This window comes from Zootoca vivipara, chromosome 9 (assembly GCF_965207765.1).
Source record: "Zootoca vivipara chromosome 9, rZooViv2.hap1.1, whole genome shotgun sequence".
NCBI lineage: Eukaryota > Metazoa > Chordata > Lepidosauria > Squamata > Lacertidae > Zootoca > Zootoca vivipara.
The window spans coordinates 34,979,259-35,123,437 of NC_142592.1; the positions used below are offsets into that span (position 1 = coordinate 34,979,259).

The window sequence follows — 144,179 nt, forward strand, 5'->3', positions numbered from 1 at the left end:
GCGAGAACAATGATTGTTATGCAAGCATGGTAAAGCCAGTAGGATTATACTTGGAATTTTTAGTTGGCTCTGTAAATGCCTCTTGACCTTAAATTTGTCTTGTTCTGCTTTTTTTGGGAAGGGAAAGAGAATATGGCATTGTTACAAACCCTGCAGTATAAATGAAACTTTGCACAATATGTACTGCAGTTTCCAACAAGTATGCAACCGTTACCTTTAAAGCCATTTTAATCAAGCAACAAATGGGTTCTTTGTTCCTTTCTGAAGGGAAAAAAAAGTTTAAGAAGCAGGTTTCGGATATTGCATACACAACTGTGTTCCAGAACACTTACTGGAATGTGAAATGTTGTACATGTTTATGATGCGCAGAGTGATTTACCGAGGCATGTTACTATTGACTGAGGCTCTAGTTTCTACCTTGTCAGGGCCTGCACTAGAGCTACATTCAAGCAGATCTTCCTATATCTTTAGGTTGCACAGAGATTTTCATGATTTCCCAACTCAAAAGATGGACAGCCACAATTGTAGGCTCTGATCTAGCTATGGGCTATAGTCACATATACCGGTAGAAGCTGGTGGTCCTGGGCATCATCAGGCCAGCTCAACAGATCAGCTCTGTCTTTTGGATTGCAGCATGCACCCCAAATATGCCTCATAGAATTGAAGAGTTGGAAGGGACCCCAAGGGTCTTCTAGTCCAATGCCCTGCAATGAAGGAATCCTGCTCAAAGCCATCCATCCCTGGGTAGGCTCAAGTCACCAACCTTCTGGTTAACAGCCAGACACACTGATCTCATCCTAATTACTTACAAATAGTTTTGGTGGCATGTATGCTGTCATTTAGCTTCATTACCAGCCAAAAAAATAACAGGACAGAGATTTTAGGAACGCCAGATTTGTGTTATTTTTAAATCAGTCCTAAATACATTCTATTAGCTTTTCATATATTATTTCTAAGAGTTTGTGACATATATGAAAAATAAATAAATATGTGAAAATCTTTTAAATAAAGTATCCCTTAAGCATAGGTAATTTAATCACTGTGTTGTAAATGAGCATTTTAACAATAGTTAAACTTTTAGTTTAACAATAGTTAAGATTATAGTTTAAGGTTATTATTGGATTAGTAGCTTGGAATGTAGAGCAACCCAGCTGTTTCACAGAATACAATATCCTGTGAATATCTCTTCCTGAAATAATAATAACTTAAGTAAATTCTATATGGGCTCTGATTAACTTTTAGTGCCCTCCTTTAAATTTATGAATAGCAGGTTATTTTCAGTCTTGTATTTGTTGTCCACAGCTTTGTTACAAATAATATCAAGAGGCTGACAACTATTAAGAAAGTTTTCTCTTTTTTTATTTGAGCTGAACTAATATAATAATTAATGGAGAAGGCTAAGTGATGAAAAGTGTATTACTTTTAAAATTCATTTGCAAATATGAAATGGCATACAGTAAAAGCTAAACTAAACCTTGGTATTTTCGAGATGACATTGATTTTTTTTGCAAATGTCAAGAACAAAATTGCATGTTTATATGCATTTTAAATAGACTTCATGGCATTTTTTTTACTCCTGAAGCTGACTTTTTCTCTCTCTCCATTTTCTCACAGGAACATTAATAGGAGTCTCCCCGACATCAGGCAATCAATGTTCCATTCTATTCCAATTGCCCAATTTTCATGATCCGGTGTTTACTTCTCCTTGATGGATAATAACAGCTTTGCCAAAGTGTATGTTTATTTTCTGTGACATGGAATAAAATTTCACTTACAGCTCGACAGATATCCAATCTTATTTAATATGAACCCAGTTCCACCGATGAAAGAAAGCAAGCACATTAGTCCACTGCATAATCTTACTTGCAAGTCTTATGTACAGTGCTGAAGATTTATATTCTCATTAATATCTGCATTTTTCTCCCATTCAGAGTCTCCTTTTGTACACAAAATGCAAATGTCCTGATGACTTTTGGAGTTGGATCGCATAAATCCAGAATTATTTGTTCATGCATTTGCGAAATTCCACTGCAAATTTGAAGATGCAAAGAAACAAATCTGTCTGAATATAAAAATACAGTCCATTTCAGTGCAGACTCTTCTTTGATGTTTAATTCAACGTTGGTTTCACAGTAGCACACTCTTTGTCCACAGCTCTATATTCTCAATATGGAGTCACGGGCAACAACAACAGATGCAGACTCAGTCTGTCACTCCAGAAGGAATACAAATATGCTTAAAGCTGCTTCATTTATGAAGCAAACATGGAACTGTTAGCTGCCTAGTAGAGAAGAGAGGGGGGGAAGAAAAACGCAATAGCTTTTGGGAGATGTTTTCTTGACATTTGTTTAATTTCACAAATTAGCAAAAGGCACCTTCAAATCACAAAACCAAGCAAATTCCTCCTTGTGAAGCAGTTTCAGCATACATGCATTAGCAGAAAGGACTTGCCCTCTCAGGGAAGGAAGTGATAGCATCATGAGGTATCAGGGAAGAAGGAAGAGAAGAAGAGATAGGAAAGAGAGGAAAGAAATGTTGGGCAAAGTGTGAAAATTTATGAAAGGAATGGATACAGAAGAGGATTGGAGGATAGGACCGTGGGATGAGAACATGGGCAACAATGAAAGCATAGAAGAATATTATCCCACGTTGTGTTAACTGTAGGGGTGTTTGTTCATATATTACATTCAACATGTGTATGTGTGCCATGCACACATATGAGTTGAACTGTGCATTTGTAGTTATACAGATGCAATATTCAATGAGCAGTGCTTTTTTCTATTAAAAAAATGTTTAGGGGGTATTTTCATTTTCCTACTCATATTGAAATACTGCCCCTCAATGAGGCCAAACTTAGATTCACAAAATGTTTAGGGGTATGCGTCCCTCTGTGTCCCCCCAGGGAAAAAAACACTGTCAGTGAGTATAGGGTCTGTGTAGCTCAGTACAAAAAAGTGTACTCTTTCACATCATAAACACATGTATGTGTGTAAAGACAGTTTGTACCTGTGCTCAGTGTAAAGTGGGAACAAACCATGTGTGAGTGTATGCATGTATGTATGTATGTATGTATGTATGAGAGAGGGTGGAGAAGAGGGGAAATGTTATGGTGTTTGCCAGCAAAAACCTTGGCCACAAACTTCATTTTATGTACATTCTAAATCAGGCATCCCCAAACTACGGCCCTCCAGATGCTTTGGCCTACAACTCCCATGATCCCTAGCTAACAGGACCAGTGGCCAGGGATGATGGGGATTGTAGTTCAAAACATCTGGAGGGCCGAAGTTTGGGGATGCCGGTTCTAAATCTTTAACTTAAGCTCAGTTCACATCCGAAACATATTGGCCAATTTAGCTTAGTCTTGTCAAAACAGTCAGCCCCTGGATGCAACTGACAATCAAGTTATACCATTCAGCTATGATATTAGTGAATATAATCCCCTCCCTGCCCTGGATTAGGTGCAAATTGTAAAGGTGCTATGGGTTGAGGGCTGGTTCCCCCCCCCCTTCATATATGACTGCAATACGAAATGAATGCTATGATGGAAACTAGAAACTCAGTGAAGGCCCTAATCAACCCACTATATCAGGCATCCCCAAACTGCGGCCCTCCAGATGTTTTGGCCTACAACTCCCATGATCCCTAGCTAACAGGACCAGTGGTCGGGGAAGATGGGAACTGTAGTTCAAAACATCTGAAGGGTCTAAGTTTGGGGATGCCTGCACTATATGGATAGGCCATAGAATGCCATATTTCAAAGTGGTCATTTGTACCACAGCAACTACTTTGCAGGTAAATATCCTTTAATACTTTGGAATGCTAATACAGAGTTTCCCGGGAACACATGAAATTGCTGTATACTGAGTCAGGACCACTGGTCCAGCTAGCTCAGTATTGTCAACACTGACTGGTGGTGACTATACAATATCTCAGGCAGGGAATATTCCCAATCCTATATGTAGATGCTGGATATTGAACTTGCAACCGTCTGCATGCAAAGCAGATGGGAGTTCCTGGGAGTGTCAGTACTAGATGAAGTTCTAGCCCCAGAAGGGCACAAGTTGTGTTTTTAGATACTGGAGCTCAGAGGTCTCATTGAATAGCCTACCACAGGCATCCCCAAACTCGGCCCTCCAGCTGTTTTGGGACTACAATTCCCATCATCCCTGACCACTGGTCCTGTTATCTAGGGATGATGGGAGTTGTAGTCCCAAAATAGGTGGAGGGCCGAGTTTGGGGATGCCTGGCGTACCATCTCTTGAATACCTCTTTAAAGGGAAGTCAAAGGCTGTGACTCTACTGTTACTGAAGCAGTACTTTTTAAATTAACAGCCTGTTAGCTTCAAGTTTTATAAAATCCTTAGGGAATGGTAACTACACATTTCAACACATTTCATTAGAAAAAGTTGGTGGGCAATTCAAAATTGTCTTTTCCAGAACTTACCAAGACATGAAACAGTAACAGTGTATATATATAAAAAAGCAACAGCTACACCTGTAGAAGTATTTTCTCTTTTTGCTGCAGCATACTGAAAGATAAACAAAAACCAAAAGTGCATTTTTTATCATATGGGCAGCAGAGAGGATCAATTTTAACACAACTTTAAAGATCCCCGCTCAAGATTAAAGAGCATCCATTTGTAGAGAAAGGTCATAGGTGGGTTTCAGCATAATTGGATGAAAATTATGATTTTCTATTCTTAAGACTCCTCTGAGTTTCCTGTGGGTAAGACCCAGTTATTCAATGGGCCTTATTTCTGAGTAGACATGCAAAGAACTGTGTTGGGAGCTGGTGAAAGAACTGCAGGAAACCTGAAGTCCGCATGGGAAGAAAGCTTTCTTCTGACTTTTCAGCCATTTGTTTTACATTCTGACAGCACAATCCTTTTGCATATCTACTCAGAAAATAAGTCGCCCTATGTTACACCCGAGCAAGTTAGCTTTGAAATGGAGGCTTAATGGAACATAGTACAGTATATGAGACATGTCCCAAAGTTTCCCCTCAGATATATTTCATGTTCAGGCTTCACCTTCTTCCCATCCCTGAAACAGCACTGCACAGAATCAAATCCCCTTGATTACCAGCTGCTAAATAGGAGGACCCATCCTATATAATAAAGTGCAAGTGTCTCTGCGTTCAGTCCCTGTGTCCCTGGGTTTGCACAACTGCGCATGTGCCCCACGGACACAGGGACTGGACGCACACACACGCGCACTCCCCCCCTCTGCCTACAGTTTCCCTGCGGCCGCCAACCGCCGCTCCCGGCTGGACAGCGCCTCACTTGCACTAAAGCGCGAGGAGGAGGAGGAGGCTGCTTTCTTTCCCTTCCCCCCTCTACGCTCCTCCCACTATTCACTATTGGCTGGTTCTAAACGGGGTTTACCGCAGGGGCGGGAGGGAGACGGGGAGCAGCAGATCCCCTAGGCGAACACGCGCAGCGCGACGGGCCGCAGCTGCCGGCTCCACAAACGGGCGCACTCCATAAGCAGCGGCGCCACTCCTACGGCCCCTGGCCGGCCGCGCTTCCACGCGACTCAGGCGTGTGGGCGCTGCTTCCCTTCTGCCAGCAGCACACGTGGGAAGGGAGGAGCAGCCTTGGCATTTGGTCTCCCGCGGCGGAGCTTCTGCACTGATGGGGAAGGGAGGGAGCCAATGTGTCGCAAAGAGGAGGAGGCTTTGGGTGGCGTGTGATGATCATGAGCACCAGAATCGGGGCAGCGGGGAAACCTCTAGCCTCTGTATCAGGCCCCAAAGATGCCTCTATGAATGTCCCCGAGGTTGCTAGAGCAACAGGTCTGCTCTAGCACTCGTTATTTTAATGGGCTTCAAAATACTAGTCCTACATAGTGCCAGTCACTTCTCCTCTGAGTGGCTTCCCTCACATGCCCAAAACCGCCTGCAAAGGGGTAGCTTCCCATGGGATCAGATTATTTAGCTTACCAGCAGGAGGATTTGATCCTACGTGGTGCTATTTGCAAAGGAACAGCACACCTCAGGATTGAACCAACATGCTCTCCACCTACCCCCACCAGCTCATGTTTGTTAAAATATGGTTTAAAAAATCCTTATGCCCCTTCCACTCCATGCCCCAGAGCAGCACAAAACAGATTGGTCTGATCCATGCAATTTTTTTTTTTAAAAAAATACCTTATTTCGTTATCCTCTTGGCAGATGTTTGATTCTGTATTCTGGTCACTTTCTGAAAAGTGTTTGCGGGTTGTTTTCTATGGAAAAAGCAGTGGTATATAAGTATTTTGACTTGTCAGCAAATGCATAAAGTAAGCCAGAGTTCTGCTTGGCATATCTCACCTTCCAGCACAGAGCTCCCAAAATAAAGCCAATTAGAAGAGTCACCAGCCCTGTTAGTGCTATGCTGATTCCATGCATGCTGGCGCTGTTGAGGAAACCCAGCTCTGCGTCTGTAATTGAAAACATTTCCAGTTAGCTTAAAGGTGGATTTCTTTCTTTTTAATCTCTGGGGTAACATTGTTCATGAAAGGTAGTTAGGTATCACCTCTGCAGACCATACATTGCAAGTTATACTTTGAGAGAGATTTGTTTGTCATTAGGAAGCATTTTGCTCCCTGAAATTCACAGCTTTATTTGCACTCCCTCCGGAAAGGCAAACATTCTGGCAACTGTATAATCACAATTTTACCATCTGCGGAGCAACATTTACCAAGCTATTTTCTTCCTCTCTCTTTGCAGCAAAAGATCTCCTCTCTGCATTTACCTCCCAAGGCCGCTTAGCAGAACAGAACAGACTTTTCAGCAGGAGGATACTAGGAGTAAATTTCATATATGGGCTCACAAGGGACTGAGCAGTAGAAACTTAAATACTCTACCACCCCGGAAGTATTCTCTCTCCCCGCCCCCCGCCCCACTTCTCTGAAGTAATAATAGCAGTGCTTGGAAATGAGCAATGCTGTTGACCACTGAATGGTGCTGACCACATATTTCCAATTTGTAGGTTATGCTTTTAATTAGCAGCCTGGAAGTAGCTTTGTTATATGCGGCAGAGCAGAGAGGTGGGGGAGGACAAAAAATGTATAAACAACAACAACAACAACAACAACAACAACAACAATGAAAAATGAACATCGGTCCCTATTATTTGAAAGCAGCCTTTGCTTGTTAAAAAAAATCATTTCATACCAAATGGAAACAATTCATTTTTTTAAAAAAAATACTGCAGCTTTGAGTAAATATATTTGATTGCGCAACCTACAAGGCATGTTTATATAGAATCATAGAGTTGGAAGAGACCACAAGGGCCATCCAGTCCAACCCCCTGCCAAGCAGGAAACACCATCAAAGCATTCTTGACATATGCCTGTCAAGCCTCTGCTTAAAGACCTCCAAAGAAGGAGACTCCACCACACTCCTTGGTAGCAAATTCCACTGCCAAACATCTCTTACTGTTCTTCCTAATGTTTAGGTGGAATCTTCTTTCTTGAAGTTTGAATCCATTGCTCCGTGTCTGCTTCTCTGGAGCAGCAGAAAACAATCTTTCTCCCTCCTCCATATGACATCCTTTCATATATTTGAACATGGCTATCATATCATCCCTTAACCTTCTCTTCTCCAGGCTAAACATACCCAGCTCCCTATGTGTTTCTCACACATGTTTGAGTTGTTTTACAGTTCAGAAGGATGCTAGTGGCATATTTGTGTGGTTCTTCTTCTTTGGCGATCACTCGTAGCCAAGTAAGATTGTCTTCTATAAACACAGTTTTAACAATGTGTCTGTAAGTGACTGTGGAGGCCAATTCTGGATCCACATGTCCTTCCACAGTGGGGACATTGGTTTCTGGGTGGGAGTTGATCATGGTATGGATTTGCCAAGCGCGCCTTCCTCTTAGCACGTTTCTCCCTTGCATCCTGAGTTTATGTGTCTTCAAAGCCCATGACACCTTTGGTAAAGGCTGTTCTCCAACTGGAGTGCTTGCAGGCAAGTGTTTCCCAGTTGTTAGAGTTTGTACTACATTTTTTAGATTTGCCTTGAGACAGTCTTTAAACCTCTTTTGTTGACCACCAACATTACGCTTTCCATTTTAAAGTTCGGAATAGAGTAGTTGCTTTGGAAGACGATCATCAGGCATCCGCACAACATGACCAGTCCAACGAAGTTGATGTTGAATAATCATTGCTTCGACACTGGTGATCTTTGCTTCTTCCAGTACATTGATATTAGTTCACCTGTCTTCACAAGTGATGTGTAAAAAATTTCAGAAACACATAACCAGGCAGGCTGATACCGTAAGTGATTGATATCATTTGGTGCAGAATACTTAAGTCTGTGGTTTTATCCTTCTGACCTATATCAAGATTGCTTCCAAGCCTCCATTTTGTGATCATGACAGCCACAATATGGCACGTTCCCACAATCTTGACTGGACTGCAAATCCACTGGCTGACTTTTGAACTACAGGGGAGGAGACATGAGAGCTACCTACTGTTTAAACCAGGGGTGGGGAACCTGATGCCCTGCAGACTTCACTTCCCATAATCCCTGGCAACTGGCTATTCTAGATGGAGCTGATGGGAGTTGGAGTCCAACAACATATGAAAGTTCCCTATTGGGGCAATCATAGTCTTGGATGGAGGGGAGGTTGTAGTCTCTTTGCCTGCCCCTCCAAATGCTGGGGTATCCCGTTAAAGGGATCTGGGGTTGGTTGCCTGTGGGGGTCACCCTATTTGATGTAAGTATTAGAAATCCCTGCACAGATTGACCGATAGCATCACTTTCGGCAGGCAGGATGGAATAATTTGATTGCCCCATGCCCAAGCCAAACCTCTTTTGTCTGTATTCAATAAAGTTGTGGCCTGTTTTGATCCAAGCCAGTCTCAGTTGCCTTTTACTTCCTTGTCGGGTGGGGGACTGGGGGTCACGATGCCTGGCCTGCAACATCTAGAGGTTCCCCATCCTTGCTCTAAATCAGGGTTTCCCAAACTTGGGTATCCAGCTGTTTTTGGACTACAGTTCCCATCATCCCTGACCACTGGTCCGGCTAGTTAAGGATGATGGGAGTTGTAGTCCAAAAAAATATCTGGAGACCCAAAATATCTGATTTCCCAAAATATTTGGCAAATGCTGATCTAAACCAAGCCTGTCTATTCCTGTCACACGGCAGGTGAAAAAAAACTATTGTTGCACGTTTTAGTTCCGATCGTTTTTCCTGCAGACAAGCAGCTAAAAACTCAACTCTCAACAAAATCAAATTACGCACATTAGGGGATGGGATAAGCAGCAGCTAAGAAGTGCCGGTGTGATGTGCTGCCAGATATACTCGCCATTCTGATTCCTTCCTGTAGACTTTCTATTCATTAGGAACCACTTCTTCTGCCGATGAGATTTTATTTTCCCACTTCAATTCTACCACAAAAATCCTGCCCACACCAGTTCAAACCACATCTCAAACCTCAGTGCAAACAGGGACTGACAATGTACAGTTCATAAAGCTGTCTTGGATTCTAAACCTTGTTTCTAATCAAATCTCTAGCCAACATTGTTTGAACTTTGCTTAGACCCCGCAGGTGTGCCAACTCTAAAAGGAAATTTTAGTCAAGCAGAACAGATACTTCATGCTTGCATAATGGGAAGGTGGTTCTTTTACACCATGCACGCTAACCATAGTAGATAAAAGGTGAAGCTCTTTAAAAAACACCAAAAAAAACTTAGTAGGAACTTAGGAAGCTGCCCTTTTCAGACTTGTGTCCCTGCCTGGGGCATCTAGGTCAGTGTTGTTTGTGCTGACTGACAGTGGTTTTCCAGATGACTTGGAAAAAAGGAAGGATATTCCCCATCCATTTGCCCTGTGGCTCCAATCAGGCTGGGCCAACCTGCTTCAGCCTGGATCTGGTCCCAAATTAGTTCAGTGATGGGACTAATGTTTAATTGGATTTTAAAAAAAAGCAAAAGCAAAAAGCAAAACCTTAATTAAGCATCCAGCCAGGATGGGGGCGATGAGAGGAGATTTTGCATCTTTCAAAGTAGGTGCAATCTGTCAAACTACCAGAGTAATAGACTTTCCCTCCTTGCTCTGCCAAGTGATTTAAGTGCTTTCAAGCTTGTCTGTTGCAGATTTGCAATGGACAAGCTGCCCTTTGAGATGCTGATAGACTCAAAATCCAATCAGCTTCAGCCAGAATGACCGTTGGCCAGGGATGATGGATAGTGCAACTACACTGGGGTAAGAAGTGGCAGCCCTCACATAGAGGGAGTCAGAGGATGAAGAAGATTCTTTTCTTTTCTTTGATGGGGTTGAAAGGCAAAGAATTATATACCGGTAGCTGCTGGCTTCAGACCTTTTGTTCAGGGTGTTTTACAAGGTGAACCTCTGCACATACCTGCCAAGTCCGGGACGTAAAGATCCGGGATCGGCAGCGCGCGCATGACCGGAAGTTGCGTGACGCAACTTCTGGTGGCGCTTTGCCGTTCTATGGGCACCAGAAAATGGCGGCGCCAGCGCCGGAATTCGCTTCCGCGCATGACCGGAAACACGTAAAAGCGACTTCCGGCGCCGGCGCCGCCATTTTCTGATGCCCATAGAAGGGCAAATCGCCACCGGAAGTCGCGTCACGCAACTTCCGGTCATGCGCGGAAGCGACTTCCGGCGCTGGCACCACCATTTTCTGGTGCCCATAGAAGGGCAAAGCGGCACCAGAAAAATGGCCGCCGGGCAGAAGCCGATTTAAGGGACAATACCGGGATTTTTCTCTAAACGGGAAACGGTAAGAAAAAAGGGGTTTTCCCGGCAGAAACGGGATACTTGGCAGCTATGCCTCTGCAGTCAGCAGCAGGCAACAATGGAGCAAGCAATGGAGCTTACTCCCAGGAAAGCATGAAGAAGATTTATGGTCCTGTTATTCTATCTGCAGCTGCCTTGTGCATATAATGGATCAACATTCCTGCATTTTTGGATTCTATTTGGAGGCACGGACACTCCATAGGGCGTGATCAATGATCCCGTATTACTTTATTTTATGTTTTCTTACAAAGAAATTTATTTGTCATTTTGCTGCCCATTTATCTACGTACATTTGGAGCCCTCTGCAATTGACTTGGGCTTCCACTCTCCTGAATATGTTGGTATCATCTGCAAATCTGGCTTCCTCACTGCTTATCCCGGAATCTGGATAATTTGTGAATCAATTAAATAGCAATAGTCCCAATACAAATACTTGGGAAACCTCACTGCTTAGTCTTCTGCACTGTGAACATTGTTTGCTTGCTCTTACTCTCTGTTTCCACTTGCACAACCAGTTACCAATCCACAAGAGGATGTGTCCTCTTATTCAATGCTGTGTTTACTCTGGTGAAAGCGTTTGGTCAAAAGCTGGATTCGTCCCATCTACATTCTTGATGATACTCTCAATGTACCCTAAAAGACTAATGAGGCATGCTTTCCCTTTGCAGAAGCCATAGGGATGCTACCTTAGAAAGATTTGTTATTCTATATAACTGAAGGGTTAAAAATGCTTTCCCTGCTCTTACCAGGAACAGAAGTCAATGGACATTTTGCTTCTTTGATCTCCCTTGAATTCTTTAAAACAAAAACAAAAACCTACCGGTAGCATTGTATTGCTTACCATCCAGTCCTTGGAAATCTAATTGATTAGTGGCAAGTTGCATTTTGTTTTTGAGTTTATTAAGCAATCTCTGGTGTAAGCCATCTAGATTCCATGAATTTTTCATTTTAAATCTGTCAATAAGCACACACCCACACCCACACCCAAATGTAGTTCAGTTCTGAGTCTGTCCAACAGTTTTTTAAGTGTAGGTAGTTGCAATGAATTTGTTTGGCTTCTCTTGTAGTAATCCTTCCACATCTTTGCTTCCTGGCTTCCTGGCAGCCCGAGTGCTAGCTTCTTGCTTGTGATTTTTCCCTTAAAAAAATACACCTCCATCAAGCATATCACCCCATTTTAATGGTTGCGCTGATCTGGTTGTTGCTGTTGATTTCCTTCCCCCAAACACTGCTGCTGAAGCTGTAAACTGAAGTAGAAGACTAGTTCTGAGAAGAGAGGTAGGAGAAAGAGGGACTGCTGACCTCTTCTCCTCCCTTAGAAAGGCACAAAGCGATTTGAACTTTAGAAAAAAGACGGCAGTGGACGGTTGCGAGGAATCCCCAATTTCTTGAAGCATGGGAACCCAAATAAAAAATTCTTTAGATGATTTGGCATAACATTCGGTTTGATTGATATATATATGTGTATAATTTGAAATAATGAATGTGATATAATTGGTTTTAATTGGAAAATTAATAAAATATATTTTTTTAGAAAGGCACAAAGGGAGACAGTTAAGAAGTCCCTCCTCTACCCTCTCCATGGCAGTCTTCTGCTTCAGCCTCCACTGCTGCATTTTGTAAAACACACACACAAACAACCACATTAGGGTAGGGCACAAAATTGCACACATGTATAGCTTGGGTTTTAGTCAGCAAAAGAGCGGTGGCTCTTAATATTTCTATTGTAACACCGTCAAGCTTCAAGAATGCAGCAACTCCCATCTGGTGCCAGGCAAGGTGAATAGAGTTGGAAAACTGACACAATGAACCACATACTAATCCTGCTGCCAGCTTCGTCACCCATGGATTTGCTCCAGATTAATTAAGACAAGATTTTAATCTATGCTTTTCACACCTGCACATTTGGTCATACAGTATAATTAAAAATAATTGGGCAGAGGAACAAATATGCCTTGCCAATCCAGTCTGCTTAAAATTGCAAATGTATTCATTCTTAGGGAACTTACTGACTGGTATTGCTTTTAAATGTTTGATTAATTGGGGACATCAGAGTCTGAAGATATGGAGCCACGGAGTTCAAAAGGGTGGTTTCTGAAAGGATACATGCCAAGCTTCTGCCAAGTGGCAGAGGATGGTGCTTTGCTTCAGCAGAGAGTCAAGCTCTCCGTGAAATGCAGTCACAAATACAGCGGCCATTCGGAGAAAAATGCAAATAAATGCAAAATGAAGAATGTGAAACTGGGTAGCTCCAGTTTAAAAAAAGATCCAAAAACAGCTTCTCTGCCTTTCTCTCAATACAAAAACCTTGCTAGAGAAGGCACCACAACACATCACCTCACTACCTGGGGCACCTGTGAGAAATGATTATTAGCCACTGTATGGGATAATCATTGCACTGGAAGAATTATTGTAATCTCGAGGATTACATTATCTTGAGGAGATAATGATCTGACATGGTCCACCCTTCCACCTCTGATCTCTCCCTAACTCTCCTATCTGTATTTTATTACTTTCCCTTGTGAAAAGGCCTTGGATGTGTTGATGTCACTGGTCAACAAAGCCTTTGATGTACAGCCTGGCTTTTTTGTCTTTTGCTGTAGAGTAGCTCCGGTTGAGCCTAATACAGGGGTCAGCAAACGTTTTTAGCAGGGGGCCAGTCCACTGTCCCTCAGACCTTGGGGGGGGGGCGGACTATATTTTGAAAAAGATGAAGAACCAATTCCTATGCCCCACAAATAACCCAGAGATGCATTTTTAAATAAAAGGACACATTCTACTCATGTCAAAACAAAACAAAAAAATTCCCGGACCATCCGCGGGCCAGATTTAGAAGGCTATTGGGCCAGATCTGGCCCCCGGGCTTTAGTTTGCCTACCCATGTCCTTATAGGATGCATATACCCATGTCCTTATATAAACTATCTGGCTATGGAGCATGCCTAGCAAAAAGCTCAGCACAGTCTGTCGGCCATAGAGCTGTGCACCAAGATTATCTGGGGCTACCCTTGGCTACCTTGCCATTACTTCTGGGCTTCTCAGTGGCAGATCGAGGTGCTGCTTGGTAATGTATATTTTACTTGCTGTGTGGAATAAAATCTGTAATCTTCTTACCCAATTCTGATTGTATTGCTTCTGAATCTAATCATTAAAAGAACCCTCTTGCATTTAGCAAAACAGCCACAATACCCCCACAGATGGAGACAGCAGTGCTTCTGAATACGAAGTTGCTGGAATCCACAGGTGAGGAGAGTGCTCTTTTGCTCCAATCCTGCTTGCTGGTTTCCCGCGGTCATCTGGTTGCCATGGGATGCTAGACTAGATGGGCCATTGACCTGATCCGTCACGACAAGTTGTGGTGAGGAGTAAGCAGCCACCCGCAGTTCCTATTTAGCTGATTGCAGCCTCTGGGAGCTTGTGGCCAAGACTTGTAAACAGGGGTGTTTGTGAAGGTGTTTTAAGGGAAAGGCCCAGAGTGCATAGGACCAAGAGACATGGATGACCTGCAGCATCTGTGCTATATTTATCTTCCTGCCTGAGAATGTGAACTACTCCACCTGCAGCAAGTGCAATCTGGTTGCCTTACTGAAAGAGAAAGTACAGAAATTTGAGGCCCACCTATATCCACACTTCAAGCTACTGGGCAAGGTGATGAATTTCTCGATAGAGCAGAGTGGACAGTCCTAGAACAGCGATGCAGGTGGGGTGCCCCCCCCCCCAGGGAGGAGGAAAGTTGCCCATTGCAGGAGACAAACCCCTGGAGTTATATCTCTCCCCCCCCCCTACACACACATGGATAACCTGTAAATGCCCTCACACACCTGCCTTTTTTCTGCACATTTTAACAAGGCAAACCCCTGACTTGGATTCAGCTTGGCTTACCATCACAGCCAGATGGTTAAGCAGAATAGTAGCTTGCCCTTCTTTGGTTGTCCACTGTGCAACTATCGTTCTGGCTCTTGAGACACAACTTCACATGGCAACATCCAGAATTATGAGCCATCGTGATATTAGATGTTAATGTGTATTTCCAGCCCCTAACTAGGTTCCCAGAAGCCTGAAACAGGACCTTGTACGGGATTTATCATATACTCCCGAAACCTTCCAGCAATGTAATATAGTGCTAAGAGAGAGGTAGCTCACAACCATACCATACATTTAAAGCTCAAGGCTTCCTCCAAAGAGTCCCAGGAACTGTAGTTTATTTAGGGTGTTGGGAACCATAGCTCTGTGAGGGGTAAACTACAAGTCCCATAATTCTTAGGGGAAAGCCATGCGCTTTAAATGTATGATATGAACATGGCCAAGGTCTCTTGAACTTGACTGGGAAGCAGATTCCACAGTTGTGGTGTTAATAATACCAGACAATTATTTGCAATATGGACTCCATCCTTCAACTCCTATTTAACGCCATTATATACCATAACTTATACCAGCTGTGGGGAACCTTTGTCCCTCCAGATGCTTTTGAAGTAGTACAACTTTCAGCCCCATCAAGCATTGCCAAAGGTCAGGGTTGATGGGAGTTGTAGTTGGGCAATATCTGGATGGACAAACATTCCCCACACTTGCCTTATAGCAACAAATTAAAAGAAAACCATGTGTTCTTTCTCACTATGTTGCTGCCTCCACCTTAAAAGTAATGTCAATTCTAAGTGTTATTACTAGTTACTAACACTTATAACTACACAATGTGCTTGCAATAAACTGTATTCCTTTGCAAGCATAAATGCTGATTTATTTATTTAGTTGATATTCTACCTGTCCTCCCAGGAACTCATACTTCTCTTCCTCACAATAACCCCTGTTAGCCTGAGAGCAAGTCCACCCAGTGAGTTTCATGGGTCAGTGTGGATTTGAACCCCTGTCTCCCAAGTCCTAAGTCCTAAGTCCAGCACTCTAACCACTATGCCACATAAGATACTGACAACACACACCCATTCCCTGCACAATACAGTTGTTTCCCCCTGAATGAATCAAATGCAAATGGGTGCAATAGTTTATACTTACGCTCGCTGCTATCGCCACTGCTGTCATTCTTAAGAGAGCTGGCAGCAACAGGATGTAACAAAATTGGCTCTGTGACACTGTTGCGGGCATCTAAGAGAAACAGAGTGGATTGGTGGTCTATATTTTGGAAAACTGCAGATTATTTTGCCTGTATTATAGCATTTAACCAAGTCAATAGAACTGTTTGCAAACAATATTGACCAATAGTAACAATGCAAACAAAAAAAAAAATGTGGGTAACAAGAATTGGTTAACTGAATAGTTAACAGTGACACACACACACACCTGCTTTTAAAAAATATTCAGCTTTGCCCCAAGCTAAGCAGCTCATTGTCACTACTAGAAAGAACTATGTCCATATATAGTCAGCTGCAGCTATATATAACTATATGTGCCATATTATACAGAATTGGCACAGTGTTGCTAACAGTGCAGTCCTGAAGTTGGCATGCGGGTCAATCCACAGGTAGTTTAGCTGTCCAGCCAAAGCCCTACTGGGCTCATTCCTGCAGGGCGAAAGTGAGTTTGGCGGACACTCATAGGGTTCTCTGTCCATTTTGCAACTCCCAGTGAGAACCTAGATTGATGGGATGGAAAGAAAAGTCACAGGTGGTCTGGGATACCACCCAGTCCTCTACAACATGCCCATGAACTGTCCCAATGGACCTCGGAACTCGGAAAGCAGTTGGGCCAGGACATCAAATGTTTTCATGCTGGCAGACCAGGGAAATTTGATATTGGACCTCCTTCTCCAAAATCTGAGAAATCTCTTCAATGTCAGAGTGGGAGATTAGAGATTTCCTCCAGCCCCTGAGATAGCTTCCCAGAGACCATAAATGATCAGACTTTGTGGCATTTGAGGACACATCCATATAAAAATGAAGTCTTACCATTTGGGGAGGGCTCTCTTGCTGAAAGCAGAACACAGTCGCTCTGTTCTGGTGCCTTTGCAATGCTTTTGTAGACATCAATAGTGCTATTAAAGTGCTTAAAGAACTCTTCTGGAAAGAATTTACCTTCTTCATAAAGATGGTCATTATATTTTCTAAAGTTCTAAGGGGAGAAAAATAACAAAATCCATTTGTAAAGGAAGCACAGATAAGCTGAGCTATCACAGCGTGAAATTGTATGGATCATGAATAGATGGAAATGTGTTTAACAGGTGGTACAGACTGGGAGGTCAAAACTGTAAATTATAAAGGTCAAATTCAGTCGGACACATTTTCCTTGATGCAAAAGCTCTGCTCCCTGGATTGCAATTGATTTCTTTCTCGCTGCAAAACTTTAGCAGTTAATGGCAAAACTGGCTTCAAACAATATGGTTCTCAGTTACATCATACTTCTTTAACATGATATTTCAGTTAACTACTAAAACATGGTGACTTTGTGTATTGTAAACATGGGGATACCTTGGGCCAGATTGCGCAATACTTTCCTGATCAGTCCCATGCGTTTGTTTACTTTTTTGTACTAAGATTCATACCCTGCTTCCCCCCTCATTTAAGCCAGCAGAACACAAGTTAAGACAATAATCTTAAATTCATGGGGCAGGGAGTTCCACATGCAGAGTGCTGCCACCGAAAAGTCCTTTGGCCACCAATCATAACACAGAAGGGGCTGAATCTAGACTCATCAAAGAAGCGTTTCAGTTTAAAGCCTTGTACATTTAAACAGGGAAAACAGGTAGAGAAAAAATGGGACTCCATGTCACCATCTGGTGGCACAATGTTATATCGCACATATAAATTGCCTTTTCTTTACCCGTCTAGCTGACTCCAAGGTATTGACATGCATAAGAGGGTATGAAGGCAGATTCATGTGGGCAGTGACTGACACTGATATAACTTGATCCCAAGATGTTTAGGTCTTTAAAGGGAATGCCTAGTACCTTGAATTGCACACCTAAATCATATGGCAGCTGGTGCAACTATAAAAGAAAAGGGGTGAATGAACTCACCACTTGGCCCCCGTCAAAATCGTGGCAGTGGCATTTTGCACCAACTGTGGTTTACAGGTTGTTTTCCAGAGCAACTCCACGTAGAATGTGCCACAGTAGTTTAATCACACAGTAATAAATACACATGAATCCATGTGGCTGAAACAAGGTCAGGTTTTACACCTGCCTGCCTTCAACACCATGGGAGATCTATATGAGGGCATAATTACTTCTACAGTATAATGTTCTATGCCAGTAACATCTGTAAGATTGCTATCACTTAAATTTTGGGTGAAACAGTCCTTTAACAGAATTTTAAAATCAGTTTTAGTCATTCCCAATGCCTCAAATATGCAGCGACTTTGCTTTTGGAAACAGGCACACACACACACACACACACACAAGCTATGCAGGTGGCATGTATGAAACTCACTTAGATTTTAAAAATAGTTCTGTAGATGTCCAGAGCTTCCTTAGGTGTGTGGAGCCTAGCCTAAGTGTCTCCGAGACAACAAGGAGTCCATCCATATATTAAAAGTAGTACTGCATCCCCAGTCAAATATTAAGGATGCAATCCCAAAAATGCTTACTTGGGAATGAGTGCTATTGAGCTCAATTGGGCTTACTTCAGAGTAGGCATGCACAGAATCACACTGAAATGAATGATAAAAAGTGGATAGGAAAGTTGCAGGCAGGGTGAGGGGCTTAAATATAATAGCAAAAAACTAGTACAAAGTGAAACAATCCTAGAGACAAGATAGTTTCCGTGTAACACTCAATAAAGATTTAGTGATACAGGCACAAGCAGGGGCAAGTCCAAGCAGTCTTGGGCTTGTGTTTCCCACCCCCACCCCCCTTTCTACTATGTTTGGGGAAAGGACCTCTGCAGCATTTAGTTTCACTTTTAGAAAATCCTGGCTTCTTGTTGCCTGTGAACTACAGATCATGGTTTAAAACAAATTCAAAAATTTTAAAACAATCGAACTGCAAACTGACTTGTTTAATTAACAACTTTAAAATAAATGTCTTTGGTTTGTACATTAAGAGCTGGGATTTCTCTGAAGGCAAAATGAAGCATTGCAGAAGTCTTTTGCCTGGCTGTGCAGGAGGCAGAGATTGAAGCAGGTGCTGAAGAGTAGCCAGGATCCTTCCTACTACATACAAACCAGTCTATTCTGTTCTGGTCTGCTCTCTACCCACAATGGTATTATTTTGCAATCAGGAGGAGAGAAGATTAATCTTAGATTATTACCTTATTTTTATTAGTAGACAGGCATGCCATTAGATCATTGATGATCCTTGTGAGATTATTGATGATTGAGTAATTACTTAAGACATCTGACATATCTGAAAAGTCTTTAAATCTGTGCAGAAGATTATTCAGACTCGCTGACAGTTCAGGAACCATCAGATACAACCAACAATGATTAGGCTGTCAGGGGTGATAAAAAGAAAAGAAAGAGAGAGATTACACTCCACACACAACTGTTTAAGCAATTTAAAGTGTGTAAAAGTCGATTAACGTGTCCTTTCCAATAGGTATTAGCTTGCACTTTGTCAAATTGAAAATTCAGCTGCCATTAGATTACCTGCTGTTTTCTTGTATCCTTTTTGGAATTCCTGACAGTCCTTCTTAACATAACTAGGTCAGCCATGACTGTCAGTAGATGTTGCCTGTTCGGCTTTATCCCTGTGTCTACCAGCTTCAAAGCTGTCAAAAAAATCACTGCTAGCATTTAACTTCTTTCACACTGTAGTATGTGGGAATCTAACACACAATCTTGTTCTTCTTTACACAATGACTTGTAGATTGATTATTATGCCTTTTATTCTTCTAATTATTCTATACTCCTTCTTTTCAAAAAAGTGTATCTTCACATTAGGTTCCACAAGACACTTTTGCTGTAAAGTGCATTATGCAACCCCCACCATCCCACAATTTATGTCTTGAATTTGTCTATCTCAATGTCAAACATGGTTTACTATTGCTCACAACTAAAACACAATTTGAGATCTTTAATACAAAAATTTGGTGGAGCTGCACAGGGCAGGGATGGAGAACCTTTGGCCCTCTCGATTTCACTGGATTCTAGCTACTGCAAAAATCTTCTTCTTGTTGTTGTTGTTTAGTCGTTTAGTCGTGTCCGACTCTTCGTCACTGAGAGCAAACGGAGATGTCAGAAGCAAACAAACCAATACTGTAGAATCACTTGCTAACATTTGGAAACTGGCCAAAATGATGAAACTCATGGTGTGTTCGTTTGAGAAACAGAAAGAGCCAATTGAAGAATTTACAAATTTCATGAGGACGAAGTACAATTTCGACCTGAAGTTTATCAGTCTATTGCATTTATTTAATGAACCTTTATTTGTATTTGCACCCACTGCCCTACATGCAGAATTCTACAGCACAAGTCCTCGCTGCTAATTTCACTATCCTCTTTCTGGGTGGTCCACCATAAAAAAAACCTTGTTGGCAACGAACTAGGAAGGTGGTGGGGGAAGAGGAGTAAAGGGGAACCATAAAATTCACTACACAGCTTGGTAGCATATTTCAGAGATAAGAGATTAACTCAAATCTATTAATTCTGCTGCTCCTACAAACACTAACTTTCAGTAAAGAACATCAAGTTTATGCAATGAAGCTGTCCCATATGGGGATCGAACCTGCAACCTTGGAGTTATCAGCACTATGCTCTAACCAACTGAGCAATCCACAAAACTTGGATTACCCACCCTATCTTTTTCAACACTCACAGAAGAAGCTTCTTCCTCATGCATGCTTCCGTTTGCACATGCAAGAACACACACACACACATACACACACTAAAACCATTTTACTTACTGTTCCTGCCAGCGAACAGACTTCATTTGGCCTTTAACTGAGCAGCACCCACCCACCCACACTATTCTTTGCAGTTTGTACATTTGCTTTTTGGCCCACAGAATTAGATGCTTGGCTGAAAGTAATTTGCAATACATTAATTTTTTTTTAAAAAAAATGTTGGCACTGGATGCATTTTATAGATTTGTGTTGCTGACACATTTTGGCTTGGAATATTTTTTGTTGCACCAAGTGCCAGAAACTAATATATTTCTTCAGTTGACTGAAAGCGAGCTAATTGTGCTTGTTCCACCTTTCCCTCCCCCACATATTGATTTCAGTTTAAAACTGATTTAAGGGCTGTCACATGGAAGGTGGAGAAAGCTTGTTTTCTCCTGCCCCAGAGGGTAGGACCCAAACCAATAGTTTCAAGTTACAAGACAGGAGATTTCTACTAAATACCAGGAAGAACTTTCTGTCTGTAAGAGCTGTTTGACAGTGGAGCAGACTTCATTGGCAGTTTATTATAAGCAGAGGCTGGATGGCCATCTGCCACAGATCCTTTAGTTGAGATTCTTGCATTGCAGGGGGTTGGACTAGATGATCCACGAGATCCCTTCCAATCCTACAATTCTATGGTTCTATAAGAACTTCATTAGATGTTTTGAAGGGAGGTACTGGGTTGCGGGTGGCGCTGAGGGTTAAACCACAGAGCCTAGGGCTTGACGATCAGAAGGTCGGCAGTTCAAATCCCCACGACGGGGTGAGCTCCCATTGCTTGGTCCCAGCTCCTGCCAACCTAGCAGATCGAAAGCACGTCAAAGTGCAAGTAGATAAATAGGTACCACTCCGGCGGGAAGGTAAACAGCGTTTCTGTTTGCTGCTCTGGTTCGCCAGAAGCAGCTTAGTCATGCTGGCCACATGACCCGGAAGCTGTATGCCGGCTCCCTCAGCCAATAGAGCGAGATGAGCGCTGCAATCCCAGAGTCGGTCACAACTGGACCTAATGGGGTCTCTTTATCTTTACTGTTATAATACTGATGATCTGCAGCTTTGGCTTTCTTGTTCATCAAAGCAGAGCTGTACTGTACACTGTGTGGATGAGGCAGCATGAAAACACACCAATGGAATTTATGAACGACCACTTCTAGTATTAGACACATCCTAACTATTGTCAAGAACGGTCCAGAATGGTCCAGATGTTTCAGTGTCCATGTGTTTTTAATTTAAGGCACTGAACATTATTGTGAGAAAACTGCACCACGAGTATGAAAACAAAAAGCTGCTCCACTGATGTGGATATATTGATAACCGCAGTTCTGCATTCTGGAACACTGGGGGGGGGGATAGTGGAAGGAACTAGGGACCTCAGGCAAAAGAAACTCAGAACAGCCGTGCTGGATCAGACCAAAGGACCATCATTTCTTATGCTGGCCAGCTGGGCGTTTTGAGAACGCACAAGCGCAGCATGAAGATCAAAGAAACATAGCATGCTGCATCATACCAAGTCAGAGCCTTGGTCCAGCCTAGCTCAGCATTGTCTGCACAGACTGGCAGCAATTTTGATGGCCTCAGTCGGGATACTTTTGCAGATCAACCTGAAGGAGATCTTTCAATGCAAAGCATGTAACGTACATCAGGCAGGCAGCAATGTTGAGAGGCTCACACAGCAGTCCAAGAGCAGCAGTTCTTGTCCCACCCCCAGTTCTATATCCATCCTCCTCCCCTCCCTATTTTATCACTTAATATATCTGGATACTTGCTCTGGCAGCTTTTCCACCTTTTCCCTCTACTGGTTGGGCAATCTCTATCAATTTGACACTTTCTATTCTTAGCTATTAATGGGACCCAGGTGGCGCTGTGGGTTAAACCACAGAGTCTAGGGCTTGCTGATCAGAAGGTTGGCGGTTCAAATCCCTGCAACGGGGTGAGCTCCCGTTGCTCGGTCCCAGCTCCTGCCCACCTAGCAGTTTGAAAGCACATCAAAGTGCAAGTAGATAAATAGGGACCGCTACAGTGGGAAGGTAAACGGCGTTTCCATGCGCTGCTCTGGTTCGCCAGAAGCATCTTTGTCATGTTGGCCACATGACCCGGAAGCTGTCTGCGGACAAACGCCGGTTCCCTCGGCCAGTAAAGTGAGATGAGCGCCGCAACCCCAGAGTCGGACACGACTGGACCTGATGGTCAGGGGCCCCTTTACCTATTCTTAGCTATCACTGTTATTACAATTTTAACAATAATATATTTTTATTATTTGTTGGGGGCAGGGAGTGTATTAGCAGAAGAAAGGAGCTATGTCCCCCCCATTTTAAAACATCTTCCAACACCACCTAAAAAGGAGGGAGTCTCTTTCTGGAAAGAAAATTTAACCCTTGTGGCATTGTTATTAACACAACTGAGGTGTTAATAATACCAGTTGTAGGATTAATTATTACATTCTAAATGTAGTTTAGAATATACATACTAATGCAAAATTAACCAATCTCATAAATTAGTTTTTGCCACTCAAAACAATGTTATTCTGAGGGGAAGTGTCCCTGTTTTAATATTGCTCACAAAACCAAACAATACAGCACTTAAGAGCTCTTACCAAGGCTAACAAAATTTGCAGGCATTTCGAGTTTTATTCAACTAAATTATACTCATGAGTAGAACCACTGAACTCAATAAACAGAATTTAACAATGGCCTTTAATTATGTCCGAAGTTTCTACTGTGAATAAGATTAACATTGAATACAACACTTCTTCTTTTTTAGATTCTGAATACCATCTGGATATTTCCAAACAGCATGAATATTACATTGGAATAAGGAGTGTTTAGGAATGGCAGAATTATGCAAGAAAACAACAAAGAAAGGCATATATGTCAGGGAAATAAAATATACTTTTGATTGCCCCGTGCATTCATTAAAGAGATAATCATAATAATTATCACAACTAAAGAAGCTGTTCACCTCCTTTATCTCTGACAATGCCTTATGTGGATTTCCACTGTGATTATACATAGGCTTATCCCTTTTGCTGCCAAAGTCACTGTACAATAGGATCGAAAATATAAATCAAAGATTCACACCAAAAATCTATATTCTCTGCCTTGCACACTAATGAGCATTTATTGCATTTTATCACTAAACAAAAGATATGGGGCACTCTTAAGCAGAAATATAGTGTGGTTAATGGTAAGGGGAAAGGTTTAAGCCAGGGGTTGTTAGCTGTCGCCCCCCCCCCAGAGGGCATTCACCTGTGGTCCAGGTTCGGGGCAGAGCATCCCTTTCTGGGTGTGGCCAAAAGGGGGCATTGCCATCCCACACTCTTGCATAAACTCTCTCTCAAATAATAATAATAATAATAATAATAATAATAATAATAATAATAATAATTTATACCCCGTCCATCTGGCTGGGTTTCCCCAGCCACTCTGGGCAGCTTCCAACAGAACATTAAAAACAGAATAAAACTTCAAACATTAAAAACATTAAAAACTTCCCTAAACAGGGTTGCCTTCAGATGTCTTCTAAAAGTCAGATACAGTGGTACCTCGACTTACGAATGACTCAACAACCGAATTTTTCAAAATCGCGTTTCCAATGGCGCTTTTCCATTGGAAATCGCATTTCCAATGGCGCTTTTCGACTTATGAATTTTTCAACCTTCGGAATGGATTAAATTCGTAAGTCGAGGCACCACTGTAGTTGTTTACTTCCTTGACATCTGACCACTGAGAAGGCCCTCTGCCTGGTTCCCTGTAATCTCACTTATCGCAGTGAGGGAACCGCCAGAAGGACCTTAGTGCCCGGGCTGAACAATGGGGGTGGAGACGCTCCTTCAGGTATACTGGGCCGAGGCCGTTTAGGGCTTTAAAGGTCCACACCAACACTTTGAATTGTGCTTGGAAATGCACTGGGAGCCAATGTAGGTCTTCCAGGACTGGTGTTATATGGTCTCAGCAGCCACTCCCAGTCACTAGTCTAGCTGCCGCATTTTGGATTAGTTGTAGTTTCCGAGTCACCTTCAAAGGTAGCCCCACGTAGAATACACACATGGGAACATAGGCCTCCTCATCAGTGGATTTGGGCAGATCATTTGAGGAAGTGTGATTAAAGCTCACCCCCATGCATTAAATGACTGTTTCGATACTGGGTGAGGAGGTAATTTCTGTCCCAATGAGGGTGTTGGGCTGGGCAAAGCATTGCATATATTTTCCCTTCTCAGGTCTGCCGAAATTTGTGGGGGTCATGGGGTGAGCTGGGCTGAAGCTTAGCCACTCCTGGTTTAAGCTTAACTCACCCACAGAAACCATTGAGTCTTAGTACTGATCAGTATCTTTTGAAGTAAATAGCTTTTGAAAAGCCTCTGTTTAGTAAGAGCTTTAACAAAACCTGAAGTTCTAATCTCATAAGAGCAGAAAGCAAGAATCATCAATGACTCCCTTGCTTGTTTTACAAAGAATATAATTCAAGCGGTTGTACATACCAGACTGTCCATCTTCCGGACATATTTAAGGGTTATCATATAATCATTTGGAAGATTTCCAACCTACAGACAGACAATAAAGGATATTAAAGGTTATTTAGTAATTCTATATAAAATAAAGCTTAAATTTAATTACCTGCTATATAGAAAAAGATCATTAAATGTTCTGCTATGGCAGGGGTGGGAAATGCATAGCTCTTCAGATGCTGCTGGACTAAAACTCCCATCATCCCTGGCCACTGGCCATGTTGACTTGGGCTGATGGGAATTGGAGTCCAATGAAACCCTATACAAAGGTGGTGCATGAATCCAAGACTCATCATGGCTTGTGCTTATTTTCTGTTACATCTGAATTCTGAACTGGAACGGTAGGTTATTGGGAAAGGCTGCTCATTCCTCATCCCAGTCATTGTTGGAGAAGATTTTCAGCTTGCCAGATGGAATGATTCCCTCATACTCTGTTCTTAAGGTTATCCTGATTCCCCTAAGCCAGTTTGGGGGAAATGGGGGCAGAAGAGGAGGGAAAGCCCCACTGTGTTAGCGGAAGTCCTTGTGCAGGCATCCACTAGTCGAATCCCACCCTGTATTTCTCACCATCCTGATAGCAGATAATTTGGGATCCAGCAATAGCAAAAGGGAATACATTGTTTTCCATACTTGGTATGCGGGAAAGTACTCGATACTTAGCAATGCCAGCAAATGTATATTTCTTTAAGAAAGGTCACTGCAAGATTAAATTTGTTCCAGATCAACAAGCACTACAAGAATTGGCATGCATTATGTATACAATCTACTTTACCGGCATCAGGGCCTGTCAAGCACTTTTCACGCACAGTTTTTAAAAAAACCCAAAACCGTAAGTGGTCAAGGCTACAGATTCAAGGAGTAAGAGCATTACTTCCAAACAGAAAACAACTCAGCATAAGACAGCTTGTGCATGACAGTGGATAATATATATGCATGGTGTCTGACTCAGAAAACTTCCCTTAATTGCAAATTATTTATGGAATTGCATATCAAATATAGTTGGAATATTGCGGTCTCATCTATGTCCAAGTCACAGCAAGTCCAAAGTGATCACGTGGATAGGATCTCAGCAAAGATCATACTTAGAATGATCCTCCTCAGAATCCTAATCCTCCAACCCTTTCAGCCTTGCATTACCTTCCTTGATTTCCAAGGTATTTGCCTGTCCTGCCTCCCTTAACACTGTTAGCTGATCTTCTTTGAAGGTTGCATGCCTCCTCTGATGTCACAGAAAGCACTTGTATAGACCCTTACAATTTAAAGGTCTAGAGCCAACAGCTGGGAAATTTACATAAATCTTGCCCGCATGTGAAATTCAGTAAGACCTTTCAAGACCTCAGTCAGGGAGACAGTTGTACACGTTTGTACCCACTTCCTTAACCCATTTGCAATGGGCTGTTCCTGGTTCAGTAATCTGGTAAGCAACCAACTCCAACACTACTTGTGACTCCTCACATGGAACTTGCAAGGTGCTCTGTAAAGCACCTGCTTCCTGCATGGGAACTGGAAAATTGTCATGACCTTGGCAGGCCACCATCACACGGAGCAGATGAGCCACTTTGGCTGCTTGTGGCATAAATTCTTCTGCAAAATAATGCTTCAGGTGTCTTTGGGTACCTCTTCTCTGGCAACAGAGACACTTTCAGACACCTAAGAAGGAGGGGAAATAGTCTACTACTCCAGCTGGTGAGAGGGATAGTCCAACAAGAGTCAACAGGTTGGGGAAGCCTATCCATTCAAACTGGCACTAGCTCTCCAGGGGTTTTCTCAGCCTAGATATCTAATTAATTAGGCTCTTAACACATAATGAACATCGTTTTTTCTGTCACTAGCTCAGTAGACCAATCCCCTTCACCTGCCTGCTTCTCTATTTGCATGCCAAGCTGTATATATAGTACAGTGGTACCTCGGGTTAAGAACTTAATTCGTTCCTGAGGTCTGTTCTTAACCTGAAACTGTTCTTAACCTGAGGTACCACTTTAGCTAATGGGGCCTCCCGCTGCTGCTGCTGCTGCCGCTGCCGCACAATTTCTGTTCTCATCCTGAAGCAAAGTTCTTAACCCGAGGTACTATTTCTGGGTTAGCAGCATCTGTAACCTGAAGCGTCTGTAACCCGAGGTACCACTGTACAGTACTCCAAACAAAACATACATAACTAGAATCAGGAAACAGGCCTGCCATTTCTGGTAGAGCTGATGACTGAGCAATAGTGAGGCCTGGGCAGAGCTGGTCACTAGGAAACTTGTACTCCAGGTCTACCTCTCCATCATTTCTCAATGAGTAGACCTGCTGGCCATCTGTGGTTGGGCCAGGCACCCAGATAATGCTTTTCTATGCACTACTGCAGCTCTCAATTGCCCCGCCCCCCCTTCAGCCTTTCATTAACTGCAATGCTGCTACAATCAACTTCACAGATTCCCCATCCCTACATTTCCCTAGGAAAACCCACTATGCCATGATGATAATACTGGACTACAAGTCTCCTCAAAAGGAACACGAAATAGTGGATTATTATTATTATTATTATTATTATTATTATTATTATTATTATTTGTAGAAATAAGGAGACAATATGAGAGTTGGGATGCAAGTGAGCTGTGCAGGAGCAAGCTAACTTTGAGCTACGCAGAGCCTCTCTTTATTAGCAAGAGATGCAAAACCAGCAATATACATTCAGGGCTTTGCCCTTTACACCCCTGGGTGATGCCTAGTTATCTCCCCAACTTGCTCCACCACGTCATGTTTCCATTGCAGGGGGAAATACCTTTGCAAAGGAGGTAAAGGTCAGGGCACAGAACACTGCTGAGGAGACAAAAGGACAAAGAGTGGGCATGGCGGCTAGACAAGCATCTGGCTGGGTTTCCCTAGACACTCTGGGCATCTAACAGCATATATAAAAAACATAATAAAACATCAAACATTAAAAACTTCCTGATATAGGGCTGCCTTCAGATGTCTTCTAAAAGTTGTGACATTCTTTATTTCCTTGACATCTGAAAGGAGGGTGTTCCACAGGGAGGGTGCCATCGCTGAGAAGGCCCTGTAACTTCACTTCTTGCAGTGAGGGAACCTGCAGAAGACCCTCGGAGGAGGACCTCAGTGCCTGGGCTGAGCGGTGGTGGTGGGGTGGGGGTACCTCAAAGCCCAGAGGCAGAATGTGGACCTCCAAGCCTCTGTATTTGGAGCTTGGGGTTCTCACCAGTCATAATCCCCACCAGCCTTCCTCACCACCCTCCAACAGACCATATGGAGTGTGGGCCTATTCCAATTATTTTGAGGACTGTTTACTACCCAGCACCTCAGCTCTGTGGCGCTTCTGTGTCCTTTTCCTCCTTTATGTGATGTGCCCTGAGCCATTTTCTCCAGCTGGTTTCTACTAGGAGGATTTGGGGAAAGCTGCAGAAAGATGAAGTGGGATTAACCATTACCAAATTATCAGTACAATAAATGTTTATGTGTTCAGCAGTAGCATTGCTGCAGGGCAGGATCAAGAATGAATATCTGATCCGTAAGTTTGTTTTGGGAAGGAACATTGAACGTTTTGCTCTTGCAACTCAGGTTGAAAGGCTGCAATGATTGCTATAAGCAATTACATACACTAAATGACAAACACATGTATTATATACTTAGCCAAGGCTTTGTTTGTTTTGTTTGCCTAATGTTAATAGTTTAGATATGATGTTTCCAGTGTGAGTAGACTATGAAACTGTAAAGTGTTTCTTACCCAAAAAATGAACTATCTTAGCACATACATTTTGATATAAGTTGAGCTTGGCCAGCCCTACCACTAGACAGAGGGAGGCAGATGCCTCAGGTGGAAAATGCCGGAGGACAGTAGTATCCCTTCTATCATTCACTCCAAGGGTGGCACCTTTTTATATATATAAAAGGGGAACCTCTGGTTGCAGATACCTTTGGGTAGGAAGTCCCATGATTAGTGCATGATTAGTGTATCTTCTGATACAGAGAGGAATCTCCTCTTTCATTAGTATGTGCACAACTACTCTGGGAGCACTGAAAGACCACTCACTTTGCATCCCTTCCTTGCATAAGCAGAAAATGATCTGCAGACCTGCTCTGCTAACACACAGAGTGCATGTTCTGCGTGTGCAACAATCCTGACACACACCCAGGTGATACCTAGACCAGAAGAGTTTTATTGAGCTTTATGATCACTATCACAATCTACAACCGTGGGACCCTTTTCCCTTGGAAGCTTTCCCAAAAGTTTCAAGTGTGCTTTTATAATTTTAGTGTGCTTTTAAAATTCACTTAATGCAAGTTGTAAATTTTAATTTGTTGTTACTCACAGTCAGAGTTTTCAGGGTGCAAATTAAAAACAAACAATGAGAAGAGCTGGAAAGGCACAGTTGCCCTAGGATGATAAAGAGAAGGTGGGATGGTTCAAGAGAGGACAGAAGGAGGAAAAGGAGAAAGGGCTGGGGTGAGTTCCTTTCAGATGGCAGAATTGGCTTCAGACAGTGAAAAGGAAGGTCACAAAGGAGGGGTGTTTGAAGAAGGATTCCAAAGGTTTAAAAGGATGCCAAAGATTATGAGCAAATTGATGGCCACCTCTTGTTGATGGCATCATAAAGAATGGCAACTTAATGTGTTACAGGAGCACAGAAAACCATCACAGTAATTTAATCACTGACACACAAACTTAGAAACAGCACCAAAAGAGCAGCACCAACTAATCAATACAGCAGCAACAGAATCAAAAGCTTGTTTAAAAAGCAAAGTTTTCCACTGCTAGTAAACACAAACAAGGAGGAAAATGATTTAACCTCCTGAAGCAGGGAGTTCCACATATGAGGTCTGACCACAACACACACACCACAAAAACACTCCCGTGTTGCCAGCAAGTCTCCTCAAAGGCAAGGGAACATGCAAGGGAAGCACCCACAGATGTTCTTAAGCCAGGGGTGGGGGACCCAAGCCTGGGGGCCAAATGCGCTCCCCCAAGCCTCTCTATATGGGACTCTCCCCAGCACTACTTTGAACCCTCCTCAGCTGTTTTTGCCTAGCTGCAATATGCCCTAATGCCTCCTTGAATGGAGGAGAGAGGGGTGTGTGAGAGTGTTTGTAGAAACTAGCCTACAATACAAAGATCTAATCAGCCTTCATTGCTCTGTCAATTTTTGCCTCTGGCCCCTCCCACCAGTGGCATGTGGCCCCTGGAAGGTTTTCCAGAAGAGAATTCACCCCTTGTGCTGAAAATAGCTCCCTCTGCAGCTGAGACAATGAAGAGGCCGCATGATCTCTGCTTCTTGTCCAAGTCAAGATTTTAGTAGCAGAATTCTGTACCAACCGATACTTCAGAGTAGTTTGCATGGGCAATGGCACATATATCCATTATGGTAGTCCAGCTGAAATGCAGCTAATGCAGGCATCCCCAAACTTCGGCCCTCCAGATGTTTTGGACTACAATTTCCATCTTCCCCGACCACTGGTCCTTTAGCTAGGGATCATGGGAGTTGTAGTCTAAAACATCTGGAGGGCCGCAGTTTGGGGATGCCTGGCAGCTAATGCAATGCATGTAGGACCATAGTCAATGGGGGCTTAGAGAATAATAGAACTGTAGAGTTGGAAGGGACCATGAAGGTCAACTACCGGTAATTCAATCCCCTGCAATGCTGAAGCATCCATGACAAATGACCATCCAATCTCTGCTTAGTAACCTCCAAGGAAAGAGAGTTCACCACCTCTCGTGGGAGACCTTTCTGCTGTCAAACAGCGTAATACAGCGAAATGTACGTGATTGACAAAAATCAACCTGTTTATTTGCAAGAGGGCTGAGTCCATGCTTATTTGTGTCATTTGGTTCAGGTTACTTTGTTGGTTGTATAATATCTTCCATTCAAAGGAGGATAATAATAATTTTTAAAGGGAAGTTTGCACTTAGACCAAAGCTTATATGTGGCTTTTGTGTAGGAACAGGCCGTTTGTTATTTGAATAAATAGCTGAACAAAGCCTTATGGCTTCACTTAGCACAGCTGCTGGATCTTCCGTTTCATTTCATTTGCCCCTTCTCTGTATTTGCAGTTTGTTTCTTCTGCTTAGATGTCCGATTCTCACTTTCTTTCCTGCTTGTACATTTCTCCTCTCTTGCCTCTTGTTTATATTCTCCCACACTATACACTTCCTCTTTATTCCTTCTGTCTCAGCTGGAAAAGTGTGCCTCCCTTCTAAGTAGAACAATGAAACAGTTAATGATATTTACTTATTTAACAGTGCAATACTAAAACCACTTATGCCAGACCACTTCCACTGAAGTTGATGACTCTTGAGTAAGTGGATTGTGAACAGTGATCATAAAACTGTGCGGCATCACTCATAAAACCATATTACATCAACACAATTAATAGAAAATTAATACTATGTGCACAGAATGTTTCCAGGCAGCTCATGAAAATATAAAAAGCATTGTTTCAGAGTTACCGCTTTAAATTAAAAGCCTGGAGAGTAGGGTAATTAAAATTAAGAACAGCAATTTTTTTTAAAAAGGAACAGCAGCAATGCACACTAAAATTGTAAATTCTTCCAGACCCCCATCATACTGCTTTACATGAGTAAGCTGAGCAGAGACACATAAGAATGCCTTTGAAATGGTTTGTAAAAGGCCAAGCGTAAGGTTACCAGACGTCCCCATTTCCTTGGTCCCCAGATTTGCAAATCAGTCCCCTGACAAATTCCATTGATTTAGTAGGAAGTTGAAAAGTGTCCCCAGATTCATTGAAAAAACCCTGGTAACCTTAGCCAAGCATGTACATTTATTTTTAGAAATCTGAAAAAAGACTGTCTGTCAAACAGAGAAGGGCTGTAGCTCAGTGGCAGAGCACAAACTTTACAAGCAGGTTCAATCCCCGGCACCTCTAGATAGGGCTAGGAAAGATTCGTGACCCAAACCCTGAATAATCCCTGCCAGCCAAGTATACTGAGCTGGGTGGATCAGTGGTCTAATGTTTTGTAAAGCCGTTTCTTATGCCTCACAGATCTAAGCAATAACTTAAATATTTTGGCCCCAGTGTAATGCTCTGCTTGTTCTCAGAAAAGTCCCAAAAAGTGTGGCATAATGGTTAGAATGTTGGACTATGACCTGGGAAACCAGAGTTCGAATCTTCATTCAGCTACGAAGTTGACTGGGTAACCTTGGGCCAGTCACCATCTCTTAGCCTAAATAGAGAGGACCAATCAGAAATAGAGAGGACCAACCAGAAATAGAGAGGACCAACCAGGCACACCACATTGAGCTCCTTGGAAGATAAAGGTGGTATATAAATGTAATGTATAAAAAAATAAAGAAGTTCAAGCATAGAATCCCACTAGGAACTGTTCTTGGCACTTGAATAACTGGCGATGGTGGGGAACCATGCAAAGGTGGGAACTGTCTGCACATTGTGTCTGAAGAACTGGACATGGAGGAAGGGGTTGGTTTCCTTCATGAGCACAAATCACCCCATGTATGAGATAAGCCAACAGGTGCAGAGTCAGCCCAGTCAGTGCTGACTGTATAAGTTAGGCACGGCCAAACTTAGCCCTCCAGCTGTTTTGGGACTACAATTCCCATCATCCTTGACCACTGGTCCTGTTAGCTAGGGATGATGGGAGTTGTAGTCCCAAAACAGCTGGAGGGCCGAGTATGGCCATGCCTGGTATAAGTGATTAAGACATATCACACTCAGTCTTGTGCTGTCTGTGTCGGAGTCAATCTGGAAAAGTAATTCAAAGATTTGAATTGCTGGACCAACGGAGGTATTTCTACTTATCTGTATCTGTATCTGTTTCTGCAAAGCCTACAAGCTCTATGTATATATAAACGCCCAGAAATGTATTACTGAAGCCTTATCTTCTGCAACAGTAAACTATTTGGACCTTAAGCTGCCTCTGTGTGGCGAATGGAACTGGGGGCAACTTTCACTGTGTGGGAATCTCACCTCAGATTTCCAACACATTTGAGGATCCATATGCACACTGTTTATACCCCCCCCCCAAACAAACAAACATTAAACTCCTTGTTAGGAAAAACAACAAGATGAAACTATTTCATTTTCCCTTGGAAAGCTGGTAGGTGTGATTGTTTGTACTGCACAAGCTAATAAAGGCATTTAACCACATTTCTTCTGACGTGGAGATCAGCTTCACCATAAATATTTATGGTAGCATGAAATGGATTGCATGAAAGCATGTAACTTGCAAGGGCTCAAAAATCTCAAAGCTTTACTGTACCGAAAGAGAGTTGATCACATGCAGGACTGTTTCACACCATGACTTACCAGCTCTTTCCCCTACCCCGCAGCCACACACATTGTAAATACCACAAAGCTAAACCATGGCTTGACACAAGCACATGACTGTGGGGGCTCCAGAAAGAATATTGTGGTTACTTGCTCCTCCTTCGGTCCTGCTACACTGCTGTGACCTAAACTATGGTTTGGCTTAGTGTGCCATCCAAACCTGGTTTTGTAATCTCCTGTACATAAACCACAAGCCAAATGCTATAGAACAAACCTTTGTTATAGTTCATTGTTTCTCTAGAGTGAGAAAAACCACAAGCCTGGATATGGATGACATGTTAAGCCAAACCATGGCATAGTTCACAGAAGGACAGCAGCATCAGGACTGGAGGAGGAGCAAAATGACTGCAATCTCCTTTCTGAGATCCTGTGATTTCACACTAAGCAGGGCTGTAGTTAACGGAGTGTTGGCCAGGGTCTCAGCCCTGGGTGAAGCTTCTAAAGGGGCACCACTGAGGCTCCCAGCTTACAGGGGCTTCCTCTGACCGCAGCACCTCCTTGCGGCTCCAGGGACTAAAAGCGTCCTTCCCGTCTTTTGTAGCGTGTGGATCTTGAACTGCTGAGCACGAGAGGGATGCTAATTTGCAAGGCGAAGCAGGAAAACCTGGAAAATGATCCTCCTTCCCCTTTCCCCCTGTCTGTTTTGGAACTGTGTGCGGAAGAGAAATCATGGAGAAAGTTGCTCTCTAAGCAAGTTGAAAGGGGAAAGTTTTGTTGCTTTCTTTCTTCTTCTTTTGCTTCCATCAATGTCTCAAAGATCAATTAAATGTGGTGAAGAGATCAGAACACCACCTCCTGCCCATTTTGGAAACAGAAGCACTTTGGAGTATTGCTTGCTTATGTTCTCTCTCTCTCTCTCTCTCTCTCTCTCTCTCTCTCTCTCTCTCTCTCTGTGTGTGTGTGTGTGTGTGTTTGGATCTACAGGACAACATACATGTTTACACCATATGAATACATAAAGCGGGGACTGCTGCATACAATCAGCTACAAAAATTGAGTCCTATGACCTAAATGTGATGCTGATATATGAAGCGCTTTGTATTTATCCCTTCCTGTAGTGTGTGTGTGTGTGTGTGTGTGTGTGTGTGTGTGTGTGTGTACACAAACACATGTGGGGTGGTGGTGGCAAACCAAGTCTTTGCCCCGGGTGACAGAAAGCCTAGTTTCAGCCCTGCACTAAGCCTTAGCTTAATGTGCAAACTGGGTCAATGTGGAGCAGTATCAGCTAATGTTTTCCTTATTTTATTTACTCATCCCCACATTAAAAGCAACATGTTTCTCATAAGTGAGGGAACATGTGTTTTCTAGAATCCATGTGACTTTAAAAAATTGTTCAGCTCAATTGTTCAGCTCAATATACATTGTTCATAACTGTACTGCATGCTGTTTTACTTGGTCTTTACTTGGGGGTAAAACATGCAAGGCTGTGTGTTACGAATTGTTTCTCAGTGACATTTCCATTATCTGAGTCTTGCTGAGATGATCTAATCTAAATTGGCAGAAACCCCTTTGAGATGCATTTTTTGTAAAAGAAAAAACAATACAATTCATAAAAGATTGCCCTTTTTCTAATTAGGGAAAAAGCACGCGATTTGGGTTTTTCTTCCATAAGATTGTGAGAACACAAGCAGAACGCTCCTCAATCCATTATTTTCAAGTAAGAACACACAAATGAAACACTCAGGTTTAGGTTAAGAGGCGAGGGGGCCTATTTACCATGGGCTTGAGAGTAAAGCTAATACTAGCACTTGGGGAATTTGCTAATGGGCATCAAAAATGGAACAAAGAAAACAAATTAAGGACATCTGAGATGTGCTGCTGACTGTTAAAACAAACATGTGAGTTGAACAGGAAGTCCAGGAAGCTGCTGTCTTGGATGCTGCAAATCTGGAGTAGCTAACATGGTGCTCTCCAGAGGTTGTTGGATTGCAGCAATTATTACACGCCAAAGTGCTATGAAACCATCACCCCACCCAAACAAGGCCTACACATGGCAACATTCATTTTGGATTGAATTAGCCACAACTTTATTGATTACAGATGCAAGGGGTTTGGCCTAGGCATTGGGTATATCCCATAGCTGCCAAGTTATCCCCCTTTTTTTTAAGGGAAATTCCATTATGCTGAATAGGCTTCCTCGCGAGAAAAGGGAAAACTTGGCAGCTATGGTATATCCTATATCAACCAACCTACTTGCTGGATGTTTTATGTGGGCCGATCCAGAGATGGTTAGGCCCTGTGACATACATCAAATATCTCCTTGACTGGATTGCTGTCTTGAGGAGTGCTATGACCCTGGACCCCACATGGGCATCTGGACAGAAGCACCTCCTCCTGGATTCCTTTAATGGAATACCTGTTCCCTCAGCGGGGCAGACAGAAGCTTACAGCCTCTCCTCCAACCAAGACTAAGGCCTAACCCATCAAAGTTGTGACAATTGTTATGAGGAAAGTAAAACCTTCAGAAGAGGCGAATTAGTCTGACAGAAAAATTCCTCCCTGGTCCCCAATATGGGGACTGAGATTAGGGTTGCCAGACTCAATAGAGGACAGGACTTCTGTACCTTTAATTGCCCTACTCTCTTTTGAGTCTGGAAACCTTAAAGAGAAACCAGCAAAACCTTTGTTTAATTTCCAAGCAAAGGGTCTGCTGGTTTCTCTTTAAGGTTTCCAAACTCAAAAGAGAGCAGGGCAATTAAAGGCGCAGAAGTCCTCTCCACTATTGAGTCTGGCAACCCTAACTGTGATCATCTATAGCAAGGTCACACACTGAGCAATCACCCACAGTAACAAGTAGGCACAAGCTGAACCCAAAAGAGAAATGGAAAAATGGCAGTGCCAGGGAAGGGGCTAGCTGCTTTTTATTTCTGAGAAGTGGACCAGAGTGAAGTCCGCCCTGCTCATTGAAAGTCTGCCCCGGACCCATCAGCAATTGGTCAATTTACAGGCAGGTTGAATCCAAGTCCCCCCAGGCCAACAAGAGAGTGACCTGGTCCCTCACTGGCTGGAGGTCATGAGCAGAGAGAATTCCCTTGGGATGAGGTGGTGGAGTCAATGCCTGAATGCAATGTTGTGCTACAGTGGAGATGAGCAGAATTCCCATCATCCCTGATCACTGGCCATCCTGGCAGGGACTGCTGGGAATTGGAGTCCAACAGTTTTCTGGCGGGCACCGAGTTGGCTAGCTCTGCTGTAAACACAACCATTTTTGTGAATGCACCTTCAATCTTCAATTGTAAGTCAACATGCTTCCCCCAGTGTCCCTTCTTGCTTACTGTGGCTGCTTAGCATAGTCACAACATTATTTAGTATATAAAAAGAAGGTTATAAGGAAAGCCACTTGCCAGTTTTGCAATGTCATACACATCATCCGTCACAGGATTCCCGCAGGGACTTTGGGCTCTGAGAAGAGGATTAAGGAGGAGCAGCTGAAGATAAAAGCAAGTGATAATCCAAGTCTGTAAAAGAGAGGGAATATTTGCTTGGTAAACTTCACAATAACCAGTTACATAAAGTAACATGTAATACTTTGAAGTGAAACATTTCTTGGCTGCTAAAATAGTCAATCACTAACTTGCAAAAATGCAGACGAGTATGATAAAAAATGCTGATATCATGGGTTAAGATTTCATTGGGCAATATTTGCAGAAACAAATTCATGCTTCCAAGGCAAATATAAAGGGTGGTATTCAACCAAGTTCTCCACAGAGCAGACTCATTGAAATTAATAGACCAAACTCTGTAATGTTCATTAATTTTCATGGGTCAACTCTGAATAAAACTTAGTTGAATACTACTCAAAGTGTTTATCTCCCCGACCCAATCCTCTCAGGGAGACATGAAAATGCCTAGAACAGGCTCAAGATGCCTAGAATGTATTTCATAAGTTAAAATAATTTTTTGTTAGTTGGATAATAGGGGCATAAAATAGGCTATTCATAAAATGTGTTTGGTATTTGACTATAGGTTGCACCCAAGTTTTGCTGAGAGGAAGCTCAAACTGAAAGGGATGAACCTAAGTGTTCATTCATTTAAAGGGGTTTCTGCTGAGTATGGCTAACGGTGGATGCAAACCCTATTTATATACTGATTTGTTTACTGCTCTCATGACCCATTTTGAGCACCATTTGGAAAAGTGGAATATACATTATTTTGAAGATGGTGTGAAGTGCCAGTAGCTGGACAGCAACAGTGGGAAAGGGTATTCTGCTTTCGAGCCATGCTGGTGGACTTTCCGGAGACATGATCCTGAGATGTGGACACACTCCACACATTAAAATAGCACACCCAGCTTTCACATGCTACAGCTGAGCATTTCCTCAAGCCAGAGCTGTTTGGCAGCACACTTTGGGTAGCACTCTTTGAAATTGAACTTCACTGTAATGAAGTTGATCATAGAGTCTTGCCTATAGTTTCCTTTTTGCGCTTCCCCAGCAAACCACACATTTTTGCTTGCATTTTCTCTTAAAATATGCATTCTATATGCATTTTAGCACCTTTTTAAACCCAAGAACTGTTATCTCAGAATTAGACATGCAAGAACCAATGGATAATCATGTTCTGATCCATATATTTGTCTCGGAATTGTGAATTAGTTTGATTCCTTAAAAATGTATGAAGGGCCCTGCCAGATCAGGCCAAGAGTCTATGTAGTGAAGCATCCTGTTCTCACAGTAGCTAACTTGAGGCCTTTTAAAAGCCCATAAGCAGTGCATGAGTACAAGACCACTCTCCCCACCTGTGATCGCCAGCAGCTGGCAGAATTCAGGGCATACTGCCATTGAGAGCCTTCTCTATGAGTTTGTTTACTCCTCTTTTAAAGCCACTCAAATAGGTAGCCATCACTACCTCTTGTGGAAGCAGATTCCAGAGTTAAGTACTGTATGAAAGTACCTCCTTTCATCTGCCCTGAATTTTCCAATATTCAGCTTCATTGGATGAATCAGTATCATAAGAGAGCAGGAAAAACCTTCAAGGCGTGCCTATAAACCCAATACACACATTGAGTCTGTTCTCAGCTGTTATGGCTACTAGGCATATCCAGCACCATTTTGTTTGATCCTTTTAACAAACCGATCTGTTCCAGTGACCCATCTTGCAACAATAAATCTGTAAGTCAACTGTGTAGGAAAGTCACTCGTTTCACGGTTGTCAAATTACTAGCAATTAATTTAATTCATTGTAATTATCTTGAATTCTTTGTGTAGAAATGGACCGCATATAATTCCTTTTGTCTCCATATTTCTTTTTGGTATTTGTATGCTGCCCTATAACATGAAGCTAACAACAAGTTAGCAAAAACAAGTGAAATACTATGGTAACCATTAAAAGGGGAAGAAGCCGGACAGAACAATGAAACAGAACTTGCCACATCCTCAAAATAAAAAATAAAATAAAAAGCAACATGGTTTTTAAGCAGAGAGGGAGACGACTTAAATTATGTAAAAGGCTTGGGTGAACAAAAAGTTATTCAGCTTGGCAGGAAAAAGATTACAAAAATGGCTTGTCCCCCTGGAAACCTATTCCGTAACTGAGATGCCTCTACTGAAAAGGACCTGTCTCTGGTGATTGCTCACCTCACTTCATTAATCAGAGGTAATCAGAGAACATGACTTCTTAGGAGGATGTTAAGGTGTGGGTCAACGTGTGTAGGAGAAGACATTCTTTCATGTAACCTGGTCCCAGGCTTCTTAGGGTTTCTAAGGTTCAAACCAGTGTTTTAAATAGGGCCCAGGGGCTAGTGCAACTGACAATCCACAGGCATAGTGTGGTCAAGCAGCCAAGTCTAGATTGATTCTTATTGTGTTTTATTTTGGATTTTCTGTTGTTGTTATTATTATTATTATTATTATTATTATTATTATTATTATTATTATACAACTGCTGTGTCCCAGGGCACTTTCAGACCTGTTTATTGGGCATTCATCATCAGGGAGATTAGATGACAATTGCTGTTTAATGAACTTTCACTCCAGTTTGCTTGTGGGAAGGTTGGGTGCTGCTGCTGCCTCGAAGCAAAAGCTTTTCTACACTTTCCAGTGAATCTCCCCATCACTTTCCTTATTACAAAAAGTCCACTCTTTGGGGGAAATTGGTTTTTTGCATAACACTACCCACTCATCTGTGCAATTGTTCGACCTAAATTTGTATGCATGTGGCTGAATTCCACCCCAAAACAGATATTGTCTGGAAGCAGCTTCAGTTAATAAACCTGTGACCCTCTTCTGCACCAGCTACAGTTTCTGGATTGTTTAAAGGCAGCCAATCTATCATGCATTGCAAGAGTCTAAACAAGAAACAAGCAATTCATAATTTTCTAAACATCTCTTGTGCTACCTACCAGTCATCATCTCTTCACCCTTAGCTAAAAAGCAGTATAAAGCTTTTCTTCACAAGAAAGCTTCTCCACTTTCCTTATCTTTTGCCTTTTCTAGAGGAGTTCTGCAATAATTTTTTGGAGAGGAAGTGGCCAGTGGTGCAGAGTGTTCTGAATGTGTCTCTCTTATGTGCATCTCTCCATATTCTTACAAGTTCTACTGTCAGATTTTGTTTTTAATATTTTATTCCCTCAGCTTTTGCCTGTGGTTGGACATGATTTATTTATTTTTGTCCACCCAAACTAACAAAAGCCTGATTTCATAAACATCATCTTAAGGTGCTTACGGCTCCTTAAAACTAAGTGGTTTGAATCTATGTTTGTATTAATAGCTATTTTCAAATGTGTGTTTCAAAGTACTCTCCGCATCACATTATGTATTAGATAAATGCTAGGGTAGATGCAGATAACCATTGATCTGCTACCTAATCTATGATCTAAAAAAATTCTCCTTACCACTTGGCAAGATGATACAAATGGCCACATAACCTCACAATGAGAGAAGTGACCCTGAAATGCATGGGCTTGTAGTTTATTTTGCATTGAACCTGCCTCTTGGGTTCACAGAATAACCTCGAGTTCTTACATTTTGTGAAAGTGGGAGATTTTGTAATGCCCTTCAACTCAGTTTTATAAGTCTGTATCATGTCATGCCCAGTAAGTGAATAAATGCACACGAAAGCAGCTTTGTGAGTGCTGACTTTTTTTTATTTAAAAATGGCTAATGCAAGTAACATTATAAGTTTTCAAAATATGTCAAACTAAATTTGGAAGAAGTTTTATAACTGTGGAGCCCTCACCACCACCTCCTCAGATATTTTCTGCAGTTGAAGTATATTTCAAAAACCTATAAAACATTTTTATTTTGTTGATGACTACCATTGGTGGGGTTTAAGCTGTCATGAAGTGGAGGGGTTAGCAATTGATTATTCTTATGACTTTAATAAAATGCTTCTGTAATGTGAGCTCCTCTCCTCTGTAGTATGCATCCTATCAGCTTGTTGAAAGAGTAGTCCTCACTTTGCAAAGCTCCCTTTTGGTGAACCACAACTATCATCCCCATCACTTACATCTGAACAGAACTGAGAATGAGACTTGCAAGAGTCCCCCCAAAAGACTTGCTTTAATTGATGTGCAGGAGAATCTCCAGTGAGCTCCTCACATTTCAGTCAACAGGTTTTCGGATACATGTCAACAGCTGCACAAAATTGAATATGACACCAGATTTCACAACACGGATGATACGTATTAATCGGTACTTCAATCTAGTTAACATTATGCTGTTAAAACAAACCTCCCACATACTGTTATGCCTCATAGCTACGTGCAGTTATAGAATTCAAATTAATTAATCCTAGAGGATATAGCTGAAGAGCAAAGATGGGAAAACTGCAACAGACTTCTTACCCAACCAGCAAGACAAACCTTGGTTGCATACCCAATGTCCCTTTAAAATGCATTTGAAGCACATTCTTTTCCTCTAAGTATTCTGGACACTGTAGTTTACCCCTTACAGAGTGACAATTCCCACCAACCTGTAAAAACTATAATGCCCAAATTTCTTTGAGGAGGGAAACTCCTCAAAGAATGGAATGGACTATTGAGTTGTAGTGTGTACGTAGCCTTTCTTAACATTTTCCTGCGGAATTAAATTAATGGGGTTACATAATAGAGCATGACCCCAAGGGATCCATGTGAATCTCGTCTGCTCCCAGGGGGAAAAGGGGAGTTCCAATGCTTCCTGCGGCCTATGAAATACCCTCTGAACTGCGTGGTATTAACTAATTATTTCAAGACTGAGACCACAGTGGAAGGCTTCAAAATTTGGGTGTGCATCTCAAGTTCCCTGCCTTTTTTTTTAAGCAACTGATGCACAACTTTCTCTTTTACAATGTTCAATCAAACATACCCATCAATAGCACACATTGTTTGCCTAAACTAAATTTAAGTGAGGCAGAGCTTTCGATCTTAACCAAGGAAAAATGTGGAGCTTGACTTAGAGAAAGACCTGATTTCCTGGCCAGCAGAATTAGATGTTCAAAGTGCATTTGAACAAATTTTGATCTTTCATCTTTTCTTGGTCACACTAAGGGTCAAATTAGATGTGAAATTAACTTTAGGAATATCATTACATCAAGGTGGGGGTCTTACCTGGAGGAACAATAAGTTTTGAAATGGAGAAGACCATTTGTGCTCACTCTTAAGGTTAAAAAAAATGGTGTGAACTTAGTAGTACAGGTGTGGAAGAGGAGAAATCAAACGGGTTTTTACTTCTTTTCTTTAAAAAAGGGGCTTTTAAAATGTTAGGACATTTCTTGAAGGGAGAGTGTAGCATTTCATTGTGGGGTTTCAACAGGGGTTCGTATAAGCTGGAAAAAACAATTTAAAAATAAAATGTATTTTTACAGCAGCACAAAAGCTGTCAAAGTGTTCACAGCAGGGCAGTCGTATTAAATTGCAGCTCACAAATTGCTCTTTAATGCTTGCTTCCCTTCAGTACAGGTAAGTCTTCAAGGTACAATGTCTGTATCTCTCACAAAGGAATTTTAAGGTCACTTTCATTGTGTGTGTGTGTTTAAGGTCCATATAAATTCATTAAAAAAGTATAGCCAATTCAGTGGTCCTTTTCGAATCAAATGTGGAATGCTGTCACAAAGCTTTCTTGACAAACAAAAGGTCTTTTTCTTTCCATCCAAAAACACAAACTAGGGGTTTAGTTCCACTGATCAAATTGGGACTTGCCTCTGAACAGGGATGAGGAGAAATTCAATGCAGTTTGCATTTTAAGGCAAACCTGGACAATTTGACTTTCCAAAACCATATGCAAACAAAAACCAAGCCATCCTTTGAAATTTGATTTCTTTCTGAATTTTTCACTGCTGTTCTCCAGTAAACTCTGCATAAAATTGCACATATTAGGGGGAAATAGCATACAAACATGTGTTATATTGGGAGACATTTGTATTAAGCACTGATGAATTTTCATCCAAAAAAAGTTTGGTGTAGAAATGTGGAGAACCGAACTAAAATAGGAAAACTAAGAAATTGAGGCAAATTGGAATTGACAAATCCACAAATACTTACTTTTGAATAAGCATGTTTGGACTGAGCTATCAGGCATAACATTAGTAGCAATAACACAGGAGTATTTTTTTTTCTACCACATTAGACAAATTTGAACTTGAACTCCCTCCACCCCCTCCAAAAGAGTTCCAAACAAAGCATAGAATATCCAGTTCAACATTCAGGCAATTTGGATCACCAAACCATGACAACTGAGTCACTTTTTCTGTTATCAGTGGGACTTCTCTAAATATCTCAAACACTGTGGCTGCTAACATTCTGCATTTCCTACATGAATGGCACATCTATGCAGTAAAGTAGGAGTATGTATATATGTGATAATAATAATAATTATTTATTAAATTTCTATACCACCCTTCATCCAAAAATCACGTGGCAGTTTACAATATAAAAACACAAAAATGCACAACATAGTAACTAACAAAAACAATAACTGCCCCCCCCATCATTCTTGACTAGTTGCAGCTTCCCAAAATGTATAAAGAGATGACAAGTGGGTTGTTTCATGCCTTTCCCTACAAGGAAAATCTCTTTTTATATAATAAATGTATTACTTCTGAAGAAGCCCTCAGAGAATCCTGGAGTACATCTATAACTTATACCCAGTGCATAGTTCTCTTTGATGGATTATCAATAATTAATAATAATAATAATAATACGGAGAAGAAGAAGAAGAAGAAGAAGAAGAAGAAGAAGAAGAAGAAGAAGACTAAGAATAATATTTATACTCCGCCCACATCTGGCTGGGTTTCCCCAGCCACTCAGGGCGGCTTCCAACAGAATATTAGAATACAATAGTCTATTAAACATTAAAAGCTTCCCTAAACAGGGCTGCCTTCAGATGTCTTCTAAAAGTCTGGTAGTTGTTTTTCTCTTTGACATCTGGTGGGAGGGCATTCCACAGGGCGGGGTGCCACTACCGAGAAGGCCCTCTGCCTGGTTCCCTGCAACTTGGCTTCTCGCAACGGAGGAACCACCAGAAGGCCCTTGGTACTGGACCTCAGTGTCCGAGCAGAACAATGGGGGTGGAGACGCTCATTCAGGTATACTGGACCGAGGCTGTTTAGGGCTTTAAAGGTCAGCACCAACACTGAATTGTGCTTAGAAACGTACTGGGAGCCAATTTAGGTCTTTCAAGACCGGTGTTATGTGGTCTCGGCAGCCACTTCCAGTCACCAGTCTAGCTGCCACATTCTGGATTATTTGTAGTTTTCGGGTCACCTTCAAAGGTAGCCCCACGTAGAGCACATTGCAGTAGTCCAAGCGGGAGATAACTAGAGCATGCACCACTCTGGCGAGACAGTCTGCAGGCAGGTAGGGTCTCAGCCTGCGTACCAGATGGAGCTGATAAAGAGCTGCCCTGGACACAGAATTGACCTGCACCTCCATGGACAGTTGTGAGTCCAAAATGACTCCCAGGCTGCGCACCTGGTCCTTTAGGGGCACAGTTACCCCATTCAGGACCAGGGAGTCCTCCACACCTGCCCGCCTCCTGTCCCCCACAAACAGTACTTCTGTCTTGTCAGGATTCAACCTCAATCTCTTGGCTGCCACCCATCACATAGGACCTTCACCGCCTTCACTGGTTCTGATTTGAAAGAGAGTTGGAGCTGGGTATCATCCGCATACGAATGAACACCCAACCCCAACCCCCTGATGATCTCTCCCAGCCGCTGCATGTAGATGTTGAAAAGCATGGGGGAGAGGACAGAACCCTGAGAGCCCAGGGGTCCAAACACTCATCCCCCACCACCATCAAAAAAACACTTTGCCTAACTAAAGATCCCTTCCCTTATTTTCAATGCATTTCATTTTTCATATTTAATGCATTTATGAACCTGTGTTCATTATGTATTTATCACTGGCAATGCCATTCCTTGTTCACGAGAACCATTTATCAGCTGCAAGAGACTTGTTTATACAGGATGCAGAGCTTTACATAGGAGCTTTTCCAAGATTGTGGAATGCGCTCCTTCAAGAACCAAGGACTATTGTTCCAAATGCAATGTGTTTATCCAGTCTCCTATTTATAAACATTTGCTTTCTTGTCCTTAAAATCATTCCTCCTGGGAATAAAACAAATGTTAATAGCTTCTCTCGATTTTGTACCTGGAAAAGTCTCAAATGTTACAAGAAAGTGCCACGGTAGATTACAATACAGTGGTACCTCGGGTTAAGAACTTAATTCGTTCTTAACCTGAAACTGTTCTTAACCTGAGGTTCCACTTTAGCTAATGGGGCGTCCTGCTGTCGCTGCATCGTCACCGTGCGATTTCTGTTCTCACCCTGCAGCAAAGTTCTTAACCCAAGGTACTATTTCTGGGTTAGCGGAGTCTGTAACCTGAAGCGTCTGTAACCCGAGGTACCACTGTAGTTCATGGTGGCCAGTCCTAGAATATTAGGGCTTAGTGAAATCTGTAGTCATCTTGTTTAAACGACTACAATAAAACAGCATCCTCTGTGTATTTGCATCCATATTTGCACATATGTAGTGTAGTGGTTAAGCATGTGAGCCAGAGAAATCTTCATTCAAATTTTGCCTCAGTCATGAAGCTCAGGAGGTAGCTTTAGGCAAGACACTATGGGCCAATTCATTTTTATTGGGAAATTATTCTTTCCTGTTCCATGAACAAGACTCAGGCCTGTGCGCTTCCTGTTTCACCTTCCTCCTCTTTTGTGAACCACAAGAAAGGATCAGAAGTTTTAAGTTCCAACTTTAAAGAAACCACAGTTTCCCATTATAGCCATACTTTAAACACTGAGTTTTGCTAAAACTTAGAACATAGCAGGATCAAGCTATGGTTTGTTCACTAATTAGTTTAAACAAACCACAGTGGCCTGAGATCAGACATAACAAAGATCAGTGGTTTATTTTAAAGTGGAAGTGGAAGTTTCTGACTGCCTCCTCACAGCCACGAAAGGGGGGGAAAGGAGTGAGAACATGTAAGTCCAGGGCTCACCAGTTTGTTCATGTAGCAGGAAACTATGGTTTCCCAAGCCACCTGAAACAGTCCTCTTTCTCAACATCAGCTCATCCATCCATTAGAGGAGAACAGCTGTGGCTGACTTTATAGGATATTGTTGTTACTGTTTGGCAAGATTAGCTAATTGTTATCATTATTATGCAACTGAACTAGAAGTAAAGGTAAAGGTAAAGGGGCCCCTGACCATCAGGTCCAGCCATGTCCGACTCTGGGGTTGCGGCGCTCATCTCGCTCTATAGGCCGAGGGAGCCGGCGTTTGTCCGCAGACAGCTTCCGGGACATGTGGCCAGCATGATAAAGCTGCTTCTGGCGAACCAGAGCAGCACACGGAAACGCCGTTTACCTTCCCGCCAGAGCGGTCCCTATTTATCTACTTGCACTTTGATGTGCTTTCGAACTGCTAGGTGGGCAGGAGCTGGGACCGAGCAATGGGAGCTCACCCCATTGCAGGGATTTGAACCGCCGACCTTCTGATCAGCAAGCCCTAGGCTCTGTAAAAAACACACCATACACTGTGCCCAAAAGTGCCTGTGAGAGAGTCCATTAGGAAGACTGTTGAAATCCACCCTGATAGCTCTAACATCTTTACTACTGAACAAAACATTGACCCTAAATGTTTATTTGTCTTGTTCCTTTCAATGGGACTTGCTTCCAAGTAAATAGGATTAGGGCTGTTGGCCAAGCAGTCATAGGCACACTTTGGGATAGTAAAACCCCAGTAAGCACTTAGGGATTTACTTCTGAGTAAGCATGGCTAGAATCGCTCTGTACATCAGCCCACTGGGTTGTTACTGAGTACACATCGTAACTGATACTTTGGAAAATTAGCTACTGAAAATAAAAACTAGAGAGACTTTCACAATTTAAGTTACTGCTTTCGTCTTCCCCTTAAAGTCAACGTAAAACAGTTCTGCATTGCTAACGTCCTGTCAGAAACAGCACCAGACTGAAGGCTCAACTGTAATTCATGCACAAACATGCAGAGTGCATGCCACATGTTGTAAGAGTGTTTTATAATATGCATATGTAACAAGCCAAGATGTTGGAATGGAGACAGAAGACAAAGAGTAGTCAAAATCTTTTATAAGGGTAGGGGATATTTGTGTGTGCCAGAACCAGAGAATTGCAAGACCACTAAAAATCCTCAGGAAAACCTAACTAAGGGGGAGATCAGGAGAACATCAAATTCTGACTCTCTAGAGCATGAATGTGTGACCTGTAGCTATCCACATGTGCCTGGACTACAACTTGCATCAGCCTGAACTATTAGCCATGCTGGCATGGAGTGAGCTTGACAATGTAGCTGCTACACCACACTGGCTTTCTGTGCATATTCATCAGTCGGTGTATAAAGGCAAAACTCTTACTTAGTGCTGCACATATTATTTATTCATTAAATCTGTATCCTGCCCTTCTTGCCAAAGGAGCTCAGGAGAGTACACATCAAGACATTAAAACAACACAATATAAAGCACATTTAAAACTATTAAACACAATCTAAAAAACATATAAAAACAATCACATACCCTCACTGTTGCTAATTTCTAAGTTGTCATGGCCAATAACTTTCAGCCAGCAAATGCCTGGTTAAATATGAATGTCTTTCCATTTCTCCTGAGAGTCAGCAGTTATGGAGACAGATGTACCAAACCAGGGTGGACATTCCACAAACATTCCATTGAGAAGAGCAGTCATGGGTCAACATCACCAGGCTAAGGTTACCAGACGTCCCCGTTTCCCGGGGACAGTCCCCGGATTTACAAATCAGTCCCCATACAAAATCCATTGAAGTTGAAAAGTGTCCCCGGATTAATTGAAAAAAATCTGGTAACCTTACACCAGACAACAGCCAGAGGTGGCACCAACAGCAAGGCTTTCCTGCCAGTCGTAGGGCGTGAGATGGTGGATATTGGGGGAGTCACTCCTTTTAGAACTTTGTACGCTGACACTAACACCTTGAATTTGCCTCTGTGACCTGCCTAGTATAAGAAGACGGTGACCTAATCTGCAGGTAAACCAAACCAAAGGGAAAGGAAATCAAGTATAATTCCAAGCAACCAAACCTTGTGGGGGTCCAAAACTGTACACACAGCTATTTACTATGCATCCAGTGTTTGGGAAGTGGTGTTCACATGATCTATATCTATCCTGTTGTTTCTTAGGAAATTTTGAGTTTTGATGCATTTTACTACAAAACATAATTCAATCCAAACTGAAAATAGAACAACCTAGCTGTGTGTTAAGCCAGTAATGTTTACGCAGCCTAAGAGGCAGCTGGGGGTGAGCAAAAGAGGGGGGCCTAAGAAAACGACACGGAGGGATCCAAACACTCATGGGTGACAATGAAGACATCCGATAAGGAAGCGCAAGAGGTTGTTCATAAATCTGTCCAGGTCTGTTTTGAATACAGTTTAGTATCCACAATTACCTGGAGGATTGTTTCTGATTTTGCACTCCCACCAGTTCAACATATTGTTTAAAATAATTTTTATTAAAGGTTTTCCTTGTTTACAAAGCACATGCATTGTCTCTTTCTTCAGGTTGTGTTTTCTACAGCATTTCTACAACATTTGTTGTGAGACATTTAAGTATGGGCACCTGAAATTAAGCAGAGTGTCTTGTTTTTACTCTGGAGTTATTTTTCTTTTCTCTTCCTTTTCTCTAAATTAAGTTGCTTGTACAGAACCCAGAGATGCTAAAGTAGCCTGAAATAGCAACTATGATTTATCACCACCACAATTCTGGTAGCATTCCTGGGCCTGGACTAGGTGGTCGCACATACACACATGCATGCTATGAGAAAGTAGCATTTTTAGAGTTGTCCGGAAAAGCCCCAGACCAGGGGATTTTTGCAGAGACTTTATCATATTCAGATTCGGATGCACAGCATAAATCAATGAACAAAATAATGTGAACCTCTCTGAATGTAACTCTATATCAAAATGAAGGTGACTGGATCAGAGGTCACTCTCATCCAAGGCACAGAGCCAATCAGATCAAAAGAAAAGGGAGTGAGCATTTTAAGTTTCCCAAGGACGGAGGGACTTGAGGGATGAGTGTGTGGGAAACTTTACACCAAATCACTGCAGAAGACCTGACTCAGCACCCTGCATTTCCTTATATTAAGCCCTCTAGGGAACACAGGAAGCTATCAGGCCACTGGTCCATTTAGCTCAGTACTGTACACTTGACATGCAGCAGTTCTACAAGATTTCAACCCTACCTGGAAACACCAGGGGTGGCATGCAGTACATTTTGCATGCAAAATATGACTTCAACAATTAAGTTATGGCCCTTGCCACTGGGGACCTGTGGAGCGGCCCTGCTCTGTAGATTATGTTTCCTTAAGAACAACCTTAAGAAATAAGCTTCATTCTTCTAATAAGACTGAAACACACAACTGGGGTCCTCAAAATTTCTACCCCCAGGGCCCGCTTCGGCAGGCTAGAAATTACTGAGACCCATCAATCGCAAAATGGTGGCACAGGTGCAAAGCCTGTCACAAAATGGTGGCAGATAAAGGAGAAGTTGGGCATAATCAGCAGGCATCTACTAGTGGTCATTTTCTATTGATACGGAATACCGTTTGGGAAATTACTAAATTCTTTTCCTGGTAGCAAGGAGCTCCATAGTTTATATCTCCTTGTGGTAAGTATAGAAACTGTCTCAGGAGGTACTGTGCATCCATCTCTCCAATTTGGGGAGAACTTGCCAATCCAGTGGCTGTACTTGGAGAATATTTTTATTTCATATTTTTGCTTGCTTTCACAATACTTCTCTCTTGTAATTTCGTCTTCCTTTCTACTTCCACACTTAACTTGCACTTTTCCGCTATCCCTTGCCTCAAACTGCCAGGTTCTTTAATTTCCCCCACTCTGCTCCTTTTACAGTTTTCTTCTCTTATTCCTTTTAAACCACATTTTCTCTCTCCTTCCTTCGACTGCTCTTCTGGCCTTTTCCCTCAGAGAAGAAAGGTTTCCCATCACTTCCCCCCCCCCAACCTCTCTGCTACCTGCACATTTTTATCAGGATGTGGGGAGTGGCTGGCTGGTGCTGGTACCCATCCAACCAGAAGGAATGCAGGCAAGGCCATGAGGCAGGGCGGGAAAAGTGATTAAGGGCAGGCTTGCGTTGGTGAGGCCCACGCTGGGACAATCCCTTTGATATGCCCACTCAAGCCCAGCAATCTCCTTTTTAATTAACACATTTCCAGCCTCATCGCCTGGCTCTGAAAGGTGTTAAGAGCACTTTCCTAGATAATAAACAACTCAGCTCACCAGTCATGCTCAACCCACCAGTCAGTCTCTCGAAGCCACCCAGCCTAACAAGGAACAAAATGGAATAATGGGCCCCTATTCTTTTGACTATCCAAGTCTGCTGCAATCCAAATCTATGTTGGGTTGCCCTTATGTGGACTCCCCTTCAACAATCTTCCATAGCTTTTAAATATTTTTTGACAAGCTTTTTCACAAATCCATGGAAAAGACAGCTATTGATGGCTGCCGGGCCGGCCGTAATGGCTAAGCTCTGCCTCCGCAGTTGGATGCAGTAATACCAGTTGATGGAAGCCACAAGAGAGGAGTGCTCTTGTGCACAGGTCCTGCTTATGGGTTTTCTGCAGACAACAACAACAATAATAATTTATTATTTATACCCCAACCATCTGGCTGGGCTTCCCCTGCCACTCTGGGCGGCTTCCAACAAACATTAAAATACATCAAATATCACAGATTAAAAACTTCTCTAAACAGGGCTGCCTTTAGGTATTTTCAAAATGTCAGGTAGTTGTTTATCTCTCTGACCTCTGATGGGAGGGTGTTCCACAGGGCGGGTGCCACTACCAAGAAGGCCCTCTGCCTGGTTCCCTGTAGCTTTGCTTCTCGCAGTGAGGGAACCACCAGAAGGCCCTCGAAGCTGAACCTCAATGTCCAGGCAGAATGGTGGCGGTGGAGACGCTCCTTCAGGTATACTGGACCGGGGCCATTTAGGGCTTTAAAGGTCAGCACCAACACTTTGAATTGTGCTCGGAAACGTACTGGGAGTCAATGTAGGTCTTTCAAGACCGGTGTTATGTGGTCTCGGCGGCCGTCCCCAGTCCCCAGTCTAGCTGCCGCATTCTGGATTAGTTGTAGTTTCTGGGTCACCTTCAAAGGTAGCCCCACGTAGGACTCATTGCAGTAGTCCAAGCAGGAGATAACTAGAGCATGCACCACTCTGGCAAGACAGTCTCAGCCTGCGTACCAGATGGAGCTGGTAGACAGCTGCCCTGGACACAGAATTGACTTGCGCTTCCCTGGACAGCTGTTAGTCCAGAATGACTCCCAGGCTGCGCACCTGGTCTTTCAGGGGCACAGTTACCCCATTCAGGACCAGGGAGTCCTCCACACCTGCCCGTCTCCTGTCCCCCACAAACAGTACTTCTGTCTTGTCAGGATTCAATCTCAATCTGTTAGCCTCCATCCATCCTCCAACCGCCTCCAGGCACTCACACAGGACCTTCACCGCCTTCACTTTTTCATTTGGTTGAGAAAGCACTGGGAGAACAGGATAATGGACTAGGTGGGTCCTGGGTTGCTAGCTTGCCCTGGAAAAGATGCAGCTCATAGTGTGAGTCTCCTCCCAGGAGTTAGAAAGGGCATTAGAAATACAAATGAAGATTCTCAGCCAGCCCACTCCCCAAGGAAGCTTTGTTCACAGCGCCTGTCCCAGGACCACCTCAAATTATTAAAATAGCTACTACTGCTGAAGTGGGTTGATTTTCATGGAAAAAACCATAGTTAAAAATAAACTATCAAGAAGAAGCATGCAGGTGGACACAGCCAGTTAATACCATACCTGCTTGGCCCCTCTCCTGCTGTTTCCATATAAGGGGAAACAGAGGCTGCCTTAGTTTTATATGCAAACCTGAATTCATTGTTTGTTTCCTTCAAAGAAAGCTTGAGAGGTTGGCCTTGGCTCCCCATCACAGTTGGTCCGGAGAGAAACAAAGCATGGAGCTTTATGTATGAACCAGGCCAGGCAAGATACAGCAACTGAAAGCCATACTGAAATTCAGGCCATATCTGTTTAATTCATTCAGCATCTTCTAGAACAATACTATAAATAAGTGCATTCATTGTGCATGCATGTATTCCTGTCATTGTGGCACTTTGCAAAGAGAAATTTAGCAGGTTTGAGACAGATTAAAGTTTTGAGAATTGTTCTGAATGCTTGGCAGAGTCAAAGTACACAGCTCTCTAATCTATTGAAATATTGACAAGTGTAGACAGGTGACAATTACTTTACACGAATAGGAGCTCCATGAATAATTCCTGTTTTTCTCCTCACAAATTTGGTGGCAAACAGGGCAGTCATAAGCATATCCGGCGCAGTGGTGCAAAGATCCCGCCGGCGCCCCCCCCCCCCGTTTCCCAGACCCAGAGTTCCATGCGAGGTGGCAAAAGCGACAGCTTTAGAGTTGTAGAACCAGCGAGACTCCTGCCTAGAGTGGCAACAGGCGCATGGTTCCACTCTAGGCAGGAGTCTCGCTGATTCTGCAACTCGCTGCTAATGCCGTCACGTTTGCTGCCTCGCATGGAGCTCCTGGCTGCCGCACTCAGCTGGACACCAGCCATTCGGCTCCCCTTTGGCATCCCTTGTGGCCAGGCGTCCTGGCGCATTGTGCCACCCAGCCCGGGCCTAGAGACGGCCCTGGTGGCAAAGACACAAGCTTTCCTGGTGGCCACAAAAAAATCTGGGTGGCACTGTGATCTAAATCACTGAGCCTCTTGGGCTTGCCAATCAGAAGGTCGGCGGTTTGAATCCCCATGATGGGGTGAGCTCCCATTGGTCTGTCCTAGCTCCTGCCAACCTAGCAGTTTGAAAGCATACCAGAGCAAGTAGATAAATAGGTACCGCTGCAGCGTGAAGGTAAATGGCATTTCCGTGTGCTCTGGCTTCCGTTACGGTGTCCCATTGCGCCAGAAGTGGTTTTGTCATCCTGAAAGCGAACCCCATGGTCATCTTTGACTGGACTTAACCATCCAGGGGTCCTTTACCTTGACCCACCTTTTTTACCAGCTTAAAATGCAGGTAGGTTTTTCTTTTTTCTCAATTTGGATGAAAGCTAGTTTAGGGGAAAATGCATCAAAATGCAGCATTTCATTAGAAACAAGAGGATAGATATGGGTTGTGGCTAATGCTGTGCGTATACCTCTTTCCAAATCAGCAGTGGGAGCACATTGGATACAGAGTAAACAGGACAACTGGTGTGTGTGGGGGGGGGGGGAATAGCATTAAGTGGCTGGAAGAGAAAACATCTAATATAGGTATCTATCAGGGTAGGTAACCTGCAGCTATCCAGATCTTTCTGGATAACGACTCCCATTATCTCTGACCATTGCCCATGCTGGTTGCGATGAATATCTGAAGGGCAGCAGATACCTCACCTTGATGCATCTAATTCAGGCGTAGGCAAACTCGGCCCTCCAGATGTTTTGGGACTACAACTCCCATGATCCCTAGCTAACAGGACCAGTGGTCAGGGATGATGGGGATTGTAGTCCCAAAACATCTGGAGGGCCGAGTTTGCCTATGCCTGATCAAATTGGTAATTCACACTGAAGCTATTTGTCAGTGTTCCAGAGGTAGGAATGCTCACAGACATTAATGGGAAAACTAACAAATTTACTGCAGCTAGGATTAAGACTCCCAGAAGGAGTCCAGTGCATGGTCAGCGGGCACAGAATGCTGAACAATTGTTTGTTTTGTTTCTTAGCTTAATTGTTGAAGGAAGGAAGAAAAAAGAGAGATGAGTGAAGGAATGAAGTGGCTGAAGACCTCAACAGAAGCACGCCAAACTATCATCCAGTTGCAGGGCTCACTTGTAAATACATAAATCTGTGAATGAATGAGTTTCACTACACCTACATCCTTCTAAAGATTGGAATTACATCCATTTAGACACTTTCTTTTACATCGGGGTAGAGCCAAATGCACAGAGCTAAAGTGAAACTTGAAGGGTGTTTCCCTATATAGTAAATGGATATTTATTGATCCAAGCCACGTTATCGTGCAAGCCCCAAAGCTAAATTCCATGGAAGTGGATAAATTAGTAACTGAGGCTAATCTTCGAATCTTACTAGCAAGTCTTAATGTAAGTAGATTTATGAGGCGGATGATAAGCCCTTTATCTCAGATGGCTAGTGCTGGTAATGACTTACCTAAATGCTTACAGCAATTTAAAGCTGAGTGCTAACAATTAGCAGATCTCTAATACCTATTTTTCTAAATTTCTGCTTTGATGTAGCCATTTTTTAAAAAGGTAAAACTTGAATCAATCATGTTCTGGTTATTGCAGTGTAAGTTGTACTATTTCTGCAGACTGGATAGGGGGGGTCACATGTTGAGATTCCTTCATTGCAGGAGGTTGGACAAAATGACCCTTGATATCCCTTCCAACACTACTAATCTATGGTTCTATGATTCCATATGTAGCAAAAACAACTAAAATACAATAAATTATGTATTACCCTATGTAGGTTGCATTTATTCAGATTTTTCAGCTGTAAAGGTCTCCCAGCTTCTTTGACTTCAGAAAAGGTTTTACTATAGAAGAGATTTTGTGTATGTTACCAAGCCAGCCACTCCTCTATAAAAAAAAGATCACATCTGAAGTGTGTATTGTGCGTATGTACTACCAGAAAAGGAAATGCTTAATTGCTGCTTTGGGAAGTAACCCTCCCCCTTAATTTTCCTGCTAGAAATGCAATGTAATCAGCTATAAAATGCTAAGCTTAAAATAGAAAGAGAAGGGATGGGAAGGGGGGAAATCCTTTAACATGAAAAGCCACTTATAATGTTATTTCATTAAAGACACATGCCAGTCTTGTGCTGCTGCTGCTGTTTTTTAAAAAGAATCTCTAAATTTCTTCATTAGTTACATTTTAAAAATGGTTTCCATCTGTTATTATTTAATTAGCTGTGTATCTAAACATCATTTTGGTATATATTATAGAATATACATTGATAAAACTGACATGCATCTTCTGAACTGCAATGGTTGGACTACTTTTCTCTTCCACCCCCTCAATCTCTTAGCAGAAGACTTTGTATAAAACCCTTGTAAGAGCTAGTTACAAATTATAACAGACTGAACAACCTACTGCTCTCCCCTACCAGAAGCTGGAGTGCATTGGATTCCAGTTTACCGTTAAGTCCCAGAGTAGAAAGGCATCTCAGAGTATCTTGTTCTGATGGAGCATTGGAAATGTGTTGGCAGAACTGTGAAACATTGGACCAAGGAGAGGCAGCAAAGTGGACATTGAAGGAGGCATATTCTAATCCAATACTCCTGCAGACGCTGCTCCCTGCTTCTATGCTGAAGTAATGTTACATTGAAGTAAGTAGCAGGGCAAGTTCGAACTACTCCATTCCGCTCAAAGGCAACAAGTGAAATCATACTATTGGCAACAAATATATTACTGGCAACAAACAAAAACATACTTATCGCAGCACCCTCTCCCATTCTGCCACCACAGAGCATAGCATTCAGTTTAACTGTATCAAATCACCACAGCAGTATAGGAAATCCTGTGTCAACACACCACATTTTGCAAAAGCTGCAGCTTCTGGACCAACCTCAAGGTCAGGCCCACCTAGAGCACATTGCAGAAATCCAGCCTGAAGGTTCACCAGCAAGTGGACTAAAGTGGTCAGGTTGTACCAGTCCAGAAATGGCCATAGCTGTGTCTCCAGTTGAGGTGGGTCACCTGGCCTCTAACAACAAGGATAGAGCATCCCCCGACCACAAGTCTTCCTTCAGGGTGCGCCATGATCCTATCCAAAGCAGTCAATCATAGGCCTCCCATTCCTACTCCCAGCAATATTCAAGCGTGGGAACCATTACTTTCTTCTTCAGCAGCTAGGAGAAAGTATGCAAAGTGCAGAAAAAGCAGCTGAAGATCCCCCACTCACTGTTAAGACCGCACCCCACCCACACCAGTGGAAGTCAGAGGCAGGACAGTTATGCCATTGGGAAGTAGGGATGACAGAGAATTCCGGGGGGGGGGCAGAGAAGGAAATTGTCGCAGTTTGTGAGTTTGCCTGTGGTCAGGAATGCAAATCAGGCAAGCGAATATAATTGGTATGAGTTCACATCAGTTTTTTTTTAAGCCTGCAAATGAAATGTGATTACAGTAGACCTGAAATTTATGCACATTTAACTTGTGGACATTCAGCCTTACACACGTGGCTTAAAAACAAAAGGTGGACAGTGGGTGGGTTTCTGGGGGGGAAATGTCTTTAACAATCCCACCCATCGTTGAACTCAATGGGTTTGAGTATATGCAATTTCAGCTTTAGGCATGATCCCTGGATCAAAACCCAAGTGTAATTTGCAGGCTGGCTGTATACTGTACCTAGCTTTTAAAACATTGTTCTGACATTTCCTTTACATTGAAATGGATACAAGCTGCAGTATATAAGCTACATATGGTAGTTACATAACTAGGCTGAGGCAAGAAAAATAATGCAGTATCTGGCAGAAACCATACTGCAGCAGAACAGAAACACTTCTGATTGTGAGATCAGAACAGGAATCACTGCTTCTTACAAGTCTATTGACAATCAGCAAGCACCCCACTCTCATTATTGCCATTGCTGGCCAAACATTTCCTCTCCATCTACAGAGTTCCAACAAAATTTCCCATAGCGATCATACACCCTCCCCCCAACAGGATGAGGCACAGAGACAGGAAGAGATAGCCCCATGGTCATGGCATCAATTGCTCGTCTATTGCACTTCCAGGTCCCAATAACTAGCAGACACACAGCATTACTCATTATTCTTCCTGTCTCTCTGTCAGCTCTCCACAGAGAGCCAGAACAACCCCAGTCACTGTGATCCTTATGGCTTCCCCATCTACCTCAGCCGTTTGGGAACAGCAAAATGAACATGCACAGCACTAACATTGGAAGAGGAGCAGGTGGTATGGATCTGTAGGTTGTTACAGGATTGGGAAGGGGAAGTATGTGCAAAACATTGCCCAGGGAAGCTTGCAGCATGGCAGGGCTGCCCGGCAAATGAAATGAATTATTTCCAAGTGTCTCTGTGATAATTCTGAACACAAATCTTGATGATGCAATCTGTGATACTTTCAGTAGACCACATGAACACTAAAGATTATACAAAACACCATCTCCTTATTTGCATAAATAGCCATGAAAATGAAGGTGTGATCCTAAGCAAATTTACCAGGGATTAAACCCCTCTGAAGTCAGTGTGTCATTCTTCTGAATAAATATGATTATGCTTACATTGCCAGGGCCTACAAAGCTGCTGACCAGAACAAGCAGCTGCTAACAGATGGTGGCTTAGAGGTAAATATTTGGAAGGCTGACACACAAAGAACCAGGTACTTCGAAGTATTTCATGTTTAAATATGGGGTGGACCTCACACCAACAGGACGCCCTTACAGTTTGTGCTGGCCTAATGCTCACCCCCATATTCACAGTCAAATGTGTTTTGGAAAGCTGTTGCATTTTCCCAGGTTTGCTTATATTGCCATTTGTAGGGGTTAGTGAATAGAGGTGTTTTCATAGTTGTGAATGACTTTACAAAGAGTAAAAGTAAAATGCAAGACAAAAAATAATAATATATGTTTGCCTTCTTTTCCATGACTCGAAACACCCAAATTTTGGATGTGCACAGCTTTCCCAACAATACTTTATATCAAAAGTCACGTCAGATTTTAAAATAATTTCTGAAAGAAGGTAGAGAGGGAAGATTTTATATAGACATATAAAAAAACACCACAAATAAATGAATGCTGGGATTCCCCAGATTCTAACAATAGCTCACAGGCTTCATAAAAGCCATTGTGGGGTGACTTTTCATATGTAATTGGATTAGATGTCATTAAAAAGGGATTTGGAAAACTGTGCAGGCCTTGGAGAATTGAGTATGCAAAAAGTGCTTCTGGGGAGAGGTGTAGATCTAATCTTTTACCAAACCATCTTAACTGTACTTAGTCATTGTTACTCAGTTTAAAAGTTTGGCCAGAGACCCTTAGGATAGAACACAGCTGAAGTGAATTTTGGGAAGTCTAGCACTATGTCAGCGTGATAGCTCCCACATCGATGGATGTGCGAAGCAGCACCAACATTGCAAAGAATAATAGAATTGTAGAGTTGGAGGGGACACGAGGGTCATCTAGCCCAACCCCCTGCACTTCAGGAATCTCGTTTCTCTCCCCTGACATCTGCAAATAGCTTCTGCAAGGATAGGGCTTTCATGGATGCACACACAAGTTTCTCCAATAGGTGGTTCCCCTCTAGAAATGGAGAGTGCTACATCCGGAATGGGGCTATTTGATGCAGTCGGGCTCCTTGCTCCCACATTCATCAGCAGGGCAGAGGGCTATAATCACCATCAAAGTGTTATCCATACTTGTACAAGCTAGCTAGCTAGCAATCTATCACATGGAGGTCAATAACATATTACACCTCTGAGAAAGTCATCCACATAATGGTCCCTCACTCACCTTCCTTATGAATAAGATTAGTTTTGTGCTCAGTCGTTTATGAAATGAAAATGTATTCCAATATTTTGAATCTTATAGCATGCTGCTAGTAACACTTCAATAGATCATGGGGGTCTTTCATGATCAAATTGTGTGATTTGGATTTAACAAACATGCTGTGTCTTATAATACAGTTAATAGGGCTGTCAAAGCTACACCCCATTTTCTAGGATGACAGTTTTTATTACCTTGTTCTGGCTGCCCTCTACTCTCCAAGAGCCCTTTCAGATATAGATTACTTCTGATGCCATAAGTGTGCCGCTTCTCCATTTGTAAATCATGTTTGGAATGTGGACGGACAATGGAAGCATTCACACAAACTTTGCCCCTGCTACGAAATAATCCCCACATGCACCCCATGACAATCAGTAAGACATGAAATAGTGTATCCACTGTTCTTCCCCCCGCCCTCCAATGGGGCTCAGTTCCTTCTCTTGAAATGGTTCCAAAGATGTGGGTATAATAATGGGATCACCACAGTCCAAGCCAACAATTGCAGAATAACTGAGCCCACGACACAATACCAGAAGAATGTCTAAGAGCTCAACCTCTGGTGAAAGCAAGAGTGTGGCAGAAATGGGCTTACTATTTTCTCTATTGCACTACGGCCTCATGTTTCCCTGGCAGCGTTCACATGAGAACAAAAAAGAAAAGGATTTAGAAGCACGGTGGAAGGAACATCTCTGCATAGAAGCAATAACCTTTGCTTTCCCCCCACAAGCAATACAATATTTTATTAGGAGGATTTAAAGTCAGCTACAGACTTAAGGCCAACTCATAGCTGCCAAGTTTTCCCTTTTCTCGCGAGGAAGCCTATTCAGCATAAGGGAAAATCCCTTAAAAAAGGGGATAACTTGGCAGCTATGGGCCAACTCCATCTAAATGAGATCTTCAAACCTACTGAGCTTTGCCTCTTGCAGGACTCTGCATCTCTTGCAACTTTTTCCAGCAATCTATAGTTTCCTCTATCATCTATAATCTCTTCCTACATTGTAACCTACCATCAGGAACGCACAACCAGTGTGATGTAGTGGTTTGAGTGTCAGACTAGGACTGGGAGAGACAAGCTCAAATCTTCATTCAGGTCGCTGGGTTAACCTTAGGCCAGCTAAGGGGGTGGACATCTGAGAAAAAAAGACTTTGGCAATCTCACCCACCATTGAACCCAGTATGTTTTGACTATATGTGATTTTGGCTTTAGGCGTGATCCCTGGAATTTAACCCCCGTGTAAGACACGGGCTTACTGCATATCACTCAGAAAGCTACAGTTCCATAACATGACTGGTACAGCAGTGGAAAGAAAGAAAGAAAGAAAGAAAGAAAGAAAGAAAGAAAGAAAGAAAGAAAGAAAGAAAGAAAGAAAGAAAGAAAGAAAGAAAGACAGCAAGCAAGCACTGGCATTATAACAGATAAAACTAACACAATAAATACCATGCCCGAGCACAGTTCTTCATGCAGTTCTTTTGCCAACACCTTAGTTAGACTTTGGCCTCGGCAATGTCTAACCTGCCAAGTTTTGCTATTGTTTTTCACTTTCACTTTGCTATTCCATGCTAGCCTAAATTGCCCAACATCATCAATAATTCTGTTATTCTCTCTTCAAGGTCAATGTTCACTGTACCTTTTGTACAAAATACATGCAAGCCTGATCTACTCTGATGCACATCTATTCCAGAGGGTTAGCCACTGTGAAATGCAAACACAGGCCATCGGTCTGATCCAGCAGGGTTTTTCTTACATTCACTTGGTCCCTTTAAAACTCACAAAAGCACCGTTCTTTATTGAGCATAGATTCTGAGGATGTAGGGAGACAGAATGTGCATCCTTCAGACGTGACAAAAGGTGCATGTATTTTGCAATTGCAGATCCGTGCTCAAATACAAAATGAAAAGAGACTCAATCCCGACAACAATATACAGTGGTACCTTGGCTTACAAACTTAATCCATTCCGGAAGTCTGTTCTTAAACCAAAGTGAGCTCTCCCATAGCAGTGGGGGACTCAATTTACAAATGGAACACACTCAACAGGAAGCGAAACATGTTCTGCTCCCATGACAAAGTTCACAAACCAAAACACCTACTTGCGGTGTTCATAAACTTGTTCATAAACTAAGCTGTTCTTAAACCAAGGTACCACTGCATAGCCATTGTAGGCACAGGCATCTAAGGTACCTACCAATCTTGGAACCAGACTTGGCAGATCTCCTGGAAGTCTTTTGTGTAGCACACAACAGTGGCACACCTCAAATTTCAGAAGTGCCCCAAGCAATGCCCAAATTCAGGGGGGGGGGTGCTCCACCTCTTGCACTCCATTCTAAATCTTAGTGGAGCCCCCAAAGCTCCATGCTCAGTGTGACTGAACAGGCTGCATTCTCCTAAATCTGTCTCTGCACACAAATTCTGATCACTGTTCATTTAAGCAGTGAAGTTGTAAACCTGTGCCTACTTATCTGCCAGTAAGCCCCACTGAATTTAATGGAGCTTAGCTCCAAGTAGACATGTATGGGATCATACCATCAAATCCGTATTCCTCACAGCTGCATAAAACAGTTCTCAAATGCAACGATTTCACCGAACATACCTCAAAGGCTCTGAACAACAGCACAGATACTTGACATTTTTCATTAAGAAAAAGGGTGCCCTCGAGATATGGAATTTCCTGGCAGGTGGGAGGGAGTCACACCTCCCAGAGTGCCCTTGTATGGAAATGGCAAACACGTCTAATGCAGCTTCGTGCATCATTAGTGTCAAGCATCACTATGAATAAGGGACTTTAATTTACTGCAGGCAGAAATCCCAAATATGTACAGTATTAGCCCAACAAATGGGAACAGTCTAAACAAGGAAAATTGAGCAAATTATTTTAAAAATGTAACATAAATGAAATTACCGGTACCTGTAGTTGTCATGGCATGCCACAGCAGGATTCTCTCAGGTAGTGGCACTAACCCAGAGTCACTTGCTTGAGGATACAGAATTTAAGATTTCCTACCTAGTTCTGTAATGCAGAATGGAGTTCTTGCCTTCACTGGGTTCTTGCCAGCCAGTTGTGGCCTCTTCAGGTACACTCCATTCTAATGCCCACAAAAAGCCGTTCATCGTTTCAGGCCCACTGAGCATGTTCAATCCCCACTGGGTTTCATCTTAGGTCCCACCCTCCAATTTTTTATTTTTGTACTTCTGCAAAATTTAAGAGAGTTCTTGCAAGCCTGCTCACCTTGGGTATGGATGGTATCAGACACTTATATAATAACTTAAAGAGCAGTATATAGAATCTATTATATTTTTCCTTCCATAATGGAATAACTACAGTACCAGTTTTCCCTAAGCCAGCTTGAAGCTATACACCACTCCACATAACTGTAAATAAAGTGAGTTTTGGAAATACCCTCCCATATTACAAGGTGACTCATTACTAGGCTGCAGCACCACTGTTCTCGCGACTCAACTGTATATGTCTCCTTTAAAAAGTTGCTTTGCAAAAGCAGGCAGTTTCCTTGGCTCCCATGAAAAGCAGTAAAGAAGAAGTGTGTGGCAGTATAAAAGGCTGGTGCAACCCTACTGAGATGGGCTGAATACATCAACGCAACAGTCACTTTTGCTATATATGCTGTAATAACATAAGGCACTTTTGGGGGTAAGATTTCACCCCTTCCTTGGTTGGTCAAGTGTTTTCAGCGGATTTCTAAGAAGCAAGATATTTTTCTGCATTGTTTTACAAGGTCTTCTTTGCCTGGGAAAGAAAACCATAAGGGCAAGAAACTAAGAGAGAGAAAGAAGCTTCCCATGTGCCAAATCTTGTTAACTACACAGTAGTTAAAACTGTGAAACTTCACAGTTTGACAGTCACATTTAGTACCCTCATGTAAGGAAATGCACCGAAGTGTAAATTGCTTATTGTCACTGGGTGGTGCCATGGAGGGCAAGGAGACTCTCCGTGCTAATAAAAAAAAAATAAAGTGGTAAGCTACAAATTGGGTTTACTCCTGACTTGAAACATTTTGCTAAGAATGGGCAAGATTCTAGAAATAGCCAGAGTCAGTGATTATTGTTTGTAGGTTTTGTATGAGGGCCGGAATGCCTTTGTTTTAAGGAACAAGACCAGGAAAAGGAACATTAAGGGAACAAACAATGGATTTAGATTGTCAGGCGTATTTAAAGTTTGATTCATATTGAAATGTTGCAATGAGATTCAAAGGGAACAATTTTTTAAAAAAAGCAATGCAAAGCACACCCTCCAATAACCTTCACTTCATATACAGGAAAATCATTTGGAGCCTATGGAAGTATTGAGGCTGTTTTCTTTCTTTCACTTTTAGCCCAGCACAATGACTTCAGCATGGGTAATGATATTCCAGGTTAGACGTCTATAAAATATTAAAAAGCTCAAAAAGACAGCATCAGAAATGATCATTGTCAAATATTGGCTTTAACAGCTGCCGAAAATGGATGAAGCAAAAGATTGTGGCTGCACAAATCTTGACTGGCCTTGAGTAGCAGGACCTACAGCTAACTTTAAGAGGCCTCTCTCAAGCACCACCTTCTGGGAACACCCAGCACCGCACTAAGGGTGCCCCAGTGCCTTCCTAAGGGTAGCAGATGAACAGCTAATGCTGAAAATGGGAGTGGCAGGTGTAGTCACCATCTTGATTTGCCCAGAAGGCCTCTGGATCCTACATTGGGTTCCAGAGTTCTTATGGGAAAATTAAGGTGGCAGTGGCAGCAGACCCTTCATCTGGTGCTTCGTTTCAGAGCAGCAGGGTCTAAAAAGTGCGCTAAAACTACTTGGAAATTGTTCATTTACATCAGCAGTAGCATGGCGGCCTCTGTGGGCATTGTGCCCTGGCATTAGCCCCACCATGTCAAATGCTGATTCCAACTATGCTTAGCAGTCAGGACATGAGTTTACCAAGAACCTGCTTCTCCCCAATGGATTCCCACTTACGAATTCATTGGCTTATAGGCAAGGTTTCATAGGAGCAAAAAAAAAAAGAGCCCTGCTGGATCAGACAAGGTCCACACACAGGGCCTGAGCACCATAGCACTCTCCTCATCCTGATCCCCAGTAAGTGGTTTTCAGAGGCATGATGCCTCTGGTTCTAGCATGACTAGTTGCCATTGGCAGCCCATTCCGCCATGTATTTCTCTTGCCCACTTTTAACTCCTGTCTACATTCCTACGGGACCGCCTCTCCTGGTATGCCCCGCGGAGGACCTTAAGGTCCACAAATAATAATATTCTGGAGATCCCGAGTCATAAGATGGCTAGATTGGCCTCTACTAGAGCCAGGGCCTTTTCAGTACTGGCCCCAACCTGGTGGAACGCTCTTTCCCAGGAGACCAGGGCCCTGCGGGATTTGTCATCTTTCCGCAGGGCCTGCTGTTCCGCCTGGCCTTTGGGTTAGACTCAGCCTGACCCCTGTGTTTTTCTCCCTCATGGCTTGGATTTATGGCCTACTTGAAGTGAGGCTGCACTTTAAATTTTAATACTGTATTTTAATCTGTATTTTAATTAATTGTTCTTATGTTTTATTGTGGTTCTGTTGGTGTCAGCCACTTATGGCCTACCTGAAATGAGGCTGCACTTTAAATTTTAATACTGTATTTTAATCTGTATTTTAATTAATTGTTTTTATGTTTTATTGTGGTTCTGTTGGTGTCAGCCGCCCTGAGCCCGGTTTTTGACTGGGGAGGGCGGGGTATAAATAAAAATTTATTATTATTATTATTATTATTATTATTATGAATGTGATCACTGTGATCCTTGGTACAATTTGTTCTTAAACACATGCCACTATGGATACTTTGCCGGGCATTTCCTGACCTGTAAGAATAGACTTATTATTTATTATTATTATTATTATTATTATTATTATTATTATTATTATCCACTTTTATTCATTTTTATATTGATTCACTATTGCTTTAGGCTGAGTTTTTGTTTTTATGACAGTCTGTTTGTTTTTTTAGACTGTACCATTAAGAAGTAAACAAATGCTTTTAAATAAATTTATTTTAATTCAATAAAATAACTAAGTAACAATAAAAATACATCATGGCTTCATGCCTGCAATTTTTTATGTTTCTAAGTCTAATTTTTCATTGATTCTTTTTCCAAATTCATTAAAGGAAAAAAAAGAAAATATACATTTTAAAAATGATTCCAAGACTACATCTTTCAACTATTATCCAGACACCTGATTTGCACGCGTGCAGTCTTACAATACAGTTAACAGAGTTATCAAGTTTACCTCTCTTCTAGGATGACAGTTTTATTACCTTGTTCTATCGGTCCTCTAGTCTCCAAGAGCCCTTTCAGATATAGATTACTTCTAATGCTGCAGGCGCGTTGCTTCTCCATTTGTAAATCATGTTTGGAATGTGCATGGACAATGGAAGCATTCACACAAACTTTGCCCTGGCTATGAAATAATCCCCACAAGTGCCCCATGACAATCAGTAAGACATGAAATATTGTGTTCGCTCTTCGTTCCTTTCACTGATTCCAACAAGCCCAGCTGTCCTCTCAAAACATGGTTCCAAAGCCATAGGGAGAAGGAGTGTGTTTGTGTTTTTAAAAAATCGGGGATGGGGAACCTGTATCCTGCCAGGTGCTCTTGGACTCTGGACTCCCCATCAGTCTTGACAAGTGCAGCTAATGATTAGGGAAAATGGGAGCTAGAATCCAGCAATACCTGGAAGGCCATGGTAGAATTTCTGGGACAAGGGCTGCAGTTGTCACACTTCTTCAGAGCAACAGGCTCTGACCTTTGCCTCATGATGCTGGGTGCCAATGCTGGGGCTGCTTGGTAATCATCCAAAACATTCAACTGCTAAGAATCTGTTGCTCCCCCAATAGAGAGTCTGTCTTCAAGTATAGGAAGAGGGCAGGGCTTCAGAAGCCTATCCAGAGATGGGGAGGAACACTTGCCATAATAACCCATACTGTCACCTACAATCAGTGGCATGTGATCAGTGGACTAGGGAGACTAGGCTAGTCTCCTAAATGTTCTCCTGGTCCCTCCTTTCCAAAGCCCAGGAAGAAGAGAAGAAGAGGAGTTTGGATTTGATATCCCGCTTTATCACTACCCAAAGGAGTCTCAAAGTGGCTAACATTCTCCTTTCCCTTCCTCTCCCACAACAAACACTCTGTGAGGTGAGTGGGGCTGAGAGTGTGTGACTAGCCCAAGGTCACCCAGCAGCTGCATGTGGAGGAGCGGAGACATGAACCCGGTTCCCCAGATTACGGGTCTACTGCTCTTAACCACTACACCACACTGGCTCTCCACCACAGGAAGCTTTTGCCCCGCTTAGTGAAGGAGGTACAATGCTCCAACAGGTCCAAGAGCGCACCTTCCACCTTCCGAAAGCCCGCCCAGCTTTGGGAAGGAGGCAGGAGGGTTCCAGCATCCTGTCAGAGCCCTGGCAGATCCTCCCCAAAGCCCAGGAAGCTTCTGTCCAGCTTAAGGAGGAAGGCACAGTCCTCACATGTATCACCTTATGAAAAAGTTCACCGCATGAGCTTATGGTTCAGCAGATGTTGGACTATATCACCCATCATCCCTGACAATAAGGTCCTCCATCCCTCAGGATGACTATGTAACTATGTATCTGAAGAAGTGTGCATGCACACGAAAGCTCATACCAATGACAAACTTAGTTGGTCTCTGAGGTGCTACTGGAAGGATTTTTTTTGTTTTGATCTAACTACCTAGTGATCATTGAACCCAGCTCTGCAACTGGTTTGACGCTGAAGCCAACATGGTGCTTTTGGCTGATCTCATGACAATCTCATAGGCACATTGGATCTAGCGCATATAGCAGGACTTGCATATATACACATACACATACATACACCTGCACAAACCAACAATTGTTAGATGCAGATGAGTTAGGTATAAATGATACTCCAATAATATTTACATATTTCAATTTAGGCTTCCCACTGCACCCCTACCCCCAGTTTTTGATCCTGTAGCAGGAACTGAAATTTCCATATGCCACCACCACCACCCTAAAATGCCAAAATGATGTGGCTGCCATTAGAAGCTATAGAATAATTTTGTGAACGACAGAATCTGTAGGTGACTCATCTCATCCAATGTGGTTCTGATTAAATTGGGCCTCGGGAACAGCCCGGTAGTCACAATTTATGTGCAAAAATGTGTTATAATGTACCAGACAAAATAAGGTGATAGACAAGTCACCATCTTTGAGACGTCTTGATAATTTTCACATTCCCTGTGCTTAACATGGGATGACATTTCTGAAAAAGAAGCTTTTGAAATGTGTCTGGTGAGGAAGGAGATAAGCCAAGTAACAGTTGACAAAGTCGTGTTTTAAAAATGTAGAATCTGCAAAAGTCATTGTCAATCAGCTATTTCAAATATAGAAAATAGTAAGTAAAGGAAAGTGACTGTATGAAAGTCTCCAATGCAGATGGACCATAGAAATTAAGAGATGAGGCTTCATTCACTTGAAGATCCAGAAGTCCTTCTGTGAAGGCAAGGGTCCTTGATTTTTTTAAAACAACAACAACCCAAATTTAAGAAATAGTATCTTTTTAAGTGACTGCCTTTTGGAAGGCAATCCTGAGAAGGGGAGTTCTTGCCATGTCTCCTTTGAAATTTGTGCCACAGAGAGTTGACCGTGGGTCAGAGTGGCCCTTGCCGCGATTAAGGGTTAGCTATGGCTGCAACAGAGACTCACACAAAGAAAGGGAATTTGTTTTGTCCAGGTCTTTCCTCATTCCCTGCTATGCTGCCTCCCATACTGTTCTAGAGCATTCCCAGTGCTCTAAAGCAGATTTAAAGAGGACTCGGAAGGTTGCAAGAGGAAGAGATATTTATTGACCAAAACCACCTCCCTGCTTTATGCTGATGGGACTCAGGGCCACCCTTTTCATGAGCATGTGGACATGCAATGCAAAGTTCAACTGCCCCTTCATATCAGGAGCTCCTATGGTCTACAAGCTCTTTCTTCACCGATATTCATAAGGAAGAAAAATAGCCAAAGGATATTGCCTAATAAAAATATGTGGCACCCTCCAGATTTTGTTGGACTACAACTCCAATCATCCCTAATCATTGGGTTGGTTGAAGCTGATGGGAGTTGGAGTCTAACACCTTATGGAGGGCACAATGTTGGATACCCCTGGTTGGATAGGCCTTGCATGGATGACTAGATACAAGAAATGTAACTGATCTTGAGAGCGATAGCTTGGGCAGAGAGAAAGTGGTGTTAGGCATTACAAAAAGCAGGTGATAGTCAAGAAATGCAACAAAGGATCACTTTGTGTTTGTCAAGGGCAGGGTTGCAGGAAATTTTCAGAGTAAGAGACAGTGGATTTGTTGCATCTCTTCTGAAGTGTCCTAAGGAACTTAAGTGCTTCTGAAATAAGAGACGACTGACACCTGGCAATCATTCTGGGAGGACTAAAGGAGAAAAGGAAAAGGACTCCCAGTGTTCTAGCAACAACCCCAGTACAGCTAGGCTCCAGGCATCGTGACAGGGAGCACTTTGAATCCCCTTATATTCTTCACAACACAGGTATGATTTTTTAAAAAGGGAGCGGAGGAACAAGAAGACGAACCACAGTACTCATGAGGTTCTCTGGGCAGAACACCTGCATACACAGCACACAGACAGCACACCTGGAATGGGACTCAAAGCCCACCTAGGGGAAAGGTTGTTTTTTCAAGCAGCCCAGGAGAGGGGCTAGGTCGCACAATAAGGATATACACAGCACACAAGTGCTGCAGGGCATAGAATTTGGAAGTTGGAGATGATAGTCAAGCCCCACCCACCAGAGAAAACAGGGGGAATTCCTCCAGTTACCTTTTGTAGTCTGGCGAAGAAGAAGAAGAAGAAGAAGAAGAAGAAGAAGAAGAAGAAGAAGAAGAAGAAGAAGAAGAAGAAGAAGAAGAAGAAGAAGAAGAACAGTCATATTGGGGATACTGAAGCCCTCCAGATGTTGGAAGGCTTCAACTCCCTTCACCCCCAGAATGTTTAGTGATGACAGGCATTGTAGAGGACCACATGTTTAAATGAACTCCATCAGGAGAAGCTAGCAGATCTTCCATGCTGCCATAATTCATTGTCAAAGCCAGGCATCCCCAAACTTCGGCCCTCCAGATGTTTTGGACTACAATTCCCATCTTCCCCCGATCCCTGTTAGCTAGGGATCATGGGAGTTGTAGGCCAAAACATCTGGAGGGCTGCAGTTTGGGGATGCCTGGTCAAGGCTAACAGTAGGAACTCCCTGAACATGCAGAGTTCTGGATTACAGTTTGCATGGACAGGGGAAGTTCCCCCAACCCCAGGCGACCCCTGAGCAGAATAATGAGACAAGACAACATGCTATGGGATTAAAATTGGCCACAACTTTATTAAGTTTCCGATGTAGGGAGACCTTGGCTCAGACATTGGGCGTTTATCCTTCCCAGTCCCCAGCCGGGGATCTGGGGGACATCAGGGTTATCCAGAATGTGTGGGGATTGGGCTGGCTCTGGAGAACATATGTTCAAGCAGAGAGCCCGCCCCCCATTTTGCCGCTGTTGGAGGGGAGAGCAATGACAACCTCTCGGCGTATGGCCAAAGCCTCCCCTCAAGACGCATTTAACGGGGAACCCTGGTATCACCGCCACAAATAGGGAGTGGATTAAAGGATTCCGCTCAAGGCCTGAAACTGCCAAAGTTGTGACATTTTGCTACAGGAAAGGCAAAACCTGCCAATGTAGGAAAATTCCTTTCCGGCCCTTCAACAGCGACCCTGACGTAGTAGCACCTGCGTACCTGTGGAGAAGAAGTTAACCTGCAAAAGATGACTTAACTGAGGGAGGGCAGAGTGGGAGAAGCTCTGGAGCCAACTGCCACTTCACAGGTAAGGTTCACCTCCTCTTGTGTGGGCAGGGCGGTCCCTCCCCTTACCTGGCCAATCCCCTAGCAACGCTTCCCCAGGTGGGATTGGGCGATTGGCTGAGGTAGGCGGAGACCTCCAGGTATCCAGCCTGGGGAGGATGAAGCCAGCCGGTAGTACCGGGAGCCACACTGGGATCTGGAGAGCTGCACGCGACCACACAAAAGGTACCCCCCCCCCACAATTTGATGTAGGAAGCAGTCATTATGGATTTGTAATCAATGAAGATAAAGTTTGCTTGGAAAAAACATGTCAATAGAAAATATTTATAAAACATACAAGAGATGTCATAACTTAAAATTTCAAATACTCAAAGATCTACAGGAAGGAATTCTGCACATTCTTCTCTATGGAAGCTTAGTTTGTATGTGAGGTTTTTGAAAAAAAAAAACCAGAGAGGGAGTGTGCCAAGTAATATTATACAAGTTTTCTAAATTAAGCTGACTGCCTATTGTTCCCCCTCCTACATACGACTCAAAGCATATAATTTTTATTTTATTTTAATTTAATTTTTTGCTGCTCAGTTGCTATTCAGATCAAACAAGAGTTGACATCCAAATCTGTAGCAGTTTTAAAAAGGAGTTGCTGTGTAATTATTGCATTAGATACTAGAACAACAGAATTCATTGCACAAGCCCTCTTGGCCACAGCATGGACGGAACTCATGCTTTATAAAGATATTGTTCCGTATTAAGAGCCTGAACCCTGGTCTACACACACATTAGCATGAAAATGCAGGTTCCTGTGATTACCATCAGGACTGTGACATTTCAGGCTATCTGTCCACAGAGTTCCATTTTTAAAAAAATTACCCCTCAGGTAAGAAAAGTTCCAACAAATTATTTTAAAACATGCACGAAAACCTCAATTTGTAATAGCTCAGTCTGTTTTATGCTACATTTGTCTTCTACCTGCAGTGAGAGCAGTTTTTTGGGCATGGCATGGCCATTCCAAAAATATAAAACACTCACCCAAAATCTGAAATGGGGTAGTACATTTATCCACTGTAAGTTTTTGGCCACATCATTCCTATCTCACTCTGCCAAGTTTAAGACCCTTATCCAAAGATACAGCTATAGTCTGTTTGCTGTGTGCATGCATCTACAAGTGCCTAATCATCTAACACAGACCATTGGTTTGTGGGTGTTTGCAATTCAAAGTGAGCTAAATAGCATAAATTTCCCCACTATAAAAAGACATCTCAAGTTATATCCCATCTTCCCTCCAAGAAGCTCAAGGTGACATGCATGGATCTTCCTCTTTCCAACAACCCTGTGAGGTAGGTTAGGCTGAGAGTCACCAATCAGCAAAGGTCACACACTGAATTTTCATCACTGAGTGGGGATTTGAACCCTAACCTCCCAAATCCTAGTCCAACTGCTGTGTCATGCTGGCTCCACATCAACATAAATCCTTGTGTCAGTACCAGCATGGGAAAATGAGTGTTCTTTGCTCTTTGTCAAGGAAATGTAAGACCAATGGTTCTGCCAAGTGATATCTCAATTCTGTGGATCAGATCAGTTGGAAACCCTCATCCTGTTACCCAACACCCTGCCCTGAAGGCTTCCTTCCTCAATACCCCATCTGTATCCTCTAAAAAGGAAAGAGAAGAGATCACAGTGGGGAAAGGAGGGTGGAAAAGAGATTGTCTTTGCCTTCTCACACCTACCCACTCCTCCAACATGGTTACGTGCAACAATCAACAAACAAGCACCATTTGTTATGCAGTGTAATAATTATAATTATAATTATACCCTGCCCATCTGGCTGGGTTTCCCCAGCCACTGGGTGGCTTCCAACAAAATATTAGAATACAATAGCCCTTCAGATATTAAAAGCTTCCCTCAACCGGGCTGCCTTTGGATGTCTCCTAAAAGGCTGGTAGTTGTTTATTTCTTTGAATCTGATGGGAGGGCGTCCCACAGGGCGGGGGCCACTACCGAGAAGGTCCTCTGCCTGGTCCCCTGTAACTTCTCTTCTCGTAGTGAGGGAACCGCCAGAAGGCTCTTGGCGCTGGACCTCAGGGTCCAGACAGAACGATGTAGTCCTTAGTGTGTCAGACTAGGACCTGGGAGACCACTTGGCCATCACTCGGCTGTGAGCTCAGTAGGTGACCTTAGGCAAGCCACTGCCTCTCCACCTGACCTACATCACAGGGTTGTTGGAGGGATTAAATGAAGAGAGGGAGAACCATATGTGAAGACTTCAGCTCCCTGGAGAAAAAGGGTGGGGTAGAAATAAGATAGTGTTAATGACCCACACCGCAGCATCAGAAAGGGCACCTAGAAATAGCTTGTTATCTCTTTCTCAATTCTGTCCCTCACTCAACCAAACGGCAAATGTTCATAGCACGTTTCTCTCTGACCAGGCAAGGGTTGTAGCAGGACAAGGCTTATTATGTGCTGTTGCTGCTTTTCTCTTTCCTCGCCCCACTTCCTTTTTGCTGCTCATGTGACACAGAGCAGAATATAGCCACTTTACTGTGCTCTCTCTGGTATGATTGCAACTGCGCCCACCATCTTACATGTATAATGTAGCAGGTTTATTTTTAAACCTTGGTCTAAGGAGTGCAATGCATAGAAGAGGGAGAGGCGGGGAGAAAGATAGGTCCTTAGCGGTATGGGGTAATACAAGCAGTTGATTTTCATTGTACTGCTTTGCCAGCCAAGAAATCTTACTTAAATGTTTCACGTAGTAAAAAAAAATTTTTTTAGGAAAGAAGATATGTGTTAGCCTTACATACACCTTTGAAATAAAAGCCATTTAAAAAAAAAGGCCGACACAGCTTTTTCAGGCATAGAAAATGTGAATGGGATTAGTAAAAATTTGAAGCGCTTGCTTGCAGTGATTCACAACTTACAGTAAACGAACAGAAGAGGAAACCAAAAGAGCAATCTGGAAATTTAAACAGCTTCCCTCCTCCCCATTGCTCGATGTTATAAGCATGTTTGCACGTGAACTTATGCAACTATAGATCTCTGCTTGCATAATTTTGAAAACTGCTATTTCCAGCACAGCCAGCAGGTGAGAACTGACTAGTAACTTTGCAGTGCAGGAACTTCAAAAGGCTGCAACACTTTTAACTTTTACACATGAGTAAATGCATACAACAAGATTTTGCTCATAAGCAAACTGACCACTTGCTTCGTTTTTCATTTTTCTGGTTGACAAACTTGTTCCATTTTTTAAAAGTACTATTGGATAGTCTATAATGCATTTTAGATTTAGAATATGAATATGTATATCTGTATTATGTATTGCTAAGAATGTTTCCTGGCATCATTGTGCTGCAATTAGATGTGCAAAATTACGGTAGTTAGATAACCAAATTAATGTCATTTTGTTGATCAAAATAGCAATGCTGATCAATCAGGCTACTTCCCTTCCTCCTAAAAAATCCCACCCTATAACTTGAAGGAAAGTATGTGGGAGCTTTGACTACCAATCCGGAGGGATCTGAGAAATTTTGAATCTGGATTTATTTATTTATGATATTTCAAACTCATCCTTCACCTACTGGTTCCAGGGTGAGAATACAACAGTAAAACAAGTCAAGAAAGCAATAAACACATATACCTAATAATTGAAACATCATAAAAGTTCCTTAAAATACAGAAGATCAAGTAGCAACAGGAGACAATCAGATTCTAACCGACTGGTTCATTTCAGGTCACACTACTTTCCAAAGGCTTGACAAAGACCTGGGGTAGATTTCCGTTCAAAGTAGGGATGGGTGAATCTCAATTTCTGTTTTAAAACACATGAAAATTCACCAGCATTTTAGTAGTACAATATTTTCTCCTAATGCACATATTTTGTACGTGACTTTTTCCTAACATCCAGAGTTTTGAAAAAACAAAACAATTTCCCCAATTATAATTGCATTTTGTATTTTACTTCCACTGATGCATTTACATACTAATAATCCCCCCCCCCATTTTTACTTTCAGAAATTACCCTTTGCCCCATTCTCCTGAACATAACATGTGTGTACTAATCCAATTTGAATAAAATGCTAAACCGGGGTAGCTAACCTGTGGCCCTCTGGATTTTAAAGGTAAAGGTAAAGGAACCCCTGACCATTAGGTCCAGTCGTGACCGACTCTGGGGTTGCGCGCTCATCTCGCATTATTGGCCGAGGGAGCCAGCGTATAGCTTCCAGGTCATGTGGCCAGCATGACAAAGCCGCTTCTGGCAAACCAGAGCAGCACATGGAAACGCCGTTTACCTTCCCGCTGTAGCGGTTCCTATTTATCTACTTGCATTTTGACGTGCTTTCGAACTGCTAGGTTGGCAGGAGCTGGGACCGAGCAACGGGAACTCACCCCGTCACAGGGATTCGAACCGCCGACCTTCTGATCAGCAAGCCCTAGGCTCAGTGGTTTAACCACAGCGCCACCTGGGTCCCTACCATCGTTTTTAACCAATGGCCATGGTGGCTGCAGGTGACAGAAGGCTGCAGGTCCCCCCCCCCTTGCATTTAGTGTTATGAAAATGAGTCACACTGAGCCTTGGGCTCAGGAACATTTCCATCCCGTGTTTCCATCCAGCATGGGCACAGGAACAATATCAGAATCTTGCCATGCCATTAAAAGCTCCCACAAACTGTCATTAATCTTAACTATCGTATGTTAATACAAGGTAACTTCAAACCATAGTTTAGGAAGGCTTGTTTCAACTAGCTATAGCTACAACAAATCACAGTTTAGGGTTTTGATGACATGCGGCTAATAATAAAGAACTCAAAGCTTTTGAGCTCCTCCACGCAGCCACAGCAAGGTATGCAAGCCCAAGCTCTGTGAAACCTGTTCTCATAAAAGGTCAAATATGGTTTGCCGTTAGTTCCAAACCAACCCATTGATTGAGTCAAGGACTGTCAGTGCTCCAGTGTTCTTTTGCTAACTGGAACCTTACTGCAGAAACGCAACTGATCTCACTATTTCAAATGTTGGGACATACAAGCCCTATTAGGTAAAGGTAAAGGGACCCCTGACCATTAGGTCCAGTCGTGACCGACTCCGGGGTTGCGCGCTCATCTCGCATTATTGGCCGAGGGAGCCGGCGTATAGCTTCCAGGTCATGTGGCCAGCATGACAAAGCCGTTTCTGGAAAACCAGAGTAGCACACGGAAACGCCGTTTACCTTCCCGCTGTAGCGGTTCCTATTTATCTACTTGCATTTTGACGTGCTTTCGAACTGCTAGGTTGGCAGGAACAAGCCAATGAGCCCTATTACTCACAGGTAACTCATTAACATGTGAGGACAGCAGCCAGACATTGAGATCCTTCCCAAATGCCATGTCTTCCCTCTCCCTCAAAAAACCAACTTAATGGTTGTATGAAAAGAAAAGACCAACGTGTCTCCATCTGGGAAAGACCAAGCCACTGATATGGTTGAAGGAAACATTCTAGCCATGCAAACAGCACTTGAGAAGGGTGGTGAAGGTGTGACCTGGAGAGATTTCTGGGGGCAGCAGGAATGCGTCTGAACCCAAGCCAGAATCTCCCCATCATGGCTTATACAGTGGTACCTTGCCTGTCGAACCTAATCCATTCCGGGAGGCCGTTTGACTCCCGGAACCATTCGAAAACCAAGGCGCAGCTTCCTATTGGCTGCAGGAGCTTCCTGCACTCAATCAGAAAGCGCATCGGATGTTTGGCTTCCCAAAAAACGTTTGCAAGCTGGAACACTCGCTTCTGGGTTTGCAGCGTTCGGGAGCCAATTTGTTCAGGAGCCAAGGCGTTAAATAACCAAGGTACCACTGTACTGCCAGTCAGCAGTTCTCTGTGATTCCATGCAGAGAGACACATGGCAGTTCTTATATTACCAAAGTGGAATATATATATTTTTAAGAGGGTGGTGTGCTAAAGAAACAACACCTGGGAGAATTGTTGTGGGGGAAATTGTTGTGTGCCACCTTGCATTCCTTCTAGGTGAGGCAGGGATACAAATGTGATGACTACACACGGTCAACTGCTGATATGCACCAGATGCTACTGTAAAAAATATTAGATCAGCGGAACTTTAAAAAAAAATATTCTCAGTTAGATATACAGCAGAGTAATGAATAAAGTCATTCCTTTCCCCCCAACAGTGTTTTAGAATTTTCACAGGTCAGTTCCTTTTTACACAATGTGCTACAACTGTTCTCATCTCAGCTTTATTCTGTTGCAAACCTTTCAATAAACCTGAACATCTGTTTACCAATGGCACCCTGGGCTCTCTTCTATTAAGCTTCAAACGCAATCCTTCAAACCACAAGAAATTGCTGTTTTCACACAATGTAATTTCATTTACAATTCCTAATCTAGGTGTCGGTCAAACAGAAAAAAAAAATCTAGGGATGTTCAGAGTATAAACAAGGTCGGCAGGAACATCCCTGAGGAGATACAATTTCTAGAAGTATTAGTGTGAGTCTCCATGGCAAGGAGCAGCGCAGCAGGGTGGGAAACATGAGGAAGGATTTGGAGAGAGAAAAGTGATGTCAGGAAAAGCCAGACATGGCAGGAAAACTCACACAAATCCATTAATACATCCATAAGCACAACAATGGTCATTCATCAGCTTAGCATTTCATTACCATCAATATTTTTGGCACATTAAATGGTGGTTTGGGGAAAATTAAGGTCCCCCCCTCCTTAAAAATCTATTTAATCTAAAAGAACAAATTCTTTAAAAAGATAAAAATCCAAATTTATTTCTTTGTTTCTTTGTCTTTGGCAGGCATTCCCAAACTCGGCCCTCCAGATGTTTTTGGACTACAACTCCCATCATCCCTAGCTAACAGGACCACTGGTCAGGGATGGTGGGAATTGTAGTCCCGAAACATCTGGAGGGCCGAGTTTTGGATATGACTAAGTCAGAAATAATAGTCAAAGAGTTAAATCCTACTATGCATGTCTACAAATTGGGACTTACATAGTTATGCGTAAGATTGCACTGTTAGTGAAAGGAGCATGGTTTGAATACACACTTGCTGCTTTGAAAACAAATGACTTGAGCATCGTTAGCTTTCTTACTAAAAGAAAATATGCAAGAACACAACACTTATACAGTGGACACACATGATGTGGGGAAGAGATGAGGAGGCTTGTTGCAGCAAGTCCTTCCCCCAACCAAGATGTGCTCACCTGGCTATTTGTGAAATCCTTATGTGTGCTCAAACTGTATGTTCATAGGATTTGTATGTGCATATTTCTGCTACACAATGTTGTCTCCTTTCATCCGTAAGTGGAGGTGAGGAAAGTGTGTGTGTGTGTGTGTGTGTGTGTGTGTGTGTGTGTGTGATAGGTTTGTTCCACAAATGTGAGGACACTCAAATCTATGCAGCCAAGGGAAAACATCCTGTGCCAAATACTCTCTACAGCCTACACCAGGCATCCCCAAACTGCAGCCCTCCAGATGTTTTGGCCTACAATTCCCATGATCCCTAGCTAACAGGACCAGTGGTCGGGGAAGATGGGAATTGTAGTCCAAAACATCTGGAGGGCCAAAGTCTGGGGATGCCTAGTCTATACTGAGGATAATCAATGTGATGCCCTACAGATGTTTTGTGAACCTGAATGCATCCCAAGTGCTCTCATGACCACCAGGCATTCACTAACTTTTCACCAGGGCTACAGATTCATCCATCCATCCATCTGAATATTGACTTCCAATGTATATATGTGATCAGGAGTTGCCCAGAGAAATCCTGCTATAGGGGAGCCACATAAACACAGTTAAATAAATAAATAAAAGTGGACACGTAGATGAAAATAAATTGGTTTGCCTGACTGTTTTCCCAATTGTGCAGGCACACAACCTATGTGCATATGTCATATACTGTACCGGTATATGACACAGACCCCCGGCTTTCATGTGCTCAACATACCCAAGGGGCCAAATGAACAGGCTTTTATTTTACAATTGCCTTTCTACCAACTGCCACCAAATAGATAAGAGTCTTTGAGTCTCAGTGAAATTTTATTAGGAGCCCCTCCAATTTGTGAGTTGGTCACTCTGCTCTACAGCTTATCACTTTGGGATTTCCCATCTCCCAACCTTCAGTGCAAACCTTTGCTCTGATCTTTGCCATTAAGGGAATTTTATTGATGGATAGATTGAAATAATTCTTAAACCACTTCTCGTTTACAAAGAAATACTAAACTGGTTTGCATCGTAGCAACACAGCACTGTTGGTGTCTGGCTGATCTCAACAGGGACAGCATTCCACATGGTAGCACCACCAGCAAAGAAGGCCCTCCTCTGGATGCCCAGCAGATGAACATAAAAAAGATCCCTGCTGGATCCGGCCAAAGGCTCATCTAGTTCAGCATCCGGTTCTCACAAAGGCCTGCCAGATGCCCATGGGAAGTCTGCAAACAGGGCCCAAGTGCAGAAGCTGGGATGAACCTCTGTAGGTTATTTGGAAGAATAATGGAAGACTATTCAACCCAGTTGGCAACACCTGTCCTCTTCTCCTTCTAAACCAATTATTTAAAAAAAGGCAGTGCCAACTTGATCCTGTTTGTTCATTTATGAAATTTTTACACCACTAGATTTAATAATTTAAAAACCTTAAGTGGTTTACATAAGCAATTTACCAATGTCCCCAAGTTAAATTAAGCCAACAGAGCAAATGTACCATTTCTTTTGCCCTCTCTTTCCCAGCAAACTGATGAGCCTGACCCAATTCTAGGAGTTGACTCAGAATTTGGGGAATTACTGGATAAACCAAAAACCAAAAAACCTCACCCTGTCACAAATATCCAGAAAGAGCCATCAATAGCACACTCTTGGAATCTTGTTTAGCCTTGCATTTACAGCCTCTACCTAGATGTTGATGTCCACCTCAACTACTGTTTGTTCATATCTCAGGTTACTCAGTTGCCACCCTCCATGCTATCCCAGAGTAATAGGAACACTTCCCTCTGAAGTGCATTGTATGCCATTGTTGCACACACTTTTTTCTCGTTCCCTTATAAAAAGCCATCTATGTAGGTAGCAGATGCCATATCCTGAGCAGCAACTTCCAGAAGTTAACTCTGCCCTGTGTGTAAATACATCCTTGTGTCTGTCTTGAATGCTCCCTTGTTCCACTTTGTTGGATGATCCCAGGTTCTAGCATTATATGAGAGAGGAAGAAAGCCTTCTCTTTCTTCAAGCCATGCATCATTTTATAAACTTCCATGTCCCGCATCCCCAATCATGAGAGAGAGAGAGAGAGAGAGAGAGAGAGAGAGAGAGAGAGAGAGAGAGAGAGAGAGCATTTACCTAACCACTGTAGGTCACTACAAAATATGTACGGCTGACTCACAACTTATTTAACATGTTCAATTGCAGATTTACGTGGTTGGAGGCTGGCCAGCTGACATTGCACAAATTAAATGCATGCAAGGCACAGGAAGATCTTTTAGGCTCTCCACCTTGCTTCCTGGGCTCTGGGAAGCTCTCACGAGATCTCACAGGGTCATCTCGCATGAGCCTTCCACAGTCTGCATGAGAGCTTCCCAGAGCCCAGGAAGCAAAGCGGAGACCTTTAAAGTTCTCCACCTTGGGGTGAGGTAGGAGCAGCAAGGCATGCTCAGTGTACCAGCTTCAGAAATGGAGAGATCCCTGCAGGGGGGCAATTCCAGGGTTCTTTTGACTATACTTTCGGCTTTATGCACCACCCCTGGAACATAACCACTGTGCAAGTTTTGAGTCTGCTATATGGATTTTGTATTAATCCAATGGAAAAGCATTTACCACTGTAGGAGTTTGTTGTCCTTTTAACACCTTTGTCCACTCTCCCCACACACAAGATGATAGAATGCAAGGTGTCTCAGCTCTGTCCCACCTTCTGTTTTCCTGGTTTCCCTCCACACACTGCTTTTCACTGAACCGGATTTAGGTATGAAATAGCCAAGAAGCTTCTATCCAGCATGCCTGAAGATAGACCAAGTTACTCTCATGCAAAGGTTGTATGCAACTAAGTCCAACACAAAGCAGACCCACTGAAATGAACGAACCCAAGTTAGTCGTGTCCATTAACATCAATGAGTATAGTTTGAGTGGGACTAGCATTGAATAAAGGTAAAGGTAAAGGGGCCCCTGACCATCAGGTCCAGTTGTGTCCGACTCTGGGGTTGCGGTGCTCATCTTGCTCTATAGGCCGAGGGAGCCGGTGTTTGTTCGCAGACGGCTTCTGGGTCATGTGGCCAGCATGACAAAGCTGCTTCTGGGGAACCAGAGCAGCGCACGGAAATGTCGTTTACCTTCCCGCCAGAGCGGTCCCTATTTATCTATTTGCACTTTGATGTGCTTTCGAACTGCTAGGTGGGCAGGAGCTGGGACCGAGCAATGGGAGCTCACCCCGTTGCAGGGATTCGAACTGCCGACCTTCTGATCAGCAAGTCCTAGACTCTGTGGTTTAACCCACAGTGCCACCTGGGTCCCTCAGCATTGAATACCACACTGTATATCCCAAAAAGGAGTCAGAGGAGAGCCTCGGTAGGATACATGAAAAGACAAGACACAGAAAAATGAGCTGTGACCCTTGCACGCTAAAGCCACAGAAATGATTCCAGTAGTGCAGACAAACTCTTTAAACGTGATAGAACGGAAGTTACTCACATCAAATCACTTATAAACTGTATTTTGCAACAGTAGCGTCTTCCCACTAAAACTATTGTGGTTCAGCTCCTATCTTCCCCACATACCTTAGAGGTTAATCTAAGCAGCCAGGAAAGCATTTTAGCCAGTATAACTCATGTTTTAAGAAACCTTGGTTGCAGATCTCCAACTAGTTTCTTAGAAGCAGACCTGATGGCCTTCGTGGATCAATGCCAAAATGAGTAGCTTGAGAATTACAACCTGTGGATGCTTGCAGTTTTAAAATCAATTATTCAATGAAGATTACATCTCTATGCTCCCCATACACATCCCCTCCAGCAGTTCTTCAGTTCATTTCCAAATGAGTTCTTTAACTAATAAAAGCACTAATATTCACACTTATACAAGTTTCGGTCATTACAAAGACTTTGGATCAAAAATATTCTTTTTTATTTGCCAGATACACCCCTTAAGTGCCCTATTAAAATAAGAAATTCATCAGTTTAATTAAAATGATAGGCTTTTAAAATACACGCCGAGTAAATGGAAGCAACGTGCAGAAATGAAGCTCCCCTTCAACATAATCTTTATTCTGCCTCTCTTTCATGGTGGCATTGCCCCACAGCATTCAACAGAAAGAATGTGAACTGGTTTTATATGTTTTGTTTGTAGCAGGTGCCAATTTTAAATGCATGCTCAGTTTAAACATATGCATCCTATGTTGTACAACTCCTGAGATGGCTTCCTGGATGGAATAACAGCTTGCCCTGTTGCACTGTATAAAGATGGAATAACACCATCCATGCATTGCTGAGTCACGCAACAGCAACAAGCTTCCAGTACAGGACTCTCAGGTCTTTCATGGCTTAGCCACCACTGACATGTTGCATAAGGTGTTAGAACACTCATTTCAAGAACATGTGCCTAAATAGGATAGCGTAGTTCGGCTGGAGTTATAAAAGAAATGAACCCTGTGAAAGGATCACAGATTTTGTTCTTACTTGGGATAGTTAGAGAGGAAATACCTAAGAAAGATGTTACATTTTTTTCTGTATGCCACAACAGCAGCACGAATATTATTAGCGAAGAATTGGAAGAACGAAGAATTACCAACGATAGATGAATGGCAGAAGAAGATGATAAAATTTATGGAACTGGCAGAGTTAACCAGGACACTCTGAGACCAGAGGGAAGAAGCGGTGGAAGAAGATTGGAAAAAATTCAAAGTGTATTTAAGAAATAAACATATCATTGAAAAGAATTAATGGAAGTTTAGGAGGTACAGGGAGGTTGTAGAAATAACATGTGTTTAGATAAATATTGATATTGAGATGTAGTTATAAATAAATCGTAAGTGCGAGATGTTGTGTTATGATATAAGATAAGAAAAAGAATAGTTATAAGGTAAATAAGGTATAAGAATAAGACTTAGAAAATACTACAGAGGATTTACAATGTAGAGCAGTTGGAAGGGACATGAGGAAGTCACAGTTATTAGAATTGATACAAGTTGAAGTTTTGGAATTTTTCTTTTTCTTTTTTGTCTTTTGTATTTTTATATATTTTTTGTATCTTGTATTGTGTATTTTTTTGGAATTTGGTATTTTGTCAATTCTTTTTGTCTTTGTGTGTTATAAAATTATAAATATATTTGAAAAGAAAGAAAGAAAGAAAGAAAGAAAGAAAGAAAGAAAGGATCACAGATTTTGTGTGGACAGTTGGGGTGCAAGAAGTCCCCTGCACTGAAAGGCTCTCCCTGTCATCCCAGCTGAACTGTGGGAGGGTTGTTTGCAGCTACGAATTCCAAGGAAAATTCCCTCAGCACAGATTAAAGACACATTTATTTACTATTACGCTTTTTTATTTACTATTACGCTCTAACTTTATTGGTCTAGGATTATGCCTGCAAAAGTAAGATGTCTCACTCTGGCTCACATGGGAACTGAAATCAAAACTCAGGCTTATTTCCAGCTCAGCTCTTTTGCATCTGGGCATAATCATTAAATCTTTGAACCTTCTCTTCTGATTCTCAAGCAGGTACCTCTCACCCCCAGGTATTGTCTTTGGTATTCTTTTTATTATTAGGCTATTAGGAGGGAAAAGTGGCATTTCAGTACTACAAGGACTCAGCTAGATTGGTAAAGAGAAAGTGTTTTATATGTGTTGTATATGAGATATAACAATGTGACACCAGATGGTGCTGTGGAGTCCCCTCTTTCCCTACTGGATTTCCCTGTATGAGTTTACAACACGTTTAGCTGAAACACCCCCTTCACGACTGCCTTGTCGTGGCGAAGGGGCTTGAATAACTCCAAGAAGCTATGAGCTATGCCGTGCAGGGCCACCCAAGACAGACAGGTCATAGCTGTGAGTTTAGACTAAATGTGATCCACCTGGAGAAGGAACTGGCAAACCACTCCAGTATTTTGCCAGGAAAACTCCATGGACATAAAAAAGGAGAAGCTTTGAGAAGAAAGTGAGAGTCTCCAAGGCATGCTCTGGTTCATGGGGTCATGGAGAGTCAAACACGACTAAGACGACTAAACAAAAAGCTGAGTCACATCTTGGACATGTCTAGATCCAGCCCAGGTCAGTAAGTCTGACTACCCTTTATGAGTGCAGCCCTCATTTCCCCAAGCAAAGACTGCTTTGTCACAAAAATTGGGCCTTTAAGAAGGCTTCTGAATCAAGTGCACAAGTCCTCCAAGTGGTATGGGAAAATGGGTGTCTTGGTTTGTCTTGCAAGATATGATGATGATGATGATGATCTTCCCTTTATTTCTGCTCTCCTTCGGGAAATATTCTTGCATGGTTTGCACTGCCTGCTTATTTCCAAAGATCCTCTTCAACAGCAAGAATGCTGCACTACCAGGACTGTCCTCGCTGAGAAGCCCTGAAGGTCATATAACTGCTGGCAATGAATGTACGCATTCAACAAAAGAAAGCTGTATTCTTTCTGCCTCTAGCTCTTTTCCAGTACTAAGGTCTCCTAAAGTTTGCATGTCTAGCCAACAGGTCAAATTTCTGACAGGCTTTGGCCAGTTATCACCAAATTCATTATTATCCCTCATATTTCAATGCCTGACATTCATTTGGTGCAATTGCTGCAGTGTCTTTTTCAAACAGACACACACACACACACACACACACACACACACACACACGCCTCCCAATATATTAGCTGCAGAATCACAACTCTAAAAATAGGGGCTTTTTGGAAGTCCAAAATTTTCTAAACTCATTCTCTCCTGCCCCCCCTTTCTTAAAACAAGTTTCCAATAATTACTATGAGAACTTTAATGTTTTGAATGACAGGGTAAAAACTGTATCGATTTACTTCTTCTTGTACTAGTGTTTATTTTACTAAAGCTTATCATCCTGCAAACCCTATCACAAGTAAGCCTTCAATGTGCTTACATCAGTGTGCTTACTGTAAATGAGTAGCTGAATGTTTGAATCCTACATGGTTAATATAAAAGGCATTACTAGAAAGACATTTTTGTAAAGACCATAATTTATAATAAAATCTTGTACATACATGCTCAGTTCCCAGTTATGAAAAGTGTTTTCCAATATGATAAAAGTGGTGCCAGCTTGCTTTGGTTCTTTCCTTTAAGTGTGGGAATTCACAAACTACACAACAAGGCTGTTAAAACGAAGTTCTTCTCTTGCACATCAAACTACTCTATTCATATGCATCTGTTTTTCTAACTGTACCCTTAACCATAATAGAAGAATTAAACTTCCACATTACGATATACTCGCATATTTGTATATATAAGCATGTTCATATCTGGCATATGTCCTATAATTAATTTTAAGGATTAAAAATCATAATAATAACAAAACTGATCTTCTGTGTACCAGTTGCTCAAAAACTTTATTTTTAAAGCCACATGGGTCCCACTGAGTTCTGTGGGACTTATTCCCATCAAGCACGCTTCACATTATAGCCTTAGGTTGCAATACGAAGCATTTGTGGGGCACAGGAATTTGTTCATCCCTCCCCCCAAAAATATAGTCCTCCCCCCCCACAAGGTCTGAGGGACAGTGGACCGGCACCCTGCTGAAAAAGTTTGCTGACCCCTGAACTAAGTCCTAGTGAACTCAGCAGGACTTACTTCCAAGAAAAGACATTTGCAATCAAGCTGAAAATCTGACCAAAAATATTTAATACAAATTCCTAATGCAAAGACCTTGAAGCAGAAGCAACTTCCTTATCCACCTTGTTTCTCTCACCCCCACTTTTTTTCTTCTTCTTCAAAAAGCTATTGGGTGAAAATGTGAGGGGAACAATAGGGCATATTACAGAAGCAAGATGAAAGGAATAAAACAATGGTTGACGTAGAATGATGTAGTGGCTGATTACATCACACTCTGAAGCCACCTAGAGGTCATTCAGTGCAATCCCCCCTCTCCCTGGGTCAAAAGGCAGGAGTGCCTACTAACACCAACCTACATCCATACCTCAGGTGAAACATCCTCTGGTTTAATCCATTTCATTCGCACTCTGTTGCATGACACAAAGGGAGCAGGGGAAAATCAGGTGTGCTTGACTCTCACCACCAGATTAGTTTCCACTTGCCCTGAGTGTGGAATGTTACTTTTTCTAAAGTGGGGAGAGGGGGAGAGGCACTTCCTCTTCTTGCTTGAAGCCTCGTCTACCCTGATCTCTCCGAAGGAATCAGACATTTGTTTTTGCCCTTCTCGGCTTAGATTAACATCTAGCACTGTTCAGCAAGAGGAGAACAGATCTTTCGGCATATGGCCCCCACCCTCCATTTTTTCCAATGACAAAAATAAAAATACCACTCTCAGCCTGACCAGATCCCCGAAACTGAATTCCAGCTCACAGGAAGGCTGAGAGTTTGGCGGCGGCTGACGGATGCTTCTCTGCTAAGTCAAAAACGGTGCTACAAGCCACCGTGAGGAACTCCTGAGCTCAGCCATATGACCCAGAGCACCAAAGCTAACTGCCTCCTTCCTCGGATTAATGGGTTGAGATCTACCATGTCAGCTTTGCTGGAATCTGGAATGTTAACATTAACATTACATTAAAAATAAACTTTCCTTTTCCAAAGGACTCAAGTTCTAGTCTAGGGGCGAGATCCAGCCGGCATTGCTGTTTAAAGTTTTTATTTTCAAAGCAAATCCCTTGTCCTCATTACATTGCAACCAGCTTTTGGAAGAGCCCGTGAGTGCTTATTTACTTCTAAGCAGATTCAGACACCTGGAAGTTTGCAGCATATAGCCCTACTCTGCACTTTGGGTGCAAACCAGACAACTAAAGGCCAACCATCCAACAGTCAAAGTTTGTAGGACATTTTCTTTCCAGTACTACAGTACTACAAAGATGGTCAGAGATCAATCTACCCTGCAATACCCTACAATAGGTATTAAATCTTTCAGGGTGCCCAAGATCTCAGGCTCCCAAAATTAAGTGCCAAGTGTCACATAAAATACAGAGCCTCCCTGTTTCACTCTTCTTGAGCAACCAATGGGCTGACCTACCAAAGTAAATTTTCCTGATTCCCTCCTCCCACCTTATTCCCTTTCTTGCATCCACTGCATCCTTTTCCCTATTAGATACACATGAAAGACCTAAAATGGCATTAGCCAAGAGAGCAGCAGGTGCCAAAGGAAGTTGGCAGGAAAGTAAGCACAGCTTTGCGATAAGGGGGTGGGGAAAGGAAAGAACCAGTTATGTGAAAATGTTAAACAAAACCAAGTGTCATAAGCACACATATAGTAAGGGAAAGTAGACACAACTTCTGCACACTACCCATTCCCTTTAAGTCACACTTTAAGCAGTTTATTGCAATGAGCAATGAAAATTAAAAATAAATCCCAGAGCAATTTTTTCTGGCTCCTTTTTCTGCAAACACCTTCTGCCTCATATATAAGATACACTACCCATCACTTGGGCGCAACTTGGGAAGCAATTATGGAAGAGGGTTGTAATAAATGCACATAGCCATGTATTAAGCAAGGCCGCGCAAGGAGAGAGAAGTGGAAGTGTGTTGGTGGTGACAGATGCAAGTGTACATGGAAGGGATGCGCACAGAACGGGAGGTTTGAATGAAGTTGCTGCAAGCCAGAAATAAGCAGTAGCATGTCTCTCTGCCAGCAAAAATTTCAGTGAGGGCAGGTTCTATGCGCCTGCTTGCCAACCTGCTTATCTCGTGTGTGCATTATTCACACCATCTGTAATACATCATCTATTAATAGTGCCCTATCAGTGCAGCAAGGAACTTTCCCTCTAAATTGCACAAAGGACAGTGCAGATAAGGTGGAACAGATAAGGGCAGCGTCTAGCTGCGCGAAACTCGGGAACAGCGCTGTCGTGGGGAAGGCGCCTTGGCGAGCAACGGACGCAGCGCTTCTGGGCCAGCGCAACCTGGCAGAGGGCTAGCTCATCATCAGCACCCCCCCCCCATCTGCTGGGAACCCAGAGACGACTTCCATGTCTCTGCCACCCAAATCCACGTGCAGGAAGTTAAAAGCTCCTGCTACACTCCCGAGACTCAGACGCCTGTCAGCTCAGCATTCAGCATGCACTCCGACAGCCCCGGGCAGGTCTCTCTCAGTTGAGACAAGTGCCCGAGGAAGGAAGGCAGCGCTACTCCGGCCTAAGAGCGGGTTCTCCGAGTTCCCTGAGCAATTGCTCTTTTCTGAGTCATCCGGAGAGGAGACCATCTCCCCGCCGCCGCCACCTATCCGTGCAAAAATCTATACCACGAGAGCGCAGAACTTCCCCCGCGCGATACTCACTTGTGCCTTCTTCATAAGGAAAGAGAGCGCTGCAATCCAGCCCCAGAAGCGGCGTGCAAACTCCGTTTAGCTGATATGTAGCTCCTGCATGTTGCAAAGGCACCTAGTCCGCGCATTGGGCTTGCCCGGCGCCCTCGGTGGCTGCGCGTCCCCGCTCGCTCGCTTTCTCTTTTGCCCCCAGGCACGCAGGCGGCGGCGGCGGCGCTGCTTGGCTCTGCACGGCCTCGGTGCTCTCGCAGCAAGCAGAGGCGGGGAGTGAAGCCCAAGCCGTCCTCTGAGCAGGGCTTTTATAGCTCCGAGCTGCCTCCCGCAGCAGCAATCCTGACAAGAAGGACACGCCTTTCTTGCGAGGCTTTCTTTGCCAGGGCGGGGGAAGCCCTGGGGAACTTCAGAGAGATGGAGCTCTCAAGAGCCGAATCAGGCCACCAGGCTACAAGACGGAGGCTTGCGCTGTCTGTCTGCCTGCCAGGCGGGCAGAAAAGAAAGAAGGGAAGGAAGGAGGGAAGTTGTGGAGACGGGAGGGAGAGGTGGATTAAAGGAGCCCACTGCGGGTTTCCTTCCACATCACATTCCCTGTCAGCATAAGGGTCTGTCATATGTCATGAAGCAGTTGATTGACATTGATCAAGTGCTCTGGGCGATTACAAGGCCCTTGATGGCACATACAGTAGTGCGTGTGTGTGTTATTCTTTGCCCTGCTCCCATCTGAGATTTGCCATAAAATCTGGAGAAGAGGAGGAAGAGGCCCAGAAGACATTAAGAGGCAATTACAAGATCCTTGGGTACATCTGATGAATCAATGGATTCAAAATACAATGAAGGAGATTCTGACTAAACATTAGGAAAAACTTGCTGTTGGAAGGTGGAATGGACTCCCTCAGAAGGTGGCCGACTCTCTCTCATTGGAAGTTTTGAAGCCAAGGTTGGCTGTCTATCTGCCAGGGATGCTTTAGTTGTGATTCCTGGACTGTAGAGGGTTGGAGTAGATGACCCTTGGGATACTTCCAACTCAACAATTCTATGATTCTGTTATCTCATAATAAAAGGTCCAGCGAATGACACTGGCTATTAGTTTTCTCCTCCTCGGTCTCAGTGTTGACCTTGCAGAACTCAGTAGGAAGGAATTGTTTGGTGCTGCCCATCATTGGCCCAGGTTCCGCCTACTGTTGGCATCCCTGCCTCCCACCCCGCCAGACCCAATGGTCACCAGCTGCTGCTGGGCAGACTTTTAAGACAATTCAGCTGACATGCACTGCTCCAATAAGGCCATTTTTACAACTCTGTTGTCCCTACATGTGTGATTCCAGTGTACGGTTTATACTGGTGAAAAAATGCATTCCCCACCCCCATGGGAAGTAGTTGGCTTTCTTTCCCACATTAACAGTATTGACTCATGTTCAAAATCAGTAGCAGAGGCTCACATTCATTGTAAGGGCAATTTCACACGTCAGGCTTGATATATGGATGTAAAAATATGCATTGGCCAGAAGGCTTTGTATGACAAAGAGTCCACTTCCGCTTTCTGTTCCCCGTTAAAAATCTAAGCGCCCTGTGAAAATGCTCTCAAGGGAGAGCAGTGCCTTAAATATGCCCCCAACCACTTTTTTTTCTTTCAAGTGTGTTTGAGCAATGGACATCCCTTTAAATGCAGTCGTACCTTGGAAGTCGAACAGAATCCATTTTGGAAGTCCTTTCGACTTCCGAAATCTTCAGAAACCAAAGTGCAGCTTCTGATTGGCTGCAGGAAGCTGCACTTTGGTTTCTGAACATTTTGGAAGTCGAAAGGACTTCCAAAATGGATTCCATTCGACTTCCAAGGTACGACAGCCAATCAGAAGTCATGGAAGTCCTATCGGATGTTCGGGTTCCAAAGAACGTTCATAAACCCGAACACTCACTTCCAGGTTCGCGGCGTTTGGGAGCCAAAACGTCCGAGGACCAAGGCGTTCGGGATCCAAGGTACGACTGTATACCCATTGAAATAAAGTCCTTCATTTCAACGAATTTACTTTTTGTGTGATGAATGGTGTGTTGAAGGTAATTGGCACACTTAAGATGGCAGGTGGGTGGACATCACCATCCAACAATACTTGGAGAAGGTGTGCCATTCTGAAAGGTGCATAACCCATTTTTAAGATTATTTAACCTGTAGCACTTATCCTATAATGCCCTTTCCTAAGAGTGTTAAACAGTATCCTGGGGTGGGGGGTGGGGGAGGAGGATTAGGCATCCCCCCAAAAGAAAATTATGGTCTATGGACCCACTGATTTTGGGTGCAGCAAAACATTAAGAAATAAATTTAACACTGTGCTGAAGTGGGAAGAGAGGTTTACATTTCTCCATGCAACCCAGCACTCTGAGGGAGAGGCAGATCATTCCCTCCCTAGTCACCAGATTCATCATTTTATGACAACCTCCTAGCTGAACTGCACAGGTCAGTTAAGGAGCGGGAACTGTGTACATGCCTGAGGACATGTCTGCAAAAGTATAGGGCAGTGGCAGACCTTGGCACCTCAAATTTCAGTGGCACCCTGTGCAACACCAAAATCTTTTTCTAATTCACATTTTACTTCCAGTCCTGCTTAATGCTAGGCAAGTATATAACACTGATTCTGCCTTTGAGGTGCAGTCTGTGAGCATTATAAGCACACAATGTAATATTGCAATGCACCCCCAATCTCTTAAAAGAGTGTTCCTGTTCAGAGTCTCAGCTACTTTTAGAACCAACACCTAATCGACAAAGTGGTCACGTGCCCTACTTTACAGAAGACAGTCCACTACTTCAGGGATGAGGAAAATGCAGTCTCCTAGAGGTTGCTGGACACCAACTCCTTTCAGCTCTAGCCAGGAGTGCCAATGGACAAGGATGATGGGAGCTGTAGTCCAGCTATATCTGGAATGTCACAGGTTCCCTACTCCTGATCAATTTGAAGGGCTATCCAATCAAGTTTGGTTTAAAGAATGGGGCAAAAGGGAAGTATGGAGCTCTCAAAGTCTTCTCCACTGTGGTGGTATTGTGGTATTGTGCTTCTGTTTAAATCACAATGATTATTTCCAAATTGGAGGGGATGTTGATTGCTTCCATGTCCCTCTGTTTTTCCCTCCCATCTTCAACTAATTTCACAAACCATGTTCCTCTGACTCTCTCTCTCTCTCTCTAGCTACTTACTTTTACCCTAATTCACATCACAGCCCCCAAACTCTACTTCAAACTCTGGCTTTGTCCATCTAACTATCTCTGAGTTGAGGGAGGGGGCCTTCCCATTTGTCGTCTCAAGCAGAGCCCCCTTCCCTTTGTTCTCTTAATGGCCCACCACCCAGCCAATCAACTCAACACAGGGGCCAGGCTTATATTTGAACACTTGCTGGATCAAGGGGTTAGAAAGGTCTCAACTCTCCCCAGCAACTCATAACAATACTTTTATAACTGTATTCAAACTACAGTACAACCAGTTTATTACTGACCAAGTTATCATGAGGAGGGGGCGGGCATCCTCCATCCATCACACTATCTCAACTCTGCTGTTCCCATCACATTCACATGCAGGTGACAAACCCAAACACAGAACATGGATACAATCTTAATTATGTGTAGGCTAACACTGTGTAGTCAATTGCTAGATAAAATATTGCCTGATGTACCTAGGATTTTATGTACACACTCAGGCTATAAGTGGGATAGATATGCAGGGACAGTGCAATGCTCTGTGCAGTGAACCAGAAATGGAATCACCCAAACTGGCCCTGAGTCTTTTACAAATCTTGTCTCGTCTAGAGCAAAGGCACACTTGTGGGGATTACACGAGGAAATGGTGCTGGCATGTGTGGGAATGACTGAGATCTGTTGCTGGCAAGCCACACCGATCTTCGAGAGTGTGGGCATTAACGCGGCAAACCGGCTAATGTCAGAATTGGAAACACGTGAAGGAGGACAGGTCAGAGGCTCAGGTCAGCAGGGCAACAGGTCACAACAGAGCTAGGAGGATCTAGGAGGATCTGGATGGAACTGGATGAATCAGGACAAACCAGATGGGTCAAGCCAAGGAGGGCAACACAATGGGAACTAGGAGGGGGTGCTTACAGAGTGACATGTGCTTGGAGCATGGACAGAGGGCATGGCAAAACAACACGTGGGCTATGGAGGATATCTTAGGGAGTGACCGGTTGTGACGTTACAGGAAACATCACCTTGTATGGGGCTGCACTGCTGTAATTGGCTAGAAGTTACACTGTCATTGTAATGATTAACTGTCATCCTGAGCTTGCTTGCAATAAAAGGAAGCGCTCGAGCTCTGCTCTTGGTCGCCTTCCCACTGAGTTCAACCTGCCTTGAGTCGTGTCGTCTTTGCTCCTACAACAAACACTGATTGTGGGTGATCCAAAAGTTCTGCCTCTACTGGGATTGGCTGGTGTTAAATTCGAATGTGGCAGTTTACCCATACCTGTTGTAGTCACGATTTGTACACCATCTCAAACCTGGCTGGTGAGCTGAAGCTTGGACATTTAGTGGTGCACTGGTGAGCTTAGCATATCTTTTCTAAAACTTCCTTTCTCTAATGCTGTTGGCATCGTGGCTGTGTTTGAAACATGAACAAATTCCTGAACACAGGAAGCTTGAGTCTCCCGTGTTGTTATTTAGCCAATTCAGCACCTCTCAGGTTTCTTTGCAGCCACTCTTCTAAGCAATATTTATTTTTATTTTCTCACACAAAGGGTTGGCCTCTTGTGTTTCCAGAAACTTTGCCGGGGTGTGTGTGTGCGTCGCGGGTGGAAGACTGGTATTGATATCCTCTCTGAAATGAAGTCCACAGAGATAGCAACATCATGCTCTTCGTGTCATTCATCTGGTGATAATGGTGTCTGTAGCAGTGCTGTTGAAAGACTATCTGCTGTCATTAGCTCTTTCCCAGGGAAGTGTACTGTTTTATAAGTGAATTTTGTCATCCTGAGATTAAATCTTTGGATCTCTTGGGAGAAGTTTGTGAAGAGATTTGACTCTAGAAAGGACATAAGTGGCTTTTTGTAAGGTGAATGTCAAGCCGGAACTCTGGGAACCTATGGGAGCTTTTCTCCCAATATTAATTGCCACTAAATGTGAAGCATGGAGGAAGCACAGATTTTTACGTCAATCAGGGCAAGAGAGAAGAGGCAGGGAGAGGGAACTTCAGGCCCTCCAGCCAACACCTTCCCCTAGGCCACATCTGCCACCAGCCATCCTTCATGTTCCAAATGTCTCTTGCTTGTCTGGATGGAAGATAGAAAGGGATGTGCGCATGCTCTATCTGTATACAATTTATATTTGTTGAGTGGACTAGGACCTGGGAGACTAGCTAATTCCCCTTCTCATCCTATATTGCCTGGAGTTGAGAGGCCACCACCTACTGTTTCACCTTCCCCCACAAAAAGCCAATCTGTATCTGTATACAATTTATATTTGTTGAGTGGACTAGGACCTGGGAGACTAGCTAATTCCCCTTCTCATCCTATATTGCCTGGAGTTGAGAGGCCACCACCTACTGTTTCACCTTCCCCCACAAAAAGCCAAATTGGAGATTCTAATTGTTCAAAGCCAAACCTCAGGCCCAGGTATGGAACATGGCACTCCCAGCCTCACTGGCCGATGCTCAGGACTGCCCTCAGGATATATCCTGGCCCTTGTGTGCCAGTGAGCTTTGGCCGGCTTGCAATGTGTCCTAGAACTGTCATAACACCTCTTCCTTGCCTTGATGGAGAGGGGCATTGGTGTAGAAATTTCTCACTTTTGCATGCAACAGAAGGTAATCCATTGTTCCACCTCCTTTTGCCTCTGGTTCCACCCACTACTAGCACATGGCCCCTATAAGGTTGCCAATGAAGGAAAGTGGCCCTCAGTTTCCCACCCATGGTCTAGCTAGCTTACTGAGATATGGGTCTTCTTTATGTAATATGCAAGGAATCTAAATTGGTTGCCTCCTGATTAGGCATGCTTATCATTTCTTTGAGAGGAAAAAGTGTTGCCGCATTCTTGACGTTAACACATAATGTTAAAAAGGCTTAGAAAAGGTGGTGCTTTCTTTTGTTTCCCCTGATTTATCTAGGAGAAGGGTTACAACCAGGGCTTTTCTTTCAGCCGGAACTCACTGGAACTCAGTTCTGACATCCTCTTAGGTAGCCATCATTACCATTATAAGAGAACAAGGGAGGAGTTCATGGTGAGTTCTGTACCTCTTCATAGAAAAATAGCACTGGTTAGAACTATATAAAAGTTTTAAAAAGGGTAAAGGTAAAGGACCCCTGGACAGTTAAGTCCAGTCAAAGGTGACTATGGGGTCGCTTTCAGGCCGAGGGAGCCACCATTTGTCTGCAGGCAGTTTTCCGGGTCATGTGGCCAGCATGACCAAACCGCTTCAGGTGCAATGGAACACTGTGACGGAAACCAGAGCGCACGGAAACTCTGTTTACCTTCCCATTGCAGCAGTACCTATTTATCTACTTGCACTGGCATGCTTTTGAACTGCTAGGTTGGCAGAGGCTGCACCCAAAGGTCTCTCCTTAAATAACTCAGCTGAATGTGCTTCAAATCAGCTGAACACACGAAGGTAAGGAGAGAAGGGAGCAACATTGGTGCACACAGGGACCCATGCCCTCTACCCAGTTTGTGCCCCCAAGCATTCAGCTAAAAGCTACTACAGACCTCACTGATAATACTGAGCCCTTTGAGGGGAATATATTTATTTAACCACAGCTCTTGACAGGAATGCCCTCTGATGTAGCGGGAAGAGAATATCTAGATGCCATTGTGTTAATGGGTGAAGTCAGTTTGCTGTTCCACAGTTCCAACAGGACATCAACATCACAGGCTATTCCCCACATTCTCAGAATCCAGTCAGCTCTAGAAAACGTTTCTAGGACTCACCACCCCGACATGTCTCCTTTGGTAGAGAATGCTGCTTCCCATTGTCTGTTACACAATTCCCTTTCATAACTAGCTGGCTCAGAAGAAAATATTGAATAATGTAGTAGTAATGCTTATGAAACTGAATGAGATGTGTCAGAAATCTGACACTTATCTACATGCTGCAGGGATGTTTACCATTGGAAACAACATATTGTTATGAGTTTGTCGGTGCCAGAGTTTGTGGGTGCAAGACACCAATAATTCCTGGATTTATTAAGTTTTGGGGCTTGGAGTATTAAGATGAGCCGCCAGACGCTGAATTTAGCAGTGTCAAAATACAGGTCGAACAATTTTTTTTCCATTTTCAGGAAATTGTTTGAGATCTGGGACATCAGCAAAGCAGAGACTCTGTGCCAGTCAGAAAATTGGAGAAGCCCCTTCCTGAGCTCTAAGACCATTAGTCAGAAGACAATGACAGAGTTTTAGTTAGGAGAAAGTTTTTATGATTCCATTTGGCTGTGGCATGGTTGAGGGAACAGGGTGTCAGTCTGTTAAATGTGTCAAGCTGGAGAAGGGGCATCAGAGCACAGTGTGGCTAAGTTTGGATCCAAGGTAGCAACAGTGTGAGAAACAGGACCCTTTTGGAGTGTAATGCTAACAAGCCCTTCCATCGTAGGCTCAGGTTGTATGTGTGTGTAAATAAACCATATATCATAAGGACACCACAGTCTCTACTGTGCCTCAGTTCCTGAGGAAACACAAACCCTGGAATCCTGGAATCTTACACTGCCCAGAGATGGGTGGCATGTAACACTGGTGTCAGAAGTGGGATTTGTGTTTTCTGGAGAAAAGGCCTGAGAGCAAGGTGTGCCTGAGTCAAAATGGAGGGAAGGATAGCAACACTCCTTGAACAGCTTGAGAAATGGGAGCAGTGCCAAAGCCTCCTGTTTGACAAGATACACCAGCAGCAAGGCCAGTGGCCTGACAGAACATGCCAGCTGCTGACAGAGTGGATGAGAATCCTCTATGAAGATGCCTGATACGATGCTATAGGACATCAAAAGTGACCCAGTAGACCAGGTGTGAGGCAGCCAGATGGAAGGGGTGGCTGAGGAGATGGATGGATGATGCTGAAGAGCTGCTGGCTGGAAATGAAGAGCTGCTGCTAATTGATTTCTCTACTCCCTGGGAGCCTGCTGTGGAAAGCAGAAAAGAGGAAAAACAACATTCTCTGCTGTGCTTCATTTCCTAAGGAAACATGAACCTTGGGTAAGTGCTTGGACCCCTGGAATCTCACACCACTCAGAGATTGGGGTGGCATGTAACAATACTTAAGGCAGTAAACAAGCATGAGCCTGTTGTGCCTCTTAGCCTAGTTGAGATAACCAAGCAAGTGAGCTTAGTGTAGCCTGATATTATTTAAAAATTCATAATTAAAACAGAATTGCAATCTTTAGGGTCAAAGGCCAGGGTGAAGAGGTGTACTTTCAGCATTCTCTCAAAGCCGTACAGTGAAGAAGCCAGATGTACCTCTGTGTGGCAGGTGGGGGTGGAAAGCCACAACTTAGCTGGCTCAGAAAACACCCTCCCTTGGGCCACTCCACCCCTGAGTGTCTGAGCATAATATCAAGGAGTTGGTAAACCTTCCCTTCTCCCCATGCCACAGGCAAAATGAAAATTCACCTCCCCTTTCCTTTCCAGGGTTAATAGTTTTAGGAGAAGATTTCTGTTTGAGCTACAGCATTTGAGGAAATCCCTGGGTAGGTACCGATGCCCAAATGACCCATGTAATCAACACTGTGTTGCACATTAGTTGTGTCTGTATCATCCATCATACCAGAATGTTCAATTGACGCACACGGCACATTGGAACAATGACTGGTGGAATCAGTTACGTTCCACACACGATTTACAAAAGTGTTGGCAATTTGTTATCCTGAACCACATTATTTTTGCTTAATGAACTACAAAGTCCTGCCACATCAGAACTTGGGGAAAGGATGATGTAAATACTGCTTTAATTCTATTGAAGTCAATGGAACTAAAGGCAGTAGAAATTGAATGCAGTTTGTTTCCCAGAGATGTTGCTGCCTTTAAAACTATCAGCATTTACTTTAATAGGGATACACTGGCTTAAAACAAAGCACCACCAATTAAATCTGCTAACTCTTATTAATTGCTTGTTAATTAAACTGTTGGCATGTTAAGAGTGCAAACATTTACCATCTTCACAAGAGCACTTCAAGGTAACTAAAATGTTTTACTTTTATTTTTCTTATTACATTTTCCAGAACACTAAGAACACCTTGGTTTTCCAAGGTGATCTAATGATAGTATTTATGGAGTTCGCTTTTTTTCTATTTTAAGTATTGAAAGCATTTCACATACATTAGTACGATTCAGCCTCTCAAAGTTGTAAGCTAGGTCAACATTATTATCTCTTTAGAAAAGAAGGCGCTTCAGACAGAGAGACGCTACCCCAGCTAAGGCCACTGGTTAGAGTGGCCATCTAGCCTACTGTACAAAGGCGAGACCTCTATTTGAAAGACTGTCCAGTCCAAATCTAGTTTTAAAGATAAATAACTATTAGTAGGAAAAGCAGCCAGGCCCTTGAACTTGCCCATCGACAGTTAGCACCTGAACAGCAGACTGAGCAAGTAGAAAGATCAGCCAGTCCAAGTCTTCCCCACTATGGTGAGATGTACTGCCATTTTTATCAAAACTGTATTTCTAAATCTGCATATTTAAATCTTACGCAAATCATCACCCTCTTTTGTCTTCTGTTTTGGTGACGCATAAGCAGCTGCTCTGACACTAGTGAATTTATAGCAGAAGTATGACTTGAATCAGGGACTTCCTGCCTTATATCTCAGTCTGTTTCTTAGAATCAAACTGGACACTCCCTCCTTGCTTCTATTTGCAGCCAGTTGAGCACCTGACATTATTGCTCTTCTCAAAGGCAACTGAGGGGGTGGGGTATGAAAGGGAACCATTGGCACTCCCATAACAGACACATGGAACATCTTTTCCAGCCGTGGGAGCCTTTTCCAGCCAGTTCAGATCTCTGAAAGGAAAAAGACGGTCTGTGCATCTTGTGGGAAATGGCAATCAGCTATAACTACCGGTAGCAAGCTTAGGGCTAGTTAATGCAAAACGGGATTAAGACCACAGAACTGTATTCCTAGACTCAGGCCATGTCCTGGCACCTCCAGCATAGCTGCCAAGTTATCCCTTTTTTTAAGGGATTTTCCCTTATGCTGAATAGGCTTCCTCGCGAGAAAAGGGAAAACTTGGCAGCTATGACCTCCAGTGAGGAAGGAAGTGAATTTTCCTTTGTTCACTTTCCTCTACTATGTGAAGCCGACCAGGAAACATGTCTGGGCTTGATCACTTCAAACCCTGTCTGTGTGCTCAGAAATGTTTTTCTGTCTTTTGTAACCCAATAATTTTCTACCTTTGTTCCTCTTGCTGCTGCATGAAATAACACATGAATCTGACCTTTGGAGTTTGTATGTAAAGTATTTGTACTTACTAATGGTCTGTTCATTGATCTGTTCATTGCAAAAGGGGTAGAAATGGGGAGAGTGCCTTATTCAGACTAAATGGGATATTAAAAGGGTCAAACATACTATATTCATAACGCTTCACTGTCGCTACACATTTTATGACTTTTAAACTCTGCTGGGGCTCTCTTACTGAAGAGTGCATTTAGCCCCATGCTTTGGATCTAAGGATCCATCCTTTCATTCATCACATTTGTGGTAGGACAGTGTGTGTGTGTGTGTGTGTGTGTGTACATGTACATACAGTAGTTGGCTATCCTTGTGCTAAGGAATGCTTGGGCCGTGTTCAGTATACTCTCTGCCAATTCATGCAAACTCCTTCATGGCACTTAAAGTTTATTTTTAGCTGTTCTATAGCTCCTCCTAAGAGATGAACCTGTTTCAGTATTTAAAACATACAAAAACAGCCTCTAGCTAGATTTGGTTTCTGTTCCCATGTTGACTTCTGGTGCTCAGTTCAGGATGAACCAACAAAATGTTGCATCGAGGAGAAAACAAAATGTATTTTTAGAAACAGGTGTCAGTGCTTCTTGATAAAAGATATGAGTTCCCGAAACCCTATGACCATATATGTATGTCTGTATGTATGAACTAGAATTGTGATCAAGAGCTTAAAAAAAAGAAACCCGAAGCAAAGGGGAGCCATCCAGATTGGCAGCAGTAAAGTCCAGAAAGAAGTTATAGTAATCACTTAGAAATAAAATGGGACACCCAACAAATTTGATAGTTCTAAAAGGAAGAAATTGAATGATGTTATCCACAAATGGTATTAAGGCTATGAAAAGAGACAGAAGAGGGCGTAACCATTGCAGACGAAACCCAAACATCTAATTTATTTCTCTATTCTTTCTTGCTGGAGAGGAAAAGGTCTGGAAGGGGACTCCCCCTTTGTAGTCAGCTTTCCTCAGGGGGTGCTCTACAGACTGACCTTTCTAGGAGATAAGAAGCCACAAACCTTTATGTGGGATACAAACACTTCGGGTTACAGACTCCGCTAATCCAGAAGTAGTACCTTGGGTTAAGAACTTTACCTCAGGATGAGCAGCAGGATGCCCCATTAGCTAAAGTGGTATCTCAGGTAGTACCACGGTTTCAGGTTAAGAACGGACCTCCGGAACGAATTGAGTTCGTAACCAGAGGAACCACTGTATAATATTTAGTCTGCTGAAAATAATACCTAAAGTGAGAATGTGAAAGAGTTGCTGGTTATTGTTGTTGTTCACATTCTCAGATGGTATGGGAAGATGTCATTGTGTGTGTGCCTGCCACAAATTTTTGAGGTCATTTTGTCCATTATTCTTGGATCTGGACTTTGAAGAGAAGCTGTGTTCTCCTCTCATTTCTTTAATTTGCAAATCCCAGTGCTTCATTTTTCTGTAGAAAAAAATTAGTTACTTAAGTTCATTAATAGCAATGATTGTATGTTGTTGTTGTTTAGTCATTTAGTCTTGTCCGACTCTTCGTGACCCCATGGACCAGAGCACGCCAGGCACTCCTGGCTGTCACCCACTGCCTCCCGCAGTTTGATCAAATTCATGTTAGTGCCTTTGAGAACACTGCCCAACCATCTCGTCCTCTTTCATCCCCTTCTCCTTGTGCTCTCAATCTTTCCCAACACCAGGGTCTTTTCCAGGGTGTCTTCTTTTCTCATGAGGTGGCCAAAGTATTGGAGCCTTAGCTTCAGGATCTGTCCTTCCAGTGAGCACTCAGGGCTGATTTCCTTCAGAATGGATAGGTTTGATCTTCTTGCAGTCCATGGGACTCTCAAGAGTCTCATCCAACACCATAATTCAAAAGCATAATGATTGTATACCAATTGCAAATGCAATATTAGGCAAGCTTGGAGTTTGCAAACTGAATTTTTTTTTGAGTGCTTATTAATTTTCCTATATTTTTCCCTGGAAAATGCCTCCACAAATATATCCAACTTTAGTCTCTTGTAAAAAGTGCAGAGATCAGAAAAGAGCACAGAGAGCAGGTGTGATGTTGGGCACAGAGCCAGCAGCTAGGTCCTGCTTCCTTTTAGTCATGGTGCCTCTTCATGCAAATAAGATGCAAAGGAGCACCTCGTCCCCAATTTCCAGACGGAACCAGTGAACCATGTTTCCTGAAGTCCATCTTTTCCTCGTCCCAAGACTGTAGACCAAAACCTTGGCTCTAGCTCCATTGTAGCTTCTTAAACTATATCTTTTGCATCGGGTAAGAAATAACTACTTGCCTGTTAGATGACAGGGCGCTGTCGTCCATAGTACCTGAGGGCAGCCAGTTAGCTTAGAGGGCACTGGGTACACAAAACTCTGCTCTCCAACAGCTTGCTTCTGCTTCCTGCTCCTGTAGCATCTGTCACCTGAGGCCGTTTTCAGAGACATTTGTTCTCAGAGTCAACCTCATGTACTACATATTACAATAGCCAAGCTGAAAAGCCATCAAAACATATCAAGCAGAGATGACACACACACACACACAACCCCCCCCCCCGCATTTCTAGAAAGGTGAACAGCTGAACCTCCATGAACCACTGACACCTCTATGATGGCAGGTGGCTCAACTTCAAAGGAGAGATTGGGGACACACTCTAAGGATGTATACACACTTGGAGCTTATTGCATTAGGTTTTTTTTGTTTTTTTTGGGGGGGGGGTGCAATGGTAGTATTTCTGCCCCAGTTTCTACCTTTCCTTTCACCTTGCAGTACGTGTTGGAACTGTAGATTTTTGATCGATATACCGCCACGTCATACTCAATTTCACTCACAGCAGTGGGTGTGGTGTGACACAGCAGCAAATGTCCTCAAACAATGTCACCACCCTCCACCCTTTCTGTGCAATCACACTTCTGTTTCCCTGTGATTCACCACAAAGTATGCCAAAATGCCATCGAAAACCTCCTTTTCAAGAGTGGTGAGAAAGATCCATGAAAACCATGGGAAACTTACAGTGCAAAACTCCCATGATATTCCAGGTTTCTGGGGCTGCAAACAGATTTTGTTCTGGAAACATTAAGTTTCTGCTAAATTCTGCTAGATTTCCAGAGGTGGATTTTCTGTCTGTGCAAGATCACATAAAATGGGGGAATTAACAGGGAAGGAAATGTTGAAAAGATGGGAAAAAAGTAATGTCTGGATGTTGTGTTGCCTCCCTGGCTGCCAGGGACAGGCAGGAAGGTGGGCCAAGGAGGTGGGGAGGCAGGAAGATGATCCAGAGGAAGGGGCCAGCGACTTGTGGGGTTCTGTGCCACCCACAGAAGGCTGATCACCGAAGAATTGATGCTTTTGAATTATGGTGCTGGAGGAGACTCTTGAGAGTCCCATGGACTGCAAGAAGATCAAACCTATCCATTCTGAAGGAAATCAGCCCTGAGTGCTCACTGGAAGGACAGATCCTGAAGCTGAGGCTCCAATACTTTGGCCACCTCATGAGAAGAGAAGACTCCCTGGAAAAGACCCTGATGTTGGGAAAGATTGAGGGCACTAGGAGAAAGGGACGACAGAGGACGAGATGGTTGAACAGTGTTCTCAAAGCTACCAACATGAGTCTGATCAAACTGCGGGAGGCAGTGGAAGACAGGAGTGCCTGGCGTGCTCTGGTCCATGGGGTGACGAAGAGTCGGACATGACTAAACGACTAAAGAACAACAACGTGCCACCTACAAGTCAGGAGTTGTTTGTCATAGCTGTAGTACCTTCTCGACTCAGTGTCCAGTGTGGGTGCACCAGTTGCACTCCACTATACCTGCCTCTGGGACTACCCACCATGAAGAGCTCCATCTTGTTGGGAATGACTTTCAGTTTGTTCCCCTTAATCCAGCCCATTACTGTCTCCATTCCAGTCATTTAGAGCTAATGTCTTCCAATAATATAGAAGTGAAATTACTGCAAAGCAGCATCACTTTCCCCCAGCCCACACTGAAGAACAGCAAGTTCAATGATATCAACAGCTACTGAGAGGTCTAGGGCAACTAACTGAATCACAAACTCCTGTCTTCCTGTGGTCATGAATTCAGCTGAATGTCTAAAGAGAGCAAATATTTCTTCCCCACATCTCAGATTTGTTGCATACATTCATACATATTTGTAGAAACACAATAACACATGTTGCGTTCAGTTGATAAATACAAAAACTGGTAAACGTTCTTAAAAAATCCAGAAATAGCTCCGGGAAAAGCTGACATTTTCAATTGCTTATTTGAAAGCAGAGTATCTCGTATCTGTGTGACTGATAATATTCATTTGTGGAGCTCAAAACAGTCACTGTAAAACCTAGTACCATGATTAGCCATGTATCCAGGTGGACACCACAGGAATAGAACAGAGATGTTATACTTACATGGACTTTGTGTGACTTTACCCTGGGGCAAAGCTATGCCTATAAGGCAGAATTTCACCCTTATTTACAGAGAACTTAAAAGAAAAGTCATCATGTAACATAAACTCAGTTAAAGAATGCTGTGAAAGTTAAAAGAGACCTATCAAACCTGTTCTGGTCCTTGTAAAATATTTAAAGATTGAGTCAATGATGAAAGATTTTGCAGAGCCTTAAGTATTTCATCTAACCACCCATTACTTTTCAGCAAAAAACGGTTTTCAAAGCCTGAGAAATGGTTATATTTTCCTCCCCTATTCACATATCATATTTTAACTACTTGGCTTGGGTTTAGTTCATATCTGAACAGGCAAGCTTTGTTTTCTATGTAGCCCCCAATCATCTCATTTTGATAGTTTAAAGGTTTTTTGTGGTTCATAACATACCACATAAAGGAGAATATACTTTTTCTATAACCATAGTACTAGGATCTAGTTCTCCTTCACCTATGTAAATTCTAGGGGGGGGGGATCAACATTAATTTAAAAAATTGTAATAAGGTGAAGCTAAACTCCCATTGATTTAAATTGTTCTAGATTTTCCTATTGATGTAATAATTTCTAAGGAAATTTGTATATTGACCCAGAAAAGCAAGTCTTGTAAGACTTGAAAAGGCTTTAAGACAGACTTTTCTACATGTGATCACTGTTACCTACCTGCTCACTTACAGGAGAAGCACTATTTGAAGCAGTCACTCTGCTTCTCCTTTAAATGAAGGAGAAGAGGGCCAGCTGCTTCAAACAGTGCTTTTTAATAAGGCTTTAAAAGAGCCCCCACCCTCCTGTTTTGGCCTGACATGGGAGCGTGGTGGCTATCTTAAAGCCATTGCAAGTCTCCCCCCCTTCCCTTTTAAGCTTGTTGCCATGTGACTCACAGGTGGGTGGCCCCACCCACGTACCACATTTGACCCATGAGGCCAAGCCTCATGGCCTACGGAGGCCACATGTGGCTTGCGGAACCCGAAAGGTTTTCCCACTCCGTCTTACATTCTTAATTCAAGTGTGCTTTAGCTTAAATCTTGAAGCAGGGAATCCGAATATCAACATCCAAATTGCATCTCTTCACATTTTAACAGGAAATGTTGGAGTCCATAGATTTTGCTAATTTGATGTTTCAAGCATCTTGCCAGGTATCATTTTAAGTAAGTCACTCATCATTATTCACAGTGTTCCAAATATCCTCAGGTATTTTGAGAAGCCAGAAGACGTTCCAGGAAATTCACAGGGCTCATTTGCCTATGTACTACCAGAAGCAACTGAGAGACAAACCTGTTACTGAAAACAGAACATGTAAAATTTAATATAATCTGTTTTCAGTAACAGGTTTGTCTCTCACAGTTGCTTCATTATACTAAATTTTAGTATAATGAAGTAGCAAGTTTTGTATACAGTGGTACCTCAGTTTAAGTACACAATTGGTTCCGGAAGTCTGTACTTAACCTGAAGCAAACTTTCCCATTGAAAGTACTGGAAAGTGGATTAATCCATTCCAGATGGGTCCGCGGAGTACTCAACCTGAAGCATACTTAACCCGAAGTATGAGTGTAATTGGTTCTGGAAGTCCGTACTTAACCTGAAGCATACTTAACCTGAAGCGAACTTTCCCATTGAAAGTAATGGAAAGTGGATTAATCCATTCCAGACAGGTACGCGGAGTACTTAAACTGAAAGTACTCAAACCGAAGCATACTTAAACCGAGGTATGACTGTACATTCAAACTATATCATGAGAGCGCAGGTTTTTTTTCATATTTGTTGTTATTTATTTTGTTCAACAACTAATACAGTACCGTATATTTTCAGACGCATCTCAGGATTATTTTTTTTAAAAAAAAGCTGAATAAAACAATCTGCTTTTCTTCTGGTCATTGGATGTGTGGGGATAATGAATTTTGCAAAGGAGATCATTTGCTTTCAGCATTTTTCAGTTATCCACTGTCAGACATTGCATAATGGAAACGTGGTGGAGTGGAGAGAACTGGTAAGACATGGTCATTTCTGGATATAAACTCTATAGGAAGGCTAGGAAAGGAAGTATTGGAGGTGGTGTAAACAGGGCATTCATTTGGCTACTGTGAATAGGATGCTGGACTAGATGGGCCTTGGCCTGGTTCAGCAAAGTTCTTCTTAGGATCTTATGTTCTTGATTTTTGTCAGAAATAAGATGCATAGTTTAATGTGGAATCCTTCAACCAAGATAATGGCCATGATTTTTGGTATATTTAACCTTAGGATGGTTAAAGTCGCAGCATTTCCAGAGCAGAAAACATCACATTATTCTAGTCATACAGCATATTGCTACTGCCCTGAAAACCACTTCAGTGACTTGCTCAGTGTCAGCAAGCAGATGCTCAAGAACATCACACTGACCTTATTTTTCATTCTTAATTAAAGCCTGACTTGAACTGTCAATTGCAGTGTCGCATACTTGATTCAAGATCAGTCCAAGACGGCAGGTTTTAATGTTGCTATAATCACGCAGGAATATGACTCCAAGATGAACATCCAATTCCAATTAATCTTGCATAAGGAAGAGCAGGCTGAAATGATTTAGGAGAAAAGGGAAATATGGACACTTGGCTAGCTTTTAAAGGAGTTTAGACAAATCCGAGGGAAGATGAATGTGTCCATTATTATTTTTAGACACTATGACTGTATACTACCCTCCAGTAAAGGTAAAGGGTAAAGGGAACCCTGACCGTTAGGTCCAGTTGTGACCGACTCTGGGGTTGCAGTGCTCATCTCGCTTTATTGGCCGAGGGAGCTAGCGTACAACTTCCAGGTCATGTGGCCAGCATGACAAAGCCGCTTATGGCAAACCAGAGCAGCACACGGAAATGCCGTGTACCTTCCTGCTGTACCGGTACCTATTTATCTACTTGCACTTTGACGTGCTTTCGAACTGTTAGGTTGGCAGGAGCTGGACCGAGCAATGGGAGCTCACCCCGTCGCGGGGATTCCAACCACCGACCTTCTGATCAGCAAGCCCTAGGCTCTGTGGTTTATACCACAGCGCCACCCGCATCCATGTCTACCCTCCAGTATTGACTTCTATATGCCAGTTGCTGGGAACAGGGGCTGCACATTGTATTTTGAAGGTGTCCTCCCACCAAAGCTTTGACTCTGGGGTTGTGTCGTGACCTCTGGGTTCTGGCAAGATCTCACCAGAAGCTGCTACTGTTGCTGCTTCTCCTTGCTTCTGCAGTGCCTTCATGGTTGGCACCTGTCCCTACCACTAGAGAAGAGAAGAGAGGAGCTGCATAAGTGGTTTCTTGCGAGATCTCATACGGCTCTCAAGAGATCACAGCAGAAGCCGCCCCTACTACGTCTTGCTTCTCTGACACCACTGCCGGTGCCCCTACCCCGGCCTCCCATGGCTGGAGACGTGGGAAGATGTGAGAGCCCCATGAAATCTCACCAAAACCCCAAAACTGCCACTGCAGCTGTTTCTCCTTGCTTCTTCAGTGGCAGGGGGCAGGCAGCAGTGGCAGCAGTGGCTTCTGGCAAGGTCTTGCAAGAGCTCCACAAAATCCTGCAGGACCTCACTGGAAGCCACCCCCACTTCTCACCACTTCTCTGGCAGTGGCAGGGTTGTGGGTGGGTGAGGAGCCGTCCATGAGAATCCGCTGCCTGAGGCGGTTGCCTCAGTCTACCTCATGGACAAGACAGCACTGACTGGGAATCACAAGTGAAGAGAGCAATGTTGCACTCAGGTCCTGCTTGCAGAATTTCCATAGACATCTGATTGACTGCTGTGATAACACAGTTATGAACTAGATGGGCCTTTGGACCAATTTTCTCATTAATTTATGGAGAGTGTAGGGTGGCAAGGGAAGTGAGATAAATTTTCAGTACATCAGCAATTTAAACGTTAGGCCCTTCACCAGACTGTTTTCTCATCAAACTTTAGTTATTTATAATCATTTATTATTTTTTCCAAACTGCATTTCCAGTTCTCGGGGGGGGGGGACTTAAGTGTTTCAGCTTCTTATTAACATGTATTTGTTTGGGGTTTTCTTTTATTATTATTAAAATATATATTTACTTTTTTTAAAAAAAAATACTATACAGTATATGCAATTGTTTTAACTGCTTTATATATGTAACTGTTTTCTATGTGTTATTATATTGCAAATTGCTTCAGCATGCCTCTGGGGAAGTGATTACTAAATGAAAGAAATAATGTTTTTTTTAAAAAAACAAAACAAAAAAACAAAACTTTTCAGTGGTAGACTGTCTCAAAGTACAGCCAAACCTGCAACACAACTCACTTGCTGGCTACAAATAAAGTAAGGCATCTCCTGTCTAAATTAAGTACAACTATTAGTTCAGCTACTTATTTATTTTGGAATGCAACGCTGCATGCATTAAGTTATGATGCAACCAAAGATCAGAACTTTCAAGTCCTGTTGATTTCAAAAGAAGGTGAATGTAAAGCCTGCCCGGGCAGACAAACTCTATACAGTACTACTGAAGTGGGAAGGGGACACTCATAGCGCTCTAGCGGTGATGTGATATGCACCTCCCTTTATGGGCACTCCCGTGCACATAGCAATAAAAGACATACAGTAGCTGTATATCACATTTGCATGTGTTCATTGTAGTTCTATTTATTTAGGTATGTAATTTACAACCTATTCTTATGTGACCCCTGAGGCAAGGAGATACAGCCTTAGAAGACATCTAAAGGCAGCCCTGTATAGGGAAGTTTTTAATGACTGATGCTTTATTATGCTTTTATATATGTTGTAAGCCGCCAAGAGTAGCTGGGGCAACCCAGTCAGATAGATGGGGTATAAAGAATAACATTTTATTTGTTTGTTTGTTTGTTTGTTTTTGTTGTTGAATAGGATGTCCCTATTTTCTTCAAAGAAATGTTGGACGGTATGTAATGTCCATCCCAGCAGTGTGTGTATGTGTGTGTGTGTGTGTGTGTGTGTGTGTGTGTGTGTGAGAGAGAGAGAGAGAGAGAGAGAGAGAGAGAGAGAGAGAGAGAGAGAGAGAGGTTAGCAGACGTCCCCGTTTCCCAGGGACAGTCCCCAGATTTACAAATCAGTCCCCGACAAAAACCATCTATTTAGTAGGAAGTTGAAAAGTGTCCCCGGATTCATTGAAAAAAAAATCTGGTAACCTTATAACATGATCAAATAAGCAATCTGAAAACTACCAGTACTATAACAATGGGTCACAGTAGCAGGAGGATGGCAAAATATCTCCTCCAGTCAAGCTAACCAAATGCCTGCATAAATAAAAAAAAATGTCTTTCCCAGACACCTAAAACCCACCAGGGTTAAATTTGAAATATATAAGATAGTTTCACAAATTAAAAACAGTCACTACAATATAAATACACCATATCAGATAAGACAGTTTTGACAATGTGAGCCACATACCTGATTTCAATCTGCTTTCCAGGTTTTAGCTGTTGATGGGAAGCTTCAAGGCCCACCTGCCCTTTCTTCTTATGATTTTTTATCAGGACCAGAGGACCCTTCAAATAGGGGACTCTCCTCTGCATAGGACGAGGCAGAGCCACTCTAAATTAAGGCTTAATTAAGTTCTGTGAATTAACACACACACACACCACAATTCGGCTTGAATGAAGAGTTAAATATTCTTAAAGCAAACTTTCTGTGAACTTTGTGCCTCGTTAAGTTAAAAATTACTCTCAAATGTCCAAGTTAATGGAGGAATCCTTTGAGAACATCTGGGTTACAGGTGCTGGCTGAGGGTGTCTATCCCCCCCCCTTCAAGGTTATGAAGAAAAATGAATGAAAAGATATATATGTGTGTAGAAGCACTTTAATAAGTTTTGAGGTCAACAGTGAACACGGACCGAAACTGAGCTGTGCAACAGATCAAAATGAAGAAGGGGAAAATGAGTATGAGAGAAAGAAAGAGAGTGTGGGTGTAAATTCAACAAACAAGAGGGTGTGATAGATATAAGCACTGCATTAAGGTGGAGCTAGCTGATTTTCTTAGTGATATTTAAGAAGGAATGTTGTATAACATACTGTGCATATAATGTTTTAGTATGCCACCTGCAGACGTCATAAAATGACCTCCTACACCTGTGTATTCCCTCTTCCTGAAGTGCTCAAGATGCCTGCAGCTGAATGTGGCATAAAAAAAAGTGCGAAAGTGATAGTGAACACTCCTCTAATCTTGAATGTGTTACCTTCCTTATTGGCATCTCTCCCCTGCTTCGGGGTGTAGTTCTCACCTTTTGCCCTGGGCAGTACAGATTCGTACATTCCCTCCTTCATAAACGCAACACACAATCCCGCCTCTTGTTTCCTGTATTAGCCTCCAGAAAAGGGCAGTAGGTGCCTTTCCCCAGCAGAAACACGAAAGAAGCAATGACTAGAGTTCATATTGCTCCCCTCTTTCCTCACCGGATTCTCCTGGCAAGGGTTAACTTTGATCCCAATACTGCTGTTGTTCACTGACCCTCCAACAGCCCTCGTCCTTAAAGGTAAAGGGACCCCTGACCATTAGGTCCAGTCGTGACAGACTCTGGGGTTGCGCGCTCATCTCACATTATTGGCCGAGGGAGCCGGCGTATAGCTTCCAGGTCATGTGGCCAGCATGACAAAGCCGCTTCTGGCAAACCAGAGCAGCACATGGAAACACCGTTTACCTTCCCGCTGTAGTGGTTCCTATTTATCTACTTGCATTTTGACGTGCTTTTGAACTGCTAGGTTGGCAGGAGCAGGGACCAAGCAACGGGAGCTCACTCCGTCACAGGGATTCGAACCGCCGACTTTCTGATCAGCAAGCCCTAGGCTCAGTGGTTTAACCACAGCGCCACCTGGGTACAATGGTTTGGATTGGCTTATATCAGGGTGAAGAGATGGATACAGCCAGTGGGACAGCTCCTGGACTTCTTCTCCCCCTCCCCCACCGTGGGCTACCTTGGCAGGTGGGCAGGGGTACCCACTTGCCAATCATCTGATGTCACCATGGACTCAGCTGATAGAACTTCATTCCTTTGCAACTGTGGCTTGCACAAAAAAGAAGGTTTGTTTTTTTGTTTTGCAGCCCAGCATGACCTCAAGCTGGGGCTGCAAAGAATCCATCTTCCTTTACAGGCATGGTTCGAGCTGTGGCTGCAAAGGAAGATTCTTTGCATCTCTGGCTAGAATTCAAGATGGGTTGTAAAGGAAGAATTTGCAGTGGAATTTTGCTGCCCAAAGTTGCCACTTTTAAAATTAGGCAGCTTTTGCACACAGACACAGTCCATTTTATGTGCAACTCACTGTTAATTCTAGAGTTTAGCTAGTGCAAGAAGAGAGCTATGGAATTCAATTTTATTTTAGAGAGTGTGGAAATGCCTTGAGATAAAAAACGTGGGTATGACTATGAAGACCATTCTTCCCATCAGCTAGTATTCTTTAGACATTATTTTAACCAGACTAGCATGCCAATTTGGATTGAATTTTTTAAAAATCACAGCTGGTTGGAAATGTCTATCAATGGAAATACCTTATGGTGTGGTTCCTGTTATGGCTGAGATACATTTAAGGCCTCAAGCAAGGGTTCTTTTTCTTTGTTTTTGGTAGTATGACAAGAATCTGTTCCACAAGGCTTGTCCAGTTAACTAGCACACTTTTCAGATAAGCAACATAGTCTTTTAATCATATTGAATTATCAAATCAAACTTTGAGCCCTAATTTGCACAAACAGGGAAAAGGAAAGTTTGTGAGTGTCATATAAAAAGGCAACACTTGTTTTTTTTATGTAGATTTGGTAAAATCAATCTCTTTACAGTAAATCCAAGCAGGCAATTTGATTTACAGATGCACTGAGAACTGATGAGCTTTATTGGAATTAGTTAGCACATTTGTATGATCAGACCATTTATGCTGGGGATTTAGGAGGCCAATTAGCCATAGTCAGTAGTTCTAAGTGTATACTGGTTCCAAGGAGTGCTTGGACTGCCAATTCCAAGATGTACTATTCCCAAAGTGCTGCTAGGATCTAATTTAGAAAAGTGCTACTTTTGGAATAGTTTGTGCCAGGCCTCAAGGCTTAGTATACTGTATCCAAAGGCTAATTTCAGAATGGGACAATATGGAGGAAAGAGGCGAGCAAATGAAAATTGGTTAAGAAATGCAGGAGGCCACTATGAATACAGCTCTCTTCCAAGCCTTTTCAACTAGCAGGAAACAAAAGAATAGAAACCCCCTCAGTCAATGTGTGTGCCAAAGCCATCTTAATGCAGTGCTTCCATAGCTCTCCATCATGGCCCACTCGCTAATTAATTGAGTTGGAAGTCAAACCACATGCCTTCACATCCAAGAGAGGCGGAGAAAGGAGCAGCCGAGGCAGCTGCCTCGGGCCTCCTGCTGACCAGCTTCCATGCAAACAGAGAGGAAGGGCAGCTGGGAAAGCAAAATGTGTCAGCTTCAAAAGACAATACAGAACTGGTTCTGACTGACTTGATACTACCCAGCAGATCTAGTAGAATGCTAAGCTATTTTGTGTCACACTGTAATAGGACCTGTCTAATCTGAAGTTTCTGGTTTACTAGTTTAGCTAGTAACTGGGATGCAACAAGGCTACGACTATTGATTCCAGGAAAGAAGTGACCTGATTGAAAAAAGAGCTCTTAAACAAGGGTGGGTAACTTCAGGGCAAAGGGCTGAGATCTCCAGGTTTCCATGCCTGGTCCTCAGGAGTCACCCTGAGGCACACCCCTCACTTCCCTTGCTTCACGCAATGTTTGTCTGGCTGGATTGTGTCCTTGAACTCATATAAATCCTTCTGCTGGCCTGGGTGAAGGCTAGAGAGGGATATTATAGGATGTGTGCTGCAGAAACTAGACTTCTGTACAAAGTAGAATTTACATTCATTGCTTCACCCACTTTTGTCCCTAGCCTGTCTCAGCACTGGTATGTGGACCCCAGAGGGCTCCCCAGAAAGAAAGGCAGCTTTGGGGATGAAAAATATTGTCCACATCTCCCTCCCCATAAAGTACTGTATTTGGTTCCAATTGAACAAACATATTCAAATTGTAACATTTTCCCTAGCCCACATTGTTGGCAATGATGGCCACTGATAAATATTTCTTGGCACCAGATGTATCTACTTGATTGCTGCAAATTCCAGTAGATGAGCACTTGTGTGGACTTTTAATACTCTCCTTGGGAGACATTACATCTGCAGATTATCTTTTTGATTAACATCAGCATTCAGTAGTTGATTCCAACAATAGGGTGGAGGTTAAGTGTGTAATCGCCATGCCTCAGTCATCAGCATTTTATTTGGAAGAGGAGAATCCACACAGCACCATCATCATTTTGTAATCCATGTTTTCCACATTATTCATCCATCTTTATTACTATTGTGAAAATAATCAACTATTTGGGGGGCTTGTTTGAAGCTAGAACTGAAGTGTGATTTTCAGGGATGTGGGTGGTCCTTTAGCTACTCTCCTTTCTTTTTTAGGAGTGTGTAGTTTCAATGTTTGCTGTAGCATTAGCAGAGGATGAGCCGTATCACTAGAATGTCTCACCTTTACTTGAGGACTCTGCGGCTATTTTGTTTCTGGTGACATCACCAGTGCTATGCATATGATCTTCTCTAACTTACTCACATCTGAATAATAATAATTATTGTTCTTCTCACTGTTTTAAAAAGCAGTGCTTTCCTTCTTGGGGGGGGGGGGGTACGCAGGGGTATGCATATCCCTAAACGTTTTGTGAATCCATATTTGTGAAAAGGCATGGTCCTCACAATAAACTGATATGATGTATGTACATGTTTTGTGAATCTTTGTACTTTTGTCCATTTCCTGTATTTATTTTCCCCAATTTGAACTATAAAATGGTGATTTTCTTGAGTCAAAATGAGACTACCCCTAAACATATTTTTTTGCGGGGGGGGGGCACTGTTAATAAGCATCTTTCACTGGAAAGAGCAGCAGATTTTTGAAGATGTTAAGGTTTATATTGGTGCAGTATTTATTTGGGTAAAAATGTTGGAGGAACATGACCAGAGGCGACAAACGGCTCTGGAATGACCAGAGCAGCAGGTCTATCGCTGAATAATCAGAAATGCAAATGTAGAATGCAGGAAATTACATATTTAGGGGAAAAGTTGACTGAAAATATGTACTGGTAGATGCTGTCAGAATTCCACCTATTTCAAATATGTTCCCTCCAAAAGATAAGCAGTTTTCATCTTTGTTTTACTTATGTTTATGGTTTGAATGTAAGTTGACCAAAGCACTTTTAATAGTTACGTTGGTTGGGAAATTCATTTCAGACTTGGCTCGCACCGTCCAAGCTACTTTAAAAAGAAAAACAATGCTGGACATAAGTTTCATATTTATTGGAAAAGCTGTTTGGAAAGCTGAAGCAAGTAACCAAACTTTTCAGGTACTACAATATGTGCCTCAAAAGAGGAACTGCAGCATTGTCTCCAGTGATCTTTGGAGATCAGAAGTATAACCTTCTAGGTGTCTCACAGAAGCAGAACACCAATATGCACAAAGAGCAGGAAACTTTTTTTAATAATATTTTTTATTAAAAATTTCCAAATTACAAAAATAGGTAAACACAAAAAGAAAGAACTATAACAATAACACTATACAAAAAGGATAAAAGAGAAAGAAAAATACAAAAGAAAACACACAATTAAAAATACTTATTCCTTTGTTTGTTCACATTGTATATAGGGACCCCCTCGGGTTCCCTTCCCCTGTGGTTCTTTAGCACGTTTGTATTTTAGCAAATTCTAAACCATTTTAATCACCTTATATAATCTTATTTTACTCCTCTCATTTGACATATTCATAAATTCCACAGTTTATTTACAACCTAATTCTGCTCTTGATATGTCACTTTTGCAGATTTTTAAAGATATCTTAAAATCTTTCCATTCTTCTTCAGTCGCTTCCTCTCCCTGGTTGCGGATTCTTCCGGTCATCTCAGCCAGTTCCATAAACTCCATCATCTTCATCTGCCAGTCGTCGATCGTTGGTAGTATATGTGATTTCCAGTTCTTGGCGATTAGAATTCTTGCCGCCGCCGTAGCATACATAAAAAAAAGACACATTTTTCTTAGGAATCTCTTTTCCGACAATGCCCACTAGAAATGCTTCTGGTTTCTTAACAAATGTGTTTTTCAACACTTTCTTGAGTTCATTATAAATCTTATTCCAGAAGTCACTTACTAGTGGGCACGTCCACCACATGTGGTAAAAGGAACCCTCTTCTTTCTTACATTTCCAACATTTGTTATCATGATTATGGTAAATCTTTGCTAATTTTACTGGTGTAAGGTACCACCTGTACATCATTTCCATTATGTTTTCTCTTAATAAGCTACACGCAGTAAACTTAATATTCTCTTGCCATAATCTTTCCCAATCCTCTATCACACGGGTGTCAAACACAAGGCCCGGGGGCCAAATCCGGCCCGCCAGACCTCGTCATGTGGCCCGCCAAGCGCCCCAGCCAGCGGGACCCAGCAGCGGGACCTTGCTGCTGAAACGCCGCGCCGACAAAGCGCCTACATACAGCTGGGGCCGGGGGGGGGTAGAAAGGCAGCCAGAGCAGCGCCGCACGGAGAGTCCCGAGCCTCTGCAACGCAGCAGTGCTCTGTAGCACTTTGAATCCTCCTCCTCCTGCCATGGCTCGGCGCCTGGAAACGGCTGCTGCTGCTGCTGCTGCTGCTGCTGAAGCACAGACAAAGCACCCAGCAGCGCCGCATGGAGGAGGAGGAGGAGGAGGATTCAAAGTGCTACAGAGCACTGCTGCGTTCCAGAGGCTCGGGACTCTCCGCACGGCGCTGCCGGGCACCGACCCGGCAAGCCGCCTCCTCCTCCTCCTCTTGCCTCACCTCCTCCTCCTCCTGCCGTGGCTCAGCCTCACGAACGTGCAACTCTGAGGCTTTACGCACTTCTCCTAAAATGGACACCCGCTGCCTCACGCCGCACGGGAAATGCTTTTTGCCCCTGGGTCCCTTCGCGCTCTTTTCCCCCTTCCCTTTCTTTCTTCCTCTCTCTCGTTCTTATTCTTTCTTTCCCTCTCCTTCCTTCCTTCTTTATCTCTGTCTTCTCTCCCTCTTTCTTTTTCTTTCCTTCTTTATTCCTTCTTTCCTACTCTTCTTTCTCTCACCTCTTTCCTTCCTCTCTCCCTCCTGCTCCCTCTTTTCTTTCTTCCTTCCTTCCTTCCTTCCTTCTGTCCTTCCCATCTTTCTTCCTCTCCCTCATTCTTATTCTTTCTTTCCCTCTACTTCCTTCCTTATTTCTCCCTTTCCGTCTTCTCTCCCTCTTTCTTTTTCTTTCCTTCTTTATTCCCTTCCTTATTTCCTACTCTTCTTTCTCTCCCCTCTTTCCTTCCTTCCTTCCTCTCTCCCTCCCACTCCCTCTTTTCTTCCTCCCTCCCTCCTCTCCCTCTCCTCAGTAACATAGGATGCTGCTTTATACTTCTGGCCCTTAAACCCTGGAACCAGGAGAGCAGCTCCAGTGAGTCAACCTCAGCCAGTCCCTTTGGTGAAGGGTGGTGGCTCACTGGCAGAACATCTGTCCTCCATGCAGAAGGACCCCAGCATCTCCAGGTACTAGTAGCTCTGCAAAGGTCCTGCATGAAACCCTAGCGAGCCTCCACCACCCAGTGCAGTTACCAAAAATCATTTTTCAATAAATTGTACAATAATTGTACATTTGAATATCTACTTGCCATTATTCTGACTATGTTTCTGCTTTCAGAGCTAGTTATTACTTACATTATTACAAAAAAACAGTAATAATTGAATGCAGTGACAATAATTTATGATAATAAAGAGTGGACACATAGTCCTACAGATACAACCGGCCCTTTGAGGGTGACCAAACTGCTGATGCGGCCCCCGATGAATTTGAGTTTGACACCCCTGCTCTATCATAATATTATGACCAACATCCTTTGCCCACAAAATCATTACATTTTTTGTTTGTTCATCTTTTGTATGCCACTCAAGCAGCAGTTTATACATTCTGGAAAGTAGTTTTGTCTTAAGAGCAGGAAACTTTTAGCTTAGTATAATTAATGGATGTCTTCATCAGGGAGGCTGTTGAATTTATTTAGAAGCCAATGATTGTGACATAAGGATTGCATCTGCTGTAAATGGGCAGGCCTAATGGTGCATTCTAGAGCAAGAAGGCATATTTCAAAAACAATGAGAGCAATAGGAGGAATATGTGCATAGGAAATATTTTTGGGCTGTTGAAAAAGGAGCAGAATAAGGGCCAAATTAAACATGATGCTAAATCTGTGATCAAATTTAACGTGGTTTTTTTGTTTGTTTTTGCTTTTGCTTTAAAGCAGTCTTTGCCGGATGTAAGGGGGAGGGCTTATAGAGAACCCCCACCCTCATCCGAAGCAGCCCGTCTCCCAGCAGTCATGAGAGCGAAGGGTCTGATGGAGGGAGTCAGGAAACGGAGAGGGAGTGCCAGGGCTCTGGCAACATCCAAGAGCACCTGCTCCATAGGCAGGAAGAGAGGGAGGCGGAAAGAAAGGACAGGAATCGGTCAGACAGAAGACCCATCCCCCCCCGACACCGGAATTGAGGAGGAGGAGGAAAGGGAGGCGCTTCTCAGTTCCGAGGCTTTTATGTTGGTCCAGAACGCGGAGGGGGGCAGTGCAGGAATCTGACTCGAGCGGGTAGACATGGAATCAGCAGTTCGTTACACTGTAAATAATGTGTACCAATAAAAACGTCTGAAAGACAAGCATGTGGAAGGTCGTTAGTCAAGAGTAGTCACTACAACCCTGACCCCAACCAACTGCCTTGGAAATGTTTTGGGCTGCATTTGGACTCATGAGACTTGTAGTCCAAAACACCTGGAAAGCCCCAGGTTGGCAGAGGCTGCTTTAAGGATTCATACCATGGATTCATGCCATGGGGCATGGGGGAAGGGTGTAACTCTTTCCCTTTGTGCTGTAGTCCCAAATAAAATTGCTCCTTCAGGGGGGAAAGGGCTGTATTTATTTTTAAATCACAGGAAAATGTAACCTTTCCCAAACAGTTTGCAGATTTCTTTGCCCTGTTTTCAACAGAGAATACATATCAGGACCAATTGGGAAGTGACAAGTGGAATATGGATGTCTTCAATAGAGGATTAGACAAATTAATGGAAGGGAAAGGAGTACGACAAGGCTGTATATTCTCTCCCTGCTTATTTAACTTATATGCAGAATTCATCATGCGAAAGGCTGGACTGGATGAATCCCAAGCTGAATTAAGATTGCCGGAAGAAATATCAACAACCTCAGATATGCTGATGACACAACCTTGATGGCAGAAAGTTAGGAGGAATTAAAGAACCTTTAAATGAGGGTGAAAGAGGAGAGCGCAAAATATGGTCTGAAGCTCAACATAAAAAAAAAAACGAAGATCATGGCCACTGGTCCCATCACCTCCTGGCAAATAGAAGGGGAAGAAATGGAGGCAGTGAGAGATTTTACTTTCTTGGGTTCCATGATCACTGCAGATGATGACAGCAGTCACAAAATTAAAAGATGGCCTGCTTCTTGGGAGAAAAGCAATGACAAACCTAGACAGCATCTTAAAAAGCAGAGACATCACCTTGCCAACAAAGGTCCGTATAGTTAAAGCTATGGTTTTCCCAGTAGTGATGTATGGAAGTGAGAGCTGGACCATAAAGAAGGCTGATCGCCGAAGAATTGATGCTTTTGAAGTATGGTGCTGGAGGAGACTCTTGAGAGTCCCATGGACTGCAAGAAGATCAAACCTATCCATTCTGAAGGAAATCAGCCCTGAGTGCTCACTGGAAGGACAGATCCTGAAGCTGAGGCTCCAATACTCAGGATGAAGAGAAGACTCCCTGGAATCTGTTGGGAAAGATTGAGGGCACAAGGAGAAGGGGACGAAAGACGACAGGATGGTTGGACAGTGTTCTCGAAGCTACGAACATGAGTTTGACCAAACTGCGGGAGGCAGTGGAAGACAGGAGCCCTGGCGTGCTATGGTCCATGGGGTCACGAAGAGTCGGACACGACTAAACGACTAAACAACAACAACAAGGCTATCAGCAGCTACTCACCCTGGTAGGTTTCTTCCACCTTCACTGCTGTTGCTGGAAACCACAGGAGGGGAAGAGTGCTCTTGTGCACAGATATGGCTTGCAGGCTTCCCATAGGCATCTGGTTGGCCACTCTTGAGGACAGGATAACAGACTACATGGACCATTCACCTGACCCAGCAGGCTCTTCTTAACACAAAGCAAAAAAGAAAGAGAACAAAACTTTAAAATAGTTGCATTTGGGTGGGTGGTGTGTCGAATGAGCATCCAAGAGAATGGATGATTTAAGGCAGTGTTTTTCAACCTTTTTTGGGCAAAGGCACACTTGTTTCATGAAAAAAAATCACAAGGCACACCACCATTAGAAAATGTTAAAATAATTAACTCTGTGCCTATATTGACTATATATAAAGGAATTCTCCCACGGCACATCAGGCAACATCTCGCGGCACACTAGTGTGCCGCGGAACAGTGGTTGAAAAACACTGATTTAAGGCAGGCTTCCTCAACCTCGGTCCTCCAGGTGTTTTTGGCTTACAACTCCCACAATCCCTAGCTAGCAGGACCAGTAGTCAGCGATGATGGGAATTGTAGTCTCAAAACATCTGGAGGGCTGAGGTTGAGGAAGCCTGATTTAAGGGTATAACCATAGCATTTATCAGAAGTTGCTAGGTAAGTTGTCCCCCACTGCCACCCCCCAATAAATAATGTTTTCTTGTGCTTTTTATCAGTAGCATGTTACCCATTCCTGTCTTGCCAGCTCTAGCATATTATATTGCTGCTTGTTTGCCATTGACATATTTCATCTTCCTCTGCCTCTTTCAAATGAGGAAACAGTTTCAAGAGTGGTGTGTTACATTCCACGATCAAGATAAGTGAGTGATGCAAATAAATGATGACTTGACATGGGCAGAAACATGTCATAAAGCAGCAGCAGTGGGTGACTGGCAGATTCATATGTACCTGCAGATATTTTAAATGAAATTTATTTAAGACTACAAAGGAGAGACAAAAAAATCATAAAAGTATTGCATACAAATATATAAATGTCAACAGTGTTGCATGAATTCCTTTGCAACTCAGAAGCAATCGTAGCTGTGAAAAGATCATAAAAAGTTGACTCAGTAGACCATTGGAACTGAGGGCCAGTTCACACAACCGTTCCAGCCAGCGGCAGCTGCATTGTTCTTACACCATGCAAGCCTATGCATGTTTATTCTGCAGCAAATCCTGCTATGCGCAGTGGGTTACTCACACTCAGGTGTGCATTCGAGTCCAACCTCACTCACCCAATGCTGACCTTTTGCTGCACAGCTATGGATTTAGCCAGCCATGTGACTCTCAGCCAACACAACAGGCTGAAACAATTATTTCAATTGGCCCTTAAAACTCTATGTATTTTGCCATTGGCATCAAATTTCCAGAAGGGTGGGATTTTCTTTTCCTGCTGTCTTTTCTCAAATGTATACCTGTGAACAAAACTGATGTTTTTTTTTTCCACTGACAACCTTGCATAGGAAGATAGAAAACTGCCTTATCGTGAAACAGACCATAGGTCCATCCAGCTCAGTATGGTCTACTCTACAGTACACAGACTGGAAGGAGCTCTCCAAAGTTATAGTCCAGGGGTCTTTCCCAGGCCTTCATGGAGATGCCAGGGATTGTATTTGGAACCTTCTGCACCCCAAACAGCTGCTATTCTACTAAGCTACATCACTTCTCATTCTTCATAAATATAGGTTTAACAATATAGTTTTGTTGTGATAGCCTATATAATAATCAAAAGGAAATATAGAATATAGAAGTGTAACACTCCTTTGTAGATTTGGTATAGCACCAAGGCTTGTTCCCCCCCCTCTCTTTTTTTCTTTACAAGCACATATATTATTCTGAGTGGACAGGTTTAATTGTACAGTGTAAGCATATTTAATATTATTGAGTGCTTACTTTTCAGTCCAAAATTCTACAAAGCTGAGTGCTTCTCTCATAAATAAAAAAACCCTAAAGACCATCAATAAATGCCACATTCTTAGTCCACTTTACTCCCATCCAGGAAATGAAAAGATCTTCCTTCCAATTAAATGTCAGTTGTTCCATACTGAATGTCAAGTGGGCAGACTGTGCCTACTTTACATAACAAGATTTTGAAATGAGAAAATAACTCTTTAGTCATGACATTGATTAAGAGATTGGAGAGATTATTGTCTGCTCAGAAGATCAAAAGAAGTGTTCTTCAAAGTAATGCAGCATTTACTTCTTAACTAGGAAGTGTAATCAGAGTTAATCATTTTACACAAATGTCATTTCTTTGTGCTCATAAACTCCTTACTTAGCCATCCTGGCCAAGTTAAGGAAACAAATTACCTTGTCTTCTTGCACAAAAGCCTCCCTTGATTAGTATTGAAAACCATTAATGGAAAGACAGTGAAGGTAAAATTCACTGTGGGAAAAGACAAAGCACGTGTCGTTCTATGTGTTCAAAATTATATGAACTCCAAGAAACCTGAAATGCTGCAATCCTAAGGTGTATAAAACTGAGCAGAAGTTGCAACCACTTCAAAGTGGAAGGTTTCCAAGTGTGCAGCTGGAAGGTCTCCAGAATGGTGTGCTTGACCTTTGCTGACCAAGCACATTTCTAAGATAAGGAGAGCAAAGTGAGGTAATGGCTCTTTCCAACTGGAATGCCCATCCCTCTTTCAAGAATGAAAATCTGAAGAAAGAAAGGGAGAGTCACACATTTTGCAACCCTAAAGAAGATTATGTGTGAGGGGCAACTGATCCTGCTTTCAGTGCAAGTAGGAAGCCTGTAGCAAATAGGGGATCTATGTTGCTCCCAGGAATGGCCACTTTTCCAAGGCCAAGGCTGGTGTCAGGGGTTGGTGTCATTGGGCACCTGCCAAGGCCCACACCACATCAGTTACGCTACTGCTAAACCCTTTGAGCAGGGGTGGGGAACCTCTGGCTCATAGGACAAATTGGGCCCACAAGGGATGGGTCAAGCGATGTCCAACTGCGGCACAGTCAGCTAAAGGCAGGACTTGGATGAAAGGGGTTTTGCAGGCACTGGAGATCAGCTGTTTGGTGGGGTGCCTGCAAGCTCCCCTCTTTAGCACTTCCCAAATGCTAACACCCAGCTGACTGCTGAATGCTTGTTGGGGCTTGTTATCGCTGCTCTGGTTCACCAGAAGCGGCATAGTCATGCTGGCCACATGACCCAGAAGCTGTCTGTGGACAAATGCCGGCTCCCTTGGCCTATAGAGCGAGATGAGCGCCGCAACCCCAGAGTTGTCCGCGACTGGACCTAATGGTCAGGGATCCCTTTACCTTTAAGCCAATATTATATCAGCTTCATTTGCTGCCTCGCTGCTAAGGTAAAGGTAAAGGGACCCCTGACCATTAGGTCCAGTCGTGACCGACTCTGGGGTTGCGCGCTCATCTCGCATTAGTGGCCGAGGGAGCCGGCGTATAGCTTCCAGGTCATGTGGCCAGCATGACAAAGCCGCTTCTGGCAAACCAGAGCAGCACATGGAAACGCCGTTTACCTTCCCGCTGTAGCGGTTCCTATTTATCTACTTGCATTTTGACGTGCTTTCGAACTGCTAGGTTGGCAGGAGCTGGGACCAAGCAACGGGAGCTCACCCCGTCACAGGGATTCGAAACCGCCGACCTTCTGATCAGCAAGCCCTAGGCTCAGTGGTTTAACCACAGCGCCACCTGGGTCCCTGCCTCGCTGCTACTGGGCCCAATTTAAAATGTTGGTTTGAAACCTTCAAAAACCCAAATGGTTTCAGGCCATGTTATATGAAGGAACAGGGGAGCAGGTGGCACTGTGGTCTAAACCATTGAGCCTCTTGGGCTTCCTGATCAGAAGGTCAGCGATTCGAATCCACGCAATGGGGTGAGCTCCCATTGCTCTGTCTCAGCTTCTGCCAAGTAGCACGCCAGTGGAAGTAGATAAATAGGTACCACTGCAGCAGGAAGGTAAACAGCATTTCCATGTGCTCTGGTTTCCATAACGGTGTTCAGTTGCGCCAGAAAGTGGTCTGTGGACAAACACTGGCTCCCTCAGCCTGAAGCGAGATGAGCGCCGCAATCCCATAGTTGCCTTTGACTGGACTTAACGGTCCAGGGGTCTTTTACCTTTACCTATATGAAGGAACATTTGTACCCATATGAACTTGCCACAGAGGCCCAGCTCACACATCAACAAGGTTCAAAAAAAAGAAAGAAGAAGCCTTTTCTGTGGTGATTCCCTAGCTAAATGAGATGTGTTCCACTCCTTTCCTCTCTGCCTTTAAATTTGCCTTTAAAAAAAATTTAAAAAAATTGCTTTTCATTCAATTAGCTGTAGGATGCTGTATTGCAATTCAAATTGTTGCCATTTCTCTGTTTTAAATCACATTAAATTATTTAATCTGTTTTATTGGGACAGCTTGGCTGAACTCGTGTGCAGTTGCTTGGCTTAGCTTAGAATTTTACAAGTTTTACATGTTTAATTGGTTTTGATACTGATTTTGAGCGGCCTTGAGAGGGCTTTAGCTCTGAAAGGTGTTAGACTACCACTGAAACAAGCAAGCATTGTTTGGGATACTTTTGGGCTCCATTAATATTCACAGCTCTTACTTTTCACTTCACTTTTCAGTGTTGTTTACATCAGAATTGTGTCTGCCAATGAATTCTTGTGTGGGAGTCATTTGACCAAGTTACTGTTTTGCTTGGCTCATCAATAGAAATCTCAAAGAAAATCGGACAACAAAGAAACAACAAAAAATGTCACACCCCAGGTATCATACCAGGGTGTTAACCATTTTTGTTTCTTTTAATCCTTTCCCCTCTGCAATCATGGTAGTGGCAATATTCACATGGGTCTGAATAGGGACAAACAAGGTGGTGCTTTCTGTTGGAATATTTACAAGCTCCCCGGAACTTGCTTTGACACGTTGGCAGAAGCTGTTTGACCCTACTCTTCATGTCCTAAATTGTCTGCCCCTTCCTCAAGCTGGTATTAATTGGAGTGGTGGGAACAAATACAAATGCTGCTAATTAGTTAAGCAAAAACCATGGGAGATCCAAGTTGTGGATCTTGTGAAAATACAAAAGGTGTTGGGTTCCTTTACCTTTGTTTGCCACCCCCTGCTTCCAAGCCATTATTTCTCAACCAGCGCATACCTTCTTGTCCCTAACTTCTTTCAACATGTTGCTACCACCATATTCTAGTTCTGTTAAGGTCCATCTCATTGCCTCTGAATACTAGTTTCTGGAAAACACAACTCGGAAGAGTGCTGGGGCACTCGTGTCCTGCTTGCAGGCTTCTCATAGGCATCTGGTTGGCCACTGTGAGAACAACATATTGGACAAGATGGGTCTTTGGTCTGATCCAGCTGGACTCCTCTTATGCCTCTGCATTTTGCAACTCTTCCCCCGCCCCAGTTAGAGTCACTTGTTCTAATGCTAAACATCAACAAACACCCTTGAGTTTTGTCGGAAATAACAAGCACCAAATTCAACAGTGTAAAACATGTAGTAAAACATGGGGTGCCTTTTACACCCCATGGGAACCATAAACTTTTTTTCCTGGCTTATGTGTGTTGGCACATATATATGTGTGTGCACATACACACAATCACACAAATGAAATGCAAAATTAAGTTCGGAAACTGTGGGCTGCTCTTAAGGGAATACAAACATTGTCCAACCCACCTCCCCACCCCAAGAATGTGGATCTGTTTCTTATCCGATTAACATTAAGTCTCAGGAAACAAAACGCTTTAGCTGGAAGTGATCCCGTATTTAGGCGTGGGAATACATAGGGTCTTGATTTCTAATTTGGGGGTGGGGGAGGAGAAGATGTGTCATCTGGCAATTTCTTATCCAACTCAGTATTCTTTTCAGAACCCTCAGTCCTCCAAAGTCCTCCAAGCATATTTTCAGACTGATAATCTGCAGTGCGTCACTTTTGGATGCATGGTAGGTCAACTGTTATATTGTTGGATGCCAGACCTCTCTAATCCTTGGATCCAGTAAGTGTTAAAAGCTAATCAAGCCAGGCTAATCTCCTGGTGAGGTGGAAGGAAGACCAAAGAAAGGGGCTCTGTGGGAGAAATGGTTGGTCTCTGCTGGAATCCAAGGCTGTGGCTATGGGAGAAACAAGACCCTTTTGAGTTGTTGATGTTGTGAACCCCTCCATCAGAGGCTCAGGTTGTATATATGCATAAATAAACCATATGTCCTAAAGACACCACAGACCCTGCTGTCCCTCATTCCAAAGGAAACACAGACCCTGGGTACCCGCCTGGAATGGCTGGGACCTCACACCATGCTGAGATTGAGGTGGCATCCAATAATATGTTCCTTCTTCCCATCAGGCTTCCTAGGTGGAACCCGAAACCTACACAGCCCCTAATGGAGCCTCATGTGAATGTTTGCTACCTCTTCCTATGTTACATCGGGAGACTGCAATGCAATTTCCAGAGGGGTACCTGTGTTAACCTGTTCCAGCAAAAAAATTACTCTTCTTCCCACAAATGAGTTTACCCACAAATTATGGTGCTATTTCATGCATCTGTTGAACTGCCCTATAGTACATAAAAGCTTATGTCATGATAAAATTGTTAGTCTTTAAGGTACTACCAAACTGTTGGTTGTGTTTTACCAGATTCATAGCACATCCGCACTATACATTTAAAGCTCCCCCCAAATAATCTCGAGAACTGTAGTTTACTCCCAAAGCACTACAATTCCCAGCATCCATAACCATCTACAGTTCCCAGGATTCTTTGGGAGAAGCCATGGGCTTTAAATGGGTGTGACTACGCCATGGTTTCATCATAAGTTAACCCTTTTCCTCCCCACCCACACCTTCCAGAGAACTCAGAAGCTTGCATACTATTTTGCGTTAGTTTTGGGTGGCCTAATAAAAGCACTGCCCTAGTAAGGATTTTTAAAATGGAAGATATTTTTTTTTTTGCATCCCATTGGAATATCAGAGCAATACTTTAATCAGGACCAGATAGAATGTAAGTAGTATATGAGCATTTAAGTTCCATATAACTTTACTTCAGCTTGGATGTTAAGGAAAATAAATAAAAGCTAGACAAGAAGGAGAAGCCTGTAGAGCTCCAGTTCATCATAGCCTTAAGAGCATGCTGGATGCAAAACAGATTTCACTTTGAGAGCCAAAGCTACTGAGATGGATGGGAAGACACAATAGTTATTCCTCATCTTACCTTCGAATTTTCTATAATGGACCAAAATGCTTACCTGCACTTAAAAAAAAATCAAATGTACACAATAGCAAATAAAAATTAAATGTAGTAGTGTTGGTCCATGGGTTGGGGAACCCCTCCAAAAACTTTATTAAGACCAGCCAAAATGTCACATAGTTATGCCAAACTTTTAATGTTTCCATAATTCTACACATGACCTTTTTATATCCTTGTGCTATCAGTTTGTTTTAATCCCTCCATATCTATGTGTTAATAGTTTCTTTCCCATTTAGGGGAGTAGATGTAAGAGTAGCTTTGATTTGCATTTGGAAGATCACTGGTTCAGTGAATACTTGATGTGTCAGTGCAAGGAATTACCTCAGTTCCTTCCTCTTAAAAGGAAGGAAACAATGAAATGATAAACAGAGGCTTCAGGTCTCTATGTCTCCAGATAAACAGTGAAGGGGAAGTTAACACCCACCAGACAAAGGACTACGGTGGAACCTGTTCCCTTTTTTATTTCCACTCTAGTAAAGGCTGTTGTGATTGAAAAATTGAGAATACACGCCATGTTTGTGATTCTGTGCTGCTGAAAATGTGATTTGGAGAATCTTGTATCTAAACAGTCAAGATGTTTCTCACTTTCTTCATATGAAATATACTCCTCTGAAGCCAACCCAGTGCAGCTAAAATAATAATTACTAAATTCTATTTGAACCAACAAGTTAAAGGAACTAATGGAACAAGTTGGAAGTGTTTTTCAATGGGATTTAATCACAATTTACTTGGTCCAGATGGGAACCAAAATATCAAGCAAGAAATAGAGGTGCTTGAAGGTTACCAGGTCTAGACCATGAGGGTGTTACTAGGCGCTGCGAAGAAAGCAGGATTTCACCATGTGCATCCCTTGTCTTTATGGAATTTTCCCTGCTGCACTCTCAAGGTCTGCTTCTGGTGATTCTTTTATGGCAGTAGCAATAAATCAAATAGCCGTCATTTAGTTTGCTAGCTAAAGCCAAAATTTTAGTTTACAGGCTGATCAAAATTATATCTTAATGGTTTGAGGAGAAAAGTAACCTTTCACAGTTTTCATCTGTTGAAATAACAGCCATCAACATGGAGAAATCCACACACCCAATAGAACTTCTGACTTTCTCAACATGCAAACCCTTTAGAACTCAAGACCAGATTGTGATGTGATATTCAGAGGAGGCGGTGGGAAAGACTTGTGCTGAAAATAAACACTTGCATGTTCTTGAATGTATTTAAATTTGTTCTGTTTGGTAGCACTATATATATATGCACATCAGTAACATGAAAGAATCACTGGAAGGACAGATCGTGAAGCTGAGGCTCCAATACTTTGGCCACCTCATGAGAAGACAAGACTCCCTGGAAAAGACCCTGGTGTTGGAAAAGATTGAGGGCACAAGGAGAAGGGGACGACAGAGGACGAGATGGTTGGACAGTGTTCTCGAAGCTACCAACAGTAGTTTGACTAAACTGCGGGAGGCAGTAGAAGACAGGAGTGCCCGGCATGCTCTGGTCCATGGGGTCATGAAGAGTCGGACACAACTAAATGACTAAACAACGACAACATGAAACAGACTTGAAATCTCCTAAATCTGTGAAAGGCAGTTTACAAAACTGAAGTAAGAGAACTGCAGAAAGTGTAGGATTATTTCTGTTGAATTACATCAAGGTAGGGGTAGCTTTTCTAAATCTAAAATCCTATACAGTGGTACCTTGGGTTACAGATGCTTCAGGTTACAGACGCTTCAGGTTACAGACTCTGCTAACCCAGAAATAGTACCTCAGGTTAATAACTTTGCTTCAGGATGAGAACAGAAATCGCACGACGGCGGCATGGCGGCAGTGGGAGGCCCCATTAGCTAAAGTAGTACCTCAGGTTAAGAACAGTTTCAGGTTAAGAATGGACCTCCAGAATTAATTAAGTTCTTAACCGGAGGTACCACTGTACATGCTTACCAGGTGGTAAGTTTCATTGAACTCAATGGATCATATTTCTCAGTAAATAGGATGTGCTGTAAGGATCAAACCAAGAGCTTCCTGCCAGATGCTATCATGCAGTTTGACTTTTGATGGTATCAGTCTGGCATTTTAAAAATCCCAAAACATTCATTGCCATTGGCATTCAGTAGAAGATAATTCTTGGTTGTCAGGTGTAAGATGTAATCTTCATACATAGGACGGTGAACAAACCACTTTATTGAGGACAAAGTCTAACACACCTTAGGTATGAGAAAAAGCCCACCAGACTTGCAACTGCTCCTAGTTCTGGTCTCCAGAGCTTCCCACCTTTGTGTAAAACCTGGAATAAAGGTAAAAGTAAATGGACCCCTGATCATTAGGTCCAGTCGCAGATGACTCTGGGGTTGCAGCGCTCATCTCGCTTTGTTGGCCGAGGGAGCCATAATACAGCTTTTGGGTCATGTGGCCAGCATGACTAAGCCGCTTCTGGCAAAACCAGAGCAGCGCATGGAAACGCCATTTACCTTCCCGTTTACCTATTTATCTACTTGCACTTTGATGTGCTTTCAAACTGCTAGGTTGGCAGGAGCAGGGACCGAACAACGGGAGCTCACCCCGTCTGATCGGCAAGCTCTAGACCCTGTGGTTTAGACCACAGTGCCCTCTCATCCCAAAACCTGGAATAGAACTACATAAAACCTACCAAAAAAAGATTGGATTTCCTAAGATGCTATCAGGATAAACCTGTTGTCCTAGACATGAGGAGCAGAGACACCAAAAAAAGAGAGGCTTGCATAAACAATGGTTATTTTAGTCACCAATAACTTAAAACCCAACCATATTTATTAGGAACAGAATTTCCATGGGGTCATTTTTTTCCATGTGGCAAAAGGCTATCTTCAGTGATCCTGTTAGATTGGCATAGTTCAGCTAAATTTTACTCAGAGTAGTTGCACTGAAACCAATGACCTGACCTTACTGATGTTCATTCATTTCAAGCGGTAGATTCTAGGAAAACTTTAGTTGAATACCACCCCTAATTATTTTATAATATTTACCATTGGCCCATTTCCATTGCTCCATAAGCCTATACCTCTTAGTCCCTTCCCGTTTACCTATTTATCTACTTGCACTTTGATGTGCTTTCAAACTGCTAGGTTGGCAGGAGCAGGGACCGAACAACGGGAGCTCACCCCGTCTGATTGGCAAGCTCTAGACTCTGTGGTTTAGACCACAGTGCCCCCTTGCCTATTCAATGAATGGCTGTGAGTTAGTAATGTGATGTTTGAGGGAGGTGAAGTACTATGTTGCGTTTTTTTGCACCCCACTACCACACAAAATTCTGGCTAGATGTGTGTTCCAGCAGCAAAGCTTTCAAGGAACAGTGTGTTTGCGGGGGAGGGGGAGGGAATCATAGAAAGATTTGAAAACTGACGTAATATGAGAGAAATTGAAGCACAGGCTTAATTTTCCCAGTTAAATCACTGGTGCTTTAAAATGTTTGATACCCATTACAATGGATCCTGAGCAAGACCGTTACATTTAAGCCCTATTTAAGTCAATGTGAAAAGTTAGTGTGGCCAGTATGCTCTGGATCCATCCCATTGTTTTGCTAGTGGTACAGGCACTAGGGTTTAACAGCAGAGGTCTTCTATCCTCCAAATAAATATTTTAAAACTTACAAGCATATGTAGATATTTGCAAGTTGGAGCAGCCCTGGGGAAGTCATATTATTACTGACACCACAGAACCCGATGATATTTTCCAGGCGCAACCAACTTTCCAAAAGGATTTGCTATCATTGCCAGTATTAGGGAAATGCAGACATTTATGCACAGCTACTTCATTTATTGTGAAGGAAACCTGATATGCACAATAACCTTCTGTTTCAATTCCTATCTGTGCTCTGGCCCTATTTAAGAGCAGCCAATAGATCTGGAACACATCAAGGAAAACAAAGATCCTTTCTGATCATTAGGAATACATGCATATCTTCTCCCTCTTATGGAACAACCAAGAGGAAAACACATAGGATTGATTCACTTTCCGTGTTGAAAAATGGCTTGATGCTTTGAAAAACAGGAAAACGGTATTTTAAAACTCTTTCAGAAAGCATGACAGCTGCAAGTGTTTTGTCAGAAGGGGGGAAAGTCACACAGTAATTGACAGAAGATTGGACCCAAACTCAGTTGGCTGAATTTAAGACCCACTGAAACTAATGAGACAAGCTAGTTATGGTCACTGGCGGAGGAAGAGTGCAGAGGGAGCGCACCGCCCCCGGCAGCGCGATCCCAATGGAGTGCCACTGCAGCTGTCCCCCCCTGCCCGGTGCTGGCGCCCCTGTGGGTGGCGTGCCACACCCCCGGGACGCGCGCCAGCCCCGCCCCTGCCTGTTTTCCGTCCCCCGGTGCTGGAATATGAAGCTCCGCCACTGGTTATAGTTTGACTTACACCCATCTATTTCATTGGCAACCAAGTCAATCTTGATCCAAGACTGACTATTTAGCACCCTGAATATGAAATGGATCTAAGCCGCAGTCATGCCAATTTATACTACAGTCTTAGTCATGTTTGCTCGGTTGTAAATCCCACAGTGACCAGAATTGCTTATTCTCTAGTAAATAATTTAGGATTGCAGTCACAGTTATTATTATTCTTTAGTATATCAAGTCCTTGTTCACCAAAGGTTGACATCAAATGATAATATTGCAATGCCGGTTTCATTTCTGAAGCTTTTACAGCACCATTTGTGTACCTTTCACTTTGTGTTTGAGTATGATTTTGATATAAAATCTCCAGATCTCAGCAGCATCTTTTACACATGAAACCACCAAGTGGCACAAAACAGCTTTTATAATCTTTTGTTGACTTTTACGTACCTGACTCTGGATCTCTGGGTGTTGTTGGCAGTCCAGTTCCCATCAGCCCCAGGCAGCATGGTCGATGGTCAGGGGTGATGGGAAGAGTTGTTCAGTAACATCTGGAGGGCCAAAGTTTCCCCAACTTAGATGAACTGTGTCCTTCCATAACTTTTGTGCAAGCTATATATTTAGATCATCTTAAAAGTCGTTTTGTCTCTCCAGCAAGACAAGCATGTTAGCTGTTCTTTTCTGAATTCTTTCCAATTTGTTGATTGTTCTGTTTCTTTCAGACATGCCAAGAAGTGTATACTGTTCCAGATGTAATTTTATTAGAACCATGAATGATTTCCTCCTTGTTTTGCAACAATATGCTTCTCCAAGTGCATCCTGAAATTGCATTGATTTTTGTCTCCTATATTTGCAGGCTATTGTTTTATTGTTCTTTTTTTAAAAAAAAAAAGCTGAACAATAATAAACATTGGCATTACAAATTATTTCTGCTTTGAACTATCCATTTTTCATCACCTCCCACACATGAGAAATATTCTTCAAAGCCAAATTCTGGGCTGACCAATATATCATTTAAGTTGTCATCAAAAACTCATGAAGCTATTCTGTTTCTTAGCATCTTCTAGATTTACATGTGGTTATAAATCCTTACAAATTAGTGCCATGTGCTAAAATACTGCACTGCTTGTAAAAAAAAAAATCATTGAAATGCTCTAGAAGAGTGTAAACTCCCACTCCCTCCTTATTTAACCATTCTTGTTTTGAGTTAAAATTATTTTTAGTGTATATATAAATGTATTTTGAATCCACAAGTCACATGATCCTGAGCATGCTTCATTAATAACAGTAGCACATACCGGTAATTTCAGTAGTAAGGTAAAGGGACCCCTGACCATTAGGTCCAGTCGTGACCGACTCTGGGGTTGCGCGCTCATCTCGCATTATTGGCCGAGGGAGCCGGCGTATAGCTTGCAGGTCATGTGGCCAGCATGACAAAGCCGCTTCTGGCAAACCAGAGCAGCACATGGAAACGCCGTTTACCTTCCCGCTGTAGCGGTTCCTATTTATCTACTTGCATTTTGACGTGCTTTCGAACTGCTAGGTTGGCAGGAGCTGGGACCAAGCAACGGGAGCTCACCCCGTCACAGGGATTCGAACCGCCGACCTTCTGATCAGCAAGCAGTAGTAGCAGTCCTCTATTTGCTTCTATATTTCTAGTGACACATTTTCAAACTCTGTATACATGGCAACCTTCCTCACCCTGAAGTACCTCTCTCATACCTGACCATCGCCCAGGCACATCAGAGAAATTGCAGAATAAAACAGCTCAAGAGCAATCGCTTGAGAAGGCTGGTATAATAGTATACCCTAGTGTCTTTTATCCCTAGATTATGTGGAAGAAAGCTCCCATTGCTGCCACTCCCGTTTTTCAGGCCTTGTTTACCAATATTGTCAATTTCCTTTCTCCCATTTTTGACACACAAATGCTCTCCCATACTTTGCACACAGATGCTAAGAGTAATCTCTCCCTACTCCCTTGTCAGTAGCTTGCAAAGTGATCTGCCTCTATTGCAGCAGTGCCATTAGTTCTGCCCAATTGGTTAACAGCTGGGTTTATTTTATGCGATTATTTGTTGCATTTAAACCCCACATTTTTCTCCAAGGAGCTTAAGGTGGTGTTCATGGTTCTGCCTCTCCTCAACTGATCCCCACAACAACCCTGTGAGGTGGGGATGAGAGACAGTGACTAGTCCAAGGTCACCCAGCGAGCTTGGTGGCCAAGTGGGGATTCAAACCCTTGTCTCCTATGTCCTATTCTGAAACTCTAACCATGATGGCATGTGCCACAGTCACATTGCAGATATTTTGCATAATCATTTGCCGTTTTTAAATAAATGTGGTCCTTGTTTTAATCAAACTTCACCTTGTCACACCTCTTTATTTCATGTCTGTGGTTGTAATTCTCTAGTCCACAAAATAATTTTATTGCTTTTTAAAGAGCTTGTTAAATTGCTTTTCTCTCTCAGAGAAAATTTTCACCTTTCTTACAGAAGTCTTTTAAAAAGACACCCTACATTTTAAATCTAATAAGAATTAAGTCCAAAGAGAACATCGTTGGAGAAATTACATTTTAATTATTGGTCTAGGACTGATGTAAAGCTATAAAGGTCACCCAAGAATAATGCTTTCCACTACATTCATAAAAGGGTTTCTTCCATTAATTGGCATGGTGACCTTGTATTAAATATGGTTTCATCACAGACGGGTCAAAGGCCATAGTAATCCTGTCTGAAAAGTGTGGGTGAGAGAGATTCTAGCCTCTGTGGGAAATAGAGGTCATTTGGTGCCAGACAGAGACCAGCTGGCATCTGAGAGCAGCTGAATTTATTAAGACTTCATAATTTTGAAAGCCATCTATTATAGGTCATAAAATTTATATGCTACTACAAAGAGGAGGAAAACTCCCATTTTTTGTGTGTGAAATGTTTCTTTGTATGAAGCCATTATCCATAAAGGGGGTGGCGCTGTGGGTTAAACCACATGGCCTAGGGCTTGCCGATCGGAAGGTCAGTGGTTCGAATCCCCGTGATGGGATGAGCTCCCATTGCTCAGTCCCTGCACCTGCCCACCTAGCAGTTCAAAAGCACGTCAAAGTGCAAGTAGATAAATAGGTAATGCTACAGCGGGAAGGTAAACAGTGTTTCTGTGTGCTGCTCTGGTTCGCCAGACGCAGCTTTGTCATGCTGGCCACATGACCTGGAAGCTGTATGCTGGCTCCTTCGGCCAACAGAGCGAGGTGAGCACCGCAACCCCAGAGTTGGTCACAACTGGACCTAATGGTCAGGGGTCCCTTTACCTTTAAGCTTACACAAAAGTTAGTACAATTGAGCCCAGTGAGGCTTCTCAGGTGGTGTTGGGATCTGAGGTGGCAAATTTGCTGTTTGCTTGCCATGGCCATCTGTTCATTTGCCCCAGCTATCACCCCCCCCCCAAAAAAATTGTGCAGTGCTCCAGACAGCCCACTAACCCTACTCCCCATACCAGGCGTTGAGGAAAGACCCACTTCTTTAGAGGAAGGCATTGAGAAGACAAGGCATCAAAACATTCAAAAGTAAGCAGGGGGGGAGAGAAAGAGAGGGGCTCCTCCCCTCAGGTGGTACAGTGTGTGGTGCTGGTCCTCAGGGCGAGCAACATTTTAAGTGAAACCTGCCAACTGTCATGTGGAGCAGTTCAAAGTCAGCTATTTGCCCAGACTTGTTACACAGCTTGTGTTTAGGGGCATGTGTTAAAAAGCATAGCTTTTAATTTCAAGATTGAAGTAGAAATGTTTTAATGGGAAAACCTATTGAAATAATTGCGGCCGTGAAGCAGAGCATATTTAAATAATAAGAGGTCTGGCACAAAACATTTGCTGAAGGAAGGAAGAACAGTCTGTTAAATGAAGATAGGCATTTCTTGCTAATTATAGGATGGCTTGGATGTTAAAGGCCAGCTGTTAGAGAGAATTAAACTGTTGAGTTTAATAAAGAGAATAAAGCTGCGATTCCTTTGCCATTTTCAGGCACACCTTCTGCTTCTTCCTGCCTTTATTTTGTTTAATGTTGGCATGGGAGCTGATTCACATAATGTCTCTATCCTGCCTGCTGAAAATGAAGTTCCCAAAGCAGATGATGCGATGGCTAACCATTCAGTAGGGATAGCTGAACTTGAGGCAGAAGGACAGTTGGAAGATTATACTCAGGTCCTGTCCCCCGCCACAGAAACGCAAGCACAGTCTTCTTGCTTGGGACAAGAACTGTGTGAGTGACCACTCCTGCCCCACTCTTCAAAAGCAGTGTGGGAGGTGTGTGCCATGTATTTGGGAGTCTTTGCTAAGACCATGTGCTGCTTTCATGAATGAAACTTTGGGGTTTCCTCTAGCCAAGAGTCTGAGTGCTGCATCCAAAGGGCGAGACTCTGCACAAATAGAATAGGTAATAATCAAAGAGCAGTAGCATGAGAATACTAAAACCAATGGGTAGTTGTTTTGTTTTTACTTGCCAACAGAATTCCACCAGAGCCTCCATCCCCTTTACTGAGCACTCCACAGTTGGAGGGAGGGGCGACAGAGAAGTTTTCTGGGCATGGGATCATATAGCAGGCTAAGCCCACCGACAGCATAGTGAGAAGAGGGTTCTGATAGTCTTTGGGGTGAGGGGATTCATCACAGTGTTGATTCCTGCTTTGCATGCTGGAAAAATGCATTTGATTGACAGTGTCCAGTTGGGTGATGAACATGGCACGTTGCTATTCCTCCAGTAGCAGGTGGCAAATGCTCTCTCCCTCTCCTCCCATTGCTGACGAATGTGGGGAAGGGAGGCATTCCAAGGCAGTGCTAGAATTGTATTAGGCCAGGGTTTCAATCAAATGTGAATCAAGATCAAAAAGGAATCGCCTCATTGCCTAATCCGACAGCACCCTCTTATTCCAGAACACCTCTATATAATGGAAACCAGGTTTGGTTTCCTGTTTGCTTAGGGAAAATCACCTTTCTATTCTTAAAAGCATAGAATTGTAGAGTTGGAAGGGACCCAGAGGGGTCATCTAGTCCAACCCCCCTGCAATGCAGGAATCACAGCTGAAGAATCTTTGACAGGTGGCCATCCAACCTCTGTTTAAAAACCTCCAGTGAAGGAGAGCTCCACCACTTTCTGGGGTAGTCCATTCTACTGTAGATTTTCAGATCTTCCTTAATTCATTCAGTCAAGGACCATGTTAATCCTGTTAGTTACACATAGATAGTCTTTCTCAGTGAGAACTTAATTAACAACATTGCTACAGTAATGTTGATTCTGGACAGCATATGGTTTTTGTTTGAATAAAAAGAGCTGTGAAGTACAGGAAGTTGAGTCATGCTTGGAAATGATATCAAGCTCCCTAGTCATGACATTGTCCAAAATAGTAACTTGCCTGACTAACTTGCTTTGCGTGACTTCATTTTTCACTATTTTGTTCAGTTCTGTACCAATAATGCTTGCAGTCAGAAAACCACCAGGGTTTGGAACACACTGGGTGACCAGGAAATATGTATGATTTATAGGTGCTTGTGGGGTGTTAGGGGAGGGGTAATACCTCTGGTGTGTAACATGTTGTGCTCCTCATGGAATAGTTTGTCCACCTTTGGTCCTCACACTGCACTCAACTCCCACCTGTGGCTTCTTGAAGCTGTCAACATGCAACAGTGGCCATGCCCCAGAAACAGCTTCAACTGGCTAGCTGAAACAGGTGAGGGTAGCCAATGGGCCTTGTGCTCTCAAGTGAGTTGAGGGTGGAAATGAGGGACAGATGAGGCTCATTAACCTGGGAAGGTAGCCCATATAGGGAAAATAATACCCTGATCTTGCAGCTATACAGCAAACCCTGAGGAACAATCCATAACTTTACAGGACATCTTCAGGAAAAGAGAAGGCCAAGGAGAAAACTCTACACAAATCCAGAGAGGAGTCCCTAAGGCAGTTGGATGCCTCCTTCCAGCAGCTCCTGCAGTCAAGCTGGTGCCAAATGTAGTCTTTTACTTTCATTTGGTCCAAAACAGTGAGGTCTAGTCTTCTGGGACTCAGCTATACAGCTGCAAGTAAAACGTTTTAAGTGTGTTTTAAGTGCAATTTACAATGTAACACTTTGTACATTGGGACGTGGGTTGCGCTGTTGGGTTAAACCACAGAGCCTAGGGCTTGCCGATCAGAAGGTTGGCGGTTTGAATCCCCGCAACAGGGTGAGCTCCCGTTGCTCGGTCCCAGCTCCTGCCAACCTAGCAGTCCAAAAGCACATCAAAGTGCAAGTAGATAAATAGGTACCGCTCTGGCAGGAAGGTAAACGGCATTTCCGTGTGCTGCTCTGGTTCGCCAGAAGCAGCTTTGTCATGCTGGCCACATGACCTGGAAGCTGTACGCCAGCTCTCTCGTCCAATAACGCGAGATGAGTGCCACAACCCCAGAGTCGGTCACAACTGGACCTAATGGTCAGGGGCCCCCCTTTACCTTTACCTTACAATGTAACACTAAATGGCGAAGACGAGCCTTGTGGAAAATTCAATGTTTTTTTTTAATGCTTTTTTAAAAGCATTTTCAGAATGGTTTTATAACTGCGTAGATTCCACCCTGGGCAGCCCAGAAGCTCTATATACACTGCCCAAGCTTGTGCCCCAGAGGGGTCATTGCAGTGCTGAAAACAAAATGGTAAGCGGCAGTTACGAGTAAGTTCAACCTGATTGGCATAAGGCACGGGTGTCAAACACAAGGCCCGGGGGCCTAATCCGGCCCGCCAGACCTCGTCATGTGGCCTGCATAGCCGCCACCAACAATAACCGCTGACAGTAGTTCTGGAGCCTGCAATTAGCCGAGGGTCAAAACCGGGGGCGGGGCTGCAGGCAGAGGGCGTGGCGCTGGAGTCGCGCTGACGGCCTTGGCCAGGGAATTTCAATTTCGAATGAGGCTGAGGGAGGCAGTGGCACAGCGGCCAGACGGGGAAGTGAGATGCAGGAGGAGGAGGAGGAAGCCTGCTGAGGAGGTAGGAAAGCCCTACAGGCGCCGCCAGCAAAGTTGGTGCCGGGATGGAGCAGCGCTGGGGTGTTTTTTGGCGGGCTTTGCTGTTGTCTCCGAGAGTGAGTGAGGCGGCACTGGGGAGCCGCCGCCCGCCGTTTCCCTTCCTCTCCTCGGCTGCATCCGGGAGGTGGACGAGCGAGTGGGCGAAAGGGACGCGGAGTGAGCCTGAGGGGGAAGTAGGCGAAGCGCAACAGTCGCTCTCTTGATTCCCTCTTCCCCCGTTTTCTCCTCATAGACACTCGGGAGGGTGCCTGGCTTTTGCTCTGCCCCCCACCCCCGAGCCGCCCTTTGGCTTCTCAGTTCCGGCAGAGCTGCTCCCCGGGGGGCGGCCGGGAGGGAGGCGGCGACAACGGCACGGGTTCCTGCTCTTCCCGCTCTGCCGCCGCCTCCTCTCAGCCCCTCGTGATGTAGGGCTCCAGATGGAGTCGCCTCGCGGTTTGAGTAGGTGGGAGGGGATTTTTTTTGGGGGGGAGGTTTTCAAGCCTCCTCTGCCTGCAGTCCTGGTAGGGAGAGGCGGTGGCGAAGACGACAACAGCGTGGGTGGGGGGAAGAGCAGCTCTGAGGCGAAGATGCACGTCCGCTGGGGCCGCCGCTGCCGTCCTCCTCGGTAAATCCGCTGCCCTCCCTCAGCGCGAGGGGAAGGGACTCTGGCGCTGAGGAGGGAGGATGCAAAAGCAAAGCAGGGAGTTGGCGCTGCACCGCATGTTCCTGCCCCTCTCCAAAGCATGGGGTTGGTTGCAGCGTGTGGCATCCTGCCTAGCGGGGTTTGGGTGTGCGCAGGGCGGGAGAGGGAAGCCCTCTTTCCATCTGCAGGTTTTTAATCCCAGAAGTGGCTTTCTCCTTCCTGCCGAAGGTTTAGTTGAGCCCCCCCCCCCGAAGCCGTCGACCCCCACCTTTTGTTCAAATTTCCCTTGTTTACATCCCCTCCCACACACACGCCACGACGCAGGAATGTGATCCGCGTGGGGGCAGGAATGAGCTTACATTATTACAAAAAACAGTAATAATTGAATGCAGTGACAATAATTTATGATAATAAAGAGTGGACACATAGTCCTACAGACACAACCGGCCCTTTGAGGGTGACCAAACTGCTGATGCGGCCCCCGATGAATTTGAGTTTGACACCCCTGGCATAAGGTATGAGTGCTTTTGTTGCCTTTGTTGGTGGGAGAGATTATCACATCTCACTGGTCAGCTACCAGCCCCTTTAAGCCAGGCAGCCCCCGGTCAATAAAGTGCTAGCCCACCACTGTCCACCTGCTTCAATGGGTGATTGCAGCTCAGAGTATCACTTGACAAGCAGACTGAAGTACAGCACCAGACAATAGTTTGTGCTTTGCAAGCTAGAACATCAGGACCATGTGTCCTGGTTTGTACATCAACCCGCTGCAGGTCACCAAATCACAGAAGATGACCATCATTGACCATGAGCTGAAAATACTCAACATTGGCATCACTGTTTTTGTCTGTATGATATCCTATGTTTGCAAACTGCAGCTAGTCTCTTGGTTTTTGTGTGTGCTGAAACAGACTATTAAAGCTGCTCTCCTGACAACATAAAGATGCATTTTCCATCTCCTGCGGTGGGTAAAACATTTAAACTTGAACTGGAGCTCCTGCACTGAGTGTTTTAGTAAGAGGTTTCGAATGAGCTTAAACTATTTCAGTAGAGATCTTTTCTCGCATACACTTCAAAAGGAACTCTCCACCATTTTATTCATTCCTTTCTCCACAACTTGTGATGGAAAAATCCATGCATGTCATGGTGTTCCCGGCCCCCTGTTGCAAATGCTTACTTTGCACAATGAAACTAGATTTTCTACTTCTTTTGCGGCCAAAAAAAAAGGTTAAAGATGTCACTGAGAGGCAATTCAGCGAAGAAAAAGAGACAATAAAGAACAGCCATCTAGAATTATGTTATTGTGTTGGTTTGCAGAAAAGTGAGATACAAATGTGATAAATGGGGTAAGGGATTAAAGTGTTTAATTTGTAATGTCCAGTCATTCCCAGGACTGTGTAATCGCAAAAGACACTTGGAAGATTTCTCTTTGGAGAGTGCTCATATGCCAAATTCTCCTTGCCTTTATAAATCTGGCACGGCAGCAAAGTGTATAGCTCAGTGGCAGAGGATATGCTTTGGGTCCTGACCCCCAAAAACTTTTGTCTCAAACTCCAGTAGCCAATGGGAAGAGCTGCATGATATTATTTGAGGATCACTGATCCACTACAAGAACAAACCTTGACAAACCCCAATACATTAAACAATTCATTTAATGAGTTCCATAACACCACAAACTGTTATGAAAGAAGCAACTAAAAATCCTTTATGTTTGCAGTGTTCAGTAATATTACAGAGTTCTGTAATATGAAGACCTCTGGGTATAGGACGGTATATCAATTCAAATAATAATAATAAATATGAAGGAAAATGGATTTATCTCCAAATATTTCATTGTAATAGTAAACAAAACATATTCTTCCCTTGGGTGAAGAATTTAACATTTATGCTAAGATCTTCTCTTTTCTTACCCTGTTGATGAATTTATTATTCTGATTTTAATTTGAAATTGAATATGCCCCCCCCGTAAAAGCAAGAGACACTTTGATATCAAAAGTCTATTAATAAGCAGTGTTTGATTTAACTTGTTCTCATCCAAATCCATGTTGTGCTGATTTTCTCCAGAAACACTTTGGAAATAAATAAATGAAGGTATGACCTTTCGTTCTGGCAGGATTCAGGGCCTTTATTTATTTATTTATTTTATTAGGGTTTTCACAAAAATAACAACAATATATAAAAAAATTAGAACAAAAAGAAAAGACAAGGAAAAGAGAAAAAAACAGATAAAAATAAAGCAAAAATTCTTATATCACTTCACATAGTATAATGGGACCTCCTCGGGTTCCCCTCCCTGTGGTTCTTTAACACATTTATACTTAGCAAATTCTAAATCATTTTAATCACCTTATATAATCTTCTTTTCTTCCTTTCATATAACATATTCCTAAATTCCACAGTCTATTTACAACTTAATTTCTGATCTAATATGATACTTTAGCATGTTTTTAAATACAGTTTAAAGTCTTTCCATTCTTCTACCATCGCTTCCTCTCCCTGGTTGCGGATTCTTCCGGTCATCTCAGCCAATTCCATAAACTCCATCATCTTCATCTGCCAATCGTCAATCGTTGGTAGTGTTTGTAGTTTCCAGTTCTTGGCAATCAAAAGTCTAGCCGCCGTCGTAGCATACATAAAAAAGGATAAACTTTTCTTTGGTATCTCCTTCCCGATGATGCCCACTAGAAATGTTTCTGATTTCTTAACGAATGTGTTTTTCAACACTTTCTTAAGTTCATTATAAATCTTATTCCAGAAGTCACTCACTAGTGGACACATCCACCACATGTGGTAAAATGAACCTTCTTCTTTTTTACATCTCCAACATTTATTATCGTGGTTATGATAAATCTTTGCTAATTTTACTGGTGTAAGATAACATCTATACATCATCTTCATTAAATTTTCCTTTAATAAACTACAAGCAGTAAACTTAATATTCTCCTGCCACAATTTTTCCCATTCCTCAATCATAATATTATGACCAACATCCTTTGCCCACAAAATCATAACATTTTTTGTTTGTTCATCTTTCGTATGCCACTCAAGCAACAGTTTATACATCCTGGAAAGTATTTTCGTCTTAGGTTCTAACAATTCTGTTTCCAACTTTGACCTCTCTGTTTGAAAACCAAGTAATCTATCCATTTTAAAAACTTCATTTATCTGATGGTATTGGAGCCAATCGTCTAGTTTACATTTCAACTCCTCATATGTCTTTAACTTAAATTGGTCTCCTTCTTCAATCAATAAATCTCTATATTTTGGCCAACTGGTTTCCATATTTAATCTTTTATGAACCTTGGCCTCTCATGGTGAAATCCATTTGGGTGTTTTTCTTTCTAACAGATCTTTATACCTGGACCAAACATTATACAATGATTTTCTAATTATATGACTTTTGAAGCCTCTGTGGGCCTTTACTTTATCATACCATAAACATGCATGCCAACCATATACATTATCATAGCCTTCTAAATCCAAAATATCTGTATTTTCCAACAAAAACCAGTCCTTCATCCAGCAAAAGGCAGCTGCTTCATAGTAAATTTTAAAATCAGGCAGGGAAAAGCCTCCTCTTCATTTGTCATCAGTAAGTATCTTATATTTAATTCTTGGCTTTTCCCCTTGCCATATAAATTTTGATAACACCTTTTGCCATTCTTTGAAACAATCCAACCTGTCAATTATTGGCAAAGATTGAAACAAAAACAACATCTTTGGCAAAACATTCATTTTAACAGTAGCTATACGGCCCAACAAAGACAATTTCAAATTAGTCCAGGTTTCTAAATCATTCTTAACTTCATTCCATAATTTAACATAGTTGTCCTTAAACAGATTCAAATTCTTTGACATCATATTAACACCAAGGTACTTCACTTTCTTAACAAAAGATAAACCAGTTGCTTCTTGTAATTTTTCTCTTTCCTATCCAAATTTTTATCTAATACTTTGGTTTTTGATTTATTCAATTTAAAACTTGCCACCAGGATTCAGGGCCTTTAATAGCTGTAAAATGGGCAGATGTGGAACAGAGAAAGCTTTGCAAACATAGATGTTAAGGATTGGGGGAGAGCTTCACCTGTTAACTTTCCCCTCTTAGATTGTTAAAGATCCCGCAACAAGAACAGAGACCCACCCTAGTTGGAGGCAATGACATGTCCTATATAACTAAGGTTCATAGTGCTGAGATGGAAGGAAGCCGTTTTCTCTTTTCCTACCCTTTATTACTTATGTTTTGATTCATTCTTATTACAGGCCACCCACAAGGAGGAGTCTTCTAAGTACAGTATGCCTAGCAGAAAAAAGGAGCCCCCAATGCCACTTTCTCGTGGCATTCTCCAATTTATTTACTTGGATGTGGGTAACAAGCAACATAGAGGCACATTGGACTCAGCTACATTAGTAAAGAAAAAGTGTTTTTAGAATAGAATAGAATAGAATAGAATAGAATAGAATAGAATAGAATAGAATAGATCTTTATTGTCATTGTCCCCTTGGAACAACGAAATTTCTTGATTGCTGTATCAACTCAATTAAGACACTCCACATGCCTGGTCAAGGACCAGTAGGGGAGGGAAGTCCTCAAATATGCCTCAAGGGATTCCCTCCCCAGTTCCCAGGATCCTGCAGTTCCCAAGATTCTTTGAGGGAAGCCATGACTGCCTAAATTGACTTCCATGATACACTGGTAATATTTTGAAACAGAAACTAGATGACCTTAACTAAAGCCTCATCTACCCCATCCACTTAAAGCACTATTACACCATTTTGACAGTCATGGCTTCCCTCAAAGAATCCTGGGAATTGCAGCTTGTTATGGATGCTGAGAGATTTTGCAGCTCTGTGAGGGGAATCTGGGTCATCAAACAACAGTTCTCAGCATTCTTTGGTAAAAGACATGACAGTTTAAAGAGGTATGGTACAGCTTTAAATGTATGGTATGGAGGTGGCCTGACTCCAGGTTTCTGTCAGTGGTTACCTTTTTGTGGTTAAATGTGATGCAGATATGTGGAAGATGGCCTTGGGGCCCTTTCAGACTGGTGTTTTATTGTGGATGAATTCTACAACATTGTTCTTGACTCAATGATAGTGGTGAACTGTTTGCTTTATTAGTTGTCCTGCAATGGGTCGCTAATGCATTATCGCTGTCCAAAGGGGCAACAGTGCAACAAAAGTGGGAATAAAACCTCCCAAAACATCTGTGCTATGAAAACTTAGGTGAATTCAGTTGAAACTTATAGGATACACACTGATTGGAAATGAAGCAATGTGACAGTCCTGTAACTTTTGCAGGTGCAAACAGTGAGGAAAGTGAGATTGCATATGACCAGTGCTTTTTTTCTGGGGGGACGCAGGGGGCGCATACCCCTAAACATTTTGTGAATCTTTGTACTTTTGTCCATTTACTGTATTTATTTTTCCTGATTTGAACTATTAAATGGTGATTCTCTTGAGTCAAAATGAGAGTAAACATTTTTTTAGGGGGGAAAACCACTGCACATGACCACCCCAATAGCATAAGGATAACAAATAATCATAGATACACAATAACAAATGATGTCTGGAGGGTCACTTAAGGCAGAAGCACGGGCGGACAGTGAAACTTTTAGGGAAGTTTTTAATATTTAATGCTGTATTGTTTTTAATACTTGATTGGGAGCCGCCCAGAGTGACTGGGGAAACTCAGCCAGATGGGTGGGGTATAAATAATTTAAAAAATCTATTTTTATTTAAACTGCCTATGTTAGCAGCACAGAGAATGAAGCATTTCCATTATTTCAGTTGCACTTCTCCTCTAGAAAAAGATGTTGCAAGTAGATATTAACCGCAATGTGCATTTTAAAGAGGCAATCCCTCAAGCTAAGAAGGCATTTACAAATATTTTAACACTCGACAGGTGTGAATCTGTAATAACCTGTCGAAGTGGGTAATGCAAGTGCCATAGATATAATTTCCTGAATCTGTCTCAACCTGTTGAGCTTTCTGTTAGATTCCACACATCTCCATCGTTGTTTTTCTAGTTCTTTGAGCCCAACCCGAGTTCATGGTCTGGTTTTGCTATTGATTCATTGGGAATTCTTTGACAGGTCAACTTTCACTGCAATCGTAACATGTTTAGGCTTAAGCAGTTCTGTATGCATAGGACTTGAGAGTTCCAAGCCTCTCAGACTAGTCTATAAATAGATAAATCCAGGGAGCATTACCTTAAATTCACATTTTTCTAGTTGTGAATTGTACAATTCTAGTACAGAATTGATGTACTGATCCCTTGTGAACAAGCATTCACGCTGTGTTTAGAAACAGTTGGGGCTAGGTGTGTGTTGGTGTGTGTGTGTGTGTTGGTGTGTGTGCACAAGTGCAGAGGCAAATTAATTGATTTTTCATACTAAAATATTAAATATTAAATAAACATTAAAATATTTCATATTTTTGGTATATACATCCCCAATGACATAATTCTGAAATGTCACATGGGCAAAAAAAAATCATTTTTATTCAGCATTTGCCTATTTGATTAATTCATCTGAAATATGTTTTTTTTTTAAAGAAAAAAGAAAAGAAAATGTAGCTTGAAAGTCCTTCAGAATTGTTGCTGGGAAAACAGTGATGGCTGCAAACCTTGTATTTTATTAAAGGGTGTGTGTGTGTGTGTGTGTGTGTGTGTGTGTGTGTGTGTGAAGCCCACGACAATATGTGAGAAACCTTCTGGGGAATGACCTTGTAAAATTCAAGTAGCCTGACATTAAAATAGACTTACTTGCATCCTTAGGAAATGTGCTCATTCAGGAAACCTGGAGTTAATTGATTATAAAAAAAAACTATGATGTAGACATATCCTTCCAGAGTAGAAATTGTACTTTGTGTAAGATTATTAAAGGTTTGTGGGAGTGAAGTGGATATTATTCCTAGGTAATTGCCATAAAAGATGACATGAGCTCTGGTTTGTCTACTTGAAAGAAACAGTTACTCATGTAAATCACACACATCATCTATGAGTCACTTGTATGTGTCACTTCTGCATCATTTCAAAATGTGTGTGTGTGTGTGTGTGTGTGTGTGTGTGTGTGTGTGTGTGTGTGTATATATATATATATATATATATATATATATATATATATTCATCTCCCTCTTTTATTACTAGACCACAGAGCTGAGACGCTGCATCAGGCTATGAGATGAAATTAGCTGCATAAGGCAAGCTTTACAATGATTTGATAAGATTCATTGCAAGGGGAGGTGAGCACTGCCAAATTTAAAACAGGATAATGGTTTGGCAGCTTTTCTGAAGAAGGCTTGTTGTAGGAGTGGAGTCCTACAAGGATGTGAGTACTGTTCAGCAATGGCCACTCTCATTATAGACACTGCACAAATCAGCTTTGTCTGGCTTATGACACTCTAGAAACCAAAAAGCATATCCATCAGTTTGGGAGGTCTTTACGCTTCTGGGAGTTCATTGCCCGAGGAGAAATAACTGATTTTCTCACTCGTTTCCTTCTTACCTACCCTAAAAGAGCTTACAGTAGATCCTTCATTGTGACAGGTACATCATGGAAAGAATGAATGACAGGGCACTGTGCTGATTTGCTGTACCATAAATTACACATTTACTCGCCGTGCTCAGAAAACATCTCTCCCAAAGGCAAAACAACAATTAAAGATCACTTTCTGGATCATGGATCAGTACTATGATGCAAAACTGTTCCCCTGAGCTGCTGACAGAATGGCAGCTGCAGTTTTGGATACCCTATTTCCAAAACGAAGCTGAGGATTCATTGAACAAGAAAAGAAAAAGGAGCCAAAAGATGATGGAATCTAGTCTTCTGAAGCCAGGACCATCCCTTGTATGGCTATGCCACCATGTAGCCACTAATTTTGATATTATTCCCCTTCAAAATAAGCACTCAAAACAGCAGAACTGGTTACTAGGAAAAAATGCCTTGCCAAATATTTGCATTTATTTATTTCAGAAATCAGGCCCAATGAGCATGGTCAGTATTCAGGGATGATGAAACCTATAATTCAAGAACATCTGGAAGACCTCAACTTCCTCACCCTTTCCTTTATTCCACTTGACATCCATCTGTCCCCTTGACTGACACTTCTTTTGGGCACAAAAAAATTATTATTTTATTTTGTGCTCACTGCCCTCAGCCTCTGATTGCCATGTCTGATGATGATTTCAAAAGTGTCATGTCTTGGGTCCAGCTGGTGTCTGTATATGACATAGTGTGTTGGTTTGAGTTCATTCATTCCACTTCTTTTATTTATTTAGTTCATATAATTTACTTACCACTTGATCTTTTCTCTCTTTTTTTTGAACAACCATAACCAACCTCAGAGAGATTTACAAAAGAAGAATGAGTCCAACTTCTGTTTGTCCCGTTTACATTGCATCACTTCCTGATTGTTCTTTGAATTAAGGATACCTCCTTTGGTGTCTCCTGCAAATTTCATTAACATGTTCCCTACGTCAACAG

The 144,179-nt window shown here is 42.9% G+C and overlaps 1 protein-coding gene across 1 annotated transcript; it reads right to left on the reverse strand.

Annotated features, from left to right (window-relative positions):
* Nucleotides 1-1,335: 1,335 nt before the first annotated feature.
* On the reverse strand, nt 1,336-87,063 carry KITLG (KIT ligand). Its single transcript, XM_035127402.3, has 10 exons — nt 86,591-87,063; nt 36,665-36,778; nt 24,996-25,058; nt 18,950-19,129; nt 16,652-16,814; nt 15,762-15,851; nt 6,311-6,420; nt 6,149-6,225; nt 4,445-4,529; nt 1,336-2,281 (listed from the first exon to the last, which is right to left on the reverse strand). Exons 1-9 carry the CDS (start codon nt 86,603-86,605, stop codon nt 4,490-4,492), a joined length of 852 nt encoding a protein of 283 aa, XP_034983293.3. The 5' UTR covers nt 86,606-87,063; the 3' UTR covers nt 1,336-2,281; nt 4,445-4,489.
* Nucleotides 87,064-144,179: the final 57,116 nt, after the last annotated feature.

Excerpts from the sequence above, each read along its gene's own strand:
- KITLG (XM_035127402.3), bottom strand. Across the intron at positions 25,059-36,664 it reads TGTATGACATTGCAAAACTG|GTTGGAAATCTTCCAAATGA; the intron begins GCAAGTGGCTTT and ends GTCTGTCTGTAG. Across the intron at positions 16,815-18,949 it reads TGTCTACTAATAAAAATAAG|AACTTTAGAAAATATAATGA; the intron begins GTAATAATCTAA and ends TTCTCCCCTTAG.